The sequence below is a fragment of the Chinchilla lanigera genome, unplaced genomic scaffold (assembly GCF_000276665.1).
Source record: "Chinchilla lanigera isolate Chin_1 unplaced genomic scaffold, ChiLan1.0 scaffold00069, whole genome shotgun sequence".
Lineage (NCBI taxonomy): Eukaryota > Metazoa > Chordata > Mammalia > Rodentia > Chinchillidae > Chinchilla > Chinchilla lanigera.
Window position 1 is genome coordinate 2,168,496 of NW_004955470.1, and position 141,654 is coordinate 2,310,149.

General features: G+C 42.8%; 1 protein-coding gene and 1 pseudogene across 4 annotated transcripts; one reads left to right on the forward strand and one right to left on the reverse strand.

The window, feature by feature from the left end:
- Window positions 1-2,931: 2,931 nt before the first annotated feature.
- LOC102024554 lies at window positions 2,932-3,551 on the reverse strand (annotated as a pseudogene).
- Window positions 3,552-13,667: 10,116 nt separating this feature from the next.
- On the forward strand, window positions 13,668-94,309 carry Anapc1 (anaphase promoting complex subunit 1). 4 transcript variants are annotated; one of them, XM_005400614.2, is made up of 49 exons: window positions 13,668-13,918; window positions 15,271-15,507; window positions 16,560-16,721; window positions 20,519-20,570; window positions 20,770-20,870; window positions 21,864-21,946; window positions 23,073-23,146; window positions 25,296-25,441; window positions 25,645-25,865; window positions 26,599-26,808; window positions 28,169-28,264; window positions 29,848-29,938; window positions 30,032-30,097; window positions 34,316-34,450; window positions 36,936-37,076; window positions 37,705-37,765; window positions 39,873-40,060; window positions 42,542-42,616; window positions 44,710-44,978; window positions 46,436-46,527; window positions 48,376-48,524; window positions 50,920-50,998; window positions 51,353-51,389; window positions 51,504-51,574; window positions 53,789-53,967; window positions 57,006-57,220; window positions 60,172-60,290; window positions 64,343-64,614; window positions 65,270-65,504; window positions 66,911-67,002; window positions 68,325-68,459; window positions 68,634-68,716; window positions 70,037-70,115; window positions 70,841-70,915; window positions 73,384-73,460; window positions 74,472-74,562; window positions 74,649-74,702; window positions 75,723-75,916; window positions 77,407-77,493; window positions 79,470-79,587; window positions 80,838-80,915; window positions 81,261-81,328; window positions 82,122-82,260; window positions 84,098-84,184; window positions 85,862-85,957; window positions 87,523-87,721; window positions 91,529-91,663; window positions 93,040-93,201; window positions 94,026-94,309. In XM_005400614.2, the coding sequence occupies exons 2-48, from the start codon at window positions 15,295-15,297 to the stop codon at window positions 93,153-93,155; spliced, it is 5,835 nt and encodes a 1,944-aa protein (XP_005400671.1). In that variant the 5' UTR covers window positions 13,668-13,918; window positions 15,271-15,294; the 3' UTR covers window positions 93,156-93,201; window positions 94,026-94,309. The 4 variants fall into 4 exon arrangements, with proteins under 4 accessions (XP_005400671.1, XP_005400670.1, XP_005400668.1 ...); XM_005400613.2 differs by lacking the exon at window positions 94,026-94,309 and having other exon boundaries at window positions 13,668-13,966; window positions 93,040-93,392; XM_005400611.2 differs by lacking the exon at window positions 94,026-94,309 and having other exon boundaries at window positions 93,040-93,392.
- The last annotated feature ends 47,345 nt before the right edge of the window (window positions 94,310-141,654 follow it).

The window sequence follows — 141,654 nt, forward strand, 5'->3', positions numbered from 1 at the left end:
GGGGGGAAGGGGCGAGCGCAGCGGCAGGCAGCCTGGTTACCCCGAGCAGTTACCCGAGCCGGGGCCAGGGGTGCGGGGGGCGACCTCGGGAAGGAAGGAGAGGGGGCTGGGAGCCCCAGCGCGGGGCCCGCCGAGGCCGGTCCCACGGGGCGGGCAGAGGGAAAGCGGAGGGGGCTGGAGAGAAGCAAAGGGACAGGCGGCCGGAGGTGGACTGGGAGAGGGGCACTGGGCTCGGGGCAGGCCCGGTGTCCCCACACGGGCATGGGGTGAGGGGCGGCAAGGCGGCGAGTGGAGGGCGCCGGAGGCAGCCCCTACACCCAGAGGGGCCGCGGCGTCCTGCACTCCAAGCTCTGCCCACTCGGGAAACCCTGGCAGCAACGCTCCCCCAGGCGGTGCCCACGGGTGGCAGCGCTTGCCGCCGAGCCCGGAATCCCTTCCGCTCCCCGCTGAACCCCTTGGGGGGGGCACTCTTCCGAGGGGCAACCGAGGGGCGTGGAGGCGCGGACCGCCGCCAGAGGAGGGGTTCCAAGAATTCTCCAGGCGCCGAGAACGGATCAAAGGAAGTGAAACTCTTAGAAGGAAAATAGTATCAGTGGAAAAAATGCAGAGCGACAGCGCAGATCCACAGCCTAAGATGTAGGGGGTCGGCGGGAGAATGCGGCGGCAGAGAAAGTGAATCACGGCAGAAATGCACTGTTACTAATGACCGCGACACTACCTTATAGCCGTGTGAGACTTTCTCAAATGGAGCGCCCTTACAATGAATGCATTTCAGCCGGACCACGGCTTTTCTCTGCTCAAAACTCCCCAAACTTTCAAGCCTACCCGCTTCCTAAGAGTCAAAGTCTTGCTGGTGGCCTACAAGGTCCTAGTGACCTGATCGCCTTTCCTCTCTGACACGCTGACGTTTTCAGGCAGCTCTTTGCCTCCTATGCCGCTGGCTACTTCCTGCAGGTTTGCCTATAAGAAGAGAACCAGCTCAAATGGATGTGGATGGTTTATCGCTTGCACTGAGACCAGAAACAAAAACCAGCGTGGTGTCAGCTCCATGGCACCAAACCAGAGGGACCTATGAACAGACCGCAAGAGCCGTGGGTCACCTGTTACTGAGCTGCAGACCTTAAACAAGAGCCAAGTAGTGTTACACACACAGGAGCCTGTGGCTGTATCCCCGGCAAAGGAGCACATGGGGGCTGAGGTGGAAATTCCTGCACGCAGTGGAGCTTGGAAGAGGGGAACTGCCTTACAGTACTCTCTCACAAGCAGGGTATCTGCCTGCCTGCTAAGGGCTCTCCACAAGGCCTACCTGACCTTGCTCCACGGGGAGTCGCAAGGCGGTGTACCAAGCCTTGGGTCAGGCAGTGGTGACTTCTTGCATTCAAGGTCCAGGTACAGACCAGCAAGATCATCAGGACATTTTGGCAAAGCTCTAATGATTTCCTTGCTGATGCTCACATGTACCCAGTACTCTGCCACCTTAAGAATATTTTTTTCAGGGGCTGGGGATTTAGCTCAGCGGCAAAGCGCCTGCCTGGCAAGCACAAGGTTGTGAGTTCGGTTCCTGGTACCGGAAAAAAACCAAAAAAAAAAAAAGAATATTTTTTTCAAACTTAATGATACATTTTATTTACAAAACAGTTTGATTCTCTTGTTGTACCACAATTGTGAAACATGACTCTTAAAAAAGAAGTAACTTCTCAGATTCTGGGGAACTACTTTTCAGCAATCAAGGGATTGGAATTCAGGTGGTTTCTGTCTTTTTGAGAGATATAACAGCAGCTCTTGTGGGTGCTGTGTGTCTGCTTTCAAAATAACAGTGAGCACCCTCCCGAGTTCTCGAATAGGCAGATACCCGCAGTATATCGATGTTCGTGACATGATTGAAAAACTTCTCACGCTGGAAGTTTCCTTGCTGGCAAATCTTATTGATAGCTTTCAAGAAAAGATTCTGTCCCCATGGCCACTCGTGGCATAGCAGTGTGATCACTTTGCCCAATGCCATGTCATCTCTGTTGTCAGTGACAGCTCTAAGCTGAAAACAGGCCAACACCAAATGCAGGCAGTATGGATAATCGCTTTACTGGTACAGGGCAGAGGCTTCAGGTCAAAACCTTCCCTAAACTTAGGCTTTGCTTTTGAAGGATTTTGCTGGGATTTTCCTCCATCCTGAATGGGTAGTACCATGTAGCACATCAGACCAAGGACTTTCTCACAGAGAACAGTGTATTACCACTGTGTTAACGTGTATCTATCCAGTGTATCACCATAGCTCTGGCTTCTTTTCTGCATCTTCCTTTTACATCTCATTCCAACAACATTCAAAACCTTCCTCAGCTGGGCATGGTGGCGCACGCCTGTAATCCCAGTGCTTGGGAGGCTGGGGCAAGAGGATCATTGTGAGCTCGAGGCCAGCCTGGGCTACAAAGTGAGCTCAAGGCCAGCCTGAACGGCATAGTGAGACCCTGTCTCAAAAAGACAAAACGAAACAAAACAAAACAAAAAACCTTACTCAGCTTCTCCCAAGGGTCCATAATCTGGGATGAATTTTCCTTCAATCCTTCTACCACATACTTGTGGGAGCTAGGTTTGCTGGGCGATGTTAAATCTGATGTACCTTGGGCACCTTGATACTGATTTTCTATTTGAATAGACCCAGTAATATAGTTCATATAAAATCCAGCTGCTGTATTCAACTACTGATACAATAAATTGGCTAGTAATCAAATGTCACGGTTGTTAATTATTAAAGAAAGCTGGGCGTGGTGGCACATGCCTATAATCCCAGCACTTGGGAGGCTGAGGCAGGAGCATCGTTTCGAGTTCAAGACCAGCCTGAGCTACAAATTGAGCTCAAGGCCAGCCTGAACTGCATAGTGAGACCCTGTCTCAAAAAGGCAAAAAAAAAAAATTATTAGAGGAAGTACAGCACAAACAAATTATTTTCTTTTCGGTGCCAGCAACCAAACCTTGAGCTTGCCAGGCAGTTGCTGTGTTGCTGAGATATATCCTCAGCCAACAAATCTTTTTCTAAAGCATTAACAGTGATTCTTGCTCTTCAAGAATTTCAGCTTCTAATAGCACCTCCCTGAGGCCAAACCCATCTTGTAGCACTGTTTCTAGGGAAGCGCCTTAAAAGTATGAACAACATTTCTGATCAGTCCAGTGTGTGAGATACTGTTCTGTAACCTTTAGTACCGTTTCATACTGGATCCAGCCAAGAAGAGTTTCAAATAAACTTCTTGAAAATTGGGTTTGTTTATCCTGTAAGTCATTCCTACATGCTGATAGAATAATGCTGATTTTTCTCCATACCACTTTCTGCTCTAGGGAATTCACAAACATGTTGGGGATTGAGAAGCCTTCCTGCAGTGACGGTCTGGTTCACATTCTGCTTGCTGCTGTACATCTCATATTGGGTGTTAAAGTCAGCCAGGTAGAGGGTGCAGGCCGTGATCAGCTTCCTTGGCTTTCCACAGGTCTTGGACCACCAGCTACTGGGTTAGGGTTAGACTTAGGAACTTACTATCACCCTGAGCCGACCTGAGCCCCATGAGCTATCGTGGTTGGACCTTTGTCTGTTGGAACTGCCATTGCCTGCCAGGAGCAGGAATGCTTTTTATTTTTTATAGATGAGGTCTCACTACCTTGCCCAGGTTGGCCTTCAATTCATGGGTTTAATTAACCCTTTTGCCTCAACCTTCCAAATAGGTGCTACTGCCAGAGTGTGCCTCTGTCCCTGGCTACAAACTGAGTTTTTAATTGAGGCCCACTTTGTGCAGTACTGTTCAGGTACTCTATTGCTGGGTGACATACTGCCCCAAACAGAGTGGAAATAAAGCATCGCCCATTAGATTCATGGATTTTTGTGAGTCATAGATTCGGATAGAGCACAGGGAGCTGGATGGTCTTTGGTATCTGCCCTGGGACCTTGGCTCAAATGGCTGGCACCTCGAATCACCTAAAGCTGAGGTCAGCAAAGCAGAGCTCGAGAGTCTATGGCCTATTTCTGCACATCGGTGTTACTGGACCACAGCCATTCACATGGGTTTTATCTATGGCTGCTTCTGTGCTATAACAATAGAGTTACTTGTGACGGAGATTCTGTGGCTCCCAGAGGTGTATGATACAGCCCTTTACAAAGCCAGCCAACCCCTGATGTAAAGGTTCATTCATATCCCTGGCGGCTGCCTGCTCTGGGAGTTGGAGAGAAAGGCTGGAGGTTGCTGTGGATAATTGAGGCTCATCTCTGGCAGCCTCTCTGAAGTTGGAAGCCTTGCAGAGCAGCTCAGGGCTCCAAGAGCAACCATACCAGTGAAGAAGGTGGAAGTGGCATGACCTTTTAGGACCTAGCCTCAGGGGTCATATGTTTCCACTTGACCATCCTCTCTTGGAGGAACCGGTCACAATCCTGTCCTCATGGGAAACAGCCACAGACTCTAACCTCTTGATAACTCAAAGGTCAAAGAATTTGCAGCTATGTTTTAAAAATCGCACAAATACCAAAGTGAACTAACATACGGGATATTGTATCTATAGTTTTAACTTCATACTTACCGTGTATCCAAATGACATTGGAAGTTAGTGTCCCTAATTATTCAAGTGATTGGAATATGTAAAGGGAAATGGGAAGAAGAAATTTTTAAAAAAGAGTCAGACCCCATATTATACAACTATTTCTGTGTTTAGAGGATCTCCACCCAAAAAGCTACATGCGTCCACTTCCCATAGGGCAACACTTGCTTGGAACCTATGCTCTGATGTATTCTGTCTTTCCAGGGTCATATTAAAGCTGTGCATTGCAAAGAGGCACTCCGACTCCTTATTACTAAGAAAAACAGGAAATGTTGAGGGTTTGCCGCAGTATTCATCTGGGGGCTGAGGAAGCTCACCCTCATTGACTGACATATAGAAGGACCAAATACAGTGGCACTGTGATCACAACCTGTGCCTCAAGCATGTTCTCCACACCGATGCCAGGCCTCAAGACCTCTGACTGAAGGCCCAGATCACATATAAAATGATATGTGTTTGGTCTTTAATATTGCCATTCTAAACCCACACCCTACTCTCCTTTGTCTTCCCAACCACTGTCCCCTGCCCTCTTGTCCCTCAGTTGTAGCCTGTAATTTCCTCCTGCAGCCAGTCTGCCATGTGACCCTCAATACTCAGCTGCCCCCTCCCCAGTCCACTTTAAGATGGTGCATATTAACTACCATCCAGATTGGCTTCAAGATACTCTGTGAATGACTGTGTACCATGGAGTGGCCTTTTCTAGTGTCAGGGCCAGAGAGCCATTTGCTCATCTACCGTTGCACAGAAATGGACTGCTGGATTCCAGGTAGAAGACAGATGCAGATGTCTGGGATGTATCACTGAGACAATGCACGGCAGCCCCATCAGGGAGCCTGTTATGGTTTGTGTCTGGGTGTCCCCCCAAAGCCTCATGAGGTCATGGGGCAGGCTTTTAGAGTTTGATCGATTATGGGTGTGAGAGCTACACCCGCCCTGGGGTGGATAGTTTGCATATGTAAGGTAGAGGAAGAGGCTGCTTGGGGCCATTCCTCCCTTTAGTGCTTGTTGCTTTTGCTGTGTTCTGCCGCCATGAGCTGTAGCCCTCTGCCATGTGCCACTCTGCCTTGTAACCTGCCAAGTATGGACTGAAACCTCCACAAACTGTAAGCGAAATAAACTTTTCCTTCCTTAATTTTGGGCACCAGGTATTTTGTCCCAGCAACAAGAGAAAAGTAACTAAGACAGAGCCTCTGGTTTATGGACCGCAGTACTGGTGGAAGATGGGGAGCACTGTGGCCCTCACTCCCCCATATCTGTACTACAGCCCTCCAATAACTACATCCTGGTTTTCCTTCAGTGAACTCATATGCCTTCCTGTCCCTGAGCCTGGAGGTGGACTTCTCAAACTCTGGTTTGAGTCTTACATCATCAGACTACACCAGGCCTGCTTGCTAAAGCCATTTATAGACCTCTGGGTCTTTCCCTTTTATTCCTTTTTTTTCTACCTTTATTAGTACATGTTTTGAGTACATAACGATTACCTTCACTGTAGGGGATTGGTGCAGGTATCTAACATATTTCAATTCATTTCTTCCTTCCTCCACCTTATTTTACTTTTCCATCATCAGATTTATTTATTTATAAAGTCTTATAAAATTGGTTATCATATATACACATTAAAAACCCAACTAATAGGCCAAAGAACATATAAAGACATGTAAGACAGTTGTATTAAGTCAAGGTACACTTTTAGACACATTGTGTACACTGGATTGCAATGTCTTTTTTCCTATTATCTCTCTTTTATTTCAATATAGAATTTGGGAGGGGCTAATGTTTTTGAGTTCTTTCTGTATTTTAGATATTTGTTCTTTGAGGAGTAGCTGGCAATTTTTCTTTTCCCATGCTGTAGGCTGTCTCTTCACTGTGTTAGTGATTTCCTTTGCTGTGCAGCCCTCATATTCTTTGAAGATCTCAATACCTGCTTTACGGTTACTCCCATCACACTATCCCTGTCATAATTCTTTGTGGATTAGTACTCCAGAAATGGCATTCCGACGCCGCAGCCTTTATCCCCTTCGTCTCCTATCCTCCACTCAGAGTGCTGAGCAAAATGTTAGGAATATAAGCAATGAGCTCTTGAATTCTGCTGGGGACCTGGGATGGTGTGCTAAGAAGGAGTCAACTCAGAGTGCCAAAAGTTCTTAAGGGAAACAGAAGGATTTGTAGTTTCTGGGGTAACATGGATGGTGCCTGGAAGAGACTCCAAGGTGCTGAACAACATGCTGAGAGTACAGGTGGATACGCTTGGGGAGTGAGGTTGAAGGTAAGATGGTGCAATGGGAATCTTGAACACAAGTACACAACAGCAGCTGTGTAACTGTTAAGTGAGAGTTAAAGAAAACACTAAATCCAACATGTTTGGTTTGCCACAGGAAAAGGTACAGTAAAGCAAACAGCAGGATAGCCAGAATGTGCATCACAATCAAAGACTATTTATAGTAAGGGGTCCAGAAAGGTGGGTGCAGCACTATGGCTAGATGCACCTTCTCTCCCAGATCATGAATCACTGATGTGTGCAGGGACACTTCAGAACCAGGGGGTCCAACACCGAGGCTCAGCTGGGGATTTTTACACTTAGATATATTCCTAAAACATAACCCGCCTCAACTGTGGAGCCCTCGCGGGCTTCACAGAGACCAAGTGCAAATCATCTTTCTCCCTGTTTTCAGTAAACAGAGTTGAGAAGCTGGTACAAATCTCCCTGTACCTCCTCAGACTCAAGATTAAAAAGCAACATTATTAATCAGTATGATTCATGCCCTTGGCCAGGGGTCAATATCATGCAGGAACTTTAGCAAAACAGCTAAGGCTAATTCCAGGCCTGCTGGAATTAATCCCCATAGCACAGTAGCTTTTGTAGTTGTTGCAAAATAGATTGATACAAGTAAAAGACTCCATTCATCAGTGAACATGATAGTAGAATACAGGTAGTTCCCCTTTTGTGGTTTATCTTTTTCTTTTCTTTTTGTGTGTGTGTGGAAATCTCTCACAAGCCAGTCCATTTTTTGAGCTGAAAAACTCACTGGAAATAAAATTATCTAACTCCCATCCTATTGGAAATTGGATGGCACAATATAAAGCTGCCCCGCAGTGTATTGAACCCAATATGTGTGGAACACAACTGCTGAGCTTTTGTGGTTTCTTGGGGAAGAGATATTACAGATGTAAGAGAATTCATTTTGGTGCTCTAGAAAGAGTATGATAAATGTAAGTATGTAAGCATTGCAGCTTGTTAGGAAACTGTGATGCTACCTTTCACCACGCTGAAACACACAGTGGAGGTTCCATCACTCAGCACTTAGGTTACGAAGAGTTTTGGTTTCGGCTGTTACGGAGCTGAGGGTTTGGGCATCCTTCGTGTGACATGCTCACCACACACTAGAAGGCCAAGTTCTTGCACTTGCAAATGTGTGATGATGGAGCATGTTCCACACCTCACACCACGCACTGAAAAAACAGGTGGGAAGCACTGGGGTCCAGCTCGTGTAATTTGTGCATGCGCGGGAGGAGGAACAGAGTCAGGTTGTCTTTTTTTTCAAGTTCATAACATTTTTAAATTTTACCTTAAAGAGAATAAAAAAGAACAATAAAAAAGATAAAGAATTTCAAAACAGGATGACAGGAAATTAACAATGGTTGTTATGTTGCACACTATTATCCTCAAAGTAGTTGCTCAGATTACCAGATATAGGCATGCAAAATTGATCAAGCAATTAGGCATTAACTGTTCCTTTCAATAAACCAATAGAAATCAGCAGTACAATTTTCTTAGCTATCCTGTATATACACATATATTTTTCCCTTCCTTCCTTCTTTCTTTTCTCCTTTTCCTCATCCCAGTTCTTTCCTTTTCAGCAGTTTGTTTCCCTTTCACAATATCTATTGTATCTTTTGGATTTTATTTACTCTTTCAGTTTCTTACACTAGGGAGACAGTGGATGTTTACACATGTGGTTCTGACTTATTTCACTTACTAGTATGGTCTCTAGTTGCATCCATTTACCTGTAAGACTGAATTTAGCTTTCTTTATAGCTGAGTAATGCTCCCTGTCAGGTTGTCTTTAAAAGACTGGTCATCACAGCCAACCACAAAGTACAAACATTGCAACATGTGAGAAACTGCATGGGAGAAACAACAAACTGCAAGAATTTGTGTAAAGAGGTGGGGCCTGGTAGTGCACACCTGTAATCCCAGCACTCAGGAAGCTGAGGCAGGCAGATTGCTGTGCATTTGAGGCCAGCCAGGCCTACAAAGTGAGTTCAAGGCCAGGCTGAACTGCATAGAGAAACCTTTTCTCAAAAAGACACCACAGCCCTTGCAAGTTCTGGAAACTTGAGAAGGTATAGATGAGATGCTCCATTTACCCTGCTGAACAGCATCTGGGATGTGCAAATACTAGACACTGGAGTTCACTGGAGTACTGAGGTGGCACGTAGAAGAAGCGTGAGTCAGTGTGTATTGGAAGCATGAGTGTCCCGCAATGAAGACTGGGGAAAACTGAGACGAGACTCCATTCAGCACGCTGAAGAGTAGCATCAGAAGCACAGAAGTCTGGATGTCATGGTTTACTGGGAAACTGAACTAACTTGTAATTGGGGACCCACACTTGGCGCAATGAGTTATATTTCTGTTTCTCAACTCTGTGTGCTCCAGGAGTCTGTGCACTTTCCTTTCTTCTACAACCCGCTTGCTAGATTACTGTGGCTTAATAACGCCCCTTGGAATCAGTCGCATGAGGGCTCCAGGTTTGTTACTGTTCCTTTTCTGTATTCTGCTTCGTTTTCTCTGGAATTGGTAATTGTCCTGGTTTGTTGAGCTTTGTTTTCTCAGGCTTCTAATTCAGCCCTCAGCTCTTCATTAGATTAAATCATCACTCGAAGACAAACATCTCAAAAATGTCGATTTCAATTTCCCGAAGAAGTCATTCCTGAAATTTTTTTTTTTTTTTTTTCTCTTCAGTACTGGGTATTGAAGAGGGCCTTCATACTCAGCTACACCACCAGCCATTTATTCATTTATTTATTTACAGATAAACTTTCAAGATCTCATGAGGTTGCTAGATTGCCCATGTTGGGCCTGAACTTGTAATCATTCTGCTTTAGCCTCCAAGAGCGCTGGGATTACAGGCCTGAGCCACCATGCCCGGCTTCTTGAAATCTTTTGTTTGCTATTCTTTGGAACTGCTTTTCCTTCAATGGACTGTTCGTTTCCCTTAAACATCCTGATACGCAAGGTCCCAAGAGGTAAGAGTTTACTTAGATATACAGTCTGTATTTTAATACTTCAAATTAGGGTGATTAGTAATCGCAGATTGTTTAGGTCAGTTCATTTTAATACTGAAAATCCCATGTCCTGGAAAAAAGCTAGTTGTGGGAAAACTGGACTGGTGGATCATGCTACTTTGCATGTAAATACTGTCCCTGTGCATGGGTTGAATTCAAGTTTGTAAACCACGTACTGGGACTATAGCTCAGTGGTGGAGTGCTGCAGGATTCAGCCCTCAGTACTGGGGGATAAAAGGCCTCTGGGTTGTTTCTGACACACGGAGGTGACTAAGAATTAGAGCTGAGACGGTGTTGGCCATGGGACCCTGTACAGGCCTGGCAAGAGAGAGAGCTGAAGGAAGCCATGTGCAAGTGTAGAATCGGACATGTGTGTGAGGCGTGGCTAAAAGGAGTAGTTTAAATTACTTGTCAGATATTAGAGACTGGACTCCGAGGATCCCTGCTTCCTTGTATAATTCTCTCCCCTGGAGTGTGACTTACTTCTAATTCTCGAAGGTGATGGAATATCAATTTTGTAATTCCATCCTGTAAGACTGCAACTTATTTCTTGCTGTTGGACTCTCTATCTATCGCCTTCTTAGTTTACATGAGTTTGGGGAACTTCGACAGGTGAGTAACTGTGGGAGGCTCCTAGTGGTTGGGGGCAGCCTCTGACTGACAGTTCACAAAATACTGAAGGCCTTAGTCCTATAATCACAACAAATCAAATTCTCAGAAGCAGAACTTTCTCCAGCACAGCCTTGCAGGAACTCACAGCCCCAAGAAACACATTGATTTTCAGCCTTGCGAGGTAGGAAGAGCGGCCTTGTAAAAGCTCTGCCTGGACTCCTGACCCACAGAAATGGTGACATAATAATGCGTGTTATTTTGAGTCCCAAAGATTATAGTAATATTGTTAGGCAGTAGTAGTTACACATGCAAAGATATATATTTTGTCAAAGACAGGTTAAAAGTGAGAAAGAGAAACTTTATTTATTCCGTTTTTATTTTAGCATGCCAATTACACATTAGGAATTCTGCTATATATTAGGGTGGGTACAACATCACAAAAGGTCTACTTAAGCCAGGCTCAGTGATGCATGCCTAGTATCCCAGCTACTTGGGGTCTGAGGTAGGAGGATCACAAGTTTGAGGCCAGCCTGGATAACTTAGTGAGACTTTGCCTCTAAAGATAAGTGGGGAGGATGTAGCTCAGTGCCAGGGCCCTGAGTTGAATCCCCAGTACTTGCAAAAAAGAAAGAAAAGATTTTATAATATGAGTATATCTATGTCTGCATCTTAAAATGTAATCTCAGGACCACTACAGTTAATTCATGCTTGTTTGGAGCCTGTAGGCGTGCACACCAGGACATTTGTCTTCTGAGTCACTCATGTGCCTTAAATGCCAGAAGGAAGAGAATGGAATGATAATGGACATAACAGGAATTGTTTGTGCTCTGAAACTGTTGGATTTGTGATCTGAATCCCCATGGGTGGCGACAGATGAAGAAGGACTTTCGTTCTCAAGAGAGTTTCTTACATCATGGATCCAGGCAGTGCTGTTGATGACATGGGACTGCTGCAGGGGACAGAGCGCCTTGGATGCCACTTTGTAGGAAACAGCATGGCTTTGGTGCCTAGAGAATGAGTCTTTGGGAGCACTGGAGGGGACTATCAGTGTTAATCGTGGTGTCTTTCTAGAGAACGTTAGCTGGAGCCACAAAAAACCCCTTTGAGGGATTTTTTTGAGCGGAGAAGGGAATGCCCCGAAGTGGGAGCTGGGGAAACTTTTCAGTGACTCTACATACATGGGCCCTTTAGCAGTGTAAGACGCTGTAGACTGTGCTGCCAGTGCTCCCTAAAAAGTACGGCTGGAGGAAGGGATGGTGAGTGCTGAAGTTTTAGCCTAAGACAAAGAGAATAAAAGGGGAAAGAGCAGGGAAGGATGAAAAGCATGGTAGTGGTTATCGCCTAACAGGGTGCAAAAAGTTCATCAGACAACTTGGTAGGGTGTCTCTCTCACCACACAAGACGTCACCTGATAGGCTGTGCTGTGCAGACAAACCACGCCTTAGAATAGTCCATGGGAGGGTGAGGAAAAAGGAATGTGCACGTCTGGTTCCTTCCTGCCTTGTTCCTATTGATCAGAGCTTGCTTCTTCCTTTAGGGGTCCTGTCTTTGGCCTCCCCAGAAGCCAGTTTTCACCCCACACCCAACAGGGAAGTGCTTTATCCAAGTCTGGCAGCAAGAGAAGCCAGTGTCAGGGAGTGGGGCAGAGGCCTCGGCCTTCTGTGCCGAGTGACTGGCGGTAGGGCAGACAGGGCTGGAGGAGACAAGCCCCCGGGAGCAGGCAGGATGTAGTGGAGGCTGAGGTGCAGCATGAGGCAGAGGGTGTCGGGAATGGTGGCAATGAGGGACTCTGAGGAGAACTGAGGTGGGTCCTGATGCTTAAGGTCTTAGGGAAAACCCTGGTGGGGGTAGAAAGGGAATTCTAGGATGGTGGGGGTCTTTGGGAAGGAATAGATGAAGGGTAACAACAGAGAACAAGGGATATGATTATTAATTTGACTTTGCATGCTGAGGGCAGGGACTTCTGGGCATATTTTGGTTTTAGGTAAATGAGTAAAATGACAGGCCGTGTACTCAAAAAGCCAGGCTCTGGGACTGGGGATTTAGCCAGTGGCATAGCGGCTGACTGGCAAGCGCGAGGTCGTGAGTTTGATTCCTGGTACCGGAAAAAACAAAACAAAACAAAATAAAACAAACAAACAAAAAAAGCCAGGCTTCTTCATCTTGGACCAAGGTATCAAGGCCATGAAATGTAAAGGTGTGTTGGTGAATCCTAGCAGATAATTTCAGTTAAGGTACAAAATTCCAGCCAACTTTACATTTTTGGGTAAAGAACTGGGACTTTATTCCTTAGCGTTGTTTTTTTTTTTTTTGGTACTGGGAATCAAACTCAGGACCCTGTGCTCCCAGGCAGGCGCTGTGCCACTGAGCTATATCCCCAGTCCCTTTTTCCTTAGGCAACAGGAAGTCTATCAATAGTTTTAGTCTACAGATACTGTACCAGGCAACGAGGTCGTTGGAGCAGAAGAAAACACACTCCTTAATTAACAACTGAGTTAAGTTACTGAGACTAGATCTTTAAAAGAATTGGTCGCTACAGATGGAACTGTCTACAGTTCATACAATATTCAGTAGTATATGCAATATTGCAGTAGTATAGTAGTATATTACAGCATTCAGTAGTATATTACAATATAGTACATACATTTACAATATTTAGAAAGTACAATAGTCAGAACAAAGAAATGGGCAAAGGAAACTCCCAACTTGTGACTTTGCTTTTACTCGCACAACCCTTGCATGCAATGCTGTAATGTATAACAGAACACAAAACTACAATACTGTACACTCTGCAAAAATTACATTACTGTGTAAACAAAGTGTACTGTACCAAAAAAAAGTACACTGAGGCTCTGTCAGCAAGATAGACAGAACTGCAGAGAAACTCAAGCATCTTCCGTCGGCCTTCCAAACCCCAATCTGGAGGCTCCTCCCCCACTTGGGGTCACGGGGTAGAGGCAAAACTAGCCAGAAGCCACCTAACTCAGAGTTAGGAAGCAGTTTAAGGCCTAAAGGCATGACCTGGAAAGACGTGGATTCCTTGGGCGTCCAATCACTGTACAAACGGTAGCCGAATCCTCTCCCGCTTGGAGAATCCACTTGGTATCCAAGGAAGTGGAAGCCCCCAGCAAGTTCCACCCAAAGCCGCATCATATCAAGTGCGCAGGCGCAAGGACCGCGGGGCGCTGGGCGCCTCCGCGATGCCCCGCCCCGCCGCAAGGCAGCACGGGAAAACCAAGATGGACGCGTCCATTTGAACGTCGTGCACGCCCGCCCGGCTTTAGCGGTCCGCTGCTGCTCCTGCCCATTCTTCCTCCGGAATAAGGGAGGAAGAGGGATGAGAAGCTGTGGCGGCCGAGGAGTCACTGTGACCGATCTGCCCCTCGGCCCCCGCGCCTCCAGGGAGCAGCCGGGGCTCGCCGCGCCGGACGCGTCCCGAGTCACACAGGTGCTCCCGGGCCCGCAGCGCCGGATGGTCTCTCGCGTTGCCCTAGATGTTCGTATCTCCGCGGGGCCAATTCGCGCCCGGTGACCCGGAGGGGCGGGAACCCGAGGGCGGGGCCTGAGGGCCCGCCCTGCTGAGCGGACTTGGGCCTGCAGGCTGGGTTTTTCGGGGTGCGACTCCAAGCTCGCAGCCCAGCGCGGCGACCCGTGGAGGGTCCCACCTTCCCGCCCCCCAGCCCCGCTGAGCAGGGGGCTCAGCTGTAACGAAGCTGGGAAGCCCTGCCCTGGTGGGGACTCCGCTCGACGTTCCTTCTAGTACATGCGCGGCGGGAGCGAGGACTCAGGTTCCTTCTCTGTGCATTTGGGTTTCTTGTTTCTGACAGGGTAGTGTTTCTTCCTAGTGATCAGTGTTGACATTTTGATTGATAGCATTTTGATTTATAGCATGCCCGTCTAGTACTTTCGTGTGTCGCTCTTTATTTTGTCCATAAAAATGACGCATTTATAAAATTTTGGGGTACTGTGCAAGTATTAAGTATGTTGACTTCATCAGTACAGAAAATGTCTACTGTGCAAATAGTACCATAACTAATTCTGTAGTTTTTCTGGGGCTGGTAGGAGAATAACGTTACCAACAATTATGACAGAAGTTGAAGTCGCAACTTCTTAAATATTTGAATCTCGGTGAATAGAATATAGGCTGCCCAGCTGAATTTTGGACTTCTTGCAAGTTGTAAGGTACCTTTTTAGTTATGTCTCAAGTTGAAGTGTTCTCAGTACTTATTGATTTCTGGCCCTTGGATAAAAAATACCTGTGTTATATTTTGTGACGTTTATAATTCTCACAGGCATAACGTTTAATTCACAGTGAAATAATTTTGAGGCCTAGGGAAGCTGCTTAGGAACTACAGCGACTTTGAGGTATTTGTGCAGTAAAGGAAACACCTAAAAAGGGAAACCTAAGTAAACACCTTAAAAAGAGAAATCTAAGTAAAATTTAGTTAAACTCTATTAATCTTGAATGCTGTTTAAAACTCCAAAGGTTGTCTGCAGTGCTGATGTCAGGTGTTTAATGATTTCTGTGTTTTAGGATTGCAGCTTAAATGTGATGAAATCCACTTTTTTAAAAATTGTAGATGTCTCAGAGACAGAATCTGCTCTCACCTTATACACTGTATTATGCAGTGTCAGGTTTACCACCTGTCACTCAATATATGTGGAAATGTTTGGAAATTATAGTGGCATTATAGTGAAATGTTTGGGAATTATGGTGCACAGTTCATGCACATCTCTGTGGTAATAAACTGGTTTTGACTGGCCTTAGAGGCTGACCGTAGTGTGTTTCAATTCATACAGAAATAATGGTGATATTTGGAACCCATGTCGAACTTCTATGAAGAAAGGGCAACGATGATTGCAGCCGGGGATTTGCAGGAATTTGTTCCTTTTGGTCGTGACCACTGCAAGCACCACCCTAATGCTTTGAACCTTCAGCTGCGCCAGCTGCAGCCAGCCTCTGAATTATGGTCTTCTGATGGTGCTGCTGGCCTGGTGGGATCCCTTCAAGAGGTTACAATCCACGAGAAACAGAAGGTTCTATTAATACCTCATTATATTTTTGAAACATAGACTGATACGATTTACGTGTAATTTAGGGCTAAACAAATGCAACTCAGAAATAAGCATGATAACTACTTCTAGGATAAAGGTTAAGATTTGGTAATTTCAACCAGTGCTAAGATAATGAGTTCATTGTGGTTCAGTGTCTTAGCTGCTTATTTAGACATACTGGGTAACTTGAGGCTTTATAGTGAGAGTCAACTTCTGTACCATGGTGATGGTTCGTTTCGAACGCCTTTCTCTTTACTTCATATGTAGGGACCAGATTTTATGTTAACTTGATTAAATGGCAAAGATTAGAAGTGGTCCCTGCTGAAAAACATGTTTCTAGAGGAGGGAAGAAATGTCACGTAAGAAGGTAGAGTAGTAGTTCTTAAATAAGGGAATGAGGTGTCTGCAAAGTCAACCCCTTCTGTGTGTTTTGCTTTTCCCTAGTGCTGGGGATCCAACCTAGGGTGTTGTTCAATGCTAAGCAAGTGCTCTACCACTGAGCTATACCTCCAGCTGCCTCCTATGTACCAAATTTTCTTATCCCTTTGGGATACGGTTGGAATGTATATACGTTAGTTAGTAATTGAGATCTTTCTTTCTTCTGTTATGGATGGGACAAGAGAAGGAAGGTGAATGCATGTCTGTGCAGCTGTGAAGCAGAGACGTCTGCATTGTACCTAACTCTCCCAGCAATCCCCATGTGTACCACACTGTCCCCTCTCTGCCCCCCGCATACTCTTAATATGTGCTTTTAGTCTCCCAAGCGTGTGAGTTCATGTTTGACTTACGGATAAAAAGTTTTATTTGTGTTTTTGGCAGAGTAACACAGAGATATAAAACACTTACTGTAGAGACTTCTTGTTCCTAAAAATCTTCTAAGATCTAATTTACCTGCATACTCTATTCTGCTGATCAGTGCACCAGACCTCTTAGGAGTTTGACTTGGATTAAATCTTACCACAAATGAATCTCGGCTTCAGACTATTGAAAAAAAAAGAATACTTGAACATATCTTCCATATGTTAATTTTTAAGGAAAGCTGGCAGTTAAGGAAAGGAGTAAGTGAAATTGGAGAGGAAGTGGACTATGATGAAGAACTCTATGTGGCTGGAAATATGGTGATCTGGAGCAAAGGAAGTAAAAGCCAGGCACTGGCAGTTTATAAAGCGTTTACAGTTGACAGTCCTGTCCAGCAGGTGAGTAGATCTGCATTTCAACATTAGGTTGACTGTTTAACACATCTTTTTTTTTTTCTTTCAAAGCTTTTGTTTTAAAATTTAACAGAAATGATAAAAAATAGTATAAAGATCCCAGTAGCTGGGTGTGCATTTTTAACACACAGTGAAGATAACGGCAAGACAATCAGAATTTCATTTTATATTCTTTACACTGTCCTTTGCTGATACTACCCTTGGGTACTTCAGTTTGTTATTTTCAACAAAAATTTATAAGGGGTTAGGGATGCAGAAATATTTTTCAACACCTGCCTATTATAACTGATTCTGAGATATTAAATTAACAAAAATTGTGGGGCTCTTAGCAGTAATCAGAGGAAGAAAAGGAACAATGAACTTGATATTACAGTTGACTATTACATCTCTTTTCTCAAAATTGATAATTAAAGGGAAGGAATTAAGTACTTGCTAAGTCTTCAGGAAGACATGGAATTTGTCTCCATTTTTTTTTTTTATTTTAAAGAATAAAAGAAGGATAACATAATAATGGGGGGACTTAGCAAATTACAGACAAAATGGTAGGAAATTATCAATGGTTATCGTTTTACGTATTATTATCTACAAAATAGTTTCTCAGGAAAACAAATAGACAAATAATAGTGAGTTAGAGACAAAAGAGGTAGGAGATTATCAAGAGTTGTTGTGCTATACTTTGGTATCTTCAAAGTGGCTTCTAAAGAAAATAAATAGAGCTATACATGAGTGACCTATTGAAAAATCATTAACTATTCTCAATGGTTGTTGTAGGAAACACATAATAATAAACATACATTATGAAATAGGATAGGAACATTACAAACTTAACACAGTTATGGGTAGATTAGTAGGAAAATATCAATGGCTGCTGTAATATGTGGTGGTATCTTCAAAGTGGTTTCTCAGGAAGACAGAGATATGCAAGAAGGATCTAATAAGTAGTTACAGCCTAAGGGTTGTCAAAAATAGCATATTACCTCCTCACCAGTGACTCCTTTCACTGAGGTATGATGGCTGGAAGGAAGGCCAGGATTGAAAAGAAGGACCGAGAGACTTGCACCTGTGACTAGCAACAGGCTGTTTTCTTGTTCCTCCATAGTCATGATTACCCAGGACTCCTCGATGGAGATGACGGTCTGGCCAGAGGGAGAAGGCAGACCATGCCCCAAGCCCTCTCATTCCTGTTGGACTAACTGGTAGCATGGGTCTGAGCTCTGGGGCCTCCACCTCAGAGGGGAGACCGATCTCCATTTGATGAATGAAAACTCTTGCTTGTAAAAGAATGACAGCTATTACTTGTAAACGTAGAAGGAACAGTAGAGTCAGGAAATCACTGTTTTGTAACTACTAGTGTGATAATTGATTCTGGGAAGATTGTAAATTATTACTAGCACTCTTGCATGGAAAGGATATCATCACAGGGCTAGGTGGCACTGTGCAGTTTGCTTGCTAAATGTGAAAGGACAAAGGCACCTCTGCTTTGCAGTAGTTAACCTTTTGTCTGTACCTCAACTGAGTGATTGAGTTCAGTATGAGCAGGATGCAGGACTGCTGTGTGCCTTCAGATGTAACACAGAATCAAGTACATGTCATCATCCAGTGACTTTGCTTTCCAGGAACACTTACCTTGACTTTTTAGACCTAGCTTCCTGTTTGTAGGACATATGAGAACTAGAAGCTCATGTGGTAAAATAACCTGAGATGAGGAGTGGGTTGGAGGTCTAGGTGAGAAGATTTATAGTGACTGAAGCTAGCTAATGAGAATTCATTGTCTTACTGTGTTCACTTTGTATATATTTGCCATGATAAAAAGTTTAAAGAAAAAACTACAGGGAAATTACTAATTAGACCAATCCAGGGTATCAGAGAGTCAGCATTTTGTCCGATCTCTTTTAAAAAAAGTCATGGAGAAAGAAAAAGCTGATGAAAGGAGACCAAAACTGACATCACCAAGTACAATATGTTTGAACCTTGTAAAATGAACTTTTGTTGACTCCTGGTTCTAGAAAATTAGCAACAAAAAGGCATTTTTTTGGGTGAGAAATTGGAAAAATTGAAGAGGGACCAGATATTAGGTAATAATAGAGAGGTTTTTTTCCCTTAAGATGATAGTTCTATGGTTTTATAGGAGAACATCTTTATTTTTAGGAAATGGATGATAAAGTGTGATATTATATGTGCAATTTATGCACAAGTAGAGGCCAGGTGTGGTGGCCAATGCCTATAATCTCAGCACTGTAGGTGCCTGAGGAAGGACTGCAAATTCAAGCCCAGTGAGACCATTTCTCCACATAAAGACCGGGAATATAAGTCAGTGCAAAGACCCTGCGTTCAGTCCCTAGTCCTGCTAAACAGAAACATTAGTTAGTTTACAAGTAGTCAGTAGCCTGCTCCTCAACCCCACAAGTGCAAAAGTGCACACATAAACAAAAATGGTAAAATGTTAGTGATTGTTGAATTTAAATGAAACAGATATTCTCTATGTTTACTTTTTCTTACTGAGAAGTTTTTGAATAAAAAATTCAGGGAAAAAACAAATACATTTATAGTAGGTAAGTTAGAGAATAGGCTGTTGAAAAGAGATTTTTGGAAGCTTTGACTAACATGACACTCCTTATTTATAAATATTCAAACTTTTGTACTTGGACAGTACGTACCCTTCCCTTGCACATTTCCTGATTGCCACAGTGCTCTATTTATTGGAAAGGAAAAACTGAATTATTTTTTGAGGATAGATGCAAAAGCATTTTGTCTAGGTGTATTGAAGCAAGTAACCTTCTTAAAGATAATATTTTTCCCAGGTAGTCCATATAGTTAGTATAGAAGGGAAAAATGGATTTGATAATATCCAAATACTTCTTTATTTCTATGTTCCCATCTTCATTTTTCTAAGGAATAATTACCTGTTCAGTTACCTCCTTTATTCTGAATCTCTCTTGTATTACCATTGCTTCTCCATGTGATCATAAAATTTAGAATTTCAGTCCTTTTGGTCTGGAAAATATATTGTTAGTGTTCTTGCTAATGTGGAGAAAGAATGATGTCAGGGATATGTGACTCAGATTCCATTTATTCATTCTTTGATTCATCCTACTAGTGTTTTTTTTTTTTTTTTTTTCCTTTGTGTTTTTGAGATAGGGTCTCGCTATGCAGTTCAGGCTGGCCTTGAGTTCACTTTGTAGCCCAGGCTGGTCTCAAACTCGCAACGATCCTCCTGCCTCAGCCTCCCGAGTACTGGGATTACAAGTGTGTGCCACCACGCCCGGCTCATCCTACTAGTGTTAAGTGTTAAACTCTTCAGATAATCTTTAGTTTTGTATAGGTTATAGGGTTGTTTTTTTTTTTTTTTTTGGTTTTTGTTTTCTTCTTGTGAGACAGGGACTTACTATGTAGCCCAGGTGGGCCTTCAACTCACAGTGATCCTCCTGCCTCAGCCTCACAAGTGCTGGGATTGCAGGCATGTGCCACCATGCCTGGCAGGTTATAGGGTTTAGTACAGGTGGAGTCAGTATTTGAATTTTTACTTCAAGGCTTCTACCTTAGGTGTTTCAGTTTTTGTCTTCTCTCCTGTTTTCATAAAATTGAATTGCAAATCTTTCCGTATAATGTTTATTTTCGATTTGTCTAGTTTTATTTTTTCTTGTTCTTGTTTGTTGCCATAGTGTATTGTTGAGATGAGGGGGATGGAAAGTTATTATGTGAATGTCATTATTTAGATGCTGTTAGTTAAGATTGTTATTTAGATGCAATTTTCTTAGGTAAGCATTTTGTTTTGATTTTAGGCGTTGTGGTGTGACTTCATTATATCACAGGATAAGTCTGAAAAGTCCTACAGTAAGTGTTTGAAATTTTATTTATTTTATGATAATTCTAAATATTTATCTCGCATTTTTTTTCCATTCAGAGTAAATAGCCCCTACTAATAATGGTTTAACCTAAGCACTTTTACATTGTGTGCTAAAGAATTTGTACTGTTGGAATTGAACTCTTCAGGGAAAAATACCCCCATACATCTTGTACTTTTTCTTTTCAGGTAGCCATGAAGTAGAAAAATGCATATGTATATTGCAAAGTTCGTGTATAAACATGCATAGCATAGAAGGAAAGGATTATATAGCTTCCTTACCATTTCAGGTAAGCTTGAATGCTGTAAATTTTTTATGTGTGTTGGAGATCATTCTTAAATTAATTAATTTCAGTAATATGTCTTAGTTTATGTTTTGTAATCAAGAATATTATTTTTATTTTATTCAAAAAATAAGTTTTAGGTAGGTGTGGTGGCGCATGCCTATAATCTCAGCACTTGGGAGGCTGAGGCAGGAGGATCATCATGAGCTCAAGCTACAAAGTAAACTCAAGGCCAGCCTGAACTGCATAGCGGGACCCTGTCTCAAAAAAGACAAAAAAAAAAGAAAAGTTTTAGTAACTTTAATGACTTACCATTTTTCTGTTTTTTACATAAAATAATTTATTTAGTAAAATGAGTTATGAGGTCTTTTCTATGGGGAGTTTTAATTTTTTTTTTTTTCCTGGTACCGGGAATCAAACTCAGGACCTTGCACTTGCCAGGCAGGCGCTTGTGCCACTGAGCTGTATCCCCGGCTGGAGTTTTCAACTTAAGTGATATATAAGAAATAATTTTGTAGTCTTGGAGGCTGAGACAAGAGGATCACAAGTTTGGGCTCCGCCTGGGCAGCTTCCCAAGACCATTTCTCAAAATAAAAAATAAAAGGGCAGGGGATGTAGCTTAGTACAAAAGCTCTGAGTTTAATCTCTAGTACTGCAAAAAGAGAAAAAAAAATTGGGGTTCTGTGAAATAAGAGATGAGCAGTCCTAGTCTTTTTCTGCTGCTCGTCACCTTTTTAATGCCTAGTGCTCTTGTAAAACTTGTACACGTTGCTTTGATACTGATACTAGCCACTGGTGTGATTCCGCATTGAACTTCTCATCCTAAATTTTATCCTAGAGGTGCTAGTTAGGATTAAATTTTTAAAATATAATTATCATGTTACCTTGTAAAACTTTTAAATGGGAAGAAAATCTAATATTCTGACATGTTTCCAACATTTTGTAAAGAAAGGGTAGGTTTTCTTACCTCTCTCTTTTTATACCCTTTTTGCCTGGTAGGTTACGAACATTTGGCCCACTAAATATGGATTGTTGTTTGAACGAAACACTTCTTCCCATGAGGCACCTCCAGGTCCACCCAGGTACTCATTTTATTTCACTCAGAATATTGTTACATTGGCTTTTTTAGTGTTGGTTTTGAGGTAAAATTACTAAGCCACAAGTTCTGTTAGATCTAAGCAGCATGCATTCACAAGCTGTATTCTCTTGGCAATTAATTATCTATAGCGCACACGCTCCCATAGTAGAATTGGACAAGCAAGTAGTTTAATGTTAAAAAGATTGAATTCTTAGTTCTGGCTTATTTTCATGGTGCTACATTGGGTAAATCATTAGGATTTCTTGTCTTTAGTTTTCTTATCTGTTACAGAAATATTTTCCTTATCTGTTACAGAAGTACTATCATTGACCTGTTAGGATTTATACAAAGATTTAACAAGCTAAATGTATGGAAGCTTTGAGCCTAGTACTGTGTGTGTTGGGTGCACAGTAAGTGGTAGACGCTTAATGGTGGTGTGTTTACCTGGTCTCCCTCTAAACTGCGAGCTCGTTGAAGGGCAGGAACATACAGCATCTGTCATAGTGTGGTGTAAGAAGTAGATACTAAGTTTTGAGAAAATTGCTTACTAATTTTATGGTTTTTTTGGTACCGGGAATTAAACTCAGGACCTTGCACTTGCCAGGCAGGCCCTTATGCCACTGAGCTATATCCCTGGCCCCTTGCTTACTAATTTTAATCTCTGTTTTGATAGTCTTTTCCCTTCTTTTTAAAAAATCTCTGCTTAAAAACTGGAGTTTCATTTACCTGAAGTATTTCTGCATAAGTGTTCCCTTTGTAATAAACAAGTGTAGGAGGCTAAGTTTCATTCTTAGCTGCAATAGATATACTGCTACTAAGAGAAGCAAATAAAAAAAGGATGACCTTATGCCCCAAACTCTGGGGGTTCTATAATGAGATGACTGCTGTTTGCAAATATTCCCTGGTTTCACTCTGTGTATGTGTAAAATTTTACTGTTAGAAGAGAGATATGTAGGAATGAAATAGACGGTACTATGAACAACAGTATATAAACATCTTAGATGACTGATTTTTGAGATGGAAAGTTCCTAGCTTTTGTAATCTGGAGAACTCCTTTGTAAGGAAAAGTGTGTACAAACCCAGTCGTCTTGTGTCAGTGTTTGACTGATTATGTGTTTGTTTTTTGCTAGAGAACCTTTACCCACTATGTTCAGCATGCTGCACCCACTAGATGAAATAACCCCACTTGTTTGTAAATCTGGAAGTAAGTATTTTTATTCTTTGGCGAAGCTCTTTTTTTTTTAACTTCGGTGGAGGGAGGGAAACTAAAAAGGAGCATATAAAGAAACTGACTTGTTTATAAAAACTAAGATAATTAAGCATGTTACAGGAATAACTTTTATTATGAAAGCAAATCATATTATAGCAGGAACTTCAGTGTCACTGTTCAGCAGTTGTTTTAGTAAAAATAAAGTCATATAAATCAATGAGGAATGCTAATATATTAACCTACCTGTAGATGGCTCTGTTCCTTAATAATTAATGATATTTGAATGAATTAAAGACTTGTTTTTTTGGAAGGAAGAAATGTAGGGCCAAAAAAAAAAGAAAGAAAAAAGAAAGAACTGTAGGGCTTTATGCCTATACTGTGTAAATTTTAGTTTTTTACTTTCTTTACTCAAAATAGCATAATTTACTGGGGCTCAGAACTTTCATTATTTCCTACAGGTATTTCTACATGATTATCCTTACATTTTAAGCTTGACCAAACATGATAGGTAATTATAAATAATGAGGTCTTGAAGCCTGAAAAATTATACCCTTTGGCATTTTGATTTTTAGAATGTGAGCCCAAGTACATATTCTGAAACACCACTGAAGTTCTTATCTTCTATTTCACAGGCTATATCTAGCCTTAGGTTATTTTTGTAAAGTTTATGACCTGAGAATGGTTTTTTCTTTGAGAGGTTGAAGAAAGTGAAGATTATGTGATAGGGGCCGTATGTGGACCACAAAGCCTAAACTACTTACTCTTTGGCCTTTCGTAGAAAAAAATTCATTGACTCTTTTGTATTGTATTGGTAACAACTACAGGCAACCTAAATAAACACGTTAGAGCCTGTGATTAAATGGTATGCAGCTCTTGTTGATTATGTTTTTCAGTAATATTTAATGACCTCAGGAGTTGCTTATTTATAATGTAGGATATTAGGGAATAATAGGATATAAAACTGTGACGTACAGTATGAGTCTAATTTTGTAAAAGCCTGTGAAAGAGGCTGGGTGCAGTGGTGCACACCTGTAGTCCCAACTGTTCAGGAGGTTGAGGCAGGAGAATGGCGTCAACCCAGCAGATTAGGATAGCTGGGGAACATGGTGAGGCCCTATCTCTAATAAAACAAAAAAGCAGGAGGAAAAACTCACTAGTATATTAATAGGAAGGTGGCATTACGAGTGATATTTATTATTTCTTTTTAAAATAATTAATATTTTTATAAAATAATCATTTCTTATGTGGTTCAATATTTTAACTGGGAAGGAAGCATTTTAGGAAGCTGTCCAGCCGGGTGTGGTGGCGCATGCCTGTAATCCCAGCACTCAGGAGGTTGAGACAGGAGGATCATTGTGAGTTTGAGACCAGCCTGGGCTACGAAGTGAGTTCAAGGCCAGTCTGAACTGCATAGCGCGACTCTGTCTCAAAAAGACAAAAAAAAAAAAAAAAAATTAAAAATTTAAAAAAAGGAAGCTGTCCATCATGGATAGGAAAATCAACACATGAAAATAAAAAAAGAGAAAGGAACAAGAAAGAAAACCAATCCATGGTATTTGAGAAGTAAAACCCATAGGAAAAAACCCTGTACACGTGTAACTGTAAAGTAGGAGCAGTAGTGTATTGTTCAGCACTGCTTGATGAGTTATTAAGGAGACAGATTTATACCGATGAACAGAATCATTAAGGAAGTCAAGCTTTGCAAATAACTGATCACAATTTATAAATAATTTGGTTGTTGAAGGAGTCTTGAACCCTTTTCTGGCTAATGAGTTTGAGTCCATGCTGATATTCAGCATTCAGTTGCATGTATGTGAGGTTGAAGCTTTAATGTTTTCATCTTTAATGTATTTTAAGGAAATTGATGCTCACAGTAAATGCAGGGTTAATTATATACTATGTAGTGGTTTGTACCTTAATTGATTTGCTTTCGCTATATCTTTAGGAATTTTAAGAACTTAATTCATAAAGCTCAATTTTATGAAACGCATTGTTTTATTTTTTTTTTTTTTTTTCTTTTCTTCCGGTACCAGGAATTGAACTCATGACCTTGCGCTTGCCAGGCAAGTGCTTTGCCGCTGAGCTAAATCCCCAGCCCCGAAACGCATTGTTTTATGCTGATTGTTTCTATTTTATTTTTAAGGTCTTTTTGGCTCATCACGGGTACAATATGTTGTAGATCAAGCAATGAAAATTGTGTTCCTCAACATTGACCCCTCTATCGTAATGACCTATGACACTGTCCAAAATGTGCATTCCGTGTGGACTCTCCGGAGAGTTAGAGCAGAGGTAAAGATACAGTCATTTCTCCTTAATATGAAGCACAGTTAATACTGACCACCATTGCCTATTTGTGGATGAATCATTTGTGCGACAGAGTGAACTTCTTAGGAAAAGCAAAGTATTTTGTCCTTAATACCTGATATGTGCCCTGCGTTCTCACAAGGAAATTGCTTTTTTATTCTTGTTTTTTTTCTTCATTTTTACTTAAGGAAGAGAATGTTGTCCTAAAGTTCTCTGAACAGGGGGGAACCCCACAGAATGTGGCCACTAGCAGCTCCCTCACAGCACATCTGAGAAGCCTGTCCAAAGGCGACTCCCCCGTGGCATCACCTTTCCAGAACTACTCCTCCATTCACAGCCAGAGCCGCTCGGCCTCGTCACCCAGCCTGCACTCTCGGTCACCTTCCATTTCCAACATGGCAGCTCTAAGGTGGACGTGTCTCCTTGCTTTAAACGAGATCCCAAGCAACAGATGCCTTCTTTTCTAGATTTCTCTTACGTTTTGAAGAATTAAAAATTTTCTTGGACAAGTCTTGGGTAATTTTTAGGGGAGATAGCTATAATCTCAGTTGTGCTTCTTTTACTAAGACTTGTAAGTCTACTATGTCGTTTCTCTGTGATGAGACAGATCTAGAAGTTGCTTTTGCTGTCATAGGATTGCTTTGTTTCTTCCAGTGTGTGGCAGCAGTTTGATGAGTATTAATTCCAAAAATATTGTAGTAATTTTTTTTGTTTTAATTTATACTAGTTTTTCTTTTGATCATTGAAATCTATATATCTTCTGGTACATGTATGTATCTTTTTGTGATTTATATATGATGCTACAGGGACATAGTTTTGTTGGTTTGTATATACCTGACTATACAGGAACATGCTTTAGAGTAGACTTTTGAGTAATATAAACAGTTCATTTCCTGAGGAAGGAAATGAGTTTTCAGTTTAAAAAAAAAATATATTATTTTACCAAGAATTCTAACTCTTTAGAATGTAGTAAAGTACATTGGCATGAACCACTGAACTAGCTTTTTTCCTTTTTTAAATTTTTAATTTCTGATTGGAATTGTGCCAGGAATGCTTTTCTGTACATAGCTTTGGGAGGTATGGCTGGAGTGTGCATCATATGAGCCTACCTTGCTAACTGTGCCGCCCTCCCTCTTTTGCAGCCGTGCTCACTCTCCTGCCTTGGGGGTGCACTCCTTTTCAGGGGTGCAGAGGTTCAGCCTTTCAGGCCACAACCAATCTCCAAAGAGACACAGCATTTCTCATTCTCCAAATAGTAATTGCAATGGCTCCTTTCTTGCACCAGAGACAGAGCCAATAGTTCCTGAATTGTGCATTGATCATTTGTGGACAGAAACAATCACTAACTTAAGGTTTGGAGTATATAATTTTGTATTTAAAGAAAAACATTGCTATTTGAGAATCTAATGATTATTAAAGCCTACAACTTTCCTGTTTATTGCTCTGCTTTCTAGCTTTCTCTTATGTTCTGAAGCATTTAAATTTTTTGTTGACAAGTCCTGCATATTTTTTTAGGGGAAGTAGTGTAATCCCAGTTGTGCTTCTTTTACTAAGACAGAAGTCTACTGTGTCGTTTTTCTTTTATCAGGGAAGTTATAGGCTTGTAAGTGGCAGTCAAGACCGTACGGGGGATTACAGTTTCAGCAACATGTAGAGCAGGTTCCTGGGGCTCTAGGAGGATGTGCAGATGAGTGTACAGCTCCAGAGGTTCTGTTAACTCTCTGGAGTTGTGTTCGGTCGTCATGTGTATGAGTGCAGTGTGTAGGCCTTTTCCTAAATATAGAGGGTTTTAATAATACCAGATTGTGCAAGGGGTCTGTGACCTCCAGACAGTTTTAAAATCTAGTGGTGGAGAAGCATAAAGAGGGACAGGGACTGAAATACAGGATATGTAGAATTTGGGGGCAAGGGTTGCAGAAAGGCAAAGCTACTGCAGAAAGACAAAACCAGGTCAGATGGGAGTAGCAGCAAGGAGTATCACAGAACGAACACATTTCTAGAAGAAAGGCGCCAGCACTGCCCGGCGTTGATGCGTTGCGGCTCTGAGAGGGAGGGGCAGTGAGTTAGCTTGTGACTGGGGCCAGAGTGGAGCAGGTTAGAAAAAGTAAATGGGGCTGAGGAAGTGAATTAAGCACGCGGACTATTTTGAGAAGAGTTTGCCTTTGAAGATGAGGGTCTAGAACTAGCTAGTGGAAGGCTTAAGGGTCAAGAAGTATTTCGGTTTTGCTGAACCGTACTAAAGAAAATTAGTCTTTATGAAATTGTACCGCTAAATACCTTGGCGTGTATCTAAAATGTGAGGACATTTTCTGAAATAGCCACAATACCATTTTTACTTCCACCAAATTAATAATCCTTTTATATCACCTAACATTGAGTTCACCTTGCTTCAAGAATTTAAATTTGAGAGAGAGGCTACTAGGACTAACAGCAAGGCAAGCGTTGAAAATACAGGGGAAAGAAATGGTTGCTGAACAGGGAACCAGAAGGAAACACAGTGGAGAGATTAGCCCTGAGGAGGAAGGAGTGATGGTTCATCTCACACGTAGATGGTGATGTTCAGTTCTGCATACGGGTGTGTTGTGTCTTCAGGTTTAGTCATGATCCAAGTAGTCTTCTTGAAGAATATCTTCAAAGATTTTTGCAGTAGTTACAAGGTAGATTTGTTTGGGATCAGTGCTGACGATTTCTTTATTAATATATCTGTTGCAGAGAGAAAAATTCACAGGCTTCCAAGGTATTCATTACGTCTGACCTGTGTGGACAAAAGTTCTTATGCTTTTTGGTGGAGTCCCAGCTCCAGTTACGGTAAGTTTGTTTCCCATCATTTTTATGTAAATAATTTAGGGATCCTTCCTCCCTTTTTCCTTTGCTCCCCCTTTTTTTTCTCGACCAGCTTTAGGGAAACAATTTGCCATAAACTTGACATGTTTTGAGTGTATAATAATTTTTAGTAAATTTACAGTTATGCAACCATCCAACAAACTAGGTTTTTTTGTTTCTGTTTTTTTTGGTACTGGTATTTAAACCCAGAACCTTCATAGTGAGCCACATCCCCAGCATTTTTAAATTTTTCTTTAGAGATGTGGCTTTGCTACATTGCCGAGGTTGGGCTTGAACTTGAAATCCTCTGGCCTCAGCCTCACATACTGCTGGGATTACAGGCCAGTGCCACCATGCCCGGGTACCACAGTCCAGTTTAAAATATTCTTATCACCGTAAAAAGATTTCTTTGTGCCCATTTGGAGTCAGTCTCATTTTTATTGCTAACGTCCAACAACCATGCTATAGATCCTCTGCCTCTATTAGTCTGTTCTGGACCTTTTTATGTAAATAGGACTATACAGTCATATAATCATATTTACAGTTTTTGTAGGGTAAGCTTTTTCACTTTTCAGTCTGCTTTTAAGGATTCACCATGTTGTAACATGTATGAATAATTCATTCCTATTTCCAGATAGTAGTTTATTGTATAGGTATACCACATTTTATCTGTTCGTCAGTTAATGGTGTGAGTTATTTTTCCTTTCTGACAATTGTGGATTATGCCACTGTGCCCCTTTGAGCAGAGGTCTTTGTGTAGACCTATGTGATTTCAAATTTTGTGGGTAGACAAGTAGGAGTAGAATTGTTGGGTTGCATGTTAAGTTCATTTTTAACTTTATAAGTAATTGCCAAGTTGATTTCCAAGTAGGCTGTAGCAGTGTACATTCCTACCACCCATGTATGAGGGTTCATGTCTCTTTATCTTGGACAACTTCGGATATTGTCAGTATCTTTGAATATAGCCATTTAGTGGATGTGAAGTGGTTTAAATTTGCATTTTCCTAATGCCTTCTGATGTTGATCATCTTCTCATATGTTATTAGACATTCATCTTCTCGTTTATTTATCTTTTCACTTTGAAAAAGAGATCACAGGAAGATTCAGATAGTGAAGGGGTCACATCTTACATAACTATAGTACATTATCAAACCAGGAATTAATATCATTATGACCCATGCACCTTCTTTCACATTTCATCAGTTTTATATGTACTCAATTATGTGTGTATGTTAATGATTCCATGCAGTCTTCTCACATGTGTAGATTTGTGTAAATGCTCCTACAATCAAGACACAAAATACCCTTATTAATTTAAAGATTTCCTCGGTGCCACCCCTGGATAGGTCACCTTCCCAGGGTGACGCTATCCCATGTCCCTTTCCACCCTCAGTCCTTGGTAATTTGTTCTCCGTCACTGTAATTTTACCATCTGAGAATGTTATATAAATGGAATCATTCAGTGTTTAACCTTTTAAGACTGTCTTTTTCCATTCAGCATGATGCTCTTATGACTCGTACAGTTTGTTGCATATATCAGTAGTTTCTTTTTTTATTTTACTGTTTAGCTGTGTAAAGTTTCAGGAGAGTAATGATAAAACCCAACTCATCTTTGGCTCCGTCACCAACATACATGCAAAGGATGCAGCACCAGTGGAGGTAAATGCATGCACATTTCTTGAGAAGTTGAAAATTATTTCAAAATTATTAATTTTCTCAGATCAGAAAAGGAGTTTTTGTCTTTTTTTAAAGAAAATAGACACCATGCTGGTCCTAGAAGGCAGTGGAAACCTGGTGCTCTACACAGGAGTGGTTCGGGTAAGTACTGGTGAGACTTCATGCTTTTATGTAGTAGGACTGCCTCCTTCATTTAACATTTGTTACATTCTTCCATGTACAATTTGACAGAAGATTAAGTTGAAAATGAAGTTTCTAGTGTTGGCTGGTCCTGAGCTGAGTGTGGTGGCACACGCCTGTAATCCCAGCACTTGGGAGGCTGAGGCAAGAAGATTACCACAAGCTCAAAGCTAGCCTGGGCTCCATAAGGAGTTCAAGGCAAACCTGAACTATGTGGCAGGAGCTTATTTCAAAAAAATAAAAAACAAAACAAAACAAAAAACCAAACACCAAACTACAAAAATAATGTTGGCTGGCCCTAATTTGCAGGGCTGGGGTTAATTGCCATTAGATGAATTGTAAGTGTGAACCTGGCACAGATGGGAAGCCTTTAATGGATACAGGGAGACTTTAGACAAACAAAAAACTGTCAACTAAACTACTTTTAAAATTGGTTACAAAAATTGGTGTATGAGTAACTTGGTAAGTCCCAATGTTTTGTTAAGTTTTATTATATTAAATACATTAGGTACATCTTTCTTTTTCAGCATTTCTGAGTTTTATATACAGCATAATGTGTTTAGTAAGTTTACTTTGTGAAGTTTAAGTACAGTATATGCACACAATTTGAAGAATAATGAAGTGAATATTCAGATAACAATGTCTGACTGCTCTTATCAACATACTACCTTATAGATTGCTTTGCTCTATTATTTAATTCTCTTAAATATTAACTGTACAGAAAGAACCATAGCATTGCAGTTTTTAGTATTAAATATCAGACATAAAATAGTTTTAAAATTACATAAAAATTATGCTTATATTTCAGATTTTCTGTATATTTTTATTTCCTTTTTGAGTTATCTTTTGTCACTTTTTTAGTGCAGGTGTGCTGCCTTTAATACTTTGTAGCTTTTCTTCACCTGAGAACATCTTCATTTCACTTTCATTCCTGAAGGAGAATTTACTGGCACTATATAGGATGCTGGGTTGACAGGTCTTTTCTTTGAGCACTTGAAAAATGTACCCCTTCTTCTTGGCTTTCCTGATAAAAAATCTGTTCTCTTGATTTGTTTTTCCCTGTAGTAGTGAATGCATCTCATTTTTTCTGGTTGCTTTTAAGATTTTTTTCCCTGTTTAAAAAAATTTTATCATGTGACTGGTATAAATTTCTTTGGGTTTAAACCTGTTCGTTCTCACAGGTCTTATATGTTTAGGTCACATAATTTGTGACATGCTTAGACATTTTTGGAAATATATTTTCAGTTTTTAGTGCACAAATGCCTTTTTTCCTCTCTCTTGGTACTAGGAATTGAACCCAGGGTCTGTGCACTAAGCTACATCCCTGGCTTGAACTTGGGCTCCTTCTGCCTCAGTGTTCTAGGGTGCTTGATTCACACGTGCCACCAGCCTGTAAATACATACTCTGTATGGCATCGTACTGTGCATACTGTCTTGTTAGCTGTTCTTTTTCGAATGTTTTCAGCTCCCCACTTTTTCCCTTCCTTGGTTCTCTGATGGTGTGAATGCTTGATATTTTACTGCTGTCCTATATACAGGTCCCTGCAGCTGTATTCATGTTTTAAGCTATGTTGTTTCTTGTGCGCTGCTGTGTTATTAGAGAGTGAGGACAAAAGCCAGGGCTTCTGCCCCCTTCACAGCCACTGCACCAAATGGGAGGTAGAGAAGTGCAGCTCCGTAGTCTCTGTGGTGGGAGGTCCTAAAGTAGAGGGAGAGGGATGTTGCCCCCTTCCTACAGAGCAGGGGTGTGAGCCTGACTTGGCTGCATCCTCTGCTGGGGGTGCAGGGCCACCTGGTCCTTGCAGAGTGAGAACGAAAGACAGGGCTGTGGGCGTAAGTTTCCAGGCCGTGGTTCCTGGTGAATGAAGAGTGTGTGTGAGTGTGTGTGTGTGTGTGTGTGTGTGTGATGGGGAGGGGATGAGGTTAGTTTTTTGGTAGTGTTTGCTTACGAGTAGGACAGGGATGGTGGGAGTGTTTCTGACCTGCTTGGTCACTCTTGCCAGTACTTTGGCTAGGAAAACAAAGTTTCTTGGAGCCTCTTAAATCTTTGGCCATGAGGACGTCTCTTTGAGATCCTTTGGGAATCCAGGGACTGGCTATGTAAGGAGTTAAAAAAAACCCCTGCTGAACCCATTGGGTTGACCATGGGTCTTAGGTTCCTAGCTAGTCTTATCTTTTGTACTTACTTTTTGGAGTCTCCTGTTAGTTGAACTATAAATTTTGGACACATTTTTTTTCAATTTGGCTGTTAGTGGAAGAAATAATTTGCAATATGCTTATTAGTGGAAGAAATAATTTGCAATATGCTTATTCCGTCGTTTCATGAGCTGAGTTAGATAGCTTTAAAAAACTTTTTATGTGCTATATTAGTTCTCATTGTCATTTTTGTTTTTTAAGCCTAAGGATTTTATTCGGGCAGCTACTGTTAATTTCACTTTAGTTCTGAGCATCTCCCTTTAGTCTCACCAAATTTTTACCCACTATGGATGTGTTTTGCCTGAGAACCCTACAGATAGTTGAAATATCAGGGGGTTAACATAGATTGCCCTCACATGCTTTTAAGGTGAATGATAAATTTATTCTACTTTATGCAAAGCGTTTTTTTTTTTTAAAGAACTAGTACAGAGGTTTATGATGGGAGGCAGAAATGATGAGCTGGAGAGTACAGTTTGAATTAGGTTAGATTTAATTTCTTGAGCATCACCCAACCTTACATTTTTTGCCTTTTTTAATAACTGGGTATCTGTCTGCTTTAAGACTTAGTTAACAAGATAACTGCTTAAGTCTTCTGAAAGCTTTGCTGTCTTTACTACCAGTAAGGTAGCAAAAAGCATCCTGTGCGGGATTTTGTGTAATGTCTTGATCATTTAACATTCTCCCCCTTTCCTACAAAGTAAAGTTTTTAATGAAGAGAAATCAGACAAGAGAATTTATACTAAGGTATTTGCAATTGCATGATGGGATTTGAAAGATCATTGAAATACTGATTCTGTTTGTTTTTTAGTTGTGTTTGGTGAACATAAACTCTAACATGTCAGGAGAAAATGCTTATGCAGTGTGATAAAAATATACAGTGAACTGGGCGTGATGGCACACTTCTGTAATCCCAGCACTTGGGAGGCTGAGGCAGGGGCATCATTGTGAGTTCAAGACCATCCTGGGCTACAAAGTGAGCTCAAGGCCAGCCTGAACTGCATATTGAGACCCTGTCTCAAAAAGACAAAAAAACAAAACAAAACAAAACAAAAAAACATATATATGGTGAATGTTTAAAGTTTTAAAAATGTATTATAAGGCCGGGGATATATATATATTTTTTTTTTTTTCCGGTACTGGGAATCGAACTGACGACTTTATGCTTGTTAGGCAGGCACTGTGCCGCTGAGCTAATCTCCAGCCCAGGGCCGGCGATATAGTTCAGCAACATAAGCGTTTGCCTGGCAAACCTGAGGTCATGAGTTCGATTCCTGGTACCAAAAAAAAAAAATGTATTATAGCAAAAAACACTGCTATTAATCCCTGTCTCCTTGAACACATCCCCTTGTTCTTGCCACTTCCTTTCCTTTTTTTTTTTTTTGTCTTTTTTGAGACAGGTTCTCACTGTGCAGTTCAGACTGGCCTTGAGCTCGCTATGTAGCCGGATTGGTCTTGAACTTGCAACAATCCTCCTGCCTCAGCCTCCCGTGAGCTGGGATTACAGGTGTGCGCCACCATTGCCCGGCTTCTTACCACTTTCTGAAGCAGTTCTGGAAGTCCTCTTTCCTGAGTCCTTCCCTAAGTATGATAAAAAAATATGGTGACTGTTGCTGCCAAGTGCCATCCAACAGAAAGGATGGCTTGTGAAAACTCCTGTCTCTCAAAGTCAAACTGACCATGGAAAGTAAACATTTTGAAGTGATTCAGGACATTCAGGCAGCCACGAGAGTGCAACTAAAGGTATTCATGAAAGAGCACTTCCAGAACTGCTTCAGAAAGTGGCACAGATGATGGGAGAAGTGTGTTTGAATTGAGGGGCTTTCATGGCAATGTGTCTTTTACTGTAATGCTTAAAAAAATTTTTTTAGAGATTCATTATATTTTTTGCTCATGTCTTGTATGTACCCTAACATTTTATGTAAGAATATGGTGCATTCAATAAAGCTAATATTTTTTTTCCCAACGTCTTTCTGTTGCTCAAAGGTGGGAAAGGTCTTTATTCCTGGCCTGCCAGCTCCTTCCCTGACGATGTCCAGCACAATGCCTCGGCCCAGCACACCGCTGGACAGTGTTAGCACTCCCAAGCCTCTTAGTAAACTCCTCGGGTCAATGGATGAGGTAAGAAATGAATTAGGTGTTGTCAAAAATTAATATTATCTTAAAGAAATTTTGTTGAATGTTAGTTCTTTCCATGGTTAATTTAATTTTATGTAACACTTACAGAACACATAGTTTCAAACACAAATGGTAGTTACCATACATTCCTCTTCTTGTGATGTGTGTGGTACTCTTTGAAGGTGGTAGAGAAATGAAAATGATACATTCTTTTCCATCTAGGGATCTCACAATTTACTTGGGTAGATTCTGTCTGTGTAAGAAATTATAACTTAAGGTATACTGTTCAGACTTGTGAATGAAGAACCAAAAGTATCCTAGCAGATTCCCTGCTGGGACAACGCCCCGGAACCAAAGCCTCATCTCTAAGTGACATGTTGGACTAGGCCTGGACCTAGAGGATAGGTGGGGTCCCTGTCTTTATAAAGGGCATTGGACCGAGGAGGAATCACACAGCCAATGCCTGAAGGCACGAGAGTATAGACCATTTTTATATGCATGTTTGCATCTCCATCTGCTAACACATGCATTAAGGGTTCAACACATCTGTGGAATGAAGACTTAAAAAGTACTTCATTTAAGTAGTCAGGTGAGTGTAGATGGATAAGGAGTAGGATATTGATCATCTTTTTTGGGCAGTTTCTATGTGCAAGGCACTGGTCCATGTGCTTTATGAGCTTTAACATGTAAGTGCTTAGAAGAGCTAATTTCTTTGAGAAGGTACTGATGTGATCCTGTTTTACAGATGGATGCACTGAGGTACATGGAAGCTACATGAAGTCATAGCACTGACAAGTGGTAGAACTGGGATTTACGCTCTTACTGATGTGTTCTTAATGGTGGAAAGGATGAAAAAGGTGGTTTATTCTGAATGCAGTTGCCAGGGCATTATAGGCTTTTTGAGCAGGAGTTTTGGGTGTCATGGTCTGTTTTAGATTAACTTTATCTTGAGGCTGAAGATAGGGAGATGAGTTAGCCTCCAAGTGAGGACCGTGAAGTGCAGAGGGTCTGAGCTAAGGCGGAAGTGTAGAAATGAGGGAAGTGACCCTAGAGGCTGGAAAGGTGTAAATGCCAGTTTGTCAGCTGACTGGTTTTGTGCGAGGCTTAAGATAGGTGCTGAGGAAGAGGCCCGGGATTCTCTGAGCAGTGTGTGTAGGTACCTATGCTTTCTGAGCTAGGAAGCCTAGAGGAAAGTAGACTGGATTTGAGGGCCATCTAAGCGCAGACGTGTAGGGCCCATTCAGAGAGAAGGTTAGTGCTGGCAATCGTGTCAGAGAATTAAATATGCAGAACAGGGAGCATTTTCCTTCAAGTCAGCACACGTGTAGAACTTTCAGAGGAGAAGCTGGAGAAGTGTCAGAGGTTTTTATTATATGATTTGGAAGAATTTTTTTCATAATAAAACTGGTTTCCAGCCAGACATGGTGGCTCATGCCTGTAACACTAGCACTGTGGGCAGTTGAGGCAGAAGAATTGAGCCCAGACTTGGCAACTTCTTGACTTAGCGAGACCCTGTCTCAAAATAATAAAATAATGGCTTGAGATTTAGCTCACTGTGAGGTCTTGGGTTCAATATCAGTATGGCCAAAAAAAAAAAACGGTTTTTACTCTTGTAGATGTCTATAAACCTAAGAGTGGTTAGTGTCTTTTTGCTAACTGTGAAGTTACAAGACACATAGTGTAGCACACTGGCCAATGGCTTTCCCATTTCTCTGGCAGGTTGTGCTACTAGATGGAGAGCTAGGACCAGTGGAGCTGAATTTTTCAGATTAACTATTGTAGTACAGCTAGATGTGTTGAATTAGAGAACTACAAAAAGGGTCAGTGGTCATGACCAGAGATTTAAGATTAAATTATGTCCATAGTTAATAACAAAGGCTATTTACATTTTTTTATGTCTGTAGTTAAGAACATAATTCTTGTTCTTATATTTTTAAATAAATAATTTGCTTATACAGGAAATGCCTCTAAGTAGTAGTCTCATTTCATTGCTTTTTCAGCACTCTCCTTTGTTTTTGGATTGATTGTAAGTTCCTTGAGTTATGTCTGCCTCAAATTATAGTTTATGTCTCTAACTCTGTAAGATTGCCAAAACTGCTGCTGCTCCCCCTCGGTGAGCCTCAGCTTCCCTGCATCTTCAGCCTGTCAGCCTGCCCCTCCCTGCTTCATGCAAATCCCAGGTTCGGGAAAGCAGGTCAGAATGTCGTCTCCTCCCTGTGGTTCCCTTCTTGTCTTAGGTCTTGGTCCCTTGATTCCAGGTTGCCTCCATAGCTATCAGTCAGATACTTTACTCTTTTAACTGCGTTTTGTAGTTGTTTTCTGTAAAGACCTTGGTCTGCTGCAAGCTCCTTGATGATAGAGCAGAATGACTTTAAATCATTACATACAGTCGCTTGATAGACTGCATACAAAAAAAAGCAAGTTAAGTTTCTTTTATCCTTAATTTTTTCAAAAGTACTTCATTTGTGTTATATTTATAACTTTACAGGTGGTGCTATTGTCCCCAGTTCCAGAACTGAGGGATTCTTCAAAACTTCATGATTCTCTCTATAATGAGGATTGCACTTTCCAACAGTTTGGAACTTATATTCATTCTATCAGGGACCCCGTCCATAACAGGGTAACTCTAGTAAGTATATCTCTTAAAAGATTAGTAATTTTCTAAGAGATATGGGTGACATTTTAAATTTGTCAAGATGTAGAATTTTGTCTGCAAAATGAAAAGAATTGTCATGATTTTTGAAATGTATTGTCATTTTTGGTACTCTTACTGTTAAGTAATTCTGCTTATGTTTTCTGAAGTTTCTTGCAAAAAATATGTGGAAAACAAGCATGTTCAAGCAGTTGAATTGCATATTGCTATGGTTTTTGTCTTTTCATTGAAAGTAAGTCACTTTTGATGATAGTAACTTTTAGTGTTTGTATAAAAATTAGTTTTTATTAATACTCTACTGGAACTTTTAGAAGTGTTTTACAAATAAGCACATTTGTAAGATTACATTTCTGTTTGAAAAAAATACTTTTATTTAGTTGAATTTTGCATTGACAGTCTTATAAAGCACCATCTGTTTTTTTTTTTTTTTTTGTTTGTTTGTTTTTTCTGGTACTGGGAATTGAACTCACGACCTTGTGCCTGCCAGGCAGGCACTGTGCCGCTGAGCTAAATCCCCAGCCCAGCACCATCTGTTTTTAAAACATTGCGAGGCTTAGAATTCTCAAATTCTTTTTATCTTTTCTTATTCCATTGTTTTCTCTAGGAACTAAGTAATGGCTCCATGGTTAGAATCACTATTCCTGAAATTGCCACCTCTGAATTAGGTATGATTGAAAGTCAAACTTCACTTTTATGTGTTCTTAGTTTGAGCTATAAGGTTAGGAGTAATTGCTGCTTTACACCAATAATAGGGACTCTAAAAATTATGTTGCCATTGTTGAAGCCACTAGACCAGGTTTTTTGTTTCGTAGAGAAGCTGTAAATAGCTGGGGAGCACTTTGCCATGTGTGCTCCACGCACACTGAGGCTGAAATAGAGTTGGAAGGTAACGCTCTTCCTCTGAGATGCTTGTTTTCAGACAAGATCTTATCTTTTTGCCTAGCCTGGCTTTGAACTCCTGGGGTCAAGTGACCTTCCTGTCTCATCCTCCCAAGTAGGGAGACTACAGGTGTGGGTCTCTTGCACCTGGCTCCTCTGAGCTTCTTAGGCTGAGATGTACAGAACCATGCAGTGAGATTACATATAGGGACATGCCTCTTGCAGGAAACTCTGTGGAACAGGAAGCCTAAGCAACTGAAATATTTGTTGGCATATTTAATGATGTTTCTAATCCTAAAATAAATTTCTCACTTTTTAGGTAAATTGAACAATCAACATAATTGCCTTGATTATAGTCAAAATGCAGCCACAGATATTTTTAGAAATATTAGTGTCTGCCTGAATTATAACTGAAGTGCAATTTGGAAGATAGTAGCAGAGAGTATTGCTGGAGGTAGAAAGGTAAACAAAATATTAGAGTGGATTTTGTCAACAAATATAAAAATACCTAATAAAGTACGTGATGGATTAGTTTCAGAATCTAACTCCAAAGCAAGGCATCAGCAGATTGTAGATTAAAGTGACTTTATTTTAGGAAGCTTTTCTTTGCATTTGGTAAATGATATTTGAAATTTGTACAGGGAATCCTTGCTTTTCTCAAAGGTATTTTTAGTGAGGAATCGCAGGACCAAGTACCTAAAATAAGCCCAAATAAAATATATAAAAACAAATAAGGGAGGAAATAAAAACAAAATAAGATCTTACACTTTTTCAAGCCAAATAGAATTCACATAGTTTATAAGAGAATGTGTTTTTAAAGGGTTCCTTAGACTCGGTGCAGCATGTGGTTTGCACTTACTTTGGATTCAGCTATGGTGTTCTTAGTTAATTGGTTTTCTAACATTTCCTGTTGCTTGCTTCTGATCCTTGCTGTCTGTGCTCACAGAGCGGATTGATGATGAAAATCCATGTTGCTGAGAATGGACTCAGCAATTCCGGTACTCTGTAGAGTGAGGCAGGAGGATTACCATGAGTTTGAAGCCAGCCTATGCTATGTAGTAAGTTCAAGGTCAGCCTGAACTACATAGCGGGACCCTGTCTCAAAAAAACAAAACAAATCCTATAGAGAGAGAGTATGAGAATGGAAAAATCATTGCAGTTTGAGATCTATTACTACTGAAGTAGATCCAGAACCTTCAACAATAGTTCCCACTGCCTCTGGGTCACCACATGACAGTGTAGTGCTGTAACCGGTGTTCACGCTAACAACTCTGTCATTAAGAATACTTTAACATACATGGTATTTCTCCTAATTCAAGACACGGTGTATGAAGTCGTTGTAGGAACTGAATGAAAAGTGACAAAGCTTTGTTGATAGGAATGTTCGCCCATTTAGAAGATCTCATAATGCTAGCTGAGCATTGCTATGTGTGATGCATATATTTTATATTACATATTTACTAAGTTATTTAAGTAATATTTCATGTAAATTTATTGATGTAGAAATTATGTTTTTCAGAGTGACCTTTATTATCCAAACCAGGACATTTTTGAGTCAAAGGACAAACAGTTGCTAATGGTTGGGACAGTTGATGTGAATCAGAATTGTCTCAGTGAACTGATCCAAAATTAACGATCAGACCGCTGCCCTCAGGCCTCTTACCAGCTCTGTTTAATTCAATAGCTGGTTCACGTTTCAGATGATTGCCTGGGTGATATTTGCATTGGCTGCCTGGTTCTGTAATGACAGTTCTCTTTTCAAAGTAATTGCCTTGTACATAGTAATGGTTTTTTTTTTTTTTGCATAGTAGTAATATAAAAACTTTCTTATTAAAAGGGGGAAAGAAATGCATACATAGGAGGCATATTAAAATTAATCTTTGCTTTTAATAGTACAAACATGTTTACAAGCGATTAAGTTTATCCTGCCAAAGGAAATAGCAGTCCAGATGCTTGTGAAGTGGTACAATGTCCACAGTGCGCCGGGAGGACCCAGTTACCACTCAGAGTGGAGTTTGTTTGTGGTTTGCCTCATGAATATGATGGGTTATAACACAGACCGCTTAGCATGGACCCGAAACGTAAGTTAACACTTGTTTTTATCATGAATTATTCTTTTATCAATGTAATGTTTGTAGTATTGATAATACAGCTATTGAAAATATAAGATATCGGTGTAATAATAGGTATACTGTATTCAAAATATTGAAGTAATACCAGAGCTTATAGTATTTGTATGTCATTTAATACCTAATAACATTTTACTAGTAATTATATTTTTGAATCTTTGTAATGTTCTACAGCATGTTTGACTATTTCTCATTTTATCTTTGTAAAATGACCTCAAGTTCATGGCTTGGATTAATGATGGTTGTGTGTTTTTGAGAAAGAAACTGAATCACAGAGAGATTATACACTTGTGATTTGCTCAAAACAGACTGGATTCTGTCTTCTGACTCAGTGCTTAATGTTCTTGTCTGCAGGCAAGACCGTGTTTTCATATACATATGGCTTGGTATGTGAAGAGGCAGGCTTGATTCTAGGAGATTTAAAGAGTTAGCCAGAGTTATCTATCCTGTCAGTGGTATACAGCTGTATCCTTCGCCCTCTTCCCCCAGAATAGTTCTTGCAGACCCTTCATAGATTATTTACCAAGTTAGCGTCATGTCTTCAGTACCAGTGAGTCCCTTTTGCTCCCAGGACAGCCTTGCCTGGGTCACTGACGAAGTCGTTCTAGAACGCACTTAACCTTTGTCTAGGTAACTCAGCTGTACTGTACCCACAGATACATTTCAGTCTGGTGCTAGCAAAGACCTTTGAAAATTAGTCTTCATTATGAAGGTGTATGTGCTTAGTGAGGAAAATTTAGAAAATTGAGCAATTAAGAAGAAAATAATTATACGGTAAAACTTAAAATAACTACCCTAGACATTTTTGGTGTTGGCTTTTATATAAAAATGGTATCAGTGGAAATTTCCCATATCATTAAAATTTGTTAAGGAAAACTTATTTTATTATCATCACTAACCAACAGCTAATAACTGGGAATTGTTGAGTTTTTCTTATGAATGATTTGCAAACATCCTTTTTCACATAAACCTTTAACTATGGATACATTGTTACATAGATACATACACAGAATTGCACCCCCTCTCATTTTCATTGTAGTGTATTTTACTTATTTATTTTGTTTGCGTGTCCCTCTTCCCCTCTACTGGAGTGACATCTTACCGAGGAAGGGAGTTTTGTTGAGCTTTGTCCATGACTGTCTCCTAGGACCTGTAAAAGTGCCTGGCACAGGTGACTGCTCAGTGAGCCTTTGATGAATGAATGCCCTGGACACTGTTTTTGAGAGCTTGTGTCCGTGGTGGCACATGAAAGACCTGCCCTCTGCAGTTTACATGAGGAAACTCTTCACTGAGAGAACAAGGACAGTTTTCTTTTAAACAGTTGCAGTTCCATTCACATCCAACTCCATCCCCAATTTTTCCATACTTTATTACATATGAAAAGATTAAACCTTATAGAAAGAGGATTTCTAAATTATAAATAAGTGCATTTCAGCTTTTTGTAGTTTTATGTAAAAATGTAGTACTGACCCACAGAATTCGTTGAGGAGGGTAGACCGATGTACCCATTGTCTGGCAGAGAGTGATCCCACCTCGTGTTTCTGCGTTGTGGGGAGCACTCAGCACCCACTGTTTTTTCTTCTCTAGAGAAGGACATGGCTCATTGCCTGAGGAGTATTTACTGTATGACAGTCTAAAGTAGTAGTGCTGAATCTATGACACACGTGCCCCAGCAGGCTTTTTGTTTAGAGCTTTGGAAGCTCTAAATGATTGGCCATCATTGGTCTAAAGGAAGGAAGAAGAAAAACCTTAATTATTTGAAAGAACCAGGGCCTCACTATATTTCCTACGCTAGTCTCCGTCTCCTAGGCTCAAGCCGCTCTCCCATCTTGGCCTCTGGAGTAGCTGGGACTAGAGGTGCTGCCACTGTGGCATGCCTGAAATTCAGTTTTTGATACTGGGTTGCTTTTATATTTATTTATGGGATTGTATAATTAAGCCCTTGCTGTCTATCTTTTCTCCCCATGGTCAAGGCTGGGGATGAAATGGACCTCACTGGCAAATAGTTTTCAGTTTGCTTTGTCCAGATTTACCCCCTTTTTGTTTTAATTTACCTTGTGCAGAGTGCAACATTTCTGCCAGTAAGTTGTTAATAGTGCTTGGTGCTTTATTTGTTCTGGATGTGCCTAAAGGTTCTTTCCCTGCTGAAAGTGTGATATCCGTCATTTTACAAGCTGGACAGCGAAGAGGATGATGGCTGCAGTGCCTGTGAGTGCAGGCACTGTGCTAGATGCTTTATATTTATGATTAATTTCATCTGCACGATGACCTGGAAGAGAGATTTATACCATGATTTTCTGGGTGGAAAAAATAAGTTTTGATGGCTTTTTTCAGTTTCTATAGGTAGCAGAACTGACTGCTGGATCCTTTTAATTTTATTAAATGACAGTAATAAATTTATGATTTTGTCTTCTCTTTTGGGATATTTTCCAGTTTGACTTTGAAGGATCACTTTCTCCTGTCATTGCTCCCAAAAAAGCAAGGCCTTCTGAGACTGGATCTGATGATGTAAGCATTGTTATTTCTTGCCTATAGAAATGAATGTATGGATATCTGTACTGGTCTTCCACATCTGTGGTTTCCTATCCATTTGTCTCTTTCCAACATCTTTTGCTTTATTAATTTTAAAATTCAATAACAGTTATTTTGAGTAGTAAGATCTGTTGTGCTTTGTAAGGGGATCCATTCACTTTTGTCTTTAATCATCATCTGAAAATCACTATCACTTTCATTCAGCGCAGTGTCTTAGAGGTTCATGCACACTGTTGCAGGTTCAGTTCTTCCTTTTTATTGCTGTGTACGAATGCGCCATTGTTTGTTTATCCACTCTGCTGCTGATGGAGATCTAGGCTATTTCCATTTTTGACTCTTCACAGTAATAGTGCCTCTAACATTTGGTAACAGGTCATTGTGGATATAACAGTTTTATTTCTCTTGGATAAATATTTGCCCGTGAAATTACTGGGCTGTTCCTGATTTGCAGACTAGTTGTCCCCCTCACCCTCCGAGCAGTACTGTGTGAGCATTCCTCTTACCCTGCGTCTTTGCCAAGGTTTGCTGTTGTCAGTGTTTTTCACTCTGACCATGTGAGTGTGTGAAGTAGTTTCTCTTAGTGATTTTAATTTACCTTTCCTTGATGCCCATTGATGTTAAGCACTTTTTCTTGTGCTTTTAGCTTTTTGTAGTTTCTTTTAAAATCTTTATCTGATTTTAGATGAATTTTAAAATATTTATTGATGTGTAGAAGTTTCAATGTATTCTGGACATGAAATCTTTATTTTATACTTGTTTTGAGAACATTTTCTCTTTTTAAATGCCTATAGAACATTACATTTTTATTTATTATTGTTTTTCTTTTTTTGTTTGTTTTTGTTTTTTGGGTTTTCTCCGGTACCGGGAACCAAACTCACGACCTTGCGCTTGCCAGGCAGGCGCTTTGCCACTGAGCTAAATCCCCAGCCCCTTTATTTATTATTGTTGTTGTTATTATTTTACTATAATGCTAGGAGCAAATCCAGGACTTCATACATGGTAGACAAGTGCTGTACCACTGACCTGTGCATATTTCTGGAATATCCGGTTGTACATATTTATAGAATACAGTGTGATAATTCAGTGCGTATACATACTGTATAGTGATCAAGTCCAAGTAGCATGTTCATTTATTTAAACATTAAAAAATTTTAAATTAACATATAATAATTGTACATACTTATGAGTGATGGTGTGATGTGATATGATAAGATAGAGAAACCATTTAGTGTTTAACATTTGGCTTAACAGTGCCTTTTGATGAGCAGAATTTTTTATTTTGTTCTTTCAATATATCATTTTTTTCATGGTTCTTTCTGTATCTGATCCAAGGGTTAGTTACAATAATGCATTGTATTAAGTTTTATAAGAACACTAGCAGAAAAAAAAAGAACACTAGTAAATTGGAAAGTCTAGAAAGAGCAAAAACCATATATTCTGCACATAATACAATAAATCACAAGTGGAAATCAAAGTACACCAAAACCATATCCTTTGAATACTGTATAATTATAGACTCACTACTTGGAAATGTAGTACAGATCAATCTGAGTATAAAATTTAGTTGATTATTAGGTTATAGTACCAGCCTCCACATCTTGGGACATAGAAAGATGAGTAGAATACTAACTATGGGCAGACCTTCCCTCTTAGCAAAATGCACCTCAGTGCGGTGGTCACTAAACCTGCCCATCCACATTTCCCTCTTCCCCATTGTTTACCTTTAGCTTCATAAGACAAGACGTCAGAGAAAATTTTCTCTCAATTCCTGCCTAAATACAGTATGAGGATTCTTCTCTCGAAAGGCCCTTGTCTGAAAGAGCATGACTAGATTTTTTCAAATGGTTTTTAATGTGGCTTGTCTTAAGATTCATCACAGGAATCTGGAAATTGCTAAGCTATTTTCTAGTTGTATCTTCTTTTCAGTGTTTTTTTTTTTTTTTCATATTCTTAGATTGGCTTTGTGTGAAAATGAGATTTGAGTTTTAAGTGAATTTGGTTTTCTTTGTTAAGGATGCACTATAAGACGGGGTTATATAAACAATTAATATCCTTCTTCTTATTCTCAGGACTGGGAATATTTACTAAATTCAGACTACCACCAGAATGTTGAGTCTCACCTTTTGAATAGATCTTTATGTTTGGGTTCTTTGGAAGTTTCAAGGGTGAAAGATGAAGACTTTGCACAGAATCTCAGTCTGGATTCTTCTACTCTTCTCTTTACTCATATACCTGCAATATTTTTTGTTCTTCACCTTGTCTATGAGGAGTTGAAGTTGAATACTCTAATGGGAGAGGGAATTCGTTCGCTTGTTGACCTTCTTGTTCAGTTGGCAAGGTAAATATTGTTTATATATTAGCAACTGCTACATGGCTCTTGTGTGACTTGTTTTCCCTGCTAGCATAAGATTCGAAATCTACCTTCTCAGGCAAGCAGAGAATTTTCTGGAAGCCACAGAACTTATGGCTTTTGAAGATACCAGTTATAGGCGGGCCCCTTGGACATGGGGGTTTTAGTTTGAAAATGAGTGAAAATTTGTAAACAAAAAAAATGGGAGTGACCTGCCCAGCACTGTGTTTTGATAAGAGACTGGCTGCACTGCAGGAAAAGTTTCATAAAACCCACATTCATACAGTACTTCACTGTGAGCACAGTCATCTAAAATGTTAAAGTAGGTATTGTCCTTGTTTTAGTGATGAGGCAGCTGTGTGTGTTTGTTGCTGAGAACATGAGTGGTTAGTCGTGGGCTCTTTTGCTGTGTTTTGCTGCAGTCTGTCCTTGTCCCTGTCTTGTCAGGCCCTCAGAGGGATGCACAGTATGATAGATCGTTCTCACATTATCTTGAGTTATTTTCAACGTGCTGAGCTCCTTATCTTTGGCTCTTAATTCCAAAAGTGTTGTTTAAACCTTTGTGACTCTTGGTGATAATGAAGTGAAATTTGATGTATCAACCTCTGAGTTAAAGATTATAGCACATTTCCTAATTTCTGTGGTCTTTCTTGAGATCCTGAGATATTTTTTCCTGAGATAAGGCAATGTTTTCTTGTTTATTTTTTTTGTTTTTTTTGAGACAGGGTCTTGCCATGTCATGCAAGCTGACCTTGAACTTGCTTATATAGTGCAGGCTGACCTGTAACTCACAGTGACCTACCTGCCTCAGCCTCCTGAGTGCTGGATGACAGGCATGTGTCACTATCCCCAGTGTAAATTTTTTTTTGAGACAAGGTCTTGCTGTGTAGTTCAGGCTGGTTTTGAACGCACTATGTATCTCAGACTGGCCTAGAAGGACATGGCAGTTTTAACTGATGGTCAGTTCACTTAATGACAAATTATTACTCTCACAAAAATTCTTTTGTAACTAATTTCCAAACTCTATTTCATTGCTTTCTGCAATAAGTAACATTTGTATAATGCTGTTCATTTTCTGCGGTCTTATCCACATAGTAATTTATCTTCAGAACTTTATACTGAGGTTTATAGGGATAACTAAACTGAGGTTTATAGGGATAACTTCCTGAAGATCATGCAGCTAATGAATAAGAGAAGAGGAGCAAGAACATAGTGCTCTTTCTGTAGTTTTACCTTGATGAAATTTATCTAGTAAAAAGAATCTGGGTTGCGTTTCTTATTCCTGGTCTATTACATAGGCCAGAAATACAATGAAGAGATTCTAGATTTGATTATCTTCTACCTTATTAGCATGTTTTCTGAACTGAAATGTTTAACTGATGAATCCTTCTAATTGTGGAGGGGTGCGTAATAACCTTTTATTCAATTTGCTCTTAATTTTTTAGGGACTTGCACTTGGAGCCTTATGTAGATCATTACTATAGAGACTATCCAACACTTGTCAGAACTACTGGACAGGTGTGCACAATTGATCAAGGTAAGTGTGCCCTTAAAGGTTTTCTGAATAGTGTAGTGACATTTGTATTTGCTTGTGTCTTTCTCAGTGAATAACAGAGGATATGTTTTCTTACCATTGTCCAGAGGCAATATCTTTTCACCAGTTAGATTTTGGTTAATAATATTTGATCCTTGACTTGTAATCGGTTATAACTTCCTCAGTATGTAGGGAAAACCTTACCATCCCTAAGGTTCTGGCTTGGTAAACTCAGTGAGAGTTTCCAGGGGCGAGAGATGCTTTAACCTAAACCTGTACTGTCCAGTTAGGAGCCTTAGCCGTAGTTACTTGAAAATAAAATAATCAGGTTCTGAAGCCTGATTCCACTCCTACCGTGGCCAACAAAATGGGTAAGTCTTTAAATAATGTCATTGAGCTGAACCAGCGCCAGCGAGGCACCTGTGGTGGGGCATGGCTGCAGCAGGCCAGGCTCCCAGGGTGACTGTGGCGGTGGGTAGGGGCATAGGTGAATCGGAATTGACCAGCCACCCATGGGTGGAGGCCATGGCTGGAGGGCGGCAGGAAAGGCCCGGCAGGAATTGCCCTGTGGGAACCAGTGACAGCGCCCTACACCAGGCTGAAGCAGCCTCACTACAAGTGGGAGTACGACCTTGTCAACAGTGTCTTTGGGGTTGGTGCCAGTGTGGTGATGGTGGACAGCTGTTGGTGTCAAACCTGGACTTGGGAGTGTCGGGCGCAGGTATTCAGGAACGGAACTCCCAATGAGTTTTGAACACTGAAGGAGGCGGCTGTGCACTCTGATCACTCTGGTTGGAGTTTAGGACAGTGCTTTACACTTTAAATGGAAGGCAGATGCACCAAAGGCTGTGAAACAGTATGATGGGGGTCCCATGAACATCCAGCTTTTCTTTTTTTTTTTTGATTTTTCTCTGGTACCGGGAACCGAACTCACGACCTTGCGCTTGCCAGGCAGGCGCTTTTGCCGCTGAGCTAAATCCCCAGCCCCATCATCCAGCTTTTCATGTCACAGATTGAAACACAACGAAGACCTGCACAGAGTGTAAACAGGTGGCTCTGGAGGTTTCTGTGGTGATGTCACACCCGAGAGGGGCCCGCAGAGGTGATGGGAAGAGGCAGAGGCACTGGCAGGAACGCAAAGCAGCAGCTTTCTGCAGAAGGGCTGGACACATAGCTGGATGCCTATAATACAAAGACTGACCCCAGCTCAGCGGCCGATCTGTGTGGAGAGGACCCAGTGTTCGCCCAGCTCTCTGTGGGGAGGCAGGGACTAGGCTGTGGCCAGTGATGGATTTGTTTTTATTTGTTTCTTCTCTGTTTTAAAATAGGATTTAAAAACTCATGTAAAGTATTTTTTTTCTTCTTTTTTTAAAATTCTGAAACAGACCTATTTTGTATGCTGTTATTTTTGGGTTAAATTTTACTGGTTGTTATTGTAGAAAAGGTGGCATTTTCGCCTTTGCCATAATAAAACAGACATGTGTACAGAAAAAAACATTAGCTCCTCTGTCACCTAGCCAACGTGTGCTAAAGGGCTGGGGCCTAATTCAGGGCTGAATTTCCTGTTCAAGAATCTTTGGAATTAGGTAAAAAAAATTTTTGGTTAGATTCTTTATATGTGTTGGGCATAAGAATTTGCTAGATTTCCATCCAGGATGGGATAAAATAGAAGTTATTTAAATTTATATATAATAATCTAGTCAGTTATTTACTGTGGCAGAGTGCAAAGCATTTTAGAGAGCAGAGTATAGAACAGAACAACAGAGTCTGTTGATCACCTTCTCTTTAGACAAGAATAGTATTTTCTTGATGTATTGTGGATACTTTATAAACATTGATTTAATTTTGAAGGTCAAACAGGATTTATGCATCATCCGTCATTTTTTACATCTGAACCGCCAAGTATTTATCAGTGGGTGAGTTCCTGTCTGAAGGGTGAAGGAATGCCGCCTTATCCTTACCTCCCTGGGATCTGTGAAAGAAGCAGACTTGTAGTCTTGGTATGTATTATGAGTACTGCCTGTCTTGTTTAATTCTGTTTCTTTTTAAATTTGATTTCAAGATTATCATATAGTGAAGTCAACATTTTTCTTTCTGTATGTAGTTCTGTGAATTTAGATATATAGATTCCTATAATCACCATCATAGTTAGGATATATTATTTTGAGATTCACTAAAGTTGTCACTAATAGTTTATTGCATTGTGTTGCTGATTGGTTGTCCATTATATGGATGTACCGCAGTTGGTTTATCCATCGGGATAGGTTGGTTCCAGCTGTTACCAATTTTAACAGTTGCTGTAAACATTCATCTCTATGGTGTTTTGTGAGCAGAAGTTTTCATTTCTTTAGGGTAGATACCTAGGAATGGGATTAATAGTCATATAATAAGTGTATACTTAGTGTTTTGAGAAACTGTCAGTTATTTTCCAGAATATCTCTTTATTACACATTTTCGGCAGCAGTATTAAAGAGAGTGTTTCCTCAAATTTTTGTCAGTGTTTGTCTACTCAAATCCTTTGGCTGTTTTTGAATTGTGGTTATTTGTTGTAGGAGGCTGTGTACTCTAGGTATTAAGACTTATCAGACGTATGATTTGCAAATGTTTCCTCCCATTCTGTAGGTTGTCCATTTATGAATGTTTCTGAGATTGGCTTCAGTGCCTGGCTCACCTCCCTGGGCTTTCTTCTTCACTTAGTTTTTAATACTCTTAGTATTTCTCTCTAACCTGCTGGCACACAAATATATTTATAAAAATAATAAAAATATATCAGCACAGATCCTTTTGGTTTCATCATGACTTTTTATTTATTTTTTTGCGGTGCTAGAGATAATACCCAGGGCCTTGCACATGCTAAGCAAGTGCTCTACTATTGAGCTGTACCTCCAGCCCTTGCCATGAGTTTCACTGGGTTTAATTTTTTTGTTGTTTGATGTTTAACTGTTGAGATATTTGCAGCAATCTGACCCAGACGTTTCTAGCTGGTAGTGGCTCTTCACTATTGAGTCTGTATGGACATCACTGGAGATGGTGTTGCCCCTTGCTTACCATCTGTTAAAATGAGGGAGGGGAAAGTAAGGAGGTGATCTTGTATTGGGGGACTGTTGTCTTCAACGAGCTTTACTTACGTTTTCCCAGGTATTAAAGAGACCTGATTTATCTCTTATTACTATGATACTTTTGAATAATGTGATTTACAGATAAAAAAAATTGAGATAGGGGCTGGGGATTTAGCTCAGCAGCACAGCGATTGCCTGGCAAGTGCAAGGTCGTGAGTTCAATTCCCAGTACCGGAAAAAAAATAAAAGATAAATAAATAAATAAAAATTGAGATAAAAAGTATGTTTTTATCTTTATTTGCTTAATATTTTAAACTTTTAGAGACTGTCTTACCTGTATTTTTTCTTTTTCTCCTCAAAGGAGATGCCATTATAGCTCTTTGGGGTTTAGAGTGAAGGTGTGGGAATACTTACTGAATAAAAGGTGTTTCAATGCCAGCCACTTCCAAAGTGGATTTGAGGTCATTAACACTTTACAGATATGTATGTGGTAATGTGACAGTGTGGCCAGTGCAGTGAGAACCTTTTTGTGTGTGTGCAGAGATTCTAGGTCAAAGAATTACTTTCCTCTAGTGGATGACCTTAAGTCTTTGAAATTGTTTGGCAAATTTCTTATTACTCTTTGTAAGTAAACAGTGCCTAAGGACGCACTTCTAGATACCTGTTGGGTATTGCTGGGTACCTGCTAGGATAACTAAAAATAAGAGTGCTTGAGGATATGGAGCAATGGAAACTCTCATGCATTGCTAGTGGGGCTGCAAAGATGGTTTAGCTCCTTGGGAAACTGTTTTAACAGTTTCTTATAAAGTGTAACATATAGTTACTGTAAAACAAAGGAGATTCTACTTTGGGATATTTACCTAAGAGAAATTAAACATATTCCTACACAGAGATCTGGATGCATATGTTTAAACAAGTTTTCTCATAGTTACCATAAAGTGGAAACAATCCAAATGTGCATTGGTTTTTGGAAGATAACCTTTGGCACATCTATATAATAGAATACTGCTTGGCACTAGATAGGAACAAACCACAGATAAATGCATTAACAAGCCTGAATCTCAAGGCATCATGCAGAAGCAGGTCCTTTGATCCCGTGTTTGTAACAACTCTGGAGCGGGAAACGCGAATTGTTTCCAGTGGTGAGTGGAGGAGGAGGTTGATGGCAAAGGGCACAAGGGAGCCTTTGGGCTTGTGCACATGTGTTGCATTGCCAGTGTGGTCCTGGTTCTGTGACTGTCCAAGTTTACAGAGCTGAATATTCCTATGTTGCGATTTTTAAAAACATTTATATCTTTGGTTTTAAAAATAATATGCTCATTTTCTCCTTATACAGAGTATTGCCCTCTACATTCTTGGTGATGAGAGCTCTGTTTCTGATGACACTTCAAAATATTTATCTAAAATAATTATAGGTAAGTTGGTATAATGTTAGGCCTCCCAAAACAAAATTTTTTAATTGTCAGTATCAGAACTTAAGTAAGAAAATCAAAATATTCACAGTTCCCTATATTAGAGGTCACATCTTGCCTTTTTAGTACTGTTCTAGTCTACAGTCTACAACTAGTTTCCAGATAATAGTATTATATAAAAAAGAACAAGTCATCTGTTTTCATTGTAGCTACAAAAAACGGTTGTCAGCTGTTCTGCTTATTTTATTATTGTTTAAGAATTGTTGATTAATGAATTTTTGTTTCTAAATGTCTTCTACATGTTGTATGTTTTCTTTGCCAGGATGTCTATTAAAGTTTCATTTTGTTACATTTTAGCCCCACAAAAGGCACAAGCAGAACAAGAAGAAAACAGGTGACTTCATTTAGGTTATGCTTCTGTGTCTAAAATTTAAAACAATATTTATTCTTATTATTGTTTTGTAATGTTACTGCTTTGTTAATAATGTCATGTTTTATTCTCTTACAGGTTTAGTGTCCAACGTTCTACATCAGTTTCTAGCCTAGCTGAAAGATTAGTTGTCTGGATGACCAGTGTAGGTAAGAGCTTCTTTTTTTTTTTTTTTTTTTGGTACCGGGAATCAAACTCAGGACCTTGTGCTTGCCAGGCAGGTGCTTGTGCCGCTGAGCTATAACCCCGGCCCTGTTGTTGTTTTGTTTGCAGGTTTTTTGTTATTTCTTTTTGTTCTTGCTAGTTCATGTTTGCAGCATGTACTGAGTACAGTTCGTTCCTCCTGGGCGTTAGTTCATGTGCACATCACGTCTTCCTCCTCTGTACTTGAACTTTGCCTCCACCTCTGCTTCCTCCCTCCATCTCCAGGTGACCTTCCCATTTATTTGCAAAAGGTCTGTCTCTCTGTTTTCTGTCATCTGCCTTTTATCTTGCTCTTTAAATTATTTATACTTTGGGTTTCTCATGTAAGAGAAACCATGTGAAATTTACATTTTTGTGTCTGATTTTATTTTTTTTTTAATTTTTAAAAAAATTTATTTCACTAAATATGGTCTTAGAGTGTATCATCTTCTTTCAGATGACTCAAATTTATCCTGTTGTATGGCCAAGTAGTACTCCATTGTGTATACGTACCACGTTTTCTTTATCCATTCATTTGTTGATGGGCATATGGGCTACTTCCAAGGTTTACCTACTATGAGTTGTGCTGCTCTATAAACATGACTGTGCCTGTATCTTTAATTCTTTTAGGAAGGTATATAGAGCGGGAATAACTGAGTCAAATGGAATTTCTATTTTTAGTTTTTTAAAGAAATCTCCATTTTGATTTTTCTGTAGTGGTTGTGCTAGTTTACACTTCCGCCAATAATGTTGAATAATCTGGAAGAGTTTTCTTTTCCCCTGAAGACTTGCCAGCATTTCTTTTTGTTTGTTTGTTTGTTTGTCTGTTTTTTGAGTTCTTGATGATAGCCATTATTTCTGGGGTAAGATGGAATCTCAGTGTTATTTTGATTTGCATGTACACACACACACGCATGTGAAAGTAATACGTATTTTCAATGAATATTTTAAGTTGTTTCTGAATTTTTATCTGAAGAATGTTCTAAATGAAGTTCTTTATAGTTCTTTTTTGTATGTTACTTTGAAAATGACAATAATTATATTGTGGTACCTATCGGACACTTACGCCAAAAAATACTGGATTGTGACCGGGCATGGTGGCACACAGCTGTAATCCCAGCACTCAGGAGACAGATAGGAAGATCACCATGAGTTTGAGGCCATCCTGGGCTACATAGTGAGACCCTGCCTCAAAAAAACAAAAAAGCGAAACCAAAAACGCTGGATGAGTTCAGTCCATCTATATGTATCACTTAATATTTAATGAAAGTGTTATTTTTATATAAGGAAACTTTTTTGCCTCAAAAATTTATCAACTTTGTATAGTACAAATAATGCATAATTTTATAAAATTTTAAAAATTGTTACAGGAAAAATAAATTTGAATTAATCTGAGGATTCAAATGAAATATGTTATTCATATAAAAGAATGTATAAATATGCTTATTCAGTATAGGGAGCAAATATGAAAGAGAATGTTGCTGCTCTGGCCACCGCCTTTGGAAACAGCACATTACTGGGGAAGGCGAAGGCCCCTGTGTGTCTGCTCGCAGGTGGCAGTTATATGTAGCACAGCCCCACCTTCGTCGTGTGTTACCTTTGCCTTGTTTTTTCTTCGTAGATCCGCATGCCTTACTCTGTGTTGCTTAGTAGTGTATATTTTTGAATTTCATGTAAATATGGAGCTATAAATACATATTTTTATTTACTTCAGGCAGCATCATTTTTTAAAGGCTCACCCACATTGACTCATAGCAGTAGCAATAAGTCATTCTATTGAAGTGGAACAATGGAACTTGTCCCCTTCACTCTTGCTTTTTTGTTCTATGACTGGCTTTAATAATTGTCAAGGCTATATGAAATTAGATTTGCCGGTGTTTTTAATTCGCATTTCTCTGATCATGCATTAGGCAGAGCATCTTTTCATATTAATATTGACCACTTACGTTTCCTTTCCTGGAAAATACCTGTTTGTCCTTTGTATTTTCCTATTGAGTTGTCTTTTTCTTCAGATTTTTTAAGAGTTTTTTAGAGATATTATATATGAATCCCTGCTGTCAACCATTAGTGTAGTAAGATGAATAAAATGAATTCACTTACTGATTTACTAACCAGTTACAGGATAATTGGGAACTTGACAAGTTTAAATCAAAGTTACTCTTCACTCCTTTCACCTCAAGGATTCACTTTAAGAGATTTGGAAACCCTTCCCTTTGGAATTGCTCTTCCCATCAGGGATGCAATTTATCATTGCCGCGAGCAGCCTGCTTCCGACTGGCCAGAAGCGATCTGCCTCTTGATTGGACGTCAGGATCTTTCTAAGCAGGCCTGCGAAGGAAATTTTCCCAGAGGGAAGTCTGTGAGTATAGAAATGTGGAGTTCAACTTCAACCTCAAAAAAAATCAGAGTAGTTCTTTATTTTCCTTTACAACTTTTCGCAACTATATGTACCAGTTTGTCTTTTATATTATGTGCCAGATGGGGTTTATAACTGAATACATCTTATCAATTATAAATTGTACGTGGGAGCAGGAGATTTTGTGACTGCTCTGTCATATGTGGACTTTGCTTTGAATCAGCACAGGTGTTGCCTCAGTTTGGTGACTGCTCTGACTGTTGTCCTGTTTGTAACCGTATTACTAAGTAACAACATTATGATTATTACATAGGAAAATAAGAACACATTCTGAATTTAGACGGTTAACATACAACTGTTTTTTCTGCCATACATTTCAATGTGTTAAATTTCTTGAATTTAGTCTTTTCAGTGGGTTTAAATATATGTTTAATCATATGAAGCTGAAGCCCCCCCTTGACAAAAGAATTTTTTTCCACTAGAGTTGCTTAAAAGATGTTTTAGATTGTCTCTCATGAAACACTGTCCTTCATCAATCTTTAAATTTAAGAATGGTTTTTAAGAAGCCTAAAAATAGGGTGAAATGTTTCATTACTCTTACGTATTTATTTCTCTTATATAAAATCAGTATTTCTGAAAACTTAAAAGTGAAATTTGTGGGTAGCTATGGTTGGAAACAAGTAATTGACTATATCAAAATAGCTAGAAGACAGAATACTAAATGTTCACAACACAACGAAATGTCAGATGTGTGAGGTCCAGGACATGCCAATTACCCTGATCAGATCATTACACAAATCTCCATCCTGCTGTACCCTCAAAACATGTATAATTATATATTAATTAAAAATTTAAAAATTGTGTTGGGATTATAGCTCAGTTGTAGAGCATTTGCTTAGCATGCACAAGGCCCTGGGTTTAATTCCCCAGCATTGCTAAATAATAAATAAATAAATAAATAAATAAAATAAATAAATAAATACAACTTTAAAAGAGAAACTTTAAAAACTTTTAGAACTCTTTATAAAACAAGTAGAGTAGCATCTCGTTGAGGAGGGTTTAGGAATGATGATTCCATTCCTGGTTGTTCTTGTACTTTATTCATGTCCTGAGAAAGTAGTAGCAGTTTGGCTCATGTCTTAATTTTCTCTGGGTCATCACACGGTAATCAGTAGACTGTAACTTTTATTAAATCCCATTAGGCCGTGGGCTGTTAATGTATCTTCAGGACCCATAGCAAAGCTTCATCTTGCTTCGCAGTTTCCAACTGGACCTGGGCCGCAGTGTTCCATGGGGACCCACTGACCAGCAGGGTCCTGGCACATCTGTGTTTGAATCTGCATCCTAATGAGTCTTAGTTGAACTAGTGTTTTTTTGAGTTTTAAATTTTTAAAAAATCAATCATTTTTGCTAAAAATGTGTCCTTTTTTCCTTAACTAAGAAAAGCCTTTAGCATTTAGGTTTCTTTTGTTACTATGACGGCAGTTAAACAACGTTAGCATTAGGCCATTAATATGTATTTAAATGTCACTTTAAGTAGTTACATCTAAATTCAGTTGTATTCATGTATTTGCTGCTGTATCTTATAATTAAGCCCATGCAAATTCAATTGTTGGATATTTGGATTTATAGTCTCTGGGTATTCCAAACATTAGAATATACAGTCATGTGTCACCTAGTGATGGGACACCTTCTGAGAGGTGTCATTATGCAGTTTTGATGTTGTGCCACATCATAGCCTTTACAGTGACAGTATCCCTAGGTGATACTGTCTTATGGGACCTGCCATCGACAGAAACATTGTTATGTAGTGCGTGACTGTAGTGTCTTTTCAGATTAGATATTTCATAGGAAACAAAGTGAATTTTTATAAACTAAGAATACCTGCTGTTAATACCTGCTGTTTGTTTTTTTCAGGCCAATGTTATTGCTTCCACATTAAATGTTGCAATACTTTAATATTTCAACTTGGATTTAATCTTTTGTCAAGGGAGTATAAAACTCTTTTGAAGCCAGGTGTGGTGGTGCACACCTGTAATCCCAACACTCAGAAGGCTGAGTTCCAGTCCAGTTTGGGCTACATAGTGAGTTCAAGGCCAGCCTGAATTACATAGCAAGACCCTTCCTCAAGAAACAAACAAAAAAACTCTTTGAAAGAAAATGAGATCTGTGTGCTGTACATCTGTGTTTCAGTCTGAATTGTTTAGACTGAATTATTAAACCACCTGGTAAAATTTTGAGGGCAGGATGACAGAAAAGTAAAACCAACTACCATCTATTATCTTAAGAGTAGTAAGACAATATTACTCAACTTCTTCAGCGCTTGGTGTATATCCTTGGAATGTTTCAGTGAATTCAGTCTCTGACTAGTGTCATAAATTTAAATGTTTTCCCCTCAGTTCAGTAAAGAATGTTTCCAAGTAGGCAGAACAATACTTGTAAAACATATTTAGTCAGGTATGGTGGTGCACACATTCTGGGAGGCTGAAGCTAGAGGATGGCCAGTTTGAGGCCAGCCTGGGCATTTTAGCAAGACCTATTTCTGTCTGTCTGTCTCTGTCTCTGTCTCTCTCTTTTGTTTAATTTTGTTTTTGGACTGGGAATTGAACTCAGGACCTTGTGCTTGCCAGGCAAGTGCTATGCCTTGGACTTGTCCTAAAATAAAAATTTTAGAGTGTCTGTGGTTGGCCCTGGGTTGAAAAAGCAGAAAACCCAAGAAGACTATATATGCCACATGATGTATATGTATCAGAGCTAGGGGTGGTGGCCCCCTCCTATAGTTCCATCTACTTTCAAGGCTGAGGAGGAGGATCACTTGATCCTGAGCGTGCAAGGCCAGTGAGGGCAACATAGTAAGACCCCAGCTCATCAACGATTTGGAGGTTGTGGTGCCTGTGTGTATAGTGTAGGGACCCCAGCATTCCTTTGGAATCCATCCTTTCCGTGCGTGGTGCAGGCATGTCCATCCACCTGTGTGTCCTCGTGTTTAGTAACTGCACATTGGCCACTTTTAAATTCTTACACTGAAGTCTATTACTCAGGTGCTCTCATCAGATGTTCCTTCAGGGACGGAAACTGAAGAGGAAGATGATGGCATGAATGACATGAATCACGAGGTTATGTCCTTAATATGGAGTGAAGATCTGAGGGTGCAGGATGTGCGAAGGCTCCTTCAGAGCGCGCACCCTGTGCGTGTCAACGTGGTGCAGTACCCAGAGCTCAGCGACCACGAGTTCATCGAGGAGAAAGAAAACAGGTAGAACATGCTGTCTGCTCTATCAAGTGTTATGTAAATTTGAGACTTGTATTTGTTTTTCCTTCAAGTTTTTACCTTTTGAACCTCTAAATTTTTTAAGTAACCTTTTCAAAGCTTTTAGAACTTACTTTAAAGTTAAAATCTACATTATAAGTTTTCATCTATCCTTGTAAACATACATGTTTCTAAATATCTTAGGGTTTTGAGTACAGAATTATACTCTCTTCCTTTTGAAAAATAGCGTACTGTTTACAAAAGGTTAATTTTGCTAGTAGTTACCGTAAGAATTTACAACCAGGTATGGTGGTGCATGCGTATAGTCTCAGCACTTTGGAGGCTGAGGCAGGAGGATCCCTGTGAGTTCAAGGCCAGCCTGGGCTACATAATGAGTTCAGGGCTGGCCTGAACTACACAGTGAGACCCTCTCTCAAAAAAAAAATAAATAAAATTTTAAAAATATACATATATAATGAATGCCATCTTATTAAAAAAAGAATTTACCAAAAAAGGAAAACATTGGACTTGTTCCTCTGTCTTAGTCAGGAATAGATCTTTAGGGTTTTTCAAAGTAAAATTTAAACTTAAACCCACATTTTAAAAATGTGTTAGATAATACTGTATAATAAATTGTAAGACTTTGTAGTGACCAATATCAGATGCTTGTAACATTTCAGAGCTACTGATCTGGGTCACCTCAACTGATATTTTTCATTCTGTTACTCTTTTATCTGCCTTGACTCTCTTAACCATCATTCCTCTGCCACTGTTTCTAAGTCTCCTTTTTCTGGTCTTGCTTCCCAGAGAGGAGCCACCCACGCTTAGCCACAGGCTACTGAAGATCTGAGTCAATTGTAATTTTCCCTTCTGAGGGTTAGTCTTGTGTACCTGAGGAATGGAGGGACAGATGTGTATAGCAGAGTAGTTACTGGTATGGACTGTAGAGCCAGGCAGGGCTATGGTCTGGTGAATTTGGTGAATTACGTAACGTGCTGCTGCACAGTTGCATTAGCTGTGAGGACAGCCTTAGTTCCATCCTTTGTACCTCGTAGATTGCTCTGTTCATCAATCGGTTGTCTTTAATGGCACTTATATTGCCTCGTACATAGTGAAGCTCAGTGCAGTCAGCAGCTGTTACCAGGAGCGCAGGGATTCGGGCTGCTCAGGGATTCGGGCTGCTGGTGTGTTTTACTTTTAGTGTGTGTGGAATCGTTGTATCTTTCAGTTAAAGAACGCCAGTGTAATTGGTAACACTTCTTTTCTTTTCAGTGATGTTTAGGTTTGGGCTTCAAAATTACTGTTATTGCTATTACAATTTTGCTACTTTTACCAAGTTGAATTGGAGTATATAGAAGGCTTTTACTAAAAACATTCTACGGGTTGCAGCCTCTTGGCTTTGAATTTCTCAGATTCTGAGTTAATGTGGTAGCTGTGTTCTCAGTGAATCTTAGAATAGCAAAATTTTCCTTCCCAGTGAGCTAGAAGAGCAGTGATATGTGTTTATAGTTAGGGAGAGAGTATGCTCACAAGTAGTTTTGTCTGCAGAGAAAATGTTAGCCCTGTTGTTTGCCTCTGAAGGGAAATTTCTGTGTGTTCACATTGTTTTTTTTTTCCTTTTTGGCAGTATTAAGGATTGAACCCAAAGCTTTTATACTGAGCTACATTTCCAGTCCATTTTAAAATTTAAAATAATTATTTTTATTATATTTTTCAGAACCCAGGACCTGTGCTGAGTTATATCCCCACCCCTTTTAATTTTTTAAATTTTGAGACAGGGTCTCACTAAGTTGTCAGGCTGGGCTTGATTTTGCAGTCCTCCTACCATAGACTTCCAAAGTACTGGGATTACATGTGTGCACCACTACACCTTGCTTAATGTTTAACTTTTAAACGTTTCTCTTAGTTATAAATACCTGCTTCTATAAGTTTCGTTAGCTTTTGTCATGTTTTAAGGCCTACATGGGGGTAATTCAACATCCAAACACGTTAAAGCATAATGTGTTAATTTTACAGGGTAGCCCAGAGAAGCTATTTTAACCTTGGAGCATACCTGACATGTAATAGTATTAGTCTTGTAAATCCTAGCCATAATGTAAGTGAAACTATGTTGGAGTGGCTTGAGCTGGATTTAATATTAACCAATTGGCTTTCTAGGTATTGGAGAAGTCCTCAAAGGGATTCCCAAGTCCTGCCCAGATTCCTGCATTTTCTTCAGTATCCCTCTTCCTTGTTTGTAAACCAAATAAATGTGGGCTACCCAGAGAAGTCTTTGTCTAAACTCCAAGAATATCAAAGCTGTAAGAGAGTTAGACCCTCCTGGAGCCCTGAAATCATTTCCATTGTCTCATTTATTTAAACCTTCACCTTTCACTTGCTTGGGAGATTGTGGGCCTGATCAGCCCACAAGAACTAAGGGTTATTTAACCCGATAAAACTAATTCTTTTTCCCTGGAGACACCATGAAATCCATTCATTTCCTTTCTTTCTCTCTATAAAACCACAAAGGAGGTAGCATTTCCGAGGGAGTATTGGCAGAAGGATCCACATATACAGAGGGTGGCCAGACTGCAAATAACACTTTGAGGGAACCCCAAAGTGCTGCATTTGCCTTTGAGAAAGTCAGCATCAATCAGTATGATGTTAAATCTCTCGTTAGAGCACCTGCTGAGAGTTGGCTTGGTTTATAGGCCAGGTGGGTTTTATTTACAGCAGATATGAAACCAATCAAAGGACGTATGCCCCCCTGAGTCTCTGGCAGAGTGGGGGTATTGAAGTGAGGACAGTCGTGTGTGTGTGTGTGTGTGTGTGCGTGTGTGTGGGTTCCCCTGCATCGCTGTGTGGGCTGACTTTGTGGTGACCTCACCCTGCACATGATGCGTTCTTTGAAACACCTACTGATTACATTCCACTTCTGCTTTGCTCTGAGATTTTTCCTGTGTTGGTTTTAATTATAGATTGCTCCAGTTGTGTCAGCGAACCATGGCCCTTCCAGTGGGGCGAGGCATGTTCACCCTGTTTTCATACCACCCTGTTCCAACAGAACCACTGCCGATTCCTAAACTGAATCTGACTGGTATGTTACATTCTGGCCTCACTGAGATGGGAAAATGTATAAGCAGTGGTCTTTTGAGTTATTTTAGTTCAAACTAATAAAATGCCCCTTCTACCCCCAGGCATAAATTCTATTAATGGCTGTTATAGTGGTTATCCAAATGCAAATAGCAGACCAAACTAAACATTGAGTAAAGTAGAATAAAATTACTTACTAGTTTTACTTTTTAATGAGATTATTTTGAGATTAAAAAAAGTCATTTGGCAAAGTTCAGAAAGTATTGATAATGGTAAGATTATTGATTTTTGATTATTTAATAAAGAGTATAATATATAAAAATATTTAATATTAAAATGTCTCGTCATATTCTAAATATATGGTCATTGTACAAAAACAAAGCAATTCACTGAACAAAAGGAAGAAAAATTGTTGTCTCCGCTGTTGTCCAGAGTTACTTGCTGGTGCTCTAGTTGTCCAGTGTCTCTAGTAACTCGTAACATTTTGGTGTATATATTTCTCAGTTTTAATTTCTGCACACTTATATTTTCATGTTTAATTTTATATTTGTATATTTCATTTGTATATAATTTTATATGGGAAAATTAAATTTTTTTTTTTTTTTTTTGGTTTTTTGGTTTTTCTCCGGTACCGGGAACCGAACTCACGAACTTGCGCTTGCCAGGCAGGCGCTTTTTGCCGCTGAGCTAAATCCCCAGCCCCTATATGGGAAAATTAAAATGTCATAGAAATTATTTTAAAAATTTATTCTAGTGGCATCTTTGTATATCTAACTTGTAAAGAGCACGTATGTATATACAGTTGTGTTTATGTATGTATGTATTATATATACTTTAGTTATTACCTTCATTTTTATTTACTTGAGGATATTTTATTCAGTAAATATACTACAGTTTATAGAAACAACATGATATTTTTGGAAATTACACATTTTTGCTATTATAAATGTATTTTTGGACTGTATGTCGAAGCTAAGCACTTAGGTAAATATGTAGGACAGCAAGATGAACAGTTTTAAAACTGTGATGTAACATGTCATACTGCCTTTCTCAATGATACTTTTTACTTTACCACAGATAACTATGCCTACTTTATAGTACATGTCTACCTCATGCTGATTTGAATGTATTGTATTCTAAGGGTAACAAATGGGTACAGCTGAAATCACTGAAAAATCTTATAGAGTATATGTGGTTTCATGGAAATTAAATGTACATATAATGTATGCGCAAGCACATACATGATAGGAAATATAAGCAAATATAGCTGCATATATGTAAACAAATATATATTTTTTAGTTGCAGAATTTTAAAATTGAACATCTTGATCAGATTTGTAAAGAGCTTGTGCTTTGAGCAGCACGTGGGAAATCAACTACAGAATAAACATTCCCATCTGCCATATCCTGCCCTCGCTGAGCCCTGATCTCAGGGAGAGAGCTAGCAGACTGCTTTCATCAAAGTTGTTTTCTGAGGCTGAGAATGTAGCACAGTGTGGAGCGCTTGCCTAGCACGCATGAGGATGAGGCTCCAGGTTTGATTTACAGGATTGGATTGGGGTGGGGAGTAGAGTGGGAGAAAGGCTATAATAGTAAATTGTTCTTCCAGAGATAAAGCAACTATGGCAAAATGTGAACAATTATTGAATCTTACTGTATTTACATGGTATAATCTTTTCAACTGTTCATATAAAAGTTCATATAAAAGGTTTGAGTTAAAAAGAAAACCTCTTGCAAAATTGGCACATGATGAAATACATTTAATCTGGGTTATTTAACACCCCAGTAATGCTTGCATAGGCATTGAAAAATAAATACATGAATCATTGTTTCTTCTTGGATATACTTAGTTAAATTTGCATGATTTAAAGTGACATATTTGAATGGAAAGCTACGCAGGGTGACTAAGATCTCTCTCTTTCAAGTCTGTGATAATATAGTCACTTCCAGGTACTTGCGTATTGGAGGTCTGTTGCTGTAGCTGACCATGATTGTCATCAACCATGATGTAATTGACTAGTGGATCTACAGTTTCATTACTTGAGAAACATTCCTTCAGTAATTAGTTTGGAGGGAAAAATCATATCTAAAGAAAAAAGCCTAGCTTTAAATACAGTGTAGCAAGAAATAGTCAACTGTTTGAAAATCACACCTTTTAACATATTCTCAGCTATATGAAAACATTTATTTTGCATATTTCTAGTCTGCTGTTAATTTGAAACCTGTTAATATTATTGTGGAATTTGGTTTTTTTAAAAAAAGATGTTTCTAGTTGGATTTTTAAAAAGAAGAATGGAATTTGGTGGGTATTTTATGATAGAACCTAAGAGCTTTTTCTGGTTCTGAGTGTCCTATGTAAAACTTAGTGTCAGAGTAATTAGGGTTTTCCCTTTATTCTACTTTATATTAAAATACCATTAGGAAATGCAAAACTGGTGAATATATAATGAATTGTAAAATATTTTAATGTGTAACTTTCAACTGTGAAACTATGACTATTGGTATTTTGATGAAAACAGCTGCTGATAAAGTAAAAAAAGTGACATTAAGCTAGTATTTTATTCTTCTAGCCATCTGGTAGGCAAAAAAAAGTTATAATAATTTGGGAAAGTACTTACAGTGGTGCCTTTGTCCACACTGCTGTGACCTTTCCTACTTTCTCTGTTATTGGTCTTATTGAAGAAAATTTGCTTTGCCCTTAGCTTTTCATTTTATGTCTCATGCATGTGACAAAGGAGTGTTTTAGGAAGGTTGCTTGTTTTTTCACTGCTAATGTCACTGTCTTTTCTGAGAATGCATAACTCATGAACCTGTTACCCATTGTGGTACTAACACTGCAGTTGTGTTTGGTTTCAGTTAGAAAAACAGATGGTAAAAAAATTTCACATTGTTTGTGCTTTGTGCTCTGTGTAGATATGTATGAGTACATGCTCTGCAAATAAGACACTGTGCATCTATTTAAAATTTATTTTGTTTAACAGAATTGTTATCAAGCCATATTTTCAAGCTCTAATGAACTCGTTAACTTTATGCAGTAATTGGAATATTTATTTTAAACCCATCTATGAATTGCACTAATACAGAACATGCAAAATATGAAATAAATTCAGAATTTGCCTGTATACAGTATATATCCAATCCAGAGAAATCAAGAAATTCAAACTGAACATGTAGCATCACAAACATTTGATTTACATGGCTTTTATTTTTTTATTCCTTCTTATTATTTTTTTTTTGGTACTAGGAATCAAACTCAGGACCTTGTGCTTGCCAGGCAGGGGCTTGTCTGAGCTATCTCTGTGGCCTTTACATTGCTTTTAAGTGTATTGACCATAATATTAAATTTAATGAAATACTTCTTTGTAGTTTATTGTATAACTCAAGTCTATATCAGATCCTTCTGGATAGCTATCTCACAGTACAGTTTGGCACATTTAATCTATATCAGATCTTCTAGATAGCTATATCTCAGTACAATTTGGCACATTTAACAATAGCATGTAATTACATATCTGTCTCCCTCTACAGAGGATAGACATGTATAAATGAGACAGGATAGAGCAGATTTATAAAGGTCTTTGTCTTTCATGAAAATATTTTTTCCTCTAATGTCTGGAGAAAAACATGGGCTGGAACATTTGAGATTAACATCAATATCACCAGTCACCTGTAGGCATTTATTATTCATGTAGTTGAACTGTGATGTTAATTCTCATTTAGTCTCTGATTAAGCTCCCTGCTGTTAAAGAAAGTTTTCGAAGCAGTGAGTATCCTAAGCAGATCTGTGTAAAGTTAAATTGATAGCAGTTATTCACTAGCATCTCAGGAACTTTAGCAGAGTGGACAATAAATTGTTTTAAACAAAGTTTTCTCAGCTTTAATTAAATTTGATGACACGTGTAAAGTCTAATGCCCACAGAGACTTCCTGTCATCCCAAGTGTTACGGATTAAGGGATTTTCAGTGTGGTAATCTTAATTCTCAGAGTTCTAAATTCAATCGTTTTTGTTTTGTGAATTTTTATTCCTTCAATGTCAACTTTCGTGTGGCTGGATAGGACGAGCCCCTCCTCGGAACACAACGGTAGACCTGAACAGCGGGAACATCGATGTGCCCCCCAACATGACAAGCTGGGCCAGCTTCCACAATGGGGTGGCCGCAGGGCTGAAGATCGCCCCTGCCTCCCAGATCGACTCAGCTTGGATAGTTTACAATAAGCCCAAGCATGCTGAGTTAGCCAATGAGTACGCTGGCTTCCTCATGGCGCTGGGTCTGAATGGACACCTTACTAAGCTGGCTACTCTCAACATCCATGACTACCTGACCAAGGTGAGAGCTCATTCCCAGTGCCTGGCGTTGGGCCTCAGTTGCCAGTTGCATTAGCTCCTCATTACCATTTACCTTTCCTTACTCATTCTTGTACCTCTAAATCCATTTCTCTCACAGCAGGCCAAGTAATCTTTCTGAAGTGAAAATCAGCCTAGTTTACTTGCTTGGTCAGAACCATTAAATGACTTCATTGTTCTTCATGTATTTCTGGGAGCCTGTGTGATCCTGCTCAGCTCTCTAGCCGTGCTCTGTACCATTCTTCCCTTGCTCCTCATCTCAGTGCTCCCTCCCTGCCACTTTTCCAACCTTCGGGTCCTATTACAAGTTTCTCTATGTGATCTTTTAAGGTTCTTTTCTTAGTAGTCCTCCAACCCCTGCTAACCTAAATGAAGCTACTTAAAATACTCTTTCATAATAGTTCGTAATTTTTATTATACTACTTTTTAATAAGAGATTTATTTGTGTGTTTTCAGTTTAGTCTTTTTTTTCTCCTGTTAGAGCACTAGCTCCATAAGAGCAAGGACAATGTCTGTTTCATTTTTCTATCACTGTGCTTATGACATAAAAGTACATAATGAAAATGGCAGTATTTTACTTAGAACTACGTATGTGTTTTGGTAGTGACTCTTCAGTTTCATTTTCTTCTTCATCTTAGGGCCATGAAATGACAAGCATTGGACTGCTCCTTGGCGTCTCAGCTGCAAAACTAGGCACCATGGATATGTCAATCACTCGGCTCCTTAGCATTCACATTCCTGCGCTCTTACCCCCAACGTCCACAGAACTTGACGTTCCTCACAATGTGCAGGTGGCTGCGGTGGTTGGCATTGGCCTTGTGTATCAAGGGACAGCCCACAGACACACTGCAGAGGTCCTGTTGGCTGAAATAGGTATGTTAAGAATGATGAATCTCTATAGGTGTATCTCGCTCCACATGAGAAAGTAAAACAATAACATTGCAAAAATGGATTAAAAACAGTAGTAGCTTTTATGAGCACAGAATGATCTGGTAACTATAAAAAATTACAAGCATTATTTTTCAAGGCTAATGTTACTTGTTGCTTAGGTTATTAGCCTGCATATTTAGTGGACCAGCCCATTATGAGATGAGCTCCAGTGGTCACATTTAATGAGATGCCTGTGGTCGTAATCACATATGATCACGGCTTTTATTCCACTACCTCTTTACCAGGCAGTGTGTAGCAGTGGCCTGCACTTAAAGTTGATCGTTGTGGTCTGTGGTCTTTAACACCTCAGTGTTTATTCTGTTGGACAAAACACTTGAAACAATGGAAGTGATCAATTTCTGTAACTTATGCATGTCTTCGTAAACAGTTTAAATCATCTCTAGAGTACTAACAAAACTTAATACAGTGTAAATGATATGTAAATAATTGCTACACCGTATTGTTCAGGGAATAAGGAGAAGAAAAATGTTCCGAAAATGCACCTTTTTCAGTTTATAAGCAAGTAGGTAAGATGCAGGCCTTTAATCAAGTGCTTTGGTAATTTCCAGAATGTTTTTTACTCATTGGCCAGCACATATTAAGGCCAATCAGGTAAGAACATCTGGATGCAAGTTTTGAAAAAATATTTTCATTCATAGTTGGTTGAGTCCCTGAGTACAGAACCTGCGGATATGAAGGGCTGACCATACGTACACATGTACCAGTGATAAAGTTTAATTTATAAGTTAACCATGGTAACAGATTAACAGTAAGAACTAATAATGAAATAGAACAATTAGAATTACTTAAGTTATGAATTGTTTATTTCTAGAATTTTGCTTTTAATTTTCTTTTTTGGACAATGGTTGACCATACATAAGTAGACTTTTGGAAAGCAAAAAACTTTATTTTTTTATTTTTTTTGTCTTTTTTCAGACAGAGTCTCGCTATGCAGCTCAGGCTGTCCTTGAGATCACTTTGTAGCTCAGGCTAGTCTCGAACTTGCAGTGATCCTCCTGCCTTAGCCTCCCAAGTGCTGGGATTATAGGCATGCACCACCACGCCCAGCGTAAAATTTTAAATAAGAGAGGGTGATTGTGTTTCACAATATATTGTTGAAGATTCAGTGGTCTTTAATATGATTATATTAGCTAGCTGTTAATTTTAGGGTAATTTTGGGGCTTTCTTTCAGTAAACTGGCAGTTAGACACTATTTATAATGATGTAACTTTCTGAGTGTAGTCATATTGAATCCATGTGTATTATGTAACCAGAAGGTTAATGCTGTAAAAGTATTGAGCTGGGATGATAAGAGGTCAGCTTGAACCATGTTGCTGTCGTCATTGCAGGGCGGCCCCCGGGTCCTGAAATGGAATACTGCACTGACAGAGAGTCGTACTCTTTAGCTGCTGGCCTGGCCCTGGGCATGGTTTGCTTGGGGGTAAGTGGGGTCTGTAGCCTCTCGTGCTTTGCTTTGGACATGTGCACATTGAGACAAGTAATCTTGACATTCAACTTGGAGTGCCAGTCTGCCTTATGGTGACATCACCTGTGTGTCGTCTTTCTGGATGTTTTTCAAAGTACCAGATTTGTGAATAGAGATAAGTTATAGTGGAACTTAAGACATTTTTTCATGATTTAGATATGTGTTTATGAATGAATGAAGGGAAAGGTTTCTTGAAAAAAATCTAAAAACATAAGGTGAAATGAGCAGCTCACTCCAACAAAAAAAGGAAATATATGTAATGAGGAGCCTGGAGAATACAGTAGCTATTAGAAATAATCGCTGACCTTTATGTCACTCTGGTGTTCAACATATATCCCAGAATGTTGCCATAGTAGCAGTTGCTGTGTGACAGAATATACTATCAGGTTGATTCATTTTTAACCCCATCTAAGAGAGGTGTACAAAGTTACCAAAACGTTTTATTAAATAATTGCTTCATTTGGAATGTAATTCCCTTAAAAAGCCACCAGTACAGTTTTACGGCCAAGCTAAATGATGTAAAGAAACCTATAATGGAATGAGTTTTTCTTACGTGCATTCTGAAAATCCACCCTGTGTTTACTGTCTGTTGGGGGATTTGACTTCACATTGGTACATAAACTGAAGAGGCGGTGGTGCAGTGGAAAACTACTGGGATGAGACCTGAATTCTGGCCCTGAGTCATGAGTCAGGTCATTTAACCACCTTTGTTGCTTAATCAACCCCACAGACTATTGCACAAAGCTGTCTTGTTTCACATCCAACCCTACCATTCAATAGCTGAGTTACCCTGGACTTACTCTGCACCTCACTTTCCTCACCTGCAAAAGGAGATTCCTGTAGCTCTTCGATAGGGTTGTTGAAGTAAGCAAGTTAATTCATAGTAAACACACAAAATAGTGCCTGGTACCAAGCAAGCATTCAATAAATTGTTGTTGTTGTTGTTATTATTCTTAGAGTTATTATTGCTGGAAAAGTTCACAAGCACAGTGATGGAAATATTCAGGCATTCACATTTAAAGTTTCAGTTATATAACTAATATTTTCCTTTACTATAGGTGTAATGCATTATTTTGAACCCTTCATGTATTTTATGAAATTACCTAAATTCAAACATACAGTTTGAACATTATCTCATGAGTAATGTTTAATTAGAAATAGTAAAATACGAAAGTACCCTGCTTTGAAGTTAACTTATTCCCATATTTGTCATGAGTGTGTGTTATGGATTGTCTTTTATAAGGTTTTGTTTTCCTGCCTGTTATTTTATTTTCCAGCATGGCAGTAACTTGATAGGTATGTCTGACCTCAACGTGCCCGAGCAGTTGTATCAGTACATGGTTGGAGGTCACAGACGCTTCCAAGCAGGAACGCACAGGGAGAGACATAAATCTCCAAGTTACCAAATCAAAGTAAGTCCACATCGCAGTAACAGATCAAGGTGCCAGAAGCTAGGGAATTAATTTGAAAATAGTGTTTTCTATACCAACACAATTATAATACCCTAATTTTAAGCAAGGCTAATACTCAGATAAGTATTATAATAATACAGAACTCTTTTACATGAATTACTTTTCTTTCACTAGGAAGGTGATACCATAAATGTGGATGTGACTTGTCCAGGTGCTACTCTAGCTTTGGCGATGATCTACTTAAAAACCAATAACAGGTATTTGTACCCTTGCTGTCCTCATTGTGACAGTATGACATCCTTTCTCATCTGCTCCTTTCCCCTGTGAGAAAGCAACATGATTTTCATTCTCTCCAGTACTGTAAGTTCACAGATTTCATTGATAAAGAATACATTTTGCTGTTTTACCCTATTTGACAATATGCAGTTGTCCCTCAAAATCTGCAGGGCATTGTTTCCTGAGCCCCACAGATAGCAAAATCCACGGCCGCTCAGGTCCTCTATAGAAAGTGGTGTATAAACTGTGCACATCTTGTATACTTTTTTTCTTGGTACTAGGGATTGACCTCCCGGTCTTGACCCTAAACTGCATACCTAGCTTCTTTTTTTTTCATTTTGAGACAGGGCCTTGCCAAATCACTCTTGTTACCCAGGGGAGGCTTGAACTTGGGATTTTCTTGCCTTAGCCTCCTAGAATGCTGGGGTTACAGACTTATGCCACCATGCCCAACCCTCTTGTGTACATTTAAATCATCTTTTAGTTACTAATAGTATTTCATACTATAAAAATGCTAAGTAAATGGTTATTGTATTGTATAGTGAATAATGACAAAAAGAGACTGCATTTATTCAATAGGCATATTATCTCCCCAAATATTTTTAATTGGATGTGGAACCCACAGATATAGAGGTCCAACTGTAATTGCCAGTTTTTACTTCTGTTTTGTGGTTGATGTTACTGACATCCTAACAGTGCCCAAGTTGCTTTTCATTAATTTGTTTATCGTTATGAGGAATGGTTAATACTTAATACTACTCTTTTCTTAGCTAGCATTTATATAAATGGTTTCTACTTAGTTCAAAAGCTTTTCTCATGACCAAAACTTCTACCTTCTCAGTGCTCTGGAATGCTATAACTTGAAACTTTGGCATTTATTCTTATACTTTGCACAGACAAGTAAGTTGGATAGGGGACATTATATCATGTTAGTCTCTTGAACTAAAAAGATTTTAAGATTCATGAAATTTGTTAGTGCTGTCAATTTCTGCCTTTAGAAAATGTGAATTTGTCCTGAATTAACGAAGTACATTTAGTTCATGTGCTGTTTAGATGAATGTGTATGTCAGAGCCCTTTGGGCGCTGGGGATAACTCAGTGGACAAAAGAAACTAAGAATATCTGCCCCCATGGCACGTACATTCTACTAAGATACAGCATATATGTAATGACTGTTGTGTTAGAGAGTATAGAGTAGCGTGGAAATAATTGGTGGAGAAGCGGTTTGAACAAGGTCTGAGGGTTCTTTATTACCTTCGCTCTGCCTGAGCAGCCGCCCTCACCGGTATCCTCCACCAACAGATCCATTGCAGACTGGCTTCGAGCTCCTGACACCATGTATTTGCTGGACTTTGTGAAACCAGAATTTCTCTTGCTTAGGGTATGTTGCTTTGTCATTTTTTATTTCTATTAACATGAGAGGACTCTGTGGTTTCCAAATACAGCTTGCAATATAAATGCCTTTATGAGAGAGCCTTTTATTTTACTTTCAATTCATCATGTATATCTAGTTGGCGATGTTCTTTTGAAATTTCCCATATATGTATAGGGGTTCTGAGAAAGGTAACCACGTAGATGTAGAATACTTAAGTGACATTTCAGCTTTTCACATTATTAAAAACTTCCTAAAAAGCAGCAAGTGACTAGGATTTTATTAATTGGTTTATGTTACATTTTTGTATTATTATTAAGGATGTAATAATACTGTTAAGGTTATAATGAAAATAACAATTCGACAATTGCCTAAAATTTTTGTTCCATACTTTTTTTAATGTTTAAACTTCCAGTGTGGAACCCTTTAAATGATGATGTGTAAACAGAGCTATGATTCCCTTCCTTGTGACTTTTTTTGTGACTTCTTTTACAGAGGAAGCTAGAAGACTTCTCCAGGCCCTCTAAACTTTGAGGGTTATCAACTCAATTTCAGTTTTTCTTTTTTGAGTTCTAAATCTCTGTTTTAATGAATAGCTTAGGTATTATGTTTATTTTTCAAAATTGTCATTAATTGGAAACTGATTCCTTCATAGTTCTGTTTAATATTATTGTTACAAAAATCTGTGAACTTTGGCTGCTCTAATTAATTTTATCTGTAATGCTGTTTTAAAGACACTTGCTAGATGCCTGATTTTGTGGGATGATATTCTACCAAATTCCAAGTGGGTTGACAGCAATGTTCCTCAAGTAAGTACAATAGTAAATATTTTTAATAGTGTAAAATCATGATTTCTTGTGGGGTTTTCCAAAATCCTATAGAATATTTTTGATTTGAAATTTTATACTGACCACAAAGTTCCTTTCCGTTGGCCCTTGTTGTAGCTTTTAAAAGTTAAATATACCAAAGTACTCTTTAAAACAATGGTGGCACACACCTATAATCCTACCACTCCAGAAACTGAGGCCAGGAGGATCGCCATGGTTTTGAGGCCAGCCAGGCTACATAGTGAGTTTATATAGCCTGGGATGTATAGAGAGACCTTGTCACAAAAAAAAGGTAGAAAGGTGTTTTTGATATTTTTATTCTAAATAAGTACACATTGATCTAAGATGCTATTTGTGATTGTTATTAATAATCTATATGATAACTGGTTTTAATTTATTTATAACATATATTAAATAAGTGTGTTAGTTAAAAATAAGCGGACTCCTTTGTAAAAATTGAGAGTCAAACATTGTAATTAACTATTGACTTTAATCAACTGTCCCTTTATAGGGACAGTTTCTCAGCCCTTTTTGTATTTGAAAATAAATCTAATCCTTAAGAACACGAGGTTGTTTCCTTCATTTTTCATAAGGAAAATCCTCAACATAAAGGTTGAAAGACCTTTATGTCTTTATGTGAACACTGATATTACCAATAAATTCTATAATCAGTATTTTACTGTATAAACTTATTTAAAAGCATATCTATCTACTTACCTATTTGTTTATCTGTCCCATTACTTTTGAATGCATTTTAAATTTGCAAGTAGTAATGAATTTGTTCCTAATATTTTGGGTTAGCTATCATTGTTTATTTACATTTACATTTTTCCTTTTAAGATACAATTTTTATACCATGAAATGTACAAATCCTCAGTGTACTGTTTGGTAAGACGTCACTAATGCATACGCCCAGTGAAACAAACCTGTGTTCTTTGAGCCCTGTCCCTCAGTCTGTACAATCACCCCTTACCCTCTACCCTTAAGGTAACCAGCATTGTTTTTTTTTTTTTCTCCAAAATGGATTTATTTTACTGATGTAGAAGTTCATATTAATGGAATCACACATATTATATATCTTTTTGTGTGATTTCTTTTAACATGATTTTGAGATATTATTGAGTATATTATTCATTCATCCTTTCATTATTAGGCAGTACTCATTTTATGAATATACCACGGTTTCTTTTTCTGGGCAGGTTCCAGATTTTGACTGTTAAGAATCAGGCTTCACTGAAAATTCTGTGCAACTAGTACACAATAGTGGATTAAGTTGTTTAATTCTTGTAGAAACCTAAATGAAGGGCAGGGCAGCCAGGAAGCACAGTTGTGGCCTCAGTGCTGGTAGGTGACTGCTGGGATTCAAGCTCCAGGTTACAGACTGTTTTGAAGACTCAAAGCATGGAAAAGCCTACTGTCAAAGCAGAACTGTTGCATTCCCAGGTGATACCATAGGCCAACACTTTAGTGTACAAGAATGTTAACAATAGGTTATTCGTGTGTGTATAAATCACTTATTTTGGAGTTGTATCAGTACTTTAGAGTGTCACTCATTTTTTGAGTAAATAACAGAATTAAGAGGAAGTTGAAAAAAAATCAGTTTCCGTTACAAAGCAGAAATAATTACTTGTCTCATTTTTCAAACAAAAAAGCGGTTTGAAGTTTCCCATTTGATGTTACTCAATACGTAAAGACTGTCACTAGTGACTTGTGAATATTTATTGCTTTCTCTCCTGCACAGTCTCCTGAAAATAAGTCTGCAGTTTCTGTCATGTACTTGTGTTTCATATAAAAGTACCTTACCTTTTCTTCTTTGTTGTATTTGTATTTTTTAAAAGGATCAAATCTGGTTTTGGTCATCAAAGCTAGATATTCTGTTTAGTTTCTCAAAGTTGTTCACTACCTGTACTAAAAGGGATGTCTTTCTAAACACTAGTTACTTATTAACATATTAACAGCTTAGCTCAGCTCAGGTAATTAGCTGAGGGACTGACTGGTAGTGCGGGACATTCAATGCTGCAAACATCAAATGAGGAAATACGTGTCTCCGATGAGAGTTCTCTCCAACTGCTTTTTTTCCTTCTCTTCTCTTTCCTTTCCTCATGTGCTTCTCTTTCCTTTCCTCATGTCCTTCCCCATATCTTCAGAATTTTGAATACTGCATTCATCATTATAGTTCAGTTGACCAGTGTGAAATGTTGACCAGTGTGAAATAGTGTATTGATTCACAGTATACTTGTTCAGTCTTATTTAGTTCTTTACCTTGTTTTAGATTTGAAATTTGATCATTCTGGTTGAAATGTAGGCCTTTGAAAGAAATGATTTAATAAAGCTTATTTTATTTATATATATATATATATATATGACAAATAGAAAGCTGTTCTTCAAAGTATGGTATGTTTATGACTAAAACAATGATGTTCAAGTATTCTTACTTTCTGTCTTGACAGATTATAAGAGAAAATAGTATCTCTCTGAGTGAAATTGAATTGCCTTGCTCAGAGGACCTGAATTTGGAAACTTTGTCGTAAGTTGTATAATATTTATAATACAAAGTAACTATTCTAGCACCTATTCAATAAATACACAGAAATATACATTAGAGGAGTACTGTTAATGATTTGAGTAATTCTGAATCCTCCATGTTTATAACCCCTGTTTATTAGATTATTCACAAGATTGGCTTATTGTTACCACAGTTGTTGTTGTGGTTATTACTATTATTATGGTAGTGCTGAACCTAGAGCCTTGTCCTAGGTATAGTGCTTTACCACAAAATTAATCCCCAGCCCTTTTTATTATTTTTTTTAAAGCTATCTGAATGTGGACCTCTTTTTTCCCCCAATTTTTAAAGAATTATTTTTACTGGTATACTTTTGATGTACATAATGATCACATTCATCAGAGAGAATTTGTACCTGTATGTAATGTATCTTGGTTCTTCTTTCTTTTCCCTTTCAATCCTTCTTCCCCTCCTTATTTACAAAAGCTTTGTTACCATTTTTTCCCTTCTGTTCTCCTTTCTTTTTCCTTTTCTCTTTCTTCCCCTGCCCCTTGTTCCCCTTCCCATCTGAACATTCCTTCCTGCTTCCCAATATCTATCATCCATTGTGGTTCTTATTTACATTTTTGGTTTGTCAAGAATTGAAAGAGAAACAATTCAATATTTAAGCATATGTGTCCAATTTATTTCACTTACCTAAGTGAGTGTAAAGTCTTGCCCTCAGAAAACAGTATTGGAGTACATGCTCCTATTTTATCTTTCCTATTAAAAAAATTAACAGCAATTTTAAAAATTACGTTTGTGGAGCATATGAAACAATATAGTTAAGACTTAGGTAAGGGTCACATGGTACTATTATTAAAAATAAAAATACAGAAATCCGCTGGTTGGTTCAAGTCACACTGGAACATTGCCAGAAGGACATAAAGAAGTTTAGAGAACAGGAATGTTTATTAGCCTCACCCCAACATATTAGGTAATAATGAATTTTAAAGGAAAATAATAATGATGTTAAATTTCCTAATCTGTTTATAGGCAAGCACATGTCTACATAATTGCAGGAGCGTGTTTGTCTCTGGGTTTTCGATTTGCTGGCTCAGAAAACTTATCGGCATTTAACTGTTTGGTAAGAAGTATCTTAGTTTACTTTGGTCTATTTTTACCAAAGCCTTCAGATGCTTCTTTTAACTTTCTTTTCTTTTGTTTTTCCAGCATAAATTTGCAAAAGATTTTATGACTTATTTGTCTGCACCTAATGCTTCCATAGTAAGTCTTTTTATGATTCTCAAGAATAAAATAAAACTTGAAAATTCACAGGTAACTCAGTTACTTATGTGTCGTCAAACACCTCTGCTGTTTGACTTTAAAATGGGAGATTTGAAACCAAAAAAAAAAAGGTAGGGGCTGGGGATTTAGCTCAGTGGCAGAGTGCCTGCCTGGCAAGGGCAAGGTCGTGAGTTCAATTCCCGGTACCGGCAAAAAAAAAAAAAAAAAAAAGGCCGGGGATGTGGGGGAGATTTGAAGCATTAGCACACTTTCTGTTTTGTTCTGGGATGTTAATTAAATGAGAATGTGATGACTCTTGAGGGATGCATGGGTATCCGACCGTGACAAGGAAGTGAATAAGAAGGGCCATAGCGTTCAAGGATTGTCATACTTCGTGTTGTTCTGTCTCAGAACCGAGTGGCAGGAGTTACCTTTAAAAGAAAAAGGAAAACTAACGCTTAGTAACGATTCAGTTGCTCTTGACCCATTGCGGCTCCAGTGACAGGAAGCTGCAAGAGCTTATTTCCTGGTGAAAACCACACAGATTATATGATAGTATTTACAATATGGGAAATTAGAAACAGCAAAAATTCTCAAAGTCAAGTAAGTTTGATTATGGAATATCCACGCATTCTTATACATTTGGGCCCTTTGAATTTTTTGTCCATGAGGATTGTAATAGTTATTAAAAAGGCTAAAAATACCATGTATAGCTAAAAATACCATGTATAGCATTACTTAAATTTCATTTGAAAATGGATGTATAGGAAAAAATTCAGAGAAAAAGAAATCTAAAATGTTAATGCCAGGTCTCATTGGAGATGCCAAGGGATTGTTACTTCCTTCTTGATATTTAATTTTTGAGTTTTCTACATTGACCTGTATATCATAAACAGGGAAAATGGTTGTTTTGGCAGATATTTTTAACCACCAGTCATAGTCTTGTAAGCGTGGCCGATTTAGCCTTGGTATATGGAAATGCAGCAGCAGTTACAGCAACGTCCTCTTTTCTGTTACCAGACGGGTCCTTACAACCTGGAAACCTGCCTGAGTGTGGTGCTGCTGTCTCTTGCCATGGTGATGGCTGGCTCGGGGAACCTGAAGGTTTTGCAGCTTTGTCGCTTCTTGCACATGAAAACAGGTGGTGAGATGAACTACGGTTTTCACTTAGCTCACCACATGGCGCTTGGACTTCTGTTTTTGGGAGGAGGAAGGTAAATGGATATGTATTTCTTTTCCCCTCAAGAAAATTATTTTGAATGAGATCTCTAAAAGTAACCTAGATTTGCTTCTTCAAAAGGGTGATTTTCTGTTCTTAGTTCTTTTCATTTGCATATAAATTTTGGAATTCCCTCACTAATTAGCTCTAGTGCATGTGACTTTGGTCCGCTGCTACAGCTTCAGGAAGTCATAGAGGCTTATTTTTCCCCTCTACATTGAAGCTCACATTTTTAGAAATACAAAACATAAGGATTATCAGGAAGGTATGCATTTTAAGCATGTTTTGTTTAATTATCTCTTTAAAATTGTTTAGAATTAAGAACAGTGAAAGAAACATTACTATTAAAACTCTGTTCTGTCTTTCTGGAAATTTTTTGTCTTTTCAGTAAAACACCTGTAGTTACTAATACTCTTAGTCAGGGCTTTCATCTTTCCCTCCGGTGTGGCTCTACTTGCTCTTCTTTCCTATTGAATAGACTTTCTCCCACTCAGCTATGCTTTTTTCAGTGATCATCAGGTTTTAAAGGGTTCTGGGTCCTCTCTTGACAACATCTAAAATTATAGTGCTTCCTGTACCATTATGTTTCATCCCCGAGTTTGTAACATTGATGCCTTAACATTCATCTTTGAATTTTGGTATATCAAAGAGGTAGAGAGAAAATTGGTTTGTGCTATGCACATGCCAAAATAGATGCATTTCTTTGCTGGATCTTGAAATTTCTTCTCCACTCATTAACTGTATGAGTGTGTGTGCTGAATGATAAGTTCTTATTTATACTGTAGACCTTTAGACTGAATTGCCTGTTTACGAAATTTACTAAGGAAATAAACTAAAGAAAATTTCAAAAGATCCTTTACTAAGTGAATGTGACCTTTGTAGAAAAATGTATCCTCTCTTTTTCTTTTTCTTTTTGTTTTATCGAGGCAAGGTCTCGCTGTATAGTTCAGACTGGCCTTGAACTCCCTGTGTAACATAGGCTCGCCTGGAACTTGCAGTGATTCTCCTGCCTCAGCCTCCCATGTGCTGCGATTTTTGGTGTGCACTACCATGCTTGGTCTAAAAGTATCCTGTTGATGAGAAAAAATGATTTATGTTTAGAGGATTAATTGTTGCGTATTTATTGCAACTTTTTAATGGTAACTTTTGCCTTTTCCATTTAGTCCACATTCTAAAAGAATGATCGTGCTTTACACGTGCATGACTTTCAGTGTGTATAACATCTAAGATTGCTGCATGGTCCTCACTGTTACCCTATTATAGGTTAAAAACCTGCTAATTTATTCAGGGATTGAACTATTTATGAGAAGTTCCTTCTACTTAAATAGTAGATGACCTTGAAATGACATAGGGACTTAACTAAAATGTTCACGCTGCTGACACATCTGTATTATCAAGGTGTTTACCCCCACTTCCTCATTCTAAAGAATGCCTCGAAAGTGCGCAAGGAGTCGTGACACCCCTGCCTCCCACCTTTCTCCGCAGATACTCTCTGAGCACGTCGAACTCTTCCATTGCCGCTCTTCTCTGTGCCCTCTACCCACACTTCCCGGCCCACAGCACTGACAACCGGTGAGTCTGATGCTTCCCAGGTTCTCTACGGGGAAAATTGGGTAGTGGTTTGGTTTCAGGAACCTGTTTCCAAGGTAGCATTTTTCTCTTCTTGAACTTAGTCATCTTCCCGGCAAATCATTTAAGTTTCTCTTACAAAGTATTAGGCTGGAAGAGAACTTTGCATTCTGATACCAGCAGTGCGCACCACTCTGAAACCTGTAGAACTGCTCAAGATTGAGAAGTAGGCCAAGCGAGGTTATCTCTAGGCTGAGGTGCATCAAAGAAAAGTGGTCATCAGGGAAAATTCGAGAAGATACCTTTCCTGCTATAATAATTTAATTCCAAGAGAAAAATCCATCTGATTTAGTAGCAGTTTCTCTGAGTTGTCTCTTTTACAAAACATACTGAGATGCTTTGTGTATGTGACAGAGAAAAGACAAGAAAGGAAAATGCAGCAAAAAATCCAAAGTAATCTGGAAGTAGCAGTGAGTGATGAGATCTCACTCAGTCCTTTGGAAGCAGTCAGATAGAACCCAAGTTCTGCATTTTAGAGCGCAGAGAAAGACTAGCGCTGCCCCCTGCCTTGAAATTTTCATTACGCAGATCTCTTTAGATTGTGGGGGAGGTAGGAAGATGGCTCATTCTAAGTGACAGCTCACTGACAGTGTGCTTAGTTGAGGCACCTGGTTTTCTGCCTGGGAGGGTGAGCAGCACTCGCATAGGAGAGAAGAGCCTGAGTGCTGACTGCAGCAAGTAAGGCATCATTTAAACTGCAGTGTCCTGTGCACCGCCATGGAGGGAGGATGGCCTGATCTGAATCCAAACTCAGTAACGGGGAGCACAAATGCTCCTGTTGAATTACTTCACCTCTGACATGTGGCCTCATAGCTGTCATTTAGGAAGAACGTCTTTGAGTTGTTGGAGTCAGTTATCACGTAGGTAGAGTGCTATACCCCTGTATTGCCGGTCATAGTCTTAGTTGGTTTACTTCTTTTGTTTATTTTTTGTTTGTTGAGTCAAGATCTTTCTACATAGTTCAGGCTGGTCTTGAACTCACCATGTAGCCCAGGCTGGCTTGAAACTTTCGGTGATCTTCCTGCCTCTGCCTCGCAGGTGCTTGGGTTACAGGTGTGTGCCACCATACTTGGCCTGGTCTACTATTTTAACAAAGCAATTTGATGGTAAACACCAAGAATCTTCTTAGAATTTATAAACATCAGGTTTTGTTTTAAACCTTTATTGATTTTACTTTTAGTAAGACTTATAAGAGTGGGTAAAATTGGATGGGAAAAGGGAGATTGTTCTTTATAACAATTTCTTTTAAAAATTGAAGTCTGACTTTTATCTCTTACGGGGTAAAAAATACAAAAACTTGTATGTTTTTATAAATATAAATTACAAAGTTTAAAATTTTTTTAAAACTCAAAAAGTATACATTATACATACACATATTATCGTGTCACCCATCAGTTTTTGTTGTATTATATATTTCAAGGGTATGCATGTGGCTATTTATGTACATGTATATAAATGTAGAAGAGCTTTTCTGTCTGAAACTAGCCCTTTTCTCTCCTCTTTCTCCTATCAGTCTTTAAGAGAAAGATGGGGAAAAAAGAAAGAACTGAAAATATATTCCTGAGAAGCAAAGAGAGATGCTGCCATTGTTAAGCGGAAAGGGATATTTGGGAGGGTCTGATTTTATCAGCAGTCAACTCCTTAGTAAATTTTTTCATGTTAAGATGCTTTTCACTTTCCTGTAAAACTTAAGAGAGCTCACGTAAAGAAACTCTTCTATCAAAGATCACAATTATACTTGTTAAAGGAATGGTCTGCACTACTTTTTTATTGAACATGTGATCTTTCTTTAAGATTGCTTTTCACTTACAGTTACTGCTTTGGCTTCTGTCCTCTTGTATCCTGTAGGAAATACCAGATTGTAAAGCTTGTGCTCTTGTCAGCTGTTGGTCACCTCTTTGCTGTATTTTTGTGCCCAGGTATCATCTCCAGGCTCTCCGGCACCTCTATGTACTGGCTGCAGAACCTAGGCTCCTGGTGCCTGTGGATGTGGATACAAACACGCCATGCTATGCCCTCTTAGAAGTCACCTACAAGGTAACTCTGCCTGTCGTTTATTTGTAATTTTATTATCATTCAACTTTGCAGATCAGAATGTCTGTCTTAGTTACTTTTTTCTCATTGCTGAGACAAATACTCAATACCCAAAATTAAGGAAGGAAAGGTTTATTTAGCTTACAGTTTGTGGAGATTTTAGTCCATACTCAGCTGGCTCCAAGGCAGGGTGGTACATGGCAGAGGGCCACAGTTCATGGCAGCAGGAGACACAAAAACAGCAAAAGCAAAAAGGGAGGAGCAGCAGAAAGCAAGCTTCTTTCCCTCCTTTATCTTGTATGTAGGTTACCCACCCTAGGGTGAGTGTAGCACTCACACCCATAATCCCAGCGTTGGACCATGAAGCAATCATAAACTCTAGAAACCCTCCCATGACTGCTTGAGGGTTTGGGGGGACATCTAGACACAAGCCATAACAATATCTCAAGAGTGTTGTCTAGTAAACTGTTCATATACAAATGAGTTCTTATATATTCTGCTAGACCATTCAGACTCATTTATAGTCTGTGGGTATAATTATTTAGGCATCATCTGCTGTTCTTTTGTCCTAGAGCTTATAATTTGGAAATGTTCCTGGTAATTTTACATGGCTGATAGTAGCACTCTAAAACACTAGTTGAGTTAAAACCATTCTTCAGTTTGTATTTGATGAGAGATCTTTTATTTAGATATACAAATAGATCACAAGTCATGTGTCCATCCTCCAGCAAATTGTGAAGTGCTCTTTATGTATCAAAACTCTGCCAGCCTCAGGTACAAAAATGGGGTGACTAAAAAAATGAGGTGACATTGTCATACGCCTTAAGGAACGTCTGTCCATTGGGAGCCGAAGGGAGCATAGAGTGTGACAGCTGAAGGCATGGAGTGTGGAGTACTTGTAGAAGAGCCCGTGTCCAGCTGGGGCTGGGGCAGCTGTCATGGTGGGCTCTGAGAGGCTGAGAATTACCAGCAGAGTGGGACCTTTTTCTCAGTGGAGAAGGAATGTGCATACATCCAGAAACTATGGAAGGGCAACTCTTTATGACTGCTGGCCTGTGAAGTGCAAGCCTTGAAGGGGTGGGATGAATACCCCTGAAGGAATTGACTTGTGAGCCCATTAATATGCGAGAGGATTTATGCCTCTGAACAATCTGTACAAACTATGGGGGAGAGGAAGGGGAGGAGTGCTATTTCTTCTCTGTGGTTTACGCTGACCACCTAGTAAACTGCGGCTGTACTTTACCTTTATTAAGGGCACTCAGTGGTATGAACAAACCAAAGAAGAACTGATGGCCCCTACTCTTCTTCCAGAACTCCACCTTTTAAAACAGGTGAGTTGGGAGTGACTTAGGGAGGTATGTCCAAGTCATAAATTGAAATAGAAGTAGCATGACATTAACATCAGCTGTATTGAAGCTTCTGTTTGGCAGAAAACAGGAAAGCAGCAACAGGAGGAAGATCAGGAAGAAGAGAGAAGGTCTTGTCTTAAAAATCTTTGCTGATAGGTTGGGTGTGTTCAGAGCAGGATTTACATTCTGTTTTGTCAAGAAATGGATCTTCTTAACCTCTCTGCATCTCTTTCCAGCTATTATTTCCTGTGAGAGGCCTGGGTTTCACTTGGTTAGACTAGCATTGTTTCAGCTTATGGGTGACTGTATTTATATTTATCTTGGCAGATTAAAGTTAAAGGCCCAAGATACTGGGAACTGCTCATAGATTTAAGCAAGGGAACCCAACACTTGAGGTAAGTATACTGACTTTCTCAAAAGTGCCTTCCAGGAAGTTAATAGGAGTATATGGGGAGGTATGAATGACAGATTATTGTGTAGAGTGCTGCTTATTACTCAGTGGTCTCATTTAAGACAGTGGTTAGGATATGTATTGAATAAAGTGCTGTATGTCTTTGAACCAGGGTTTATATTAGAAAGTGAAAGTTTGAATCTGGAAATTAAATCCTAAATACTGACATTTATTCATTTAAGAATTTGAACTGACTTAGCTTGAGACAGAAGTGGAGCTGTCTCTTGGTACAATAATACAAGATATGGTTTATGTTTTGTACCTTAGGTAGTATGTTAATTATATCTTTACATTTCCAGAAAGTTAACGAGCATGTAAAAGTTTTTATGGTGTGGTTCCAATTTATAGTGTCCCGCGTTCTATATAATGGCTGATTTCTGTGTCATTCTATGTTTGCAACATTATTTGTTTTCTGCTGCAGACCAGTTAGTACATACTTATGTCTCTGTCCTATGCATAGTGCTAGGGGCTCTAGGGAAAAGCAAGCAGTGTTAGATAAAATGTTCCCTTTGAAGCTCATATCTGAGCAGACAGTCAGAATACCTTCTCATTGAACAAGTACCATGAGTCTAGATATGAGAGGAAGGCAGAACATTATTTGAGGCTTTCTTGAAGGGACTGGCTTAATTTTAGACATAGGAAATAATCACATGCTTTAGTGGAGAATAATCAAGACTGTATCTTCTGTAAACATGGCATTATACCTCTCATACTAAGTTTATATTTTTCTCTTTCAGGTCCATTCTTTCTAAGGATGGGGTTTTGTATGTGAAGCTCAGGGCAGGTCAGCTCTCCTACAAGGAAGATCCAATGGGGTGGCAAAGTTTGTTGGCCCAGACTGTTGCCAACAGGAACTCTGAAGCCCGGGCTTTCAAGGTAGTGTTGGTGGTGAAGCACTCGAAGATGAAAGGAAGTAATCTGAGATCTCACTCGCTTCTCCTCTTACTGTTGTGGTTGTAAAGCCTGATTGACCGTGGCTGCCTTTGCTGTTCCGTGCGGCAGCGTAATAACTAGGAACAGTCTGCTGCTGCTCTAAGTAAGACTGACGCGTGGTGGCAAGAGCATTCACAGTATCTTAGCACTATCGAAGTAGCTATTTCTACTTACTCCTCTCAACTCAGTGAAAATTTGCTACTTCATAGCAAAAATAGGAAAAGGATTTTGCAATCTAGCGCTTGATAATTTCCATTTTTAAACCATCATTTGTTTCTTGAACTTGGTGAGGATGAAATGATAGATTCTTAGTTTATTATTTGCAGTGTTTGATTGTCAACATGACAGTGTTTGAAATGAAGAGAGATGAAGAGATAGTTAAAAGAACATCTGACTCTCATTCCTGTGGAAGAGTTAGTACAGATTTTGTTCTGTAGAATTGAAGTTTCCCACACTAAAAACTATGTTCCATGATCTAGCATAAATTTCTGAATTTAACCCCAATTTTTAGGTATCTCAGGAGCAAGTATATTGCTAAAGATAGTCTCTTTAAAGCAGTCAGGATGCTACTTACGTACAGCAGAGATGCGGCAGGTGGAGCAGCCCAGGGGCAGCCAGAGCACTGCTGTAGCTTCTTCTAAGTAGGAGTAATTCAGTTCATATTTCACTTTAGGTCGGTTACTAATGATAACACCTTTATAATAGTGGAATTTTATCTATAATTCTCAGGGTTGACATCTGTGGATTTTGTTTAGCAGTATTTAGTGGGTTGTCTGTGAAATACTTTTGAAGCGTTTTTGAACAAAATTTAACTTAAGTTAGCACTGTTGCTTCTAAAGATTAGATCCCATCTCAAAGACTAATCCAATTTGTATAGAAGAGAGATGAGTTTAGACTTGAGTTTGAATAGGGAAAGCATGTAAAAATGGGAAGATGGGCCGGGCTATACTCAGTGGTAAGCTCTTGCCTAGCTAGTATGTGCAAGTTCTTTGTTCCATCCTTAGCACCGAAAAATAAGAATAAAAATACTGATTTCTTGCCTGCTGGGAGTTTAGAAATAAAATATAAACCTCAATAGAAAATAGTAATACTTTCGTATTCCAGTTTTAGACTTGAACCTCGAGTGGTATTCTGGAGTTCTCCCCCATATTTTTTACTGTGGTAAAATACACATAATACGAAATTTACTATCTCCAGTGATAGTACATTGATACTGTTGTGCAACTATCAGTACTTTCATCTCTAGAACTGTTTCATGTGACAGATCTAACATGCTGTACTTACTAAATGCTAACTTCCACTTTTGTTTCTTGGCCTCTAGAAATTGCCATTCTGCTTTCTTCCTTTACGATTTTGATTATTCCAAGACCTCATGTATGTGGCATTATATGGTGTTTGTCCTTTTGTGATGGGCTGAGCGAAACTCCATTGACCTTAGTTTTCTTTAACAGCTGTATTTCCCAGGAGGCTTTTAGTTAGACACTGAGGAAAGGAGCAGTTTGCAGAATTTTTTTTGGATAAGTTGTACAGGAAAGGAGATCTGTTTTTTAGTGGCCTCTTTTTTTTTTTTTTTTTTTTAAATTGGTCTCTTGATAAAGAGTTTATATAACTTCTTAGCCAGACAGAGTGGTAAAGCTTCAGCAAGTTTATATATCTTGGGTTTTATGGGAACATTGTATCAGAAGGGGGAGTCACAACTCTGTGCCTTACAGTTGGAGTAGATTGGTAAGTAGTCTTTCATTATCTCACATTGTTGTGGTTTGTTTTTGTGTTTTTTTAGCCTGAGACAATTTCAGCCTTCACTTCTGATCCAGCACTTTTGTCATTTGCTGAGTATTTCTGCAAACCAACTGTGAACATGGGTCAGGTGAGTATGACTGATATTCCCCATTTAATGACCTGCCTGGTTAACAACTGTTCATACTTGAACCTGCTGCTTGGACTTATGGCCCATCTTTCTTTTTGTATAGTTCTGTGCATCTTGTTTGTAGAGCCTCTTCTTTGTATGGTTTACCTTGTTTATACAGTACTGTAATTTTTGCTGATTGTATTACATAGTATATTGCTGTAGGTTTATGTTCTGTTATACATTATAGCATTGCATATAAGAGTTATGCAAATAAAGGTGAAATCATCAAGCTGGAGTTTCCTGTCACCATTTCAAATACTATAATGTGCATACTATATACAAGTCCTCATTTATCGACCAATTCACTTAAGGACTGAGTTGCAGGAACAGAACTTTGTCATTAGATGAAGGACATATATGGTTTGCTGAGCTCCAGGATTAGAATTTGTTATTCTGTGGATGGAGTACAAAAAATATCTGTAGTAGCTATATCTGTCTTTGAAATTAATGACATACCTCAGATGTAATAGGTGGGTTTTTTGCAAGTGTACATTTTCTTGGTTTAAAACTTAAATTCAGTAACTTCCTACCGTGATAGGTGAAACAGCTTCAAATTTCAGACATTAGTTTTGATGGATGGGAGTTTCTTGTTCTCATTTTTACAGTGATTTATGCTTTGAGTAGGTACTGCCTTTATTGTTTTTACGTAACTTCATCAGTTTTGTTTTCTCTGTGTATTGCAATCCTTTGTGTTGGTCATACAGCTGTTCTCACCGGGATTCAATCCATAGTACACACAGGGAAAGAATAGATGTAGGAGTCATAATCTAGGGTGAAAGTCTGTGCTTATGGCCTTAGGAAAAATTCTCAACCTCTTCCAGTTGTAGTGTCATTTCTAGAAGTGAAATTTTAGTAGAGTCTTCTTTACCATGTTGCTTTGAGGGCTCAATGAAATAACCTTCCCCTCTCCTGTTTGTTGAATCTTCACTGTACGTGTTACACTCTGCTGAGTACCATCTGTCATTCTCTCATTTAATTCTGATGCTGTGGTTAGGCACTTTATCATTCCAGATTTACAGAGGAGGAAACTCCCGCTCGAGATGTCACATGCCCTGCCCACAGGGTGGTAAGGACTGGGCGTAGACTCAAGGTCTCTGATAAAGCCTGTGCCTGTCCTTACCTCCCCACTGAACTTGAATCTTTTGCCACCAAACCCAAACTTGTTTGGGCAGTGTTTTCTCCTCCATCTTTGCAGATGCTTTGCTCCCTTTCTGGATCTTACTTTTTCCTAACCTGACCTAAGATAACTCTGGGGTTTCCCATTGGCTTATTTTACTGTGGTTTGATCCATTCCTTTCACAGCACATACTGTCCTCAGTTGTCCCTTGGGACTAAAGTTTTATTGTGTTTAATTGATGTTTAACGTTGCATGTGTTATAAGTTTGTTTTCAGTGAGATTACTGGCAGGCATGGTGGTGCATGCCTGTAATCCCAGCATAGGGAGGCTGAGGCAGGATGGCTGTGAGTTTGAGGACACCCTGAATTAGATAGCAAGACCCTGTCTCAAAAAAAGAACAAACATAAAAGAGATTATTGTTTGATATCACTCACTGGAGAGCTTGTTATATACTTGTTTCTCGAATTGATTTTCAAATCTGCTTTGATGTGCTACAAAATGCTTCCAATTTTCCACAGAAACAGGAAATTCTGGATCTCTTTTCTTCAGTACTCTATGAGTGTGTCACTCAGGAGACCCCGGAGATGTTGCCTGCATACATAGCAATGGATCAGGTATGATTCCCAAACCCTGTTCCAATTCTGATGAGATCCTGAGTTTCAAATGACCTGAACTAATATGGTAAAATTGCCTATGTATCCTGCCTTTTAGCTTCTCCTTTGCTTTTAGAAATCTTAAAAAGAACAGCCCAGCTGTTGGAAGATCCAGATGTCTCTGTGGCCCCCTCTTCTCCTCCCCTGCCCAGGGAGGAGCAGCACAGCGCCTCCCCCCTCATCCCTGAGTGGTCCCTTGCTCCTCTCCTGGCAAAGCCCCTTCCTGGAAAAGACTGCAGATGAGCAGTGTGTGAGCAGATAGTGCCCAAGGAAGGCAGGGATGTGGAATTGCTCCTGGGTGATTCAGGAAGTCACAGAACAGTACATAGCGATTTAGAGAGTGGAGTTCATTTTTAAACTTTGCTTATTCTGCTGTTTTAAAAGAGCCTAACATGGGTACTGCAGAAATAATGCTTAACGGCTTTCCTAAAGGACTGGACCAGTTTATTCAGTTTGGGATGGTAGTAATACATGCAGCTTTTTTTGTTTTTGTTTTTTTCTTTTTTGATACCAGGAATTGAACTCAGGAACTCGTGCTTGCCAGGCAGGCACTTGTGCCGCTGAGCTATATCCCTGGCCCTTGCATACAGTTTTTTAACTGTACTGTATGTTTGCAACCCAAATTTTTCAGTTAAGCAAAGGCAGTTTTCTAACCTGACTAAAATTTATCTGGGAAATCTTAAAATACAGATCCTCCAATACCATTCCACAGCTCATCAGTCAGAATCTCTGAAGTAAGATCCAGAATCTGTAATTTTAAACAGCTCGTTAAGTGAATGTGTTATAAAGAGTTTAAGATGAGCATTTGGAACTCCATGTTTAAAGCCAAAGAAATAATCTGTAATGGTAAAATATATTTAAGCTAGGAGTAACTCCCCCACACCTAAACTCACACGGTGTTATGTAGCATTCTTAATCAAAAGAATTAAGACCTTTCCAATATGAACAAGTGGGTCCAGAATGCTATTTTTGCCTGGAACCCTTCTCAGCGGAAAATTCTGTATCTGTGATGTCTGCGCTGGCACTACTCTCACGGTCCTCTCTCTAGCAGCTAAGTACTGGCTTTGCGTTCCTGGCGAGCGTTCCCCACCTTTACCCCCTGCACCCTTACCCTTCGTGAGGTGAGGGCAGGTCTCTGCGCAAACATCCCCCCAGTTGCATCCTTGATCACTTTGTGAATAGGTGGCAAGAGCAGCACGATCAGTGCGTCGTGTTGCCTTCTGCCCCTGGGATGCCTTCCTGGTCCTTTTTGCGTCACCTCCCCTACCTGAGTTTGCCAGAGGTGGCTGGCTGTACACCTAGATGGTGCTGATCATTCATTTGGATCTGTTGTGCATCTTAAGAGTGATCTCATTCACCTGGAAGCTACTTGTGTGGGGTTGTGTTGAAGGAAGTGAGCCGTGCCCTTGCACTAGGGAAGGGCTTCTCTGTGAGGCAGGTGGCTCACCTCACAGGGTGGACCCCACGTGGCCTTTGCTGGCTTTCTGTTTCATTAAGTGGATTGCCATCCCTCCTCCCTCCTGCAGGCTATAAGAAGACTTGGAAGAAGAGAAATGTCCGAGACGTCTGAACTGTGGCAGATAAAGTTGGTATTAGAGTTTTTTAGCTCCCGAAGCCATCAGGAGCGGCTGCAGAACCACCCCAAGCGAGGGCTCTTCATGAACTCCGAGTTCCTCCCTGTGGTGAAGTGCACCATTGATAACACCCTGGACCAGTGGCTGCAAGGTAACGACAGCATTGTGCCCGGGGGCTTTCAGAATGCACTGGGTCAGGAGACTGTGTTTTCAGATTTAGTTGGTGAGTAAGAGGAATCAAGTATTAGCCAGAATGACTACGGATTTAATGTTTCCAGTCAGATGAGTTAGACTCTGATGATCTCCTTCAGCGCCTTTAAAATAATTGCATCCAGCCTAGCTTTGTAAGAGAATATAGATGGCCTTTTAGACACCACTGAACATTAGGACCTTGTTTCATCTTCTCTCCCCTCAGGTCGTGTTTCCTTTCCCCTGCCTCTGTCTTCTGGGTGTGGCCTGACCCACTGGAGGCCCACAGCTGCTTTCTTTCCCGCCTCGTGCTGTGTCTCCCTGCTCCCGCTGCGCCTTATGCTTAGCACTTGCCAGGGTCTTTCGGAGTGGGTGCTGCTTTCCAGCACCGAGTCAGTCCTGGAGACCCTGCGCTGTGGTGCAACAGAGGCTTTCTGCCAGTATTGCTGGCTTGTGATCGCAAGGGCAGTGAGCATTTCCCCCTAACTTGTGGAAGTATTCTACTCCATGAGGCAAGTGAGGGGGCCTTGTGTTTCTGGGAATGCATTTTTACCCATGTCTGGAGTTGGTTTCTGTAGTAGACTCTTGATTTTTCCATTCTCAGTCCATTCAAAACAAGCTGCTTTGGTTAAATACAAATCGTAGTAGTATCATTAGTAAGAATTCTTGATTGGTTCACTAAATTATTAGTAATCAGTACAACCTAAAGATTTGAATATAATTCAACTAGAAGCTACCTCCTTGTAATACCAGGAAATAAACTTCTGGAAAAAAAAAACTTGAATTGTGAACCAGGTTGTAAGAGCTGTACATGGAGAGCAGCGGTTTCAGACTTTCTAACAGCTGTGTCCAGTCTGTGCTTTTTTCTTGGCATTTGAAAAGATAGTGTATTTTATAATTTTTTTTGTTAGTGTTTTTTATTCTTTTAGAAAAAATTTTATTTAATTGGCTTTGGTTCTTTTTATTCAATTTTGCGTTTGATCACCCATAGCCAACCTTTGCTGTGGATGAGAACTGTGTCCTTGGGTCTTTGCAGATTCTCGGGTTTGAGATGCTATAGAAGGAACTCAGACGCCAGCAGTGTGCCCCTGCCTGTTGCATTGCTGGTAGGCATTTGTGGATTCCAGCAGAACTATGAGCCTCCGCTAAACTTGACTTGCTATTCAGAGTTACCAAAAATGTGTTGCGTTTTAGTGAAAAACCATCACTTTTCGAAAAAACTCTTAAGTGGTCACCGCTGTTGCAAGCATTGGTGATTGGCTTTGGCCTAGGGACGGGGAGCCTGCATATCCATATCAGAAAATGCTGACTGTATTTTTTCTCAGTGGGAATCACAAGGGCTCCAGTGGACCTTTAGGGTCACTCATGGCCCAGACTGCACTCCCCAAATCTGACAACGCAGCGGATTTCTCGTACTGTATAGACATTTTATGTGTCTGTCTCCTCAGTAATTCTGGGCATGGAAAGTAGGTTTTAAGTTCAAGAACTTCAAAATGTTTTATTAACTTTTCAGTATTGTATTATGTAAAATGCAGAACACATGCAAAGTGAGTAAAGTGCTGTAAGAAGCGCCATCTCTGAGCTTCAGTAGTTACCAACACTCTGCTGTGCTTGTTTCACCTGAACCTTAACCCATCGCAGCTCTCTATTATTTCCCACATTTTACCGTGTTACTTGGCTCACCAGGGATGGGATACAGTGCTGTTTTTGACACTGCCAGGTGTGGTGACACATAGCTGTAATGCTAGCACTCGCGGAGGCTGAGGCAGGAGAATTGCAAGTTTGAGCCCAGCCGGGGCAACTCAGACTCTGTCTTGAAATAAAAAATAAGAAGGGCTGAGGATGTAGCTCGGTGGAGCACCGCTGCGTTCAGTCCCTAGCGCGGGTGGAGGGGTGGAGCTCGGAGGCATGAAAAGTCCTTGAACCACTGTGTTCTCCTTCATGATCAGCTGTTCTGAAAAGATTCTCTTCCTGGCTCCTTCAGTCCCTCCCCCTCTGCGGCCTTCCACACCCCGGCGCTTTCCTGCTCCCATAGACCAGCGTCCTCCTTGGTGTATTCAGTGGAGTCTTCAGTTTCTGTCTCACTCCATGTCTGCGACACTGAAGCTTCTGACAGCTTGAGATGGGCCTCCTCGGATCTCTGTGACAGTGTACTCACTGGTACTTCTCAGAGACTCGTCTGACCTTCCTTTCTCAGGCGTCACTGTTCACGGTCAGTTTTTTCCCTGACCCTTCTGGGGCTCGTCCTCCTTCTTTCCCTTCTCCCCTCCTGCAGGGGCCAGTCCATTCTGAAGTCTTGCCGTCTAACTCTTGACTGTTTCTTGAACGTGTCCACATTTTATGACTTCTGTGTGGAACAGAGCTACTCCTCGCTTTTTATTCTTATCCCCTCTCGAATATCCCTGGTCAAGTGACAGGATGATTTTTTAAAGAATAAATTGCTCTAACACCCCAGCTTGAACCTTTTGAAGAGCTTCTGATTCAGTTGTACAAAACTTCCTGTGTGGCCCCGGAATCGGCAGGAAATGCAAGGCACCCTCTCCCTCTCGGCTTCCTGCTGTTCTTCAGTCCACTTTGCCCACGTGGCCTCTTCCGGCTTGCCAGAGCACTGGGCTTCTTGCTGTGGAGCCCCCTCTCAGACTGGCCCGCTTCTTGCTGTGGAGCCCCCCTCTCAGCTATGCTCGTCCTCGCAGCCTTGGCTTTCTTGTCCCTTTCTCTTGGGTTTCCAAGGCTTTCAACTGTAGGCAGCTTTCTCATCACCTTTATCTCTCAGGTTTTTTTCCTGTTTCACATGCCTTTGTCTGCAAGTGATAGAAGTCTGAGGGAATGAGCTGCTGTAATGGGTAAGGCAGGACGGAGGGACTCTTTCCTCACGTGGCTCCCACTCCGTTTCTCTGAGGCTCCCTCAGTTGCACTCCGTGCCACGGCTTTATCCTCAGCACCCTTCCTCTCGTGGTGGTAACGAAGTGGCCGTGACAGTTCCTCAGGCCAAGCTCAGTGTGATGCTCAGAGGAAGAGTGGAGTTGTTTCCAGGGTCTTTGACATAAGAATGAGGAAATTTCCTTCCTACAAGCAAACGTGGCATCAAGCTTCTCCCCAGTCTCTGGCCCGAGTGGTGTCTTGTGTACATTCCTCGATCCGTGCCTGTGACAGTCGTGGCCTGGAGGTTTAGGTCTGCCGTCCTGTCCTGCGCTCATCCTTGTGTCAGGAACGCGGGATTGCGTTGACTGTGCTGGACCAGTGCTCCCCACAGTGGGGTTCCTGGAGCAACAGCGTGGTGCTTGAGAATTGTTAGAAATGCGGCTTTTCTGGCCCTCCCCGAGACCTACCTAATCGGAAACTGGACGTGGCCACCCGCTTGTGTTCTTACCGGCGCTGCAGGGGACTGTGATTCACACGAAAGCCTGAGAACTTCCAGCTGAGACTAACCTGGATCCAGGCCTGGCACTGAAGGCTTTCCCTGCAGCTGCCTCCCGGTGGAGGAGAGGGTGGTTCAGCGGCGGGCTGGGGAGACTGCCCAGTGACCACCACCCCTTTGTAGCACTCATGCTGATTTTAACCGCACACTGGTGTGGTTATTTGGTTAAGAGCCCTTTCCCACAGCACTCTCGGTTCTGCAGTGACACGTCTCATTGCGCTCTGTACGGCAGCTGCAGCCTAAGTGCTCAGGAAGTTCTTGGTGCAAGAGTACGGCAAGGAGGCATCCCAGTGCCTCCCGGCCCCATCCCGTCCTCGTTGGATCAGCTCCTTCCTTCTGTGTTCCTCACAGCCGGGGGTGACACGTGTGTGCACGCCTACCTCAGCGGGCAGCCCTGCGAGGAGCCCCAGCTGAGCATGCTGGCCTGCTTCCTCGTCTACCACTCGGTGCCCGCCCCACGGCACCTGCCGCCCCTCGGACTGGAAGGTAAGGCCAGTCCAGGTCCTCTTTCAGGGCCTCTCTGACCAGCCCACTGTGTTCCATTTTCTTGCAGGAAGAATTTCTAGAGAATTCCATTCTCTAGTTTGGCTTTTAGCTTCACTCATGTTTCTGTGTCATTGTTGAGAAATTCTTCTGAAAAAAAAAAAAACTATCAATTTCATACACGCAAAAGCTTTTGTCTATGTTCAGAAAAGAATGAATTCTTCACAGAGCTGCAAAGCCCAGTCTATATTAGTAAACTGAATATTCATATTATTTTTCTGTATTAATTGGCTTTTTATTACCTTTTTTCTGTTTTTTAAAATCAGTTAAAATCTTAATTTTTGTAAAACTTTTAAATTCACAACTCCCTCACTTTGTATTTAAATTTTTTCATAATAAGGCATAAAAAATTAATACAAGTACTTACTGTTTAGAATATGGAAACAGATGTAAAGTTTATCCAATAAGCTGAATAATAAAGTGCAATGAATCCCAAACACCCTTGTTTACTTATATCACAAATTGCTGTCCATTAATTGAGGATGAGAAAAATATTTTGAAAACTTCTTTTTTTTTTTTGTTTTTGTTTTTCTCCGGTACCGGGAACCGAACTCACGACCTTGCGCTTGCCAGGCAGGCGCTTTGCCACTGAGCTAAATCCCCAGCCCCGAGAAAAGTATTTTGAGAAAGGTGAAGATTATTTAGTCAGCTAAAGTTTAGTGACATTATTGGTTTAAAAACCTCAGATAGAAATCCATTTTATTATTACTGTTACTACTATTTTATATAGAGACTTTTAGTTATGGCCGTGGTGGAATTGCTTATATTGACTGACTGCCCCATGGTAACAAATGTGAAAGTTAGACAAAACACAGAATAGCTTTCCAAATCCTAGATGTGCCGGCAAACCCAGATGAATGACATGTCTTTTCTGTGGGACCTTCTTAGAGGAAGAGGCATTAGGTCAACTTCTGTTACCCACTTTCAGTCTGTGTTCTTAGGACTGAGTCCATGGATTTGTAAGGAAAGAGTTTCAGAAAATCACTTAAATAGTAATTGAGAGAAAAAACATAATTGAAGGTAGATGAGCATGTTTCCTAAGTTTAAATAGTTCCTATATTTAAATAGTGTGTATAAGTAAACAGTATCAGTGGTTTCAGGTATTCTTAGTTTTCACAGAGGTCACTTTCTGAAGTATGGAATGGATAAATTTAAATTTTTACATCAAGTTCCTAATTGAGGTGCTGTCATTGGGTGATTGTTTTCAAGGGGAAGAATGCCCGCTTCAAACACGACCCTGTCTTGGGAGGTTTTCTGACAGGGGCTGTGCTGCTGACCTTATTTAGAGATGTTAACTTTCCCCATTTCCATTTTTTCAGGGAGCACAAGCTTTGCCGAACTCCTTTTCAAATTTAAGCAGCTGAAGATGCCGGTGCGAGCTCTGCTGAGATTGGCTCCTTTGCTCCTGGGAAATCCACAGCCCATGGTTACGTGATGACATCCAGGGGCCAACCCATCCTGAAACGTGACTGCATAAAAATGTGAGCACACGTCAAACCTGAAGAAACATCCTGGTTCTGTGATACAACTAGGGGGAAATGGGCTGTACTCGCCTCACTGTGTCTTAAATATTCCAGAGAATCTGTTGGTATCAGTGTTAACATAATATGATACATAAAAGTGAGTTAAAATTTGCTTTGTAAATAAACTTTTTTTTGGTTTGTTTTCAAAATTCTTGATTGCTTAGTTTTGGACTTCAGAAAATAGAGTGGCAGAGACTGATAAAGTCTTTGAGCTGTGGTGGTTCAGGTGAAGTGTCCAGGCCACAAAGCTGAGCTTCCTGCTGCCATGAAGGGTCCTTTAGCCCGTGACTAAGATGTCACAGTTGTTCTGAAATTGCTGGACAAGCCAGGTGTGGTGGCGCATGTCTATAATCCCAGCACTCTGGAGGCTGTGGCAGGAGGATCACTGTGAGTTTGAGGCCAGCCTGGGTACATAGTGAGCTCAAAGCCTGCCTGCACTACGAAGTGAGATAATATCTCAAAAAAAAACCAAAAAAACAAAAAAAACCAGACAGTCTTAACGCTGTGATCACCTCAAGCAAGAGCTTTATGTCTGTGTGCAAAGTTGCCCAGCAGGAAGTAGGAAGTGCTGTGGACTGCGTTTGTCCTTGTGACTGTCCACAGCCAGGAAGAGTGGCTTCATCAGGAACCGAATTCACTGGTACATTGATCTTGAAGCTCAGCCTCCAGAACTATAAGAAGTAAATCTGAGTGTGGATTGTGTGGTATTTTGTCATAGCAGCTGGAGCAGACCCATAACAAGGCCTGCTCTGAATAGCTAAAATATGCGTTTTCCATGACAGGGTCTTCTGAAGCTGCACTTTAAAGTAATCTATTTCTACCCAAGACTTGAGAATGTCTGTCTATCCCCATGGCTCTGGACTAGATGATGATGAAAGATGCTGTGTGTGAAGATGTCTCCAGCTTCAGGTTCAGATACAGAGAGGAGAAAGCTGCCTGCTGTCGAGTCTGACCCGGACCGGGCTTCCTAAAGAGCAAGTGGGACCTCACGCAGGTAGAAGCTGCAAGGTCTTCACCCGCTCATGAGATGATTTCGCATTTCTTCCATATCCTGACTTGTATAAGTCTAAAAATAAAAATGAACGCGAAGAGTTGTGCCGCATTGAGGTTTCAGCAGAGGCCCCTGTGGAGGGGACTTCACCTGGACGCCCTGCTCCCAGAGGCAAGTGTCCCCTCCTTGCCCCAGAGGTGTGCTCCTGGATGTGAAGCATAGGAAGGAGTTGAATTTGAGAAATTTGCTTCCTTTTGTGCTTAAAATAGTTCTTCTAATTAAAAGAAAATTTTAGGTGGTAGATTATGAAAATTCTGTTTGAATTCAGAATTAACCTAATATCGAGGCATCTCTTCACTCACTAGTCTTTGATTGTGTGCTTTTCCCTGAATAAAGGATGATGTGAGAGACAGGTTTTGAACACGTGTTAACTTGTAAAGGAGAGAGAACAGTTGTTAGAATGTTATCAGCAAAGCAAATGTGAAGCTGGGCCTGGTGGTGCACGCCTGTAATCCCAGCGCTGAGGAGGCTGAGGCAGGAGGATCACAAGTTCAAGGTTATTCTGTGCTATATAGCAAGACCCTGTCTCAAAAACCCAAACCAACCAACCAGATGAAAAACTTTAAAAGAGGGAGCAGAATAAAAGACAGCACAGTCTGGAAATGAGCTCTCGTGGGGCAGAGAGGAGATTTTGGTTCATCTGCCATGGAGAGTTCTGGGATCATCAAAGAAATCAGTTCCAGCTTTTTAAAGTCTCAAGTCTTTAGCGTGCAACTCTTACCATTGGAATGTTCAGCCCCTTCACTGCATGGCAAGGGAAGAGCTGGGAAACACCAAGCGTTTTGTTCAGGAAACGGTTAAAGGACCCTTAGCCAGGGTGATGGGATCCTCTGCAGCAGAGGGAAGAGGGGAGGCTCTGCACAGCCCTTCTGGGGACCGCGTGTGGCCACAGGGCTGTGCTCTCCGGGGAACCTTCATGGGGAGGAGCTGAGTGTAGACCTCTCCAAGTGCCTTGGCTGCTGGGCATGGGAGCCTGAACTCAGTCCCAGCTGCCCCTTTACTGACACCATGATGAGCGTCAACTGCGAGACATAAATTGTGCTGTTAGCGAACCCTGCACACAGTCCAGATGGGATGGCAAAGCTGGGTGTGTTGCTGTGAGCTTGTAATCTCAGTATTCCGGGAGGCTGAGGCAAGGGGGTCACAAATTCAAGCCCAGCCTGGGGTCGATTTGTTCCTTGATGGTGGCTGGAGCACGTTGGATTTGAGATCAGAACTCACGCCTGACAAGTGCTGAAGGGAAGAGTGGCTGTCGCTGAGATTCAGTCACATGCCCCATAGGGTCAGCTGCGTGACCTTACATAGCTTGTTTTCTTTGTTATAAGCTGTACCTGCATAGCCCTAGGACCCACTGTGGATTCATGGGCAATCAAGCCTGATCCAGAAATACGAAGCGGGTGCCCAGACCCCTGTCCTAGGCTTGAGGCAGCCCTCCGGGGCATTTCCCCTCAGCCCTCCTCCCTCCACTTCACTTCAGGCTCTTTTTTTGCCCCCATCCCCTCCTTTCTCTCTTCCCCACAAACTCAAGACCTGTTCTTATCCCCCACTGCACAGCCAGCCATTCATCGGGAGCCCCACAGACCGTCCCTCCCACGCTCCAGGATTCCTTCAGGAGCATGTTTGACACCTGAGTGCACGAAATGAATGACTCCCGTGTGGCCGCCTTCGCCGGGCCTGGGCCCTCTTACCTGGCGGAGGGGGCACTGGCCCAGGCCAAGTGTTTGGGGTCAAATGGCTTCCAAGATTGTGGAGCCCTTGCCCAGGCTCCCTGATGACAGGGCAGCATTCTGTTAGGAGCTCTGATTTACCAAAGGCACCCAGGGAAAAGGCCATGAGCCTCAAGGGAAGGGAGTTGGACCCAGTCTGAATGCTAGTCACCCTCTCTTTTTTTTTTAAATACATTTTTTTTGCAGTACTTGTGATTGAACGCAGAGCCTTCAACATGCTAGGCAAACACTCTGTCCGTGAACTATACCTTCAGTAATTTTTATTTTAGTTTGAGGCAGAGTCTTATAAGTTGCCTAGGCTGATTTTGAATTTGCAGTCCTGCCTCAGTCTCCCCATAGCTGAGATTATAGGTGTGTGGCCCTATACCCAGTTGGAGTCATCTCTTATCCCAGTATTATTTCCACTCCAAACCTTATTTTGTGTTTAATCTAGTCCATTAATGATTCCAAATGATTCTACATCAGAAAATGGGGAAAATACAAAATAACGAGTTGATCCATTCTTTATCTGTAATAAAAGTTACTGATAACAGTTTATTTTTACTGTCTTCTTGTGTTCAGTTATTGTATTAAAATTTTAAATGTTTATATTTGACATAGATTCATCTGTAACTGTAAGAAGTGGTACAGAGAGGTTTTATATCCCCTTCACCAAGCTTTCCCTAATGTGATAACTTCGTACGGTATCACCAGAGGAAATTGAGATTGGCACAATCCACTGATCTTACTTAGATGTCACCATATATATATATTTCTGTGTAGTTTGATCACTATCAAGATGTACATGGTTCCATTACAAGGATCCCTATGCTTTTATAGTATTTTCTCCTCCCTAATCCTTGGCAGCCACTAATCTATTCCAATACTAATTTTGCTATTTCAAGAATAGTATGTAATTAGAACCAGACAGTATGTATCTGAGATCAACATTTTCCACTCTGCGTAATTCTGAGATCTATCCATGTTGTTTCATGAATCAAGTTAATTCCTTTTTATTGTTAGTGGCACTCTGAGGTTGGATGGTAATCGCATGTGTTAGCTGTCCATTACTGTAACAAAATACCTGAGATAATCAATGTAAGTACCAGGAAAGGAGGCTGAGGGCGATGTGGTAGAGCTCTTGTCTAGCATGTGCAAATTCCCAGGACCACAAAAAATGGGGAAAGGTTTATTTTTAGCTCACAGTCTTGGAGGTTTCAGTCCATGGTTAAGGCACTCCTCCATTACGGCAGGGAGCAGTGGTAGAATGAGCAGTTTACCTAATGGAGGCCAGGAAGTTACAAAAACAGGGCAAAACCATAGTCCTTTGCAAGGCCAGGCCCCCAGTAACCTAAGGGCTCCATGAGGCCCCACGTTTTAAAGGTTCCACCACCTTCCAGTAGCATAATAAGCTGGGGACCAATCCTCCAACACATGGGCCTTCAGGGACATTTTGTAAGAACCTGTCATGCTGTGTTCTAGAGCACCTGGCATTTTACATTCCTACCAGCAATATGTGGGTGCCCCAGTTCCTCTGCATTGCCAGCATTTGATGTTATCACTATTTTCTGCTTCAACCACATCTCTTTGTGGTTTTAACTGGTACAGTATTTTTCTAATAGTTAATGTTACCGAATATCTTTTCATGTGTTTTTTGGTTTGTGTTTTTTTTTTTTTTTTTCTGTCTGAATCCTTTTTGGTAAAATGTCTTTTCTGTTTGAATTCTTTCCTTCTTTACTCTGCTTCGAGTTTTAAGAATTCTTTATGTATTCTACATATAAAGAATATTCCTTTGTCAGGTGTGTGGCTTGCAGATTGTTTTCACCGGTGGCTTGTTTTTTCATTTCCCTAATAAGGTCTGTCATGAAGCTAGTTTTAAATTTTTCATGAGGTACAGTGTGTCATTTTTTTCCCCTTTTTTGGGCACACTTTTGGTATCAAGTCTAAGAACTCTTAGTCCTAGACTCAAACATTTCTCTTATGTCTGTTTTCTAAAAGTTTTAAATTTACATTTAAGTCCCTGATCCACGTGAATTTTGTGAGGTGAGTGTGAGATGTAGGGTGTGAAGTAGTTCAAATTTCAGTTTTCTGGCTGTGAATGTTACTGTTGCTCCAGCATGATTTGTTGAAAATGTTACTGTCTCTTGATTGAATTGCTTTTGCAAGTTTGTCAAACATCATATTTCTATTTCTAGGTTATGTACTGTATTCCACTGATGGTGTGTCTGTCCCTCACCAATACCGCAGTGTCACGATATAATAAGCTGAGCTATTCCTCTCACTTTCTTCTTCTTACAATTTATTTAAATCTAGGTCCTCTGCCTTTCTGTACAAATGTTCAAATAAACCTATTTATGTTTACGAAAGCCTTTGTTTGGATTTTGACAGGAATTGCACTGTCTTTAGATCAATTTGGAGAAAATTACTATCTTTACTGTGAGTCCATGAATATGGTATGTCTCTCTAGTTAGACCTTTGATTTTTTTTTCCATTAGCATCCTGTAGTTTTCAACATGAAAGTCCTGTATATATTTTGATTTTACCTAAGTTTTTTATTTTGTTTGGCATGTATGATGGTTTAGATCTAAAATGTACCCCCAAAGTCTCATGTGTTAGGGAACCGGGCCTGGTCGGGTCACTGGGTGCAGGACCTTGGAGAGTGGATCTTGTATTGAGCTCCTCCCTGCTCGCCGTGCTTCCTGGCTACCGTGGGGTGGGAAGCTGTCCTCCACCATGCTGTTCCTGCCTTGGAGCAGCCCGCATTAGATGGAACCCTTTGAAGCCATGAGCCAAGATAAACCTCTCTTCCTTTACGTCGCGGGTATCAGGGTGAGCAGAGAGCCTGGAGCTCCCTAGGGTACACATCTAAACTGGCACAGTGGGAAGAGCAGCCACCACCCAGACAGGAGACCACAGGTGAAGGAACATCCTGGGCCGGGAGGTGAGCAGTTAGGTTCTAGAGGTTCCAGATGCAAACTTTATCGACTCTCCCTTGGAATCTTGTTGGGGGGGCTGGTCAGCAGCAAGAACACAGTAGCTTTACACATTCCTGTGGCACTTGGGTTCCAGACCCTGAACTATCTGAAACCGTGTGACCACCCCACCCTGCAGCACAGAGCAGTTTAATGGCAGTGATGCCAGAGGCTGGGTTGGGCTACTGTTTCTACATACCAAGTGGTGTGATATGGGTTCAAGGTAGAGATTGCCAGATGGGATCAAAAAGCAAGGTGCAACCATAGGTTATTTACAAAAAACACATGTAAATATAAAGACTCAGGGGAGAGGTAAAGCATTGGGAGGGAAGGACCCTTGGTGTGCAAAGGTGTGGCTCATGGACACCAGGGGTGTGGCTCTTAGCACGCGGAAACAGGGCTCTCTGGCATTGGGAAGTAGGGCTCACTGGGGGCCTTTTGGCATTGGACGTGTGCTACAGTGGGGAAAGAGAAATCTGGGCTTGTGGAGTCTTCTGGAACCTTCTGGAAGTGGTTACTTGTTCCTCCCCAGAGGAGGCTGGGAAACACCTCAAGCAGGCTACCCAAGGACCTAGACCGTCAAGCCTTTTCTCTTTTTGTGACCCTGGGAATATCCTGGCTGGATGCAGGCAAATCTCATTTTCTTGTCCCCTCATAGATCCGTCAGAGGGACAGATAGTGACTGTGCTCCTAGTTTTGGTAGAAGGGCTTTGAGGGGCAGAGAATGCTAGGGAGAGAGCGTTGCTCAACATGTACCATTGTTCCAGGCTGTAGGCAGTGTGATAGACAAATATGGTGACTGTTTAGATTTTTAAAGTTTATTACAATGAAAGGCACAGTGCCATTAATCCCCTGCAAAAGATCCCTTGCTTGTAACACACTGATCCCATCCTTCTTGCCACGTCCTGAAGCCACTGTGGAAGTCCTTTTTTGTGAGTGTCTAGCTGTACTGCTGTGACTGCCTCATTGTTCTGAACTGATTCAAAATACTTAACTTTCACGGTCATTTAGACTTGAGGGGAGAGACAGTAGTTACACGGTGCCATATCTGGTAAATACGGTAGATGAAGATGTACTGTAACGTTTTTACCGGGCTGCCTTTCTATTGGATGGCATTCACAGCAGCATTCACTGTATTTTTGATCACACCTAGTGAAGACATTCATGAAAGAGAACTTCGAATTTCTTCAGAAAGTGACAAGAGTGCTGGAGAGGTGTGTTCAAAGTGAAGGGAGTATTTTGAGGGAGATTAATGGCAATGCATATTTTATTATAAGAAAATTGTTTAAAAATTTAAATATTCACTGTATATTTTGATCACCCCTCATAATTATAAGAATGCTCTGGCACTGGGTACAAATTTTTGAATTCTGGGTTCTTGTGTCAACACAACCGAATCCCGTATCTTTGTCCTCAGAATGGGAATGGCAGTCACCGCTCCTGGCATGGTCTGGAGGGCTGGCAGACGTGTGATTGGTTTGTAACCTGCAGGACTTTGCTGGCTGAGCTGTCAGGGTGGAGCTGGTGGTGGCCATGGGACACACGTAAGCTGGCCTAAAGTGCCCACTAGTGGCCATAGATCTGCCCAGCTCCTTGTGAGCATTCTCACTGCCAAAAAGGTCAGGGACAATGTACATCAGGGCTCAGGACGTGCACTTCAGGTGTTTGTACCTAAAAATTGTGAAAATGTCACCATGTCAAGCAGTTAGTAAACAGATGGTTTTTTAATGTCTATTGTAAGACATGCTAATTGCTTAGCTATTTCATTAGCTGTTTCATCTGGAGGGACAGTCTCCAGAATGTACGGGAGCATGTTTTGGAAGATCAAATGGAGAAGCATGAGGACTCTATAAGGTATTAATTAGAAATGACATGTGGTACTTATAGGGCAATCTATTAAGAACTTAAATATATTTAGGATATGTCCTAATCTATGATGTGAATGCTCTTTTGGAGAAGTTCAAACATTTTTAATTGCAGTCGGTAGAGATTAGGCCTGTGTTTGTGTGGCCCCCAGTCCTGCGTACTCTTCCTGGCTCTGCCGCTTGGTGTTCCTGTGTGGTGGGTACAGTGCCTGGGGGGCCACGAACAGGGCTGAGAGCACCAGGACCACACACAGGGCGTCGCTCTGCAATAGGAAGCTGTCTCCTTGGCTACTGTGGAGAGCCGAATATGCCAGGAAGACAGAAGTGATACTTACCTGGGCCTCGATTTGTTTATGTCCAGGAAATACATGCTCAAGGAATTGATAGCATTTTCCATTTTCTTCTCTTTTTTTCTGTTCTGTTACTCATCACAATGTTCAATTAAATACCTGGGTTTATGTGCATGAATTGAATGCACAGTCCTACCTGCCAAGTTCTTATGGAAACGGAAAACAAAGATGTCTAAATTAAGCAGGCACTTGGATGGACAGATTGCCGTGGTCACTGTGGATTTACTGTGTGTTCCATGAAGGGGCCATGCTTGGGAGCTGGCACAGTCTGAGGGGGATGTGTGCAGATGGAGTATGGCTGGGGGACACCTGGGATCAGGCACAAGGGCACGGAACTCTTGGAGGGTGGGAGTGGTGAGACTAATCTAGAGATAAAGTCCTTGGTGGGGTGCATCTATCTTGCTCACTCAGTTTTGCTCCTAACTGCTTAGAATAGGACCTGGAGCATAGTAGGTGCTCAATAAATAGTTTGTGACTAGATCCTCAGTGTAACAGGATAGAACCATCAAAGCCATGTAATTTATTCAGAAGATGGAAAACTTGGGCAGAATTCCTCACGAAAGCTGGGAGTAGCACAGTTTTTTTGTGTTTGTTTTTATGTTTTCATTGATATGAAACATGATGCTGGGACCACACAAATCCTAAAACCTCTATTCAGCCAGACCTTTGCTGACGTGATGTTTTCAGGTGTGGTTAGCCATTGTGGACTGGGGTGGGGTGGTCAGGGAAGGGACCCCTGAAGCCATTCTGTGAGTTCCCTGGACACTTCTTAGTCTCTATCAGCCTCGGCTTGGTGACCTCAAGCTCTGCTGGCTTAACCCTCTTCCTGGCTAGCTGTTACGAACTGGATATGGTTTGAGTGTGTCCCCAGATTTTCACCTGCTGGAGGTTGGCATGCCCAGTATGACGCTGCTGGGAAATGGTGGGACCTTTAATAGGTGGCACAGGAGAAGGTGTTAGGTCACCGGGATGGTGCCTGTGGAAGAGATTAATGTCATTCTCGTGGAACTCCGGATTGTTACTCCAAGAGCTAGTTGTTACAGAAGGGAAGCCAGGCCTTCTCTGGCTTTCTGTGGTTTCCTGCAATTCATGTGATCTCTTCTGAACATACTCCCCTCTGCCATGGGTCCTCACAGAAGGCCTGATCAGTGGGGCGGGTGAATCTCGGACTTTTAGCCTACAAAACACTTTCTTTATGAGATACTCAGCCTCAAGTATTTCACTGTAGTAACAGGAAATGAGCTAAGATATCACCTCCTTTGAGTCTCTCTCCACCTCCTGACCCAGATGCTGAATGTTCTTGGGATGGTCGACTTTATTTTCTTGTGATATTCTCTCTTTCATCTCATCCTTCCCCAGGTCTCTGCTTACACGCCTGTGGAGGACACCTGATTTCATACTCCTGGTTGCCCTTCAGCGGCCTCACGCCTCTTACAGTGGGCTGTGCTCATATCCTTCAGCTAGACCTGCCTTTTTCAGATGTTCTCTGCTCAGAGCTTATCTCCACCATCTTTCTGGGTGTCATCCTGACACCGTCCCACCCTGTCTCCTCCATCCAACGCTGCAGCAGCCTCCCTTGGCCCTGCCAAGCCTTGCAAACTAAAATTTACACTGGTGTCCTTTACTCTCTTGTGAATACTCTGAACCATTCTCTACCCCAAAGCTGGAATGGTTTTGAAAGCTCAAAAGTGGTGGTGTCTTAATGAGTGAGGTCAGTGTGACATCTTTAGTGGGGATGGGCTGAGTCCCTTGCACTTAGGCATTTTCTAGGGTTTTTTCCTTTGCCTGGAACACTTCTTGCCTTGTGTCTCCTGGGTGATACCCACTTCTCAGCAAGTTCCTTTTAAATGTCCCCTCGCAGGGAAGCCTCCCTAGCTCCGCTTGCTCATGTGCCCCAGCTCATTGCTTCTTTTATGTCCTGCTTCCTTTATGATACTTTGCACTCTTGCCACTAAGTAGCTGTCTGCTGACTGAGCTCCACAAGCACTAGAACTACTAATCCTGAGGTGTCAGCTTCGTTGGATTCAGCAACGTAAAGCGCACTCCTTGGTGTGGCTGGGTGGCTCGTGGAGGCGTGGCCTTGCCCACTGTGTGTGGTCCCTCACTCCTTCCTCTCGGGCACTGCGCCCCGCTCTGCGTCCTGGCAGCTTTGCTCCGCTGTGCCCTTGTGCCATGTTTCTGCCTTGGAGCCGGCCAACTATGTACTGACTCTCCTGAAACCGTAAACTAAATTCAACCTTTTCTCCTTTCCCTGGTGGGTGTCAGGTGTTGTGTCTCAGTAATGAAGGGGCTGACTTGAACGTTATGTTGCTCAGTCTGCAGGAATGGCACATGGTAGGTGGGGCCTTTGGTGGATGCTAGCAGAAGAGCAAGGAGACCAAGTGCTGGGTTTGGTCCCTGCCACGCGAGCCTCGGTGCTTTCCCTTTGTAACTGAGGACTGTAGCCTGAAGTGCAGTGTCAGGGTGGCTTTGGGATCATGACTTAACCTTGCTGGGTTTTGCTTCCTCGTGGGAAACAGGAGGGGGTTGGGTTAGATCCAGTCAACAGCCATTTCTGACCCTCACGTCTCCAGACTTCATTGCGGACAGTGGACCCGGCTCAGCTGCCTCCTCCTCTGCCCACTGAGCCGCCCCTTCCCGCACCCCGGCCCACCTCCACCTCCAGATTTCCTTAAAAATCAAAGAGAAAGGAAACTGTCAGGAGGGAGATTAAGTGTAAGACCTTTTTATTAGTCCCATCTTCCAATTTCCCGTGGACTCGAGCCTCTCCTGGTCTCTTTCATGTGGGACGTAATACCCTGTGGCATGTGTGAGAAAAGCGCCAGGAAATGGAATTTCCATGCTGGTTGTGCCCCCACCCTGGGCACACAGCCCACGTCCTCTGCCTCCTCCTCCTGGGAGGTATAATACCCACCTCCAACCTCAGGGCTTGGCTGCAGACATCTAGAGTGAAAACGGCCCCCCAAGGCTTTGATGGGCAGGAAGTGCTAAATAAAGGCATGGGGGTGCGATTGTCAAAGCTCCACCATAGGCAGGCTGCGGCCTCTGGGCAAAATCAGAGTCTGAGGCGAGCCGAAACCGGGCTGTGCTCCGTCTCTTCCCAGCTGTCTGTGCGGGGTCACCACACCCAGGCTGCCTGCCTTGGTCAGGTGGACTCTGGGAGGCAGAGCCTGTGCCACTGGGCCCCTTACAGAGGTGCAGCCTGCAGCTTCTTCCTGGTGAGGCAGGCTGTTAAAAGTGCCAGGGGAGTGCAGCAGGGTCAGACTGAAGTCTTTTCCTTTGCCTTCAGGACCCGCTGGAAAGAGGCGAGAGAGTGGGGTTTGGAGTCTGGGAAGAGACACTACTTCTAGAATCTCTTCCCTGAAGGTGAGTGGTCCCTGGGGAGGTTGCCTTGCCAAAGGGTTCTTCTCCTGTACGTCAGGTGTGGCTTTAAACAGGACGGCCACTAGAGAGATGCAAATGGAAAAAATACCGAGATTCTGTCTTAGTCCAGAAAGAATGGCCGTCATCAAGAAGTCAAACAGTGGCGAGGTTATGGGAAAAGAGGACCCTGCTGCCCTGTTGATGAGAATGTAAACTAGTGCAACTATTACGGAAATCTATATGGAGAGTCCTCAAAAAGTAAAAGTAGCAATTCCATTTGATCCAGCTGTACCTCTTCTGGGTATCTTCTCAAAAGAGTTAAAGACATCATATTACAGGGATCCAGGCATATCCATGTTTATAGCAGCACAGCTCGTAATAACTAAATCTTGGAAGCAGCCTCTATGTCCATCAACAGATGAATGGATAAAGAAAACATGGTATCTACACACAGTGGAGCACGACTCTGCCGTAAAGGATACATCTGCATCCTTTGTAGGAAAATGGACGCACCTTGAGTCCAGAACGCTAGGTGAAATAAATCAGATGCAGGTTAAATGTCACATGGCTTCTGTTATGTGAGAAACCCAAATTATAAGTAATTTACAGAGCAAAGCAAAAGAAAGACGATAGGAAACAGAGAAAGACTGTTTAGATATGGGAAGGGGGTCTGGGAACGGGGGAGACGAGCGAGGGGAGGGGAAGAGGAAGAAAAAGATCCGATGCCGTATGTACATGTTCCACTTCCCGTGATGAATGTATTTAATATGTATTACAAATATACAGTAATAAAAATTTTAAAAATGCGCCTTACATTTTAAAATACGTTGTGAACACATCTCCGTAGGTATACTCCTGTTGGGAGAGGTCATACTTAGAGACCCCATATCCTCATTTCCATTATCGCTGAGAATTCCGTGAGAGGGCTTCAGCTATCCGCAGCGGTGGGCAGTGCTCACGATGGGAGATTTTTATGTGAGGGTTTGTTGATGGCAAGCCCACCTGTCTTCTCACATGGAGTCTAGATGAGCAAGCTGGAGTCTTGGCAATGAACCAGGAAGCGAAGCCCTGGCCACAGAGTCAGGGTTGCTAGAACTTTTAAGCCAGATCTACCAAATTATGAAGAGAACACTCAGCATCTCTACAATGGTGCGTTCGCTTTGAAAAGTACGCAGAAAAAGACCCAGTATGTTCTAGTTTACTTCCTACCCGGTGCCCCCCAAATATTTCATCCCCTCTGTGTATCAGAAAGCCAGTGACAGAAGCGTTCTCAGCCTCAGTTTCCCCACCTCTAATAGAACCCACTTCATATTGGCTGTTACCAAGGGTCAAAAGGCTTCACGGTTGTCAAGTGCTGTAAATAAAAGTTGCAAGCGACAGTGCACGCCGCTCAACCCCGAGTCTAGGCACACCGTGTCAAGGTCATGCCACAGTCTAAGATCCCTTCTTCTGGGCCCCTTTCTGGAGCCAGACATTCAGGGGGCAGCTTGCTCAGGTTATTGGAGCCCTGGTGTCGGGAGCCTAGGCCTGAGATCCGTGCATTGGTGGGTCGTATTTCCCAGCCACTGCCTGCCGCGAGCGTGGGCGGGGGTGCACCATACCATCGCTGGCCACTAGGTGGCACAAGTCGCACACCGCTGCCCCTCGCTCGGCAGCAGTCGGGGCTGTTCCAAAGGGAAAGATGTTATTTCTAATGCAGCCCGGGCTTCAGGGCAATGCTTAATCACATGGCAAGGCGCTCGCAATAACTACTGGTATTTCTGTAAACACGCAAGCTAGGAAGCAGCTGCCAGTTGGTGAGAGGACGGAGGCAGCGCCGAGGGAGAGGTCTCCTGAGGACACCCTATATAAGGAAAGCCCTGCGGGTTTTTCATCTCAGAGCCAGTTAACCTTTGTGACTCCCGGAAAGACACTTTTAGAACCCGGAAGGACAGCGCTAACACAGAGTGCGGGTTGTAACCCGGTTCCGAGGCTCACCCTATCTCTTCTTCCTGGTGCCCCTGGTGTCAGATCTGCCTGAGGTCCCCGGGGCACCTTCTGGACAGGCGTTTGTTTTCCTACTTTTTCTTTTTGTCCTGGCAAGTTGCCCGAGTTTGTCCTTTCTCTGGAGGAAAGTTTGTTTGAATCTCATTCTACCATTAATAAAATTGGCACCAGATGGCTGCGAAGCTGAAGAGACATCACAGCCAAATAAAAGGGGCGTCTGCTCAGCAGTGGGGAGTTCCAGGTGTAGGGAAGCTTTTTAATGAAAATTTTAACTGTGGCAAAATATGCATAACATAAAATTTACTCTCTCTCCCTGTCTCTCCGTACTGGGGATGGAACCCAGGGCCTTTCCACTGAGATACATCCCCAGCTCTTTTTTAATTTTAAATTTTGGCACAAGGTCTAGCTAAGTCCCTGAGTTGTCCAGGCTGGGCTCAAACTTGGGATCCTCCTGCCTCAGCCTACCAGAGTGCTGGGGTTACAGGCTTGTGCTACCATGCCTGGGGAAATTAACCATTTTCACAACATTTAAGGATACAATTCAGTAGTGTTATGTACGTTCACATAGCTGTGTAGTCAAATCCCAGAACTGTTTTCATGTCTCAAAACTGAAACTCAAGATCCTTTAAGCAACTCTCCATTTTCCCTCGCAGCCGCCCCTGCCCTCCACCGTTCTCCTGTCCTTCTGAGTGGGACCGCTACTACTCCTGTCCATACCACACTTGTTTGTGACATAGCAGGATATCCTCGAGGTTGATTCCTGTTGGAGCAGCTGTCAAGATTCCTTTTGCTCAGCTGAATATATTCCATCATCTGTGTGATGGTTACTGTTATACGTCAGTTTGCCTGTGGGAGCAGTTCTGGGAGCTGCGAGTGCCTGTGAAGGTATCCGTGGAAGAGGTCGGCCTTTGAATGAGCAGATCGAGGAAAGAAGGCCGGTCTTTGCCAACACCATCCAATCTGTTCGGCCCACACAGAGCAAGACAGGTGGAAGAAGGACAAATCCTCCCCCTCCCTTCTTGAGCTGGGGCCCTTGTCCTCTCCTGACCTTGAGCATAGCACTCCCGAGGGCTCAGGCCTTCCGACTCAGCACCCCCACTCTAACCCTTCTACTGTCCACTGGTTTAGCGGGGGGTCCCACTGACTCATTGGAGCCTTCTGGGATGTCCCTAGGCCACTGCTTGGAAGAGTGCATGCTTTCTCTCTCTCTTCTGGTACTGGAGACTGAACCCAGAGAGCGCTGGGCTACCTCCCTGGCCATTTTGATTTTATTTTGAGACAGGATCCCAGGCTGGGCTTGAACTTGAAATCTTCCTGCCTCAGCCTCCAAAATATCTGGGATTATAGGCACGCACCATCACACCTGGCATATGGTATCTTTTGAACCATGGCTTCCCTAATCCCGGTCTGCTGGCTGCTGACTCAGAAACTCAGCTTGAGGGCAGGTGATTTAAAATCGAACTAATTATAGCTGTCGATGTGAGAAGTGTGAAAGGTTCAGAGATGTAAAGTCCCCGCCAGGTCCACGAGCGCAGAGCACGGGCTGAGTGCAGGTCTGTTCCTACCCCGGAGGAGGGGCGCCACAGCCCTGCGCGCTGTAGTCCTCAGGTTCAGTCCCAGCCTTTACTGCAAGATGCACTCGAGTTAATTATTCTGTCAAGAGCAGTACACGGAGGGCCAGAGAACAAGGAGAAGGTTGAGGGGTGCAGCTCATGGGAGGAGGAGGAGCAGAAAGCGAGGTCAGGTCATCGGCCAAGCAGCCCTGGGAAATGCAGAGGTTGTGTCCTCTCTGCTGAGTCAGGACATGAACCATCCTCTTCTGTTTTCTTGTAAATTTGGTGGAGTTCGGTTGCAAATGCCCGGCACCTTCTTGTGGCTTTCAAGATTGGGCATGTGGGCAGCGTTCCGCAGGGACGGAGGGCTGCAGCTGGGGCGCCCTGCGGCCCTTTCATGCCTGGCGATCGGAACCTTTAATTTGGAGGCTACTGTGGTATCGCTGGTTTTATTCAGGGTTTTGGCTTCAAGAGAATCTGTGATGCTTTCTTTGTTATTTCACAGAAACCAGTACCCACGGTCGTCGAGTAATGTGGCAGCTTGCTGCTTCTCCCGTGTTTGAGTAACACCTTTGCAGGCCAGCGAGCCGGTGGGAAAAGCGCGGTTCGTGCGCTGACCCCAGGACCCTGTCCGGCTGCCTGACCGCGGCTGCCTCATAGCGTTACTCAAGAACTTTCCCAGGCTCCGGGCATGTGTCAGATCTGCAAAAATAACAAATGGATCACCGCTGTTTGTCTCTCAAATAAGGAGGAGCGTGATTTGTTTTCTAGGGAGGAGTAAGGAATGAATTTTGCCTCCTAGAACTTGGCCAGGCCTTAGAGGGGTGCTCTAGGTCCCCCACTTGCTAAATAGTCGTCCCTGGGTGGAGGTGCAGATTGGTCTCAGGACCTTTGTAGAAAAAGGCACTGTTTTTGCATATATCCAGCGCACACCCTCCTGTACACCTTACGCCATCTCTGGACCACATATAATACCTAGTGTGATGTAAAATGCTAGGTAAAATAGGTATTAGGATGTAGTTTTTATTTGTGTTATTGTATTACTAATTTTTATTTTTTTTTTCTTTTAATATTTTCCACCTGAGGCTTCCCGCATTGGAGGATCTAAAACACATCGGGAGAGAGGCTGCCTGGATTCACAGCTTTGAATATTTTCCTGAGGCAGATGCTCACGGTACCTCCCTCTTGGGGTAATTCCTGTTATTTCTGGTGAATTTCTAAAGATCGCTTGAAGTGCGCACAATAAATTTAGGTAACTGTATGTGGTCAGGCAGCCACCATGACAACTGAGTAGAGCCCTCCATCACTGTAAAAGTTCTCACCTCTTTGGGGTCACATCTCTGCCCCTGGGTCCCAACAACCAGCAGGATTATTTTGTGTCACTAGAATTGTGCCTTTTGTGAAATTGATTGAAGCTAGGAGCGCTGGCACACGCCTGCCATCCCAGCACATGGGAGGCTGAGGCAGGAGGATCACTATGAGTCTGAGGCCAGCCTGGGCTACATAGTGAGCTCAAGGCCAGCCCGGAATACATAGCGAGACTCTTTCTCCACAAAAAAGAATTGATTGATAAATAAAATCAAACAATGTATATACTTTTGTGTGTGGCGTCTCTTACTTAGCACAGTACTTCTGAGACATATCCTATCCATACCTTAGGGGCATTGGTGGTGAATTCTTATTGGGGAGTGGATTTGCCCTCCTGAGATGTATCACAACTTGGGTTTCTATTTACCAGTTGGTGGATATTTGAACTGTTTCCGGGTTTGGGTAGTTATGAATTAAGCTACTATAAAATCTATTTATAGATCTTTGCGTGGGCTTCTGTTTTCACCTCTCTTGGGTAAGACACCCAGGAGTGGGCTTGCTGGCTCACAGGATAGATACATGTTTAATCTTCCTAGGATACTGGGAAGCCGTCTTCTAAGCTGGCTGTACTACTTTGCACCCAAAATAGACACTTTTAGTCCCAGATACATAGCTAGCCTTCCTGAAATGCATGGCCAACTATCTGTGCAATAGTTTAGACAGATTTTCAGTGGATCCTACATGTGATTAAGTTACTTGGCTTTGGGGCAAAATCCGATAACATGTCTATGGATGCAGTGACTCTCGCTTTGAACTCTGGGGCTCGGTACAAAGGTTCACATTGTCCTTCTCCTGAGAAAAACACATCCATCTGCCACAGCACACGTGCGAGCCAGGCCTCCTGAGTGTCCTCTGAGTCCTCACGTGTCGGTTTTGCATGTGCCTCCACTGGCAGTTTCAAGTTCATCCCGTGTTGAGATAATGCCTGAAGGCGAGAGGAGAAAACGTCTGCGGCTGTCAAATCGGGTGGGAAGCGATTAATCACGGAGACGTTTACGGCACGCTGGCTGCCGCGTTCCCTGACCTTTATCCTCGCGCGCAGGGGCAGGCGGGGTCAAGTTTAAATCCAAGATGACAAGTGTCTGGGGCTAAGAGAGGTTTCCACTGAGTGCTTGGCTGGGAGTCAACGGCTCTGTGTCTCACACCTGGTGAAAACTGACTCCTAATTAAAAAAAAGCCAGGAGGCCAAAACACCTGTTGACTTGGCCTTGGGCTGAAACTTCCCGCGAGCTTTTTAGAGTTGACGCGCCCTTGGGACACGCTGGGGGCACCCTCGCTGTTGGCAGCCCCAGCATCACCGAGTTTTACTTGGAAGTCTGTGGCTCCCACCCTCTCCGGATCTTCCTGAGGCAAAAGGGTTGCTCCTCCCACTGAGCTTGAGTACTTCCTGGCAGGCGTGTGCTCGTGCCTGTGTGCACCATTGCACCCCAGATCGTGTGCTCTGCGGGATTAAACAGTGCCTCAGTTTATTGCTTGGCCCAAGGTCAGGTTTATGTGAACTTCATTTCACTGAGTTGGTGGGGGGAGTGTTTCTATTTTTTTTTTTTTAATTCAAAGATGTGAGTAAACATGAGAACATGCCACATCATAATCCGGTGCACTGTGGCTTGTCCTCTGGGAAGGTCTGAGCGGCCTGTCTAGTGTGGGAAGCTGTGCTGAGGCCGTGAGCCATCTGCCCAGCGGGCAGCGGAAAGCCCCGTCCAGCACCCCACCCTGCAGGTGCCACGTCTCCCTCGGGCTCGTCTTCTCACGCCATCTTCTCCGCTGGCCTTGATGATACGGCCCTGCCAGCCATGATGTGAATGCTGCCTTAATCTCCTAAAATCCAGCTTTCAAAATCTGTCTAGAAGACTGCAGTGTGCAATCGGACCTAATTCATCCTTAATCCAGTGGCCCCGGGATCATCCCAGCGGCGAGTGAGGCAGTGTTGTACACGCTAGGGTTACTCAACACGGAGCATGTTGGGAAATGGCAGGATTTTTCTGTTTTAAAATAAGTAGGTTTGGAAGGAGCTGGGAAACTGCGGGGTTTAGTTACAAAATGACTATAATTGTGGGAGAAGCGCTTTCTCTCCATTTTGAAATACACCGAGCAGGATAGGTCATTTAGAAATGACTTACGGTTAGGGGAAGGCCCCCTCCTGGGAGGGGTGCGTCTCCCGCTGGGGAAGGTGCTCCTGGGGCTGGGAGATGGGGACCTAGGGGAGCCTTGTGTTCCTGTCTTCCGGCATCACTGTGGCCATGGAGCAGCGAGTCCTCAGGTGGGAGCACAAGGCCCGTGTTTCTTTCCCTCATGGGAAGCATCAGGAGGTTCTGGCCGAGCACAGGTTGTCACCACAAATGGCCACCAAGGCCACCATGGTGGGTGGGCCTTCTTTTTGCCCACACAACTCTCCTTGGTATTATTAACATGTGTCTACTCAATGCCCACTCTGAGTCTGGCACCCTCCCCTGTGACAGGACACCGTGTGATAGGGCCCTGGCTCCTGGACAGGCCGAGGTCAGTCGTGGGGGCTCTGTGGGCGGGGCTTACAGTGCCCTGACAGGTGGGTGGGCTGGGTTGGCAGGGGATGGTGTAGTAGCACCTTAGGAAGCAGCAGAGTGGAGGGACAGGGAAGGCCCTCTACCAGTGGCACCAGACACACAGATATGGGAGGTGGAAGGGCTGCGGTTGGCCTGGTGGGCTTGCACAAAGGGGACCTTGATGGTCTCTGCTTATTTCTTTTTATTTATCACTACTTGATGTTGGTTAATTACCTCTCCCCCTACCCCTGGAAATATGTACAAAGGATTTTGTCTTAGTTTCTGATTGTCCCCAGGATCTAGAACAGTACTGGCTTTTGGAAGCTGTTCAGTAGGTGTTCGTTGAATACATCAACAGATTGCGTTTGGGTGGTGCTTGGAGGCCCCAGCATGAGAAGACATTGGTCCTATTGTGTTATCTAGGCATGGCAAGACAAAGACACAGCCCAGAGGGGTGACCTCGGCGTGTAGAGGTGGGGTGAACGGAGGAGCCCTTTGGCTCGGATATGGCCAGAGAGGGGTGCTTGCGTAGCCATGCTTTGGGGGACTCTTTACAAAGCTGTGTTCTAGACTCAGGATCTTATTTACCAGTAAGTTTTCAATGCTTTCTGGGCTCTGGTCCGTTCCTCTTCCAGTCCTCTGTCTCCAAATCCGAGGTCCTTCCCGCTCCTTCTGTAACCTTAACCCACGTGGCTGAGACTGAGGTTACAAACTGACCTCAGAAAAACTTAAACTTTCTCTTTACAGCTAAGTGGGGAAGATGAGATAAAGTTAAACTGTGGTGGGTAAAATGTAAAGAACAAGAAAGGTATCGGATTGCATCTGTGAGAAAGGTATCAGATTGTATCTACAGTTTGAATTTTTAAAATTTTGCTCTTAGTTGTGCATGGCCATTTAAATTGAGTGACTAAGTATTATGCTTAGTTTTTAACATGTAATGCATTTTCATAGAGTTCTGGGGTTGTCTGCCCATCTGTGCTTTGGTTATCTGCTACCTGTGTGTTTGAGCTTGTACCGTTTTTGGATACGAAGCTGTCATTCAGCCCTCGCCCTTGAGTTACTGGAAGCAACTCTATTTGTTAGTAAGGGGCTTGAGAGATTTTTTCAGAAAAATTCCTCAAGCCTTGGAAATAAGGAAAGAGTAGAACTCCATGTCATTTCGCTGTCATACATACTGGAGCACTGTCCAATCTCTGGGGAATGTACCTTTGTGTCACGTGGGGCTAGCTGGTAATTAGGACCCAGACCTGCCTGAGGCTACATGTTAGCTGGTAGAAGATAAGTTGTGCATAGTTTTTGTCCAGTAAAGATGCAGATGATGTATGTTTGGGTGGTTGAAATGATTACTGAACATTACAGCTTCACTGTGTCATAAAACACTTAACAGTTTTGTGCGTAAATTAACCAACTCCTTTCAGCACCCTTCCTGCAGAGGACTCCATACCTGTGTGCCTCCAACACTGAGACTCAGCGATTCTCTCCTGTTGGTGCTCTCGAGAATGCATTAATCAAGTGTGCTCAGCTTAGCACATGTAGGGGAGTGTGAGAATCAAATTTCTAATATTTTGAAAATGATGTTTTGACAAGGGAGATTAAAAGGCCTCCCAAATCTGCAAAATGATGTCAAATGGCACAGAATATATGCAAAAGACATAAGCCACTTCTTTTTTTCCCTCCTTAGTTTCCCTTTTCTACTTTCCAGCATGCATTTCTCGTGGAGGATTATTCAAAAGGAGCCAAGGGAGAGAATACTCCTCTGTCAATCCATGCTAGACCGACACTTGCTTAGTTTATTCACTTCCTGTTTTCTCTTCCTGAATTGTTTTCAGCAACCTCACAAATGTGATCCAGAAACAAGTCGTGGCTGGTGCCCTGCCAGGTCTATAATTAAGGCTGAGGGTTTGCCGGGCAAGGACATATGCCCCGGTCTGTGGGCTTCTCAGCAAGATCTGTGTTGTTTATGGAGTAGGGGCGCTGGCGGGCAGTCAAGAGATTACTGCTTGAGGCGTAGGCGGAGACCTGGTTTACCTGGTGCCCACACCCCTTTCTTTTCTGTGCTGTGTCCCTGGGAGTCACCCGGCTCTGCCCCAGCCTGAGCTTTGCATGGTTGTCCACCCTTCTCCACAGTTTTGCTTTCTGTGGTTTCAATTACCTGTGGTCAATGGCAGTCTGAACATATTAAATAGAAAATCTCAGAAATAAACAATTCAAAAGTCTTACCTCTTTTCACAACATATTGGAATTGTTCTGTTTTATTCATTGTTGCTGATTTTGTCCTATGCCTCATTTATTAATTCAACTTTATCAATGGCATGGTATACAGGAAAAACCCTAGTATAAGGAGGGTTTGGGGGGTTTGTGTTACCCCAAGGATAAGAGGCAGCTGCTATATGTAATTTGCACTGAGACTGTAAAATCTTCTTGTCTTTGTGGGGCTTAGTTTTTCCCTTAAGAACAGTATGGGAAACTTACCTCCCTTAGCTACCTAAGGGAGATAAATAAACGAAGGAAAAAATGGAAAAAATTTATCCAGTAGTTGGAAGGAAAGCTTAAGAACAACTCTATCCCTTCAGTGTTGGATGGGAAAGATGCCACCTTGGGCAGGTCATGTTTCTGCATGGGAGAAATCCACCGGCGATGTAGCCAGGGGCCGACATCTTTAGGATCAGGCTTTTGTTTTGGGGATGTGTGGGAAGGGCGGCAGCATTTCAGACATTGCCCCATTTTGTGTTTTCTTGGGCCCAAAGCTGAGATAACTTTCTGTTCTAAGGTCCTTTAAACGTGGTTCTTGTTTTTCTGAAACCATTAATCAACCAAACACAATCATCGGTAAGGGGGAGTTTGGGATTACAGTGTAGTCTGCGAACTTTAGATTTCTACGGTGCTGAAGTTCGTGGCCAGACCTATGGACCATGAAATGGTGAGTGCCACAGGGGCAGTCGGAGGACTCATCTGGCTTTTCTGGGGGTGAAGGTGGGCTGAGCTCTGACAGCAGCCCTAGTGGGCTGGGTTGGGGGTCTCTAAGGTCACAGTGATTCCTGAGCCTGGAATGGATCTGTCCTGGCCCATCAGGAAATAACGGGGACTCTGGGGACCTGCTGCCTGGTGGACGCGCCTTTCTCTCTCTCAGTGTTGCAACTTGCAAAGCTATTTATTTGCATCCTAGGTCTCATTTAAAACGTCCCATTTACCAGGGGCCTATGCTGCGACCACAGCATCCACAGATGTGTTTCCAGCCCACTGTGGGCTGGCCTCAGACCTGTGGGCTTGTTTACATTACTGACTCGGCTTGGTGGGAAATACTACCTGGGTGGAACGGAGATAGGGCTGCCATTCTAAGAGCTGCATGTAAGGGCGGATTAAAAAATATGGTGTGTGTTAAAATAAAAAGACTTTATTACGGTAAAAGATACATTGTTATTATCCCTCTAAAAGTCCTTCCACTTGCATCTAACACACTTATCCAATCATTCTTGTCATTTCCAGAAGCAGGTCTGAAAGTCTTTCATGAAGATCTTGCAAAGTGTAATAAAAAATGAGGTGAACGCCACCGCCAAGTGCCATTCAACAGAAAGGCAGGGTTTAAAAAAAAAAAAAAAATTATTGTCTTCATCCACCTTATTCACCAGCTCTGGGATGGTGTAACTCTCCCCCAAAGTGGTCAAAATGACCATGAGAAGTCAATGCTTTGAATCCACTCAGGAAACATCCAGGCAGCCATGACAGTGCAACTAAAGACACAAAAGAGGATTTCCAGAACCTTCCCAGGAAGTGGTCAGAACAATGGAATATCAGATCAAGGTGAGTGGGAGTCTTGCGAGGGGGATTCATAGCGAAGTGTCTTTTACTGTAATAATTTTTAAACCATGGAAATTTGACAGCATTTTGTCTTCACCTTGTACCTGTTCAGCTGCAGCTGGAGCTTCTTCTAAGAACCACAAATGAAGTTTGAAAATTTACACGGTGTGATAAATGCAGTAGGACTGGCTCTCTCCTCTTCCTCCTCCTCACTCTTTCCCAGGGCTATGTGTGCATAACACACACACACACACACACACACACACGCACACATGGACATTTTAAAGTATGAGTCTGTGCTACAAAGCAGGCCTTTGAGTGTAAGAGCACACAGGAGCTCCGCTATGGTGAGTTTAATTTTGGCTGTGTGATTGTCTTGTGGTTACTCTACCCCAAGGCCAGACCACAGCGAGGGGCCCCCTCCCTCTGAAACCACACCAAAGTGGGGGAAGGGGCCTGTGGAGCAAAAGAAGAGCTTTCCTCCATCCCCTATGAGAGGGTGACCGCAGGGGCCTGGTTGGAAGGCTCTGGGGTGGGGGGCTGTGGCTGGTTCCGAACCCTTGTCCCTGAGGAGTTTGGGTTATGGATGAACACTGGGCCAACAGGAAGACGCTCGCCCTGGGCTTCTTTCTTGACCAGTGCACATGATCACTACGGAGGGCAGAGCTCAGCGACGTCACCAGCCAGCCGGATCACTCAACTCAAGCAGCGCTGTGACAAGTTAGAGGGAATGTTCCTTTGACCTTACTCTGGCCCACCGTTCTGTTCTACCTGGCTCCGAGTCCTTCTTCATGTAGCAATCCATTAAGGTCAGTATTTTATAAATGAGTCCCACAAGGCCTTGTTTCAGAAACTGGATTTAGTGAGTAAGGCATGTCCCTGTGTTTTGATGATCTTCCTCTCTTGATATCCAAAAGGAATAAAATAATTAACAATATACTTCAGGCTGTTCAGACTTGTAGGTTCTGTGGCTGGAGGGGCAGAGGTTTAGAGGGGCGGACTAGTAACAGGGCTGAGCGCTGGATTTGGACATCAGGTGGGCTTGGGCTGCCCTGTAGCAATGCCGGTGTGTCCCAGTTTCTCCTTCTGAGACACGGGAAAGACGATGTCCCCCAATACCGAGTCCTGGGTCTAGCTCACGGGGAGGGGTTCTAGGAATGGCAGCCATTGTTAAGTTGCTGGTAGGCTGGGATGGCGCCCAGACCCACAGAGGAAGACCTTGTCGGAGAAGAGAAGGTTCTGCGTCTTGGTGGGAGCAGGGAGCCCCACGCTGGCTGGCCAGGAAGGTTGTGGGGCTGGGAGACCCCAGCTGCCCAGGGCCCTATGGGACTTGGCCTCCTTGTTGCCGAGTGGGTGAGGGACCCCACGTTGCGCAGGTGCCCTGTGGCAGATGAGTCACTGCCGGACCCCTCTGGGGAATGACAGGGCTGGACGTGAGGGATAAAAAGCAAAGGATGAAGCTGGGCCTGGTGGCTCATGCCTGCGACCTTAGAATTTAGGAGGCAGAGGCAGGAGGGTGGCAAGTTCGAAGTCACCTAGACTGCATAGTGAGATCCTGTCAGAAAACCAGAAATGAAAACGGAGGGGGAAGTGGGGAACACGGACACTTGTGGAGAGAGGTGGGGGTTTGAAATCTGGGGATGAGCTGTTTTGTGTATGGGAGGGGGCGTGACTCCTTGGAAGGCCAGTCCTGCTTTCTCGCCTCCACAGAAGCTGGGTTTTGTGAGCATCAGAATCTTGGGGCAGAGCTCAGAGCAGGGTGAGGGGCAAGGCCTGGGCTTTCCATTCGGAAAGAGCTGGGGGCGGGCGCCTGCCACTGGAAAGGGCTCTGGGGGTGGGGTAGGGGGAGGGCTCTGTCCCGCGCGGCCGTGTGTTCATCCTTGTCCATCCCCTGTCAGCACAGATTGCAGCTGAGGTCTCCAGGGGTGGGGATGGGATTTCAACCCAGGAGGACAGCTAGACAGGGAACTGCAGGGGACATGTGTCTCTAGTCTCTACCGAAGGGAGCTGAGGCAGTGTGGCTGGAAAGGGAACAGTGGATGACCTGAAGTCCCCTCATTCCGCCTGGATCATCTGGGAAGTGAAACTCACCTCCTGATTTCTGGTGTGTCCCCACGCCCCAGTCACCTGCGAATTGTGATTCTTTCCTGGGATTAGTGTCTTTAGTTGCAATGTTATGGCTGCCTTGATATCTTGAATTAATTTCAGACATTTGCTTTTCACGGTCTTTTTGACTTTGGGGCAGAGCCAGAAGTCACACAGTGCTGGCTCCAGTAAATAAGGTAGATAAAGACGCACTGTACGCTCTTCCCAGCCTGCTTTTCTGTTGGATAGCGCTCAGCAGCAGCACTCACCATATTTTTTAGTCATACGTTTAAAAGACACTCAAAAAAAAGGACTTCCGGAACTGCTTTAGAAAGTGGCAACAATGATGGGATGGATAAGTGTGTTTGAAGTGAGGAGTGTATTTGAGAGGGTGAATGAGAATGTGTCTTTTGTTGTAATTAATTGTTTTTTCTTTTAAATTAAGGTATTCACCATATATTTTGATCATATCTTGTACCTATAATATGTTCTTTCCTTGCCTTTGAAATGCCTCAGGAAGCAAAAGCTCAGTCCTACTCTAAAACCTTCATCTCTGACATGGAGAGAGTAGATGTCTTCAAAATTCCGAGTCCTCTCTATAGCCTTCTGGTCTGAGTAACTCAGCTTTAATTCTTTATTTCTCCCTTTGCTATTTGTTAATTTCTTTCATCACCATGGGCTTTATTATCACCAATTCTTTTTTTATTACAAAATTAAAAATTTGTACATTTTTAAGTCGACATCTATGAACTGCACACATTTATGTGGCACAGTGGGACATTTCAACACGTACAATGTGGAATGGTCAGAAGAGGGTGATTGATGCATTCATCCCCTTGGGTATTGTATCAGTCACTCTCCTATTGCTGGAACAAAATACCCGACACCCACAACTTAAAGGAAGAGAGGTGTTCTGAGCTCACAGTTCCAGTGGGTCCAGTCCATGGCTGACTGGCTTCAACGCATGGTGGAACAGCCTGGTGGAGGACAGATGTTCAACCCAGGGCAGCCAGGAGGCAGAGAGTGAGAGGGAAAATCTCGGGTCAAGAATATGCCCTTCTAGGTGAGGTTGTTAGTGACCCACCTCTTTCAACCAAGCCTCACCTCCTAACAGCACATTCAGGATTAGTTCACTAATGAATATAGTGCCTCTCTGACCCAACTGCCTTCCAAACACAGGAGACTTTGAGGGGACAGATCCACACAATACAGACACATAATATTTGTGTGTTGGGGAGATACAGAACCCGCTCCAGCAGTTAGTTTGGAATATACAATAATTGCGGCTAACCACAGTAGAGAACATTAGAAGTTATTCCCCGATCCAGCTACTCTATACCGTTTATCATCCTCTCTCTATCCTCCTCTCCAAGCTCTGCCAAGCACTGTTCTTCTTTCTTTCTATAAGACCACATTACTACCCACTCGATCAAGCTTCAGTTTTACAAAACCCCCCTTTACATTAGAGGGAAGCTGTTTCCACTGTTCAGGGAAAAGCCAAGTCTGGAACAAAACACACTCAAAAAACATTAGAGGCAACGTGGGATGCTTTCAGTTTTTTCCTATTTCTTGTCTGATTCTTTTTCATGCTAAGTTTGCTTCCTTTGTTCCCAACCATGCATTGACTTATTCTCGTACACTTTGATTTAAAAAGAATCAGGTTACTAGATTGGCACAAGATGGTCCTGCACGCAGAGGGGCTCTTGAAGTAGTTTCACCTCTTCCCTCTTCTCTGTTGATGAACTCATCACAACCAAGTTCTATCAGGGTCGGTCGCTTCAGATGTAGTCAGAGCCGTGGTAAATGTGGAAATATCAGAGTCCATCCTCCGAGGATTCCTCTGTTATTCTGCATCAAACGCTGCTTCCCTTGCTCAGCAGGCTTCCACAAATTGCCTGCGGCCTTCTTCCAGCTCCTGTATTCTGCCTGAAGCAATGGGGTAATTAATTCCTAAGACGATACTAATAAGTGGGTGATGGAGGCGGAGGTTTGGCAGTGCAGCCAGGCCTGGGCCAATCAGAAGCCTGAAGCTACGGGTGTTTTTGTCACCTTCTTCAGGCCTTCAGCGCTGGGCCTTTCCTGGGCTCCTCTGGCTACCCCATAGAGGATTCCACAACGACTCCACTGGCCTCCCTCCATCCGCTTGATGTCCCTGCAGAGTGAGCTGCTGCTCCCAGGGCAATCGGAAGAACAGGACAGCGCAGCTGTGCGGTGCATACTCCCTGGCACATCTCTGAGGATCTTTGTGTGCCTCGCCTGAATAAGAACTTACCTAGTAGTTAAACACTTAAAAAAAAAAAACCTATGAGGAGAAAACAAGAGCACAAAGACAGAGGGAGAGTCTGTAGCAGACCGGGTTGCGCGGGGTGGTCCCCTGCAGAGCCTGCTCCAGCTCCTGTCAGGAGCACCGGGTTCCTAGCTGCTGGCCAGTTGATGCCCGTCTTTTGCTCTGGTTGTGGCTGCTGTGCTGGATCCCGTTCAGGGGCCAGAGGAGGGGTGCTCCTTGAGGCCTCTCTCCTGCTTCTCCCACAGGCGTCCCCCAAACCAGCAATGGCCACTCAGGGGACCAACAAAAGCGAGACTCTGCCGCCCGTGAAAGTGCATGGGTCCGGCACACTCGAGGGACCTCTGTGGCAGGTGGGCCCGCGTTGAGCGCTTGTGCCTTCCACAGGGAGGTGCTTCCTCTGCCCTCTTCCACCCCGGACTTGGTGAACCCCAGCAGGAGACAGCAGAGCTGGTCATGCACAGCAGGAAGGCAAGAACTATCGGGGGCCCCAAAGTAGCTGGGGCTGCAGACGGCTGCTGCTGGGAGGTCTCCAAGACACTGCCTGGCCATGGGGGAGCTGAGAGGACGGCTAGGGACACCTGCACACCACCCATTTCCTGGCCTACAGCACCCACCTCTGTGGAAACTTCTAAACCCGCAAAAGCCAGCAGTCAGCTTGTGCCACCCAAGTCAGGGCTGGGGCTGGACGGGGAGGTAGTGGTGCTGTCCTCTCTTCCTCTCTTCCTCTCCCTTCGCCCTCTCCTGTGGTGCTGCTGTTGCCTTGTAGCAGTTGCACAAGCTGTTGGCTTTGCACTTGACAAGGTCTATGAGGGGCTCGGTTGGCATTTCGGCAAGAAAGGCCAGGAATGTACCTTCGCAGCCCACTTCCGTCCTAGGCGTGTCACAGACATCCTGGAGTGGAGACGCCCCTCCTAAGATGCCACTTAACCGGGGTTTGCTTTGCGTTGAGCCTGGTTGTCTGTCTCTTTCCGCATTCCCCGGATGTTAGGGTGTGGCAGTCTGCCGAGGCATTTCAGGACAAGAGGGCGGTGACACGTTCTGAGCTGCCCACCTGGGCTCAAATTCTAGCTCTGCCATCTACCCACCGGGTGACCACGAACACATTTCTTCACCTCTCCGCACCCAGGTTCCTCATCCAGCAGGGATAATAATAGAAAGCGCATGAGGAGGTTGCCGAGGATGAAATGGGATTATTCTTACAGAGCTGGCCCAGCGCCAGTGCAGAAGTGTGCGAGTCACTTGCACAGATTTGATTCTTGCTGAGGGCTGGGCAGGGGGCAGTCCCAACCCAAATCCCTGAGCAAAGTTGTCTTTTAGTGTCCTCCCTTCCCCTCGCTGCTGTGGGCGGAGCTTTCCTTTAAAACTCTGAGGAAGGTTGTTTAAGATTAGTGAGTCGAATTTGATGAATCATTGAATTACTTTATTAAATGGGATGATGACAGCTGCCACGTGGCCTTTGTCCGTGCAGCATGCGCTGCTCAAGGGGGTCAGCACGCTGCTGGCTGTGTTTTTATTCTGCACACAGGACCGAGCTTGCGCTTCTTGTAGGGTGAGGCTTGCTGGACCCCCCGCAGCCCTGGGTGTGGCTGGGTGGTGATGCCGGGCTCTGTCAGGCTCCTGTGACCGGGACCCCTTGCCATCACACCCAGGGTTGGAATTTTCCTTCCCCTGGGACGCTCTCTGCAGCGCTGGGAAGAGGATGTAGACCGTGCCAGCCGGCACGCTCCCTCTGCTGACGCACCTCTGGTTTCCATTCCCAGAACCTCTTCTGCTGTGTTTTGGTTTTGGGGGAAATCATGTGCACTTCTTGGTTCTCCCACCGCTGAGCTGAACCTGCCTTCACCCCTCTGACACGCCCAGACCTTCCCAGGAAACGTTCTGGGTTCAAAATGTGCAATTTTCTACCTCCCGAGAAAAGAAATGGAGAGCGACGTGCTGCTTTGCATCATTTTGCACATTATTAGTTGGATAAAAACAGTAACACACCAAAGCCAAATTTCCACTTAGCCCACCTCTGAGAAAGTCTATGAAACCTTGAGTTTGCCCGGCACCATTCCACCTCTGGTCCCTTTCCCTGCAAATGTGCCCAGCCTTACCTGTCCCCTGCCATCCCAACTGCCGGCACATGACTTCTTGGCCCTCGCCTGCCTCCTGCTGGGCTCTGTGCAAGGCGGGCTTTTACCTTGCCCTTTTCCTTAGCTTTTGGCACGCCACCCCAGCTTGAAGGTGAGCCCCTGCAGAGTGGGATTAAATTTTGGCCTTCTAAAGGTTTTTGTAAAAACAAGTCATGCTCACCCAAAATTATAATATGCAAAACACAGCAAAGTGCATGGAGGAAAGTATCAGTTGAAATTCAGTCTGCTAAGACAGCCACTGCCCGCAGACCGCCACTGCTCGAGTTGGCTGTGACATCTTGTAGCCGGTAATAATGTTTGTATACACAGTTATGCAAATGGGATCACTGAGGCAGCCAGCACCTGACCAGTGGGAACTGACCAGCCCTGTGGCAGTGCTTTGTCATTTCTCTCCTATTTCTTTCTCTTCCCAAAGTTATTTATTTCTTTTATCTTTTGTGGAGGTGAAGATCGAACCCAAAGCCTCATGTATCCTTGGCAGGCAAGTGCTCTACCATGGAGCTGCACCCCTAGCCTTTGGGGACAAGTTTCTAGAATATTAGTAAGAAGAAAGTACCCTAGTAACCTTTGATTGATGGCCTTCATTGCTTATGCAACACCTGTTTCTAGGGAGACAGAATGACAGCTATATATGAACACAGGCTCAGTAGCCACCTGCTAGGGTTGGTAGGTAAGCCTCACTGTGTCTGGCTGGCCAGTACCATACACCCCAGCCTCAGTTTCTGGATCTCTAAAATGGGGATCATCACAGTACCTGCCTCATGCATTTGTACTAGGTCAGTCATGTGCCACCTAATTACATTTTAGTCACTAATGGACCGAGCATACCATGGTATGTATCCGGTAGCCTAGGTTAGCAGAGGGCAGTACCATCTAAGAGTGTATTAAGTGCCCTCTGTGCTGTTCTAACAACCAGGGAATCCATTAATGATGCCCTTCTCAGGGCACATCCCACATTAAGTGGTGCATGATTGTACCTGATCATGTTTTTGAAATTTAATTTTGTAAATTTGATAAATGAAGATTGTGTATATTTATCACGTACAACATGAGGTTTTGAAACATGTGTACATTATGGAATGGCTCGGCCGAGCAAATTAACATATGGCTGACCTCACATAATTATTCTTTTTGGTGGTGCAGGCACTTAAAGTTTACTAGCTTAGCAATTTTCAAGAACAATACATTGTTATTAACTCTAGTCACCATGTTGTACGAAACCAGTTGCGTTTCTACAGCGCCTGGCCTGTGGCAAGCATCTGATGAACATTGTGCTGGTTCCTTATTAATGTGTGAGGCTCTGGGGATCTGGGGGCAAAGGCCACAGCCCTGCTCACTCAGGCCACACACACAGGTCACAGAGCATTAAAGCCACTCACATGTCAGTGCGCCCGTCCATGGTGGTAGCAGGACTGAGGAAGGGCCCTGCGGCTGGGGGCAGGACAGCATCCTTTTGCATGGGCACTGACTTCTCCTGGCCCACTTATCCAACAATGCTTGCACCCTGCAGGGGAACATCCAGAGCTCTGTGTTCCTGGCCTCTTTGTCTCACCTGGCACAGGCTCCCATGAGGGGTGGGGAACCGTGCTGGTAAGTTTCAGGCCTGTGCACTTGGAGTGTTGCACACCTCCTGACCCCGCCTCTCCTCTTATGGCTGTGTCCTTGGCTGCCACTCAACAATTCCCTGGCCCCTTTCCACTCCTGTTTGTGCTCTTCATCTTCGTGGCCTGACATCCTGAGTCTGAGGACGAATGCAACCAGGAGCTCAGAAGTTTGCTTCTGTCCAACAAGGAGGGATTGCCACTTGCTTTGTTTCCTGGAATAGAGAACAGGGAAGAGACATGGAGGAAAGGACTGGGGATTTAGCTCAGCGGCACAGCGCCTGCCTGGCAAGCTCAAGGTCGTGGGTTCAAGTCCTGGTACCAGAAGAAAAACAAAAAAACAAAAAACAAAAACAAAACAGAACAAAAAAAGACACGGGGGGAAAGGAGAGGTCATATGATACTTGTACCCAGACAGGTTTTTAGGTAGGGTTCACATTTAGAAGATGGTTTGTGAGGGGGCTAAACAAAGCACTCTCTTCCAGGTCTCCTCCTGTCTGAGGCCAAAGTAAGAGGGTTTTCAGCCATACCTCCAGTGGGGCGATTCTACTGTGAGTTTCCAGAGCTGCTGTTCGAGTTAGAATCTCTCGTTCAGCCGGTCTCTGGACAGATGGAAGCATCACAAAGCCAGCTAAAGAGCCACAGTGAGGCAGGAGATTGGGGGATGGCAAGGTGGCTGGACAGTTGGGCATGGCCTGTCAGTCACAGAGACCTGCCTGTCGCAGCCTGGCCGCAAGGGGGAGCCCTGGGCAGGACTTCCCGGATGTGACGTCAGAAGAGGGTGTGTAAGATGGGTGCCATTAACCCCGTGGTGGCTGTGAGCCTTTTGATGGGCCCACCCTGTACTCTATGGGAGACTTCTTTTCCTACTGTGACTGGCCCAGACAGAACACAGTTGGACAGAACACAGTTCGTTTTTGTTTTCCAACCTCTGGTGCTACCTTCAATCAATGTTAAACTTTTCCGTCCTTCATTTGTTGTAATGCTTTGAACAGGGCAGTAAGAGCCTAGAAAGGACCATTACCATACCCAGTAACAATGGTGGGAGTAGTTCCAGACGACAGGTAATCAGTGCAGCGTCTAGCACTGGGACACACGGCTGCGGTTCAGCCACACAGGTCCCTCCCTTCCTAGCGCTCAGTCGGAAGTGCCACAGGTGGAGATCTCACTGAGTGAAAGCATGGTTAGGGGCTTGGGAGGTCACCTGGGCAGGTGAGTCAGGCAGGTAGGTAGAGTTCTGGGCTCTTCTGATATTGAGCAAGCAGGCGATATGACCTCGGGCAAGTCCCTTAACCTCTTAGCTTTGCTTTTTCTTTGAAATAAGCAATAGTAAGCTGTGCTGCAGATGCTGAAAATTTTCTATGGTCAAGTCTGTCTGGAAATCGTTGCCTCTGAGTCCTCTGGGTTACACCTGTGTATTAGCATATTAAAGGTTCTGCCAAATCTGCAGGAAGAAAACTGCCTTGTGTTCAGCAAGCATTTGTCTTGCTGTTGGACTACCAAACTCCCTTTCCGTTGTGAGGGTGGTGATGATGGATGAGAATGTTTTGGGAAATGCTGGCCCAGGGGCCCTTCGTGCTCTGAAACCCTACGCTGTGAAAATGGCTGTCTGTGAGGTGCATGTTGGTGACCTTGGCCTGAGTGGACCACTGCTCAGTGCTGCCTCTGGCAGCATCCCAGGCTCAGCCCTATCTCCGGCTCTCCAGGTAGGCCTCCAGAAAATCATGCTCCAAACCCCAAGTTTCGTAGTAAAGAGTCAGCACTCACTGTGGTTCCCCATAGGTTGCAGCAAAAGACAGCACCTCTGCGCGTTCCCTGTTATTAAACCTCGCTGCTCCAGCGCCCCAGGGCCCTGCTCTCCGCGCCCTCCCTCGAGGTAAGCGAGTCCCGGCTTCTTCCCTTCTTCTGTACCCCTCCTCAGTTTTGCCCTTAGGGAGCCAGACGTGGCTGAGCAAATGGCCAGCAAGGGGAGGGGCAGTGGCTTCTTCTTTCCCACCCTGCTCTCCCAGCTCGGAGCAGGAACCATCCCACTCTGACCTGAAGTCACCCATGACTACATCCTGAGGCTTATAACTTTCTGTGGTTGGAAAGAAGCTGTCTTAAAAAATCAAAATAACTTGCATTTATGTAATGTTTTCACTCTTCAAAGTCTTTACTTATGATCTTCATTGCCTTGAAGTTCTGAGTCTGGACAGGCAGTGATCAGAGATGTGTTGCTCAGACCCTGCAGCCCACAGAGGAGAGGCACGGACAGGTTGCCCCTTGTCACGGCAGCAGCAGGAGGTCTTCCCACCACAGGACTCCCTGTGCTGCAGTGGCCTGGTAGACTCCAGAGATGGGAGCCTCCAGGGTGGCTAGAGTGCTGTCCCTCTGGGAGGCATGTGCACTTGGGTGGACTCAGAGGCTGACCACACAAAGCCATGTCCCTTGCTTCCAGAGTTTCAGAAGTGAGGCCTGCAGAACGTGCTTTCTGGAGCCTTTTGTGTCAGAAGTAGGGACTTCTTTGCACCGCTTGGCGGGACATTCGGGTGCACATGAGTTGAAGACAAATTCTTTGACCTGTGTTCAGGAAGCAAGTATCATTATGGAGACAGGAAGGGCGCATGGAGGAGGCCAGACCAGAGAGCTCCAGAGACACAGGGACACCAACCTGCCCTCCTTGCTACCTCCACCAGGGACTGCTGGCCACGCCTGGCCCTCCTTTCTGTTACAGCAGTGGAATTTGAGTAGCTGCAACCAGCCCATCGGTGACCAGAGCTGTCATGGAAGATGGAACTTATGGCCTTCCTCACACTCAGCACTGGGGTGGACACTCATCTTCAGCACCTCCATGTCCCTGAGACTTATACCTGGCACTGTTTAGTGTGTTTATTTTACATCTTTCAGTGTAAACAGAATGACCACATAACCTTCTCCTGCAACTCTTACGGTCTGGGGGAAAAAAAAGACTCGGGAAACAGTGGATGTCCAAAGTCAGGTGTGCTGAGACATTTCGATTTGAGTGTCCAGCACTGCTGCAATCCTTGGCTGTTCACCCTTCACCCTGCTCCAGTTCTGGGGCACAGAGATAAGAGGCTGCATTCTCACCACTCAGCTCTTCAAGGCAAAGCCGCACCAGGGCAGAGCGCTTGGTTCTCACAGCAGTATTTCACTGAAAGTCCACACAGAAAAACTTCCCATTAACTCAAACCCACACCATTAACTAGGAAACATTTTTTTCTCATAACTTTTGGTGCAAATTTCTTTTGTCACTCTTAAAAATTACAAAGGCAACCTACAAAAATAACACAGGAGAAAAAGAGAACATAAAAGTGAACCATAATCTTACCACCCAGAGACATATATCTACTTTAGATATTTTGGTATTTTTTTCTTCCCAGTTCTCAGTATATGCACACACATGCGAAACTTTACCATTTTGGAATTCATTATGTATATGATTTTGTCCTCTAGCTTTCCCCTTAACCTTGGATCATAACTGTACTTGTGCATCATTAAATAGTCTTTAAATGCCATATTGAAATTGTGATTGTGTGTTCCATCTTATGGATATTCCATAATTATTTAACCACTCCCATATTGTGGAACACAGGCACTGCTGCCAGCTCTTTACAACTGCATATAAAGCTTCAGTGAACATCTTTGCAGAAGAAGCCCGAATTTCTGATTTGCTCCTTCTCCTGGTTTGCCAGGAGGGTTGTTGCCAGGTGGAAGGATGTAAATTCCTTTTTTAAGGCCCTTAACTCACATTGCCAAATTGCTTTGCAGAATGGGTCTGCCAGGGACAGCTGGCAATCTCCGCTGGGGACTCTGGAGGTGAAAAGGGTCATGTTTGCCTTTCACACCCCTCTGTGATTCCAGCGGGGAAGAGAAGAGACTTGCCACCTAGCTAGAAAGGAAGAAGAAAATGAACAAATGTTGAGGATTTACCTTGTGTGAGGCCTGTGGAAGAACAATAATGGCGACAGGCCTGGGAAGAAGCTCTTTCTAGAACATCCCACACGCTTTCTTGGCTTTTTAATGGTTTTATGAAAGTCTTTATTATTTTCACCTTTAGCATATCCTGTTTTTAAAGAGCCTGTGTTTTAGGTAAAAGCCGCATCCATCACCCAGGTGTGGGGCAGACCCTAGGACACCAGCTCCTGTTACTTCTGACTTTCCTCTGTGCTCAACCCTCATCCAGCGAGCTGGGCGCTCCCTCCGAGGGACGTCAAAATTGTCACTTTACACATAATTCTAAGTACGCAGAGTCCAAGGAAGGCAGTCCTCGGGTGTCTAGACAAGAAGTGTCGGGTTTCAGAGGTGATTTTATTTTTCTTCAGGTTCAGAGCCATTTTTTTTTTTTTTTTCTCCTGCTCACTGCCAAGTTCAGAGCCTCATGGGTGATTCTGAGTGTCGGGGAAGCTGAACATTATGATCCTCAAGCTTAGGTTTATTTCTTTAAAAAAATCATAAAAAAGATTTATAGAAATGTCTTAGCTAAAAGCGCGTTGCTTGCAGCCGGCACAGCCCCAGGCAGGGTTGGTGAGGTCTAAGGAACTGAGAGTGGGGAGGCTGCCTGAACACCCTCCGGGGCCAGCTCCTCTGGACTGCCCACTAACACCTTCTCTCGGAGCATCTCAGTGCAGGGTCGAACATCAGACCCTCCAGACACACCTTCGGGGAGGCGTTGGGAAGGAGGGGTGGTGGAGACCCTAGTCTCCACAGGTGCCAACAGGAAAGGGAGAAGAAGTCTATTCTTCTGCTCGCCAGCAGGTGGCGCCATAGAGCAACAGGCGGGAGTCCAGGGGATTGAGTTGCGGCTCCATGTGGTCTACTATATATAATTCTGCATCTACATGGGCGAATAGGACTGCCCATCTCTCACGAGACTGTGATTGTTTATTGAAAGACCATATATTGGAATGGTAGTGAAAAGCTTAGAAGGTGCTGGATACAAGTTAACTTTCTTGTGTCTCATCTGGCCGAACAGTCCGCGGAGGCACCCGCGATTCCGTGGAGCAGGTTCAGTGGGCGGAGGAGACCTGTGAGCAGGAGACCGCTCCTGAGCATTCAGGTCTTCAGATGCCCTGAGACGGCGCTGAGGCCATGAGCACGGAGTGGGGCATCTTCTCCCTCTGTGCCTCATCCTGAGACCCGTACTCCTACCCCTCCTGTCTTCTCTGCACTCCTAGCTGCTGCCTTGGCATGAAGACCCTGAAGACTGTGTCCATGTGTCCAGCTCTTAGGGAACTGAGGAGTTCCCTGGGGAGCCTGGGGACTGACAGGTCCGGTGCAAGGTAGTCAGGTAGAGGAACGCTCTAGAAGCCTAAGGTGTTTGTGGGTTCTGGAGGTGGGGCTGTGTCCGCTTCTGCCCCTGATGTGAGGGAGACTCTGGTGGCACCAGGGGTCCCAGTACTTGGGAGCGAGCAGACAACACGTCCAGGACTGCTGCCCAAGCATTGCTCAAAATGTCCAGCAGCCTTTGGCTTGTGGCCCAGTCCCAGGTCTGCAGGTGTGACCCGCAAGATGGAGCTGTGTCATGCAGAGCTGGCCGCCCTTTCTGAGGTGATGATGGGGCCCGGCTGGCCCCCACGTTCTTTGGCTCACTGGACTTGTGCCGACCAGCACTCATGCAGGGAACGGGCCTTGTTTGTGGCTGCCTCGTGGCCAACCCTCTGCCGACAGGAGGCTGCCGCGTGTGGGCTGGAGCTTCAGGACACCAGTTTCTCTAGTTGTGCCTGTGCTGTGCCAGCCTTGGAAGATGTTTTGTGAGAACAGTCTTTGTCAGGGTGTCACTCTCACAGCTCTTCCAGGGCACGGAGGAGCGACCCTTCTTGGTGTTTGCTGAGGTTTCTCAAAGGAAATCTCTCACCCGCTCTCTGGGGCGTGGCACTTGGCTGCTGGGAACAGACACATTTTATCTGGCAGAGAAAACTGTTTTGCAAGAGGTTTCCCACAATTACAGCAGGAGGGAGGGTCCCTGCCAGTTTGACTTAGTCACTTGGGCTTAGGGGGAAGGTGGTTTTTTTGTTCTTTTTTTTTTTTTCTCTTTCTGAAGGCAGGAGCCATCTGGGGGCAGGGCACACATGGGTAATTACCCCGCAAGGGAGACAAAAGGACTGCTGATTAGCAGTTTTCAGGGCCTCGCAGGTGGCTGATGGCTTTTGGTGGAATGTCACAGAGTACCCAGGCTGTGGGCGTGAGTCAGAAATCCTTAGGTCACTTGTGGTTTTCTTTCATGGTTTTGCTGTGACTATCAACTTGTTTTTACTTAACAAGAACAACAGGTGTTTGGGTGTCTGTGTGAGCCGCACGCCCTGCTCCCAGCAGCTTACTGGAGTCACGAGGCAGCCCCGGTGTGGCAGACGGTGGATGTATGAACTGGAAGTAAGCAGCAGCCGGCAAAGCCTTTAGGAAGCCAGAAATGAGTCTTCGTGAAAGCCTGGGCATCCCCGGGGCAGAGATGCTGAGCCTGGTCTTGGTGGCTTGCGGTTGAGCTGGGAGTCCAGCAACTCGCTCATGGGTTTGAATTGCTCACAATGCGGGCTGGTCCCTAGCACCCCTAGACTCATCTGGAGGTGGACCCTCACTTTGGAGGAGAGGTATGTGCTGCAGACCCTGGCTTTGCATTGGTACCTGTGGCCCACCTGAGCTGAGAGTGCTCACCTTGAGTTCTGATGTTTTCTGGATGGAAATAAACGCAGCGCATTGGTCCAAACACTGCTTTGGGTTTTCTTTCCTGGCCAGGCAGCCGGACACTGTGGCTTTTCCGTTCTTACATAGATGCACTCACTGCACCAAGTGATGAGGACCTTTGCCTTCCGGCTCCAGCAAAGCTGCTTCCCTCAGTCTTCAGGCCCGCAAGGAGGAGTTTCTGGCTTGCCTGTGAGGACCTTTAGCAATGAGAATATTTGGCTCAGAAGACATCTGTTTCGTTCTGCACAGGGCCATAGAGAATGGGGGTGCCAGTTCGGCCAGGGCCTTGGGCCTGGAAGTGGCTGGGATCTGCCAGAAAAGCCTAGGCCTGGAGCTTTTGTGTGAATTGAGAGTTAGAGGTGGTGCTTTTACGCCATCCTCACCGTACCCGAGTCACAGCTTGTGACTGGGACCTGTCGACTTGGCCTCTGTGGGCCGGGCCTTGAGTCTGCAGCTCTGAGCAGAGGTGTTTGCAGTGCCAGCTATCACTGCTTAGTACTTGACCTTCCCTGTCCACTGCCACCCAGTCTGACCCCAAGGCTGTGGGGCCCCTGGAAATCATGAGGTGTTTGGACTTTCTCCACTATGGCTGGGGACTGCAAAGACCTGCTGCCCTAAGGCTCTCCTGTAGCTGGTGGTCGGTGGCTCAGGTACCCAGTTAGAGATGCATGTCACAGAAGTCAGTCTGGAGGAGTCGGCCAGCTTCACACTGCAGTTTCCAAAGCAGGGAGAGGTGGTAGCTGTGAGTAGACTTTGCTCTTAGCCCTGTGTGTCCCCATAGCTTGTAGCAGGTGATTCCTTCATCTGTTGGATGAATCTGATTTCTTTTAAAGAAAACTCAGTTTTTCCTCTTTGGAGAGGCTATTCAGGGTAAGAAGCCCATTAGTAAACCACTAAGGACATCATTGTAGACATCTTTTTTAGGTGAGTTCACCAGACTAGGGGCTCTTAAGTGCTGGTGAGGCCTGAGCCAGCACATCCTAGCCAGGAAGGTGACATTTCACCAGGATTCAGGGCCCGTGGGCTGGGAGCTGCCTCATAGCCCAGGAGAGACACTTCCAGTCTCTGCATCCCCGCACTCAGAGGGATTGTGCTCCTCAGAGGTGCCACACCCACTGTCATGAGACGCCGGCGGGGACCGTGAAAACCTTGCGACCTGGAGGCTCAGGATCAGGGGTGGGCAGAGGTCTTAAAACCCACATGAGCCACTATAAGGTTCAGATCTGACCTGACTCCCCCAGCCCCAACCTGCTGGTGGGCAGAAACACTACTCTCTGCAGGGAACTCAGCTCTCAGCAGGGAACTCGGTTCAGAACCAAAGTTGTCATCAGCAAGCACAGGAAGGAGATAAGATAGGACGAGAAATCTTGCAGGTTCCGGGACATCTGGGGACATCTGGAGACTCTCGAGAATTTACACCGGACACTTCAAGGACTCTGTCCGTCGAGGTGCAAGACTGCCGGAGAACTTTGACCACAGATGTTGATCAGCATCTTCTTGCCGAATGCTCCCTGCCTTCCTTCCATCCCTATAAAAGAGACACACTTTTCTTTGTTCAGGGCAGACCGTCTTATCGTGCTCTCTGCCTGCACCCAGGCACAGTGAACTCCATGCCATGTTGCTTTGGCACAAGCCTGCTTCCACCCTTCCCCCATAGGTTACATACGTTATAGCCGCTCCTGTCGTTTCCCTTGATGTGACCAGCGTTAGGTGCCTACTGTGTACGGGCAATTGTGCCAGGCTCAAAAGGACGGCACTGAAGTTCTTTCATTTTAAAAAAAACCAGTCCCTGGGGGTTGTTTTGCCACCTGGCAGCAATGCCAGGAATCTAATGGCCTAGCAGGTGCCAGTCCCCCCGCACAGCTTGGCCCCCTGCCCATGAGGCTGCACACAGGCGTGGGCGTTGGGTGCGGAAGAGGGACCGGAGAGGCCTGGTTCCCCCGCTTCCTTGGGACTATGGAGGCCAAAGAGCCTCTGGGGAAAGCTTCGCTGTGTGCTCCCTGTCCCCTCTCCTGGTGGAGGATGATTTCTCTCTTCAGTGATATCAAATGACCACGACCTTTCCTTCCTCCATAGTCGGCTCTGGACCACAGTGAGCTCTCACTTCACACAAAGCAGCAGCCTTGGCTGGCCTGTGCGGTCTCCAACCCTCAGTGAGCTCAAGCTGGGTACACACGGCCAGATGGGGGAGCGACCTGTCAACCCCCCTCACCACCAGTGCCCGGGAGGGTGGGAGGGAGCTGCGTCTGCCCCTTGCTCACCTGGAGCAGGTGCGGGGTTTTTCTCCCCTGTTCTCAGGTTCACGTGGTGGGAGGAGAGGTCTTCGTTCTGGGGGCGAGTGCCTTGCTTTCCTCCTTCTCTTTTACTGTCCTGCCCGGGGGAGGAGCCCTGTCTTGTCTTGGGACGGCTGTGAGAGTCAGACACAAACAGGGCCGCTGATGGTGGCCACCATGCTGGGTTCAACAACATTCTGTGGCACGAGGCTCATCACTGGGGGGATGTATATATACAGATATGTATTTGAATTGACATCCAATAATTATACATATTTGTGGAAGACTGTGGCATTTCAATACTTGTACCAATGTGGAAAGATCAGGGTCATCGGCGTATCCATCACCTCTAACCTTTATCATTTCTTGGTGTCGGGAACATTCCTAATTCTACCAGCTGTTTTGAAATACACAATCAATTGTTGTCCACCATATTTTCTCCACTGTGCTGTAGAATGTTGGAAGCTATTCCTCCCATCCAGCTGCACCTCTGTACTCTCTACCTATCCTTTCCATCACCTGGCTCCCCCTTCCCAGCCACAAGGAACCAGTCTCGGGGCCCCATGAATCAGGCGTAATGTTCTAAACAGGATACAGTAAACCCAGCTCTCTCCTCCGGCAGTTGCAAAACCTGTACTAGGTAATGTGGCAACCTCCAGTTTGGCCTCTGGAACCAATCACATTCTCTAATCCAGTTTTTCCTTGTAGCCCTGAGCTTTGCAAATTTGGGGCTGTTTAGTCGCTGTTTTCGTCAAGTGTCTTCATGTGTGAACAGTAAGTTTTGAGCACAGACTAATCACGTATACTCTTAGAAAAGAGCGTGTTCATGCCAGGGGCAGTGGTCTTTGCCTATAATTCCAGCATCCTGGGAGCCTGATGCTGGAGGACGGCAAGTGTGAGCCCAGCAATTTAGAGATGTATCAAGACCCTGTCTCACAGTAAAAAAATACAGAAAGGGCTGGGGATGTAGCTCAGTGCAGAGGCACTGGGTTCAATCTCCAGTATGGGGTCACAGTTTTGGGGGAAAAATGACAGTGCTCATAAACAAGCTTATTATTGATAAACTTGCTTTAGTAACATTTCACCAGTTGCACCAGCGTCCTTTGTACCCTTTGCCCCAGGGCTGGAGTCTATGATTCCAGGTTTCTTTAACCTTGTTGGTGGGGGGACGTCAGCAGGTGACATCGACAGCAGATGTTTGGCCTCTTCCTAAGGCTTGCTCATGTTTGTGGGAGATGCTGGCTGTCATGGCCTGGGCTTTTTCTCTGCATGATGGCCTCAGGATGGTGACGGGGACCCTGGGGTTTCCTAGCTGGGGCTCAAAGATCCCAAGGCGAGGGAGCTCAAGGTAGAAACAGTATTTCCTTTTATGACCAGCCTTGGAAGTGACCTCATTACATTCTTTTGATTGCAGGCGAGTCCTGAGCCTTCCCACATTCAAAAAGTAGGGAGTAAGATCCCACCTCTTGCTGGGGGGGCACAAGGTGCAAGAAGAGTGTGTGGGTGGGAGATATTTTTGTGATCACCTTACAAACAATTTGCCAAAGAACAATTGGGGTGCCGGAACTAAATGCTTCTCCTGTCGCCTGTCCCGTTTATCATTGGGGACAAGAGTGAGGGGAGCAAAAGCTGGCAGCAAAGCTTTGGGGAACAGCTAGCGGTGGAAAGGGGCGACTTTCTGATACGTGTGACTAAGACACACCCACAAGAGGGCAGGGGACTCAGGGACCCTCATTTTGGGACATTGCTTGGTGACTACGCCTGCTCTAAACTGGAATCTGAGCTCTGGTATTTTGTAGTAAAGCATCCTTCCTCTTGCCATTTTGAGCCCAAAGCATAACAGGGCTGGGGTGAACCTCAGTGACAAGGACATATGCTTAGCAAGCTCAATGTCCTGCACAAAAATAAATAAACACGTGAATAAATGCATAAAAAGATTGCCACGGTGGAGGAAGGGTCATGGTTTTCCATGAAAGTGCTTTATGCAGTGCCTGGGACCAAATACACACTCAATGAATGAGGCTGCTATTTCCTGTCTGACTTTCTCATAATCTTTTTTGAGTGCTCTGCAGAGCGGGGGAACAGTTTATCTTTTTCTCTGCTTTATGCCTGAACACAGAATGTGTGAAGAGGTTCTCTGCCCTCTTCCTGAGGGTGTAAAATGTCAGCCCTCATCTTACCAGCTCATATTCCTAGGAGGTGGGGAACTTTGGAATAGTAATCTTAATATTTCAGTGTCTATTCAAATGGGTGGAAAGCTGCCCTGTTTCACACACTTTAGGTCTTTAGTACTTGGTATTGTGTGTTTCGGGCATCTCACACACAGCAGACATAGTTATTTAAAAATGTCTATGATTCCAGGGCTCTTTAACATTGTCTGAGGTCTACACGCTGGGCGTCTACCACTGCTCAGTAGGAAAGAAAGATAAATTATTTTTCCTTGGCCAGGTGGCTTCAAGGCCACAAGAAACTTTGTTTTAGGGTTTATTTTTATTTTTGTCGCTGTCACATTCTGGTGTCTGAATACCTATATTCGAGGCAGCAGCATTGTCTGGGGCTTCACAAAGAACAGAGTGCCAGCCAAGGACCTCGTATGGGCACTGGAGCTCTACTGCCCAGATCAGATCAGGGAATGAGAGGCCCTGCCAGCTTCTGCCCCAACGTCAAAGCAGGCAGATGGGCCTGGTGGCGTTTGCCCCATTAAATCTCATGGTTTCCAAGAATCTTTAATGACAGAGAGAAATGTGATCTAATGTGAAGTGAATTGCATCAATTCTTCCAACCGGGTGTCCAGGGCGGGCTGATGAGTCAGCAGGGACAGCCACAGGCCGGAAGGATGGCCAGCTCAGCCCTGCAGGCCCGCGCCCTGGGGGATAGGGAGGAAGGGTCTCATGTCCCGGGGGAAGAAGGGTGGTGAAAGGCGGAAGGACTGGGCAGCGCCGCCTGTGAAAGTCATCACTGTGGACCATTTCCCAACCCACCAGGCCTGCTCCTGTCAACCCGCACGTTCCTCCTCCTTTGTAAGAGGGTTGTTGGTTACTGGCCTCTTCTTCGGCAGCGCTGTTGGGCTCCCCTGAAGCCATGTCTACACGATTGCTGCTTCCATTTAGAGTATGAATTGAAGGGCAACTCAATGGATCAGCATAACTGAATCCACATTGCTTCAAAGACACCTTGCAGAAACATTTTCCAGCGGCCACCACTAACAGTCACTCCTGTCGCCTGACTGTTCCCTCTGAAACTCTGTTGAAATTTAGTTGCCATGGAAATAGGAAGAAGAAGACCTTCAGGAGGGATCCTAGCATGGAAGTTCTGCCCTCATGCATGGATTAATGCTGTTACTGTGGGAATGGATTAGCTGCTGAGAGTGTGGTGTAAGTTCAGCACCCTCTTGCCCTCTCTCTCTGCCCTGTGCACTCCTGCAGGTCCTTCTGCCATGGACGTCTCAACAGATGACGCTCCTTGACCTTGGACTTCTCAGCCTCCTGCACTGTGAGACAAACTTGTATCGCTTGTGAATTACCCAGTCCGCAGCATTCTGCAATAGCATCAGAAAATGTGCTAAGACAGTTATAAATAACTTGTGTGGGCAAGGCTTGTCCATCTCCATGGGTTTATATGTTCCCATGAGTGAAATCTATGAAGAAATATTTGTATGACCATTGCGAGCAGTGGGGTTTACTTATTACAGCTGTTAGTTTAGACAGAGAGGAATAGAGAGGAGATAGGTTTGTCTTAAGGAGGTAAGGATGTATATCTAAACCATACCAATAAACTTAATAGTAATAACACATAAAAAGAAGGTAAGGAAATGGAAAAAACCAGATCGTTATGGTTTGTGTCTAGATGTCCCCCCAAAGCCTCATGCAGTCATGGGAGGTAGGCTTTTCAGATATGGCTGAAGTCCAATGTTGGGATTAAGGATGTGAGTGCCATACCTGCTCTAGGGCAGGTAGCCTGCATACAATATAAAGGACAGAAAGAGTCTTGTTCCTCCTTCCATTGTTGCTTTTGCTGTCTTCTGCCACCATGAACTGTTGTCCCTCTGCCATGTGCCACCCTGCCTTGGACTGATTATGGACTATACCCTCTATGGACTACAAGCTAATAAACCTTTCCTCCCTTAACTTTGGGCATTGGGTATTTTGTCTCAGCAACAAGAAAGAAGTAACTAAGACACGCATTTTTGTTTTGAAGGCTGGCTTTCTGTGTGTCATTTGCTTAGCACTGCTGACCACCCCTCAATGCCGGGATCTCCTAAGGGGAGCAGGAGGAGAGTGAGGGCCTCATAATGTGCTCCAGGGACCTGGTGTCCTGGGATTAGGTCACTTCAGTGGCTGCTGGTACGCAGCCAGAGGGGAGCCTAGCTCTCACATCTTGGTGACCTTTCCCACTTCCTCCAGCGTTTTTTAATAGATGCGTTCTTGTCTAAACTCCCTTGGAAAAGTTTGGCCCATTTTTTTTTTTTTTTGGCTGTTAAAATAAAAGGCAAAAAAAAGAAAGAGGAGAAAGGGCTTGTGTTACTTCAGGAGGAGGATATGTATATTGTTGAAAATCTGTAGATGGGCACTTAACTATGAATCCTCCTGGTTCTTTTTAAAAATAATTTATTCTGACATGATTATAGGTTAGTTGCAAAGATAGTGCTGGGAGGTCCTGAGACCTTCTGCTCAGTTTACCCTTTTGGTTGCGTAGTACCATGCCCACATCAGAAATGTGGCGCAGGTATCTCACATGTGTGCGCACGCATGCGCAGCTTTACAACATGTTAGTACACAGATAGCATAGTGAAACTTCCACTGCAGTCAAGACACGGACCACTTGCCTCCCCTACCTCTCTCATATTCCCTTTGCAGACACACCCTTCTATCTTCCCAGCACCTCCAGCTCCTGGCAACTGCCAGTCTTTTCCACATCTGTACTTTTGCTATTTTGAAAATGTCACACCCATGCCATCATGAAGTATGTGATCTTTTGAGACTAGGTGATTTTCACACAGCAGGACCCCCTTGAGACCCACCCAAGGCCCTGGGTGCAGCAGCTGCCTGTTCCTTCTTATTACCCAGTGACAGTAGGATTGATCGGTGATTAATTTTGCCGAGGTGATTAAGCTTGCTGAGGTCAGAGGACCCAGATAGTGGTTAAGCATTCCAGATGTTTTGATAGAGTTTTTTTTAAAAGGTGTGATTAATGAGACAGATGTGAAGGACCTGCCTTTTTTTCCAATGATGGCCAGAGGGGGCGTGGTTTGGCTGTCAGCTGCCACGCCCTTCCCTTGGCTTCCCTGTGCTCCCTTTGGTCCTGAGGATGAACTGGGACCACCTGCCTCAGTGTCCTGTCTCCCCTCAGGTTACTTGGTGGCTTCTTTCTGGGCAGCTCAGATGGGGATGTGGCCGGGTTGTTGCCCCAGTGACCTTCTCCTGCTCCAGATGTTGCTACTGGCTCTCTGAAGAAGAGAAACCACCTCTAATGTGGTACAGAGCAGGGTGGGACCTGGGCCCAGGACTGAATTCCCCAGCATCCTCAGAGCTCAGTGAGCTGTGACTAACACAGTCCTGCTGAAGATCCCCGGGGTTCGGTGCCACCAATTTTTGTGGAGACTGACAGGTGTCAGTCAAGCGGTTGCACCTCCCGGTGTTTCCCTGAAATGGCAAAGTGGCAGCTACTGCTGTCCTGGACTCCCCGCCCCCACCCATCAGGATCATGCCCGAAGGCCCGAGTTTAGGCAGTTTGGACTAATGAACAGGGTTGAATTTGGATCAGTCCCAGGCCTGCAGCTTCGGTCTATGCAGCACTCCCCTCTGGCTTCTCAGGCTGGTCCGGGAGGACGCCCTCTGATGCCCCGACTCTCCTGCACTGCAGCATGGGGCCTGTTCTAATAAACTCTTGACCCACTGGTCCTATAAATCTACTTGTGATTTATTCCTCAGGTAGTACAGGCTTGGAAGTTCCTGTAAATCTCAGGAGTTTTAATGTGGACAAAGCAGCCCCTTTAAAAAGAGTCTTTACTCTTGACAGTCAGGGCTTTTACTCTTGAAGAGCTCCAGAATCTGGCTGCCAATGAAGGCCAAGGACAGAGTCCAGTAACCAGTGGGGACAACTGGCATTGACTGGTGGCTGGTGGCGGCAGCGGAGACCAGCAACCGGTAGACTCTCCTGATAGTGTCCAGCGTTACCCAGCAGCAAGGGGTGGTGGCTGACGTGGCAGAGATCGGCAGTGGGCAGTGTCAGCTGATGGTATCTAGCATGACCTGGCATTCATCGGTGGCATCAGAGGCCAGAGCTGTAACCCTAAGGGCTGAGGCTCATTGGCGCTCAAAACTAACGCTGCTGACAGAGCTGCACTTTGCAGATTTGTGATTTCCATCTTTATCTAGCACAAGAACCCTCCAAATAGAGACATCATTTAAATCAGCAGATTGAGTTAGGGGGAGTATTGTCCACAGTGTAGGTGGGCCTCACCTAATCAGCCGAAGGCCCTCATAGGAAAAAGACTGACTTTTGCTGAGACCAGGCGCCATTTAGATTTGAGCTGAAACATCAGCTCTTCCCTGTCTTCCAGCCTAACCTGCAGTTTGGGGGCTGGGGATTTAGCTCAGTGGCAAAGCGCCTGCCTGGCAAGCGCAAGGTCATGAGTTCGACTCCTGGTACTGGAAGAAAAAACAAAACAAAATAAAAAAACCCCCGCAGTTTGGGAGTTGCCACCTTCCACAGTCATGTGTACCAGCTCCTTCAAATCTCAGTCCCTCTCTCACCCCTTCACACAAACACACTCTAAATTATACGTGGTAGCACATGCCTAAAATCCCATCATCAGGAGGCTGAGGCAAGAGGCTCACCATATGTTCAAGGCCAGCCTGGGCTACCTTGTGAGTTCAAGGCCAGCCTAATCACATAGCAAGAGCCTATCTCAAAAATCAAATCAAATCAAAACAAAACAAAGCATATGCTACTAATTCTGATTGCTTGTTTCTCTGGGGAATCCTAAGGCATCCATAGCATGAACAACAAACTTATTTACTCGTCCACTGAAGGACATTTAGTTGTTTCCAGTTTTTGACTTTTAAAAACACTGCATCAATGAATGTACATCTGTGTAGGTTTTTGTGTAGGCATCAGTTTTTATTTCTATGGGCAAATATCCAGGATTGTAATTGCTGGGTTGTAAGGTTTTGCTTTTTAAAGAAACTGCCAAACTCTTCTCCAAAATGGCTGGACCTTTTTATACCCCTCAAAGTGATGAGTGAGAAATCCAGTTTCTTTACCTTCTCACCAGCACTTGGTGTTGTTGTTATCTTTATTTTTGCAGTTTTGATAGGTGGGCAGTGACATCTCACTGTGGTCTTAATTTGCATTTTTCTGTGGTTTGTGATGATGTTTTCATATGCTTATTTGGCATTTGAACATCATCCTCAGTGAAGTGTCTCTTTATTTCTTTTTTGCCTATTTTCTATGTATATTCCAACTGTGAGTCCTTTGCCATATATGTGGTTCATAAATAATTTCTCCAAGGCTGTGATAAGAAGAATTTTAAGATGTCCTCTGAGTTACCTGTTCTCTCATTATCTAGTTAAATATTAATCTAAGTACTGAAGGGATCTTCACATGCAATTAAAGTTATTAAGCAGTTGAGTTTAAAGTAGGGAGATTATTCTGAATTATCCGGATGGGTCTGATGTAATGATATGAGCCCTTAAAAGTAGAAGAGGAAGCAGGAGAGAGAGAGAGAGAGGGAAAGAGAGGGGGAAGGAGAGAGACAGAAGAGAGAAAGAGAGAGAGAGAGTGTGTGTGTGAGAGAGAGAAACAGAGACAGAAGAGACAGAGACAGAGACAGAAGCGACAGAGACAGAGACGGAGAGAGGAAGGTATGGAGCAGAAAAGGAGGTCAGAGTGGTTCCACATGTCAGAGGGCTTCAAGTCACCATTGCTGGCTTCAAGATGGAGGAAGGAGCTGCGAGCCAAGGAATGCAGAAAGGGTCTAGAAGCTAAGAGTGAGCCTGGGCTGACAGCCAGTAGGAAATGGGAAGGACAGTCCTGCAACTGCATAGAATAGAACTCTGCCAACAGCCAGAGTGAGCCTGGAAGCAGATTAATCACCAGAACTTCTGGAAAGGAACACAGCCTTCCTGCCATGGGAGATCAGGAGCAGAGAAGCCAGCAGAGTCCTTTAGATTTCTGACCTACAGGATGGTGAGACAATTTGGCCAAAACTGTAATTTGTTGCAGAAACAGTAAAGAACCATCACGTTCTGGAGGTTACATTTTCATCATCTTAGCAAGCTCTTTCATAGAGCAACAGTTGGAATTGTGATGAAGTCCAGCTTATCAACTATTTTTCTTTTATGAATGATGCTACCAAGCCCTAGGTTTTGACGATGTTCCCATATGTATTCTTCTAAATGTTTTATAGCTTACATCTTATATTTGAATATGTGATTTTTTTTGGTACCAGGAATCCAACTCACGACCTTGTGCTTACCAGGCGGTGCCGCTGAGCTGTAGCCCTGACCCCTGTGATCTCTTTTTGAATTAATTTTGAATGATACGTAAGATGTATGTCAAGTTGCTTCTCCTTCTTCTCTTCGTTTTTGTTTTTTTTTTTTTGTTTTTTTCCGGTACTGGGAGTCGAACTCATGACCTTGCGCTTTCCAGGCAGGCACTGTGCCACTGAGCTAAATCCCCAGCCCCTATCCTTCTTCTCTTCTTCCTTTTCCTGCTCCCCCTCCTTTTCCTCTTCCTCCCCTTCTTCCCTCCTACCTTGCCCCTCAGCTTGGCTAACATTTTCTGCAGCACAATTTGTCACAGTACTCCTCCTCCT

Excerpts from the sequence above, each read along its gene's own strand:
- Anapc1 (XM_005400614.2), top strand. The coding sequence starts at position 15,295 with ATGTCGAACTTCTATGAAGAAAGGGCAACGATGATTGCAGCCGGGGAT. Across the intron at positions 34,451-36,935 it reads TCCTCGGGTCAATGGATGAG|GTGGTGCTATTGTCCCCAGT; the intron begins GTAAGAAATGAA and ends ATAACTTTACAG. Across the intron at positions 44,979-46,435 it reads CTTCTTGTTCAGTTGGCAAG|GGACTTGCACTTGGAGCCTT; the intron begins GTAAATATTGTT and ends TTAATTTTTTAG.